General features: G+C 32.9%; 2 protein-coding genes across 4 annotated transcripts; both read right to left on the reverse strand.

Moving 5' to 3' along the window:
- Window positions 1–2,370: 2,370 nt before the first annotated feature.
- LOC124369040 (phenoloxidase 1) lies at window positions 2,371–27,535 on the reverse strand. Its single transcript, XM_046826721.1, has 13 exons — window positions 27,429–27,535; window positions 21,090–21,218; window positions 18,039–18,231; window positions 16,750–16,973; window positions 15,984–16,186; window positions 15,160–15,310; window positions 13,817–13,918; window positions 12,606–12,770; window positions 11,837–11,965; window positions 8,364–8,552; window positions 6,177–6,312; window positions 4,383–4,615; window positions 2,371–2,706 (listed from the first exon to the last, which is right to left on the reverse strand). The coding sequence occupies exons 2-13, from the start codon at window positions 21,198–21,200 to the stop codon at window positions 2,455–2,457; spliced, it is 2,088 nt and encodes a 695-aa protein (XP_046682677.1). The 5' UTR covers window positions 21,201–21,218; window positions 27,429–27,535; the 3' UTR covers window positions 2,371–2,454.
- Window positions 21,204–84,839, reverse strand: LOC124369041 (serine/arginine-rich splicing factor 1-like). Of its 3 annotated transcripts, XR_006923035.1 has the most exons (6): window positions 84,547–84,839; window positions 74,426–74,610; window positions 64,913–65,085; window positions 62,073–62,265; window positions 27,429–27,535; window positions 21,204–21,218 (listed from the first exon to the last, which is right to left on the reverse strand). XR_006923035.1 is itself a non-coding variant. In XM_046826723.1 (5 exons), exons 1-4 carry the CDS (start codon window positions 84,708–84,710, stop codon window positions 62,080–62,082), a joined length of 708 nt encoding a protein of 235 aa, XP_046682679.1. In that variant the 5' UTR covers window positions 84,711–84,839; the 3' UTR covers window positions 48,115–48,131; window positions 62,073–62,079. The 3 variants fall into 3 exon arrangements, 2 of the variants coding, with proteins under 2 accessions (XP_046682679.1, XP_046682678.1); XM_046826723.1 differs by lacking the exons at window positions 21,204–21,218; window positions 27,429–27,535 and adding an exon at window positions 48,115–48,131; XM_046826722.1 differs by lacking the exons at window positions 21,204–21,218; window positions 27,429–27,535 and having other exon boundaries at window positions 61,143–62,265.
- Window positions 84,840–109,958: the final 25,119 nt, after the last annotated feature.

Consider the following 109,958-nt stretch of genomic DNA (forward strand, 5'->3'; position numbering starts at 1 on the left):
AACTTGTACAATGAAAGATGTGGTCTATTGGATAGTCGAGTCAGGATGAAGTTAAAGCAAACACAATCAGGAAATGGTGATCAAGATCTTGAAAATAGACCCAAGCACAAGTGAAGAGACACCCAGGCTACAAAACATAGTGCAATCTAGGTGAAGAGGTATTCTCATTGTCTCATCAGGTGCACAATTGAGCGCACTACAATGTTGGCTGACACGATCACAAAGCACGGTGGAGCAACCAAGTCTTCTACACATAAAGCACTATGGTGGGAAGGACTTATACGATGCGAATGTTGAGTTTAACTCCAAATCACCTTCCTCTTACGAACAGCATCTGAAATCTGATGCCGTTTCAGACATGACTCCTAAAAACTGGACAAAATCTTGGGGTACTTGGGAGACCTACTACGAGGCTATTGCACTGTACAATTGCAAGGACCGTATGGCTAAGAGATTAGTCTGGAAAAAACTCTGCACTGACATTGACAGTGAGCAGGGATGTGCAAGGCTTCAGAAACTATTAGCAAAAAATCCAATCTCAATAACTACATGCCTTCGTCAAACAGTTCACACTGTAGTAGAGTTTACAGTTTGAACTGTTTGACAAAGGTACGTATTTACTGTTACTAGTCAATCTGCAGTTCTGGGCTACATAACATGGAAATTAATCCCATCTCGCCACTTGCTGGTCTTCAGGGACGATCAAGGTATACATATTACTACACTGGAGAGTTCTAAAAGTCATGATGGGAACACACTTTCAGGACTGTTTCCTTTATGACAAGGATCAACCACTCAGCTGTGGAGTGAGACCTGTGGGTTGATCACCGCTTATTCACAATGGAGATTGGCGTGTGTGTAATAACCTTCAGAAGGATTCAGTGGGCAAATAACTCATTAAGTCCATATAAAGCTCCTGGGGAGAAGGAGTGAGACCGGTTTGCTTGCAGCGGGGGTTGGATATTCTCCTTCCCCTGCTGTGCAGGCTGTTCAGGGCCTCTTTGACCCTGAGGTACATTCCTCTGTCCTGGAGGGTATCCAGGGTAGTGTTTATGCCGAAGCAGGGGAGGTCTAGCATGGATCGATCTAAGTCCTTTATTCTAATATGTCTGTCCTCCTTTCTTCTCAACACCATGGAGAAGATGGTTGATTAGTTTGTTTGGGAGGGATCTCTTTTGGAGCGCCCTCTACACCCAAATCAGCATGCGTACACTCCAGGAAGATCATGCAACTCAGCCTTGTATCAACTGGTATGCAGGATTGAGGAGGCGCCATAAGGAGGAGGAGCTTTTGACAATACAGGCACTCAGGCGTTTGTCAATGCGGTCTCGAGACGTGGTATTGATGGTCAAGTATGTGACTGGATAGAGAAACATCTATTAAAGATACCTGTGTATAAGAAGAGTCATAGGGCTCTTGAGAAGATAGTAAAATGTGGAGGGAGTAACCCCTTTAAGGGCTGATTTTTACTATTTCACCATAACTTGAATTTGTTTTGAAAGTTGAACCCAGATGTTTACATATAATGCAGTTATGCTCATCAGTCATCCTGCTGAATGTTGCTACTGATCAATTGTTCAAAAACAAATAGAAACTAGTTAATAAAATAATAATTAATTCGTTGCATTATAATTATATTCTTTTTACTTAAATTGATTTTTAATCATCGATTTATGAATTATTTAATTGATCATCCGATAATGAACTGCAGTTTTAAATAAAGATTACTTACCAAATGAAGTAATATAAGATGTTTTGTAAAAGTGTAGTAGAAAAAAAATTGTCTTGAATATAATTACTATTAAAAATATACAGGAATTCTTTGTAAAAACAGAATTTTCACTGTTATATATACAAAGAATGTACAGAGCATGTGTCATCTATAACCAAACTAATCAAAACATTCCGTCGTACTTTGCACCTGCTGCACCGTTCTCCCCTTTACATTTTACTATCTTCTCAAGGGCCCTATGACTTCCTATATATGATAGTATATAACCCTATATACTATCTTTAATAGATGTTTCTCTATATCTATTTAGTGGAAATTTTACATATAAATAACAAAATTACTATTTAAAACAAAACTAATGTAAACAATGAAAAAAATCAAAGAGCACAAAATCTTTTTTGGTAAACATTGCAATTTATAGTTTGAATCAAAATCTAACATCGACTGTATAAGTCCATTCACTGTAATTGTAATCCGAGGTCTAAACCCCCAGACCCTCCATTAATTAGGATTTTATCAATGTATATGGACTGTCCTGGTGTAAATGTTCATTTGAATGATTCCAAAAATGTATCTACTATAGACCTAACCTAATCTTTGGTAGTCTTTTTATAATATTGAGGGAAAAATAAAATGAATGAGTTTTAAAATGCATTTATTGTCTATAGTATATAAAGCAAGCTAGTACACAAAGCAAAAAGAGATTAAATCATGAATTAGGTTCAGCCTTGTCCAGGTTGTTGATTCTGTCCTGCGATTTTCGGTGTAACAGTCCGGTCTGTGTAGCGGATGGTGACGTCGGTAACAATCATGTTCGGTGTGAGGAACTCCGTCAAGGTGTTGACTCCATCACGTGGCAGACGGTCGAATGGGTATCCCATGGAGCGCTTGTCGGGGTACTTGCTGTCCCGTAAGCCACAGTAGCTGTTTGCGTTGTTCTCACACGCTTTCCCAGGTGAATTTGTTACATCCACCTGTAGCATATATCAGATTTAAGTTCTAAGCCCTTCAAGTGCTTACTATATTCACCAGTAGTGCTACATGTTCTTTTGCAAGCGTATGTTGAAAGTAAGTAATAATTACATAAACATTAACCAAGTGTATCATTTTAAATATCTTTTTCAGCAATAGTTACAGAATAATTAAACAATAACTTACTAATGCATGTTAAAAAGATATAAACTTTTTTAGAGAAAAGTTTTTCCGTTTAATTCTTTTATATTTAGCAAAAACTACACAAAATAAAGACAAATTTTCCCAACTTAAAACAAAACTAGGAACAAAACATGTATTTTTGTGTGCACTGAAAATCCATAAAAATCTGGTAAAGTCAAACAATTCAACAGGCAACTTTTAAGACATCTAAAACACATAAAAGAAAAGTAAAAACTACTTTAGTTATTAACAACAACAAAACAACTCGCATAAATAGTGACTTCCGTAAGCACAACATTTTTAGCTGACAATATGCTTAGCTAAAACATCATCTGTAGTCTAGTGACAGCATTTAGGAAAATATAAAGACGGTATGTGGATTAATTAATAGTGCTGTTTTTCTTGTTTATTACTATATAAAATACATTGTGAATTATGAACCGTTATAGATGTTATGTTGTTTGGTGTAAATGCTCACCTAATCTCGCGTAGCATTACTGAGTGGTTTGCTAACTTCACATGTCTGCACTTTGAGAGTTGAAGAATTTTAAAGAATAGACATTTTTAAACCATGAAATGTTTACCAAATAATAGTTTTTTAATTTATGTTGCTCTAACTTTTAAACAGAGCAGAAGAAGAACTGCAATAAAACATTAAAGCATAATTTATGGTATGACTGATTGTTTTCAAATTCCTAAATTTTGGATGAAACTAGAGAACACAATAATATTAGCTTTTTGTACTCATTACATTTTAATTTTAACAATTGAGGACTTTTTATATCTCATTTTACCTGTCAATTATGTACATACGTCTGAGCTTTCATGAAGTACTAATGTTCAGTTTAAGATAAAGAGAACTTACAAAATTTAATTTTATAATAATTAATGCAATTTAATTATTATTTTAAAATAGCATAATTTATTTTAAATTTCTTCCTCTTTATTTCGTTCTTGGTATAAGCCATTGAATATATTGCAATTTTTAAAATCTATTATTAGTTTGTTGCTATTATATCTTTGAAAAGGATACTTTTGATTTTTAAATAACAGTAAATAACCTGCCAACATTTTAAAAGTTCCAGATGGTCTTACCATTTATCATATAAATTTGGTTTTGTTGAACATATCATCAGTATAAAAAATCCAACACAGATATTTTCAGCTCTCATGCAGGTGTTTTTATATTTTCACATAATTCAAACTCAGTTAGTTAATTTTTTGCTTAAAGTTAATTAATGTATGATTGTTTATTTTAATTCAGGTTATAGCTATGTTTTAAGTTAATTATCAACCTGAGGAAGAGATAAGACTGCAGATTTCAAAACAGTTACTGTTACTGAATTTTTGTATCAATGAACGATGGAAAATGTCCAAAAAGATCCTGTTACTTTCAATTAGTTACTTATGTTACCACTTCTAATATAAAATGCAGTGACATTGAGTTGTTTGTTTTCTTATAATGAACTATGAGAATATTATTTTTAATGCTCACCCTATCACCCTCGAAGTTTGAGATCATAACAAACATCTGGCACAGCAATCCAGCAGAGTTTCCTCGAGGTATCAACATGTGTTCAGGCCACCCACAGCCACAGAAGTTGAATTCCTCCAATCCAGCACCAGCAGAAGGTCTTCCTGCTTCCAGATTGCGGAATGTCCTCTCAAATGGAATAATGACAGATGATTCTTTTGATCTTCTGTTAATTGTGTTGTTTCCAGATCTCACTGAAAGACAAAAATAATCTCAACTTGGATACAATTTTCATCATTATGAAAGTGGAAAAATAAAAATTGAATCTATTGCAATATACAACCAGTGTTAAAAGTTAATAGAGCATAGGATAACACTTACTACAAATAACTTTCTCTCATTAGTATAATGCAGTATTAAACAGAACATATATAAGCTAATTTTAAAATAAACATAATTAATACTCAAATGTGAATACAATCATTTTATCACACTAATATTACCTCATGGATTTACTCAATATTTCATAAGTAGGACTGAGATTTCTAGAATACATATTTTAAAATGGAAAAAATAGTTTCTTTTCAAATATAGTTGAGAATTTAAGAAACACACTAATATATTACATGTGAAATAAAACATTCATTGTTAAATGAACTCTATTATCAGACTTACCGTACGGTTTCTGATATTTAACAATTTATGTTTTAAAATATTCTTTGAGTGAGTAGTGTACATTTTTCTATTAATTTCTCTTTTATTTTAATTTTTTTCCATTAGACATTTCCTTTTTGTAATTTTGCAAATTGATCTATAATTTCAAACCCATATATAGATGACTATTTTTGCTGAGAGAGTAATCTTAAGTTTAATTTAACTCAATGTTTTAAATTGTTGTTTGGAGTAAATGTGTTCTCATTTAGGATCAGGATCTTTACTTGCATGGACCCAACTCAATAACTCCTTTACCTGGAAGGATAATTTTGACCAATCTAAAAATTAAATAATTCTAAAATCACCTAATTATAGTGCCATTATTTTTGGTAACAGTTTTAGACAAACTATTACAGGTGTCAACCAGAGATCTGTCAGATAGGCACGGTATAGGCAACATTTTTTTTTTTTAAATCTTTCACATAACATGGCTCAGATTCAGTGACTCTGCAACCCAAATTGAACAGGCAACTAGAATGTTCTCTACTAGTTAAGAGAGATTGCAGTGCAATAGAAAATTTTCTAATTATGGGGAAAATGTGTACTTTTATGTTTTATTTCAATCAGTGGACCATAGAAGATAGTTTTCAGAGTAAGCCTGCTGATTTTCCTATCAACTAATAACAATCCCTGGCTTTCAGCACTATTAATTCAAACCTAAGGCTTGAGTCTTGTGTGTTACTGTATGTTAGGTGTTATAGTTAAAATGTATAAACAAAATTGAACTAAGACACATTGTTCAACTACGAGTATACTTGTACTTTCAGTTTAACACAAGTTAAATTGTTTGATTGGTTAAAATATACCTTGAACATTTTTATCAATGGAGGAAGTGTTACAACCCCCAACTCCCCCTGGATACACCTATGAATACATTACTGCATCAGTATGAGATGGTTAATTTGTTACCATTTTATTCTTAATTTTCAAAATTATTAGAGAGATTTCATAAAGAAGATCCAAAGTGATATCTGATACAGAGACCAAAGTGTAAGACTACTCTATTGAATTTTATCCTTACACTATATATCACTAATGAACTTATAAGATACACTTGGTTGCTTTCTCATATTAATTATAAATATGATACAAAGTACTTACAAGTAACAGTGAACTTGTCCAGCTCAATAAACAGATTCTTTTGGTCCCTGAACAAGAAAGGTAAACCTCGTTCATCAAACTTAGGGGCCAAAAATATTCTACAGGTTCCTTGCCTCTGTTGTCCACTGTTTTGAACCTAAATATAAAAGAAATATACAACAAATTTTCATTTTATACAAACATAAACTAAAGAATATTTTTATTTCTGTTAGGAATAGAGGTCTTCGTCTAAGACACACATAAAAACACAAACTGAATGTTTAGGATTTGAAGGTCACACAATCTGTGAACACATATGAAGAGTTCTTTCGGAATGTAGATATGAGAGTCATTTCAATAATTTATTTCTACACAATCTGTCTAAACATTGTATCACATCTATCACATATGTATTAAGTTGAAAAAAGTAAGACTAAAAAATGATGTTTCTAATTTAATAAATTTTGGATTTCAATAAACATAAAATTCCTTAACTTTTTCATTATATAACAATTGCAAGCTAAAACTTTTTAATCTAATAATCTGAAACCATAGAATAACAAGAAAATAACAGATGAAACTAACAATAATTTATAATGTTAGTCACAATCACGGGCTTTATATATCCCAATACTACAAAGTTTACATCATACAGAAAGAGAGGTAAGGACACATAATTTTGAAATTTGGAATTAATCATCCCTAGATGTTAAACATAAAGTTAATAAACTATATATAAAAAGTGGCTGTAGGTTATTATTGTAAATATTTTGTTTGATTTTGAACGTTGTATGACACATTATATTCTCAGTTAATACAGGTGTCTAAAGTTCAACAAGTTAAAAGCTAAAATTGTTAAAATTTTTACAAAATCAAATAAGAAACAATCTCCCCAGTTAACTCAGTATTACTTGTGTTCAATTCAATTCAATTAAAAAAATTCTTTATTCATCAAATATACAACCGTATGTGTCAATTTTCACTTAAAAGTAAAAAAACAAAGTACAAAATTATGAGTTATTTTTCACCAGTATTCATTAAAATTGTACAGCCTACAAATAAATGCTTTTAAAGATTTTTTTTAACTTTTACAAATTTATTTAATTTTTTATCAATATTGGGAGGTAGTTAAAAACTGTATTACTATATAAGATAGCTTCTTTAAAAAATTTCTTTATTATGTTTAATTATTTTTGAAATGTTTTTATTTTTTGTGTTATAGCTATGTTTGCCAAAATTTGTAGGTAATGTGTCAATAATATGTTTCACATACAAAACATTTTTATATATGTAGAGACTGTAAACCGTCATTATTCCCATTTCAGTGAAATTATTTTTACAATATGCATCATGATTAAGATTTAACATAATTCTTATGGCTTTTTTTGACACTAGAAAATTATGTTCATATTACAGAGCGATATTGACTCATACACTTCCACTCCGTATGAGATGTGTGAGTGGATTAATGTAAAATAAGTAGATTTAAGCATTATTAAATTATAAGATAGAGATAACCTTGCAATTGCAAAAATACCACAACTTAATTTAGAACTTAGTTTATCAACGTGAAAGGACCAATTGAGCTTGTTATCTGCTACTAATCCTAAAAATGTATTATCATGAAATTTGACTGGAATTTGCTGATTTGCACTCAAGTTATTGGATTTTTGACAAGAGTGGTTTTATTTTCATTAAGCAACAGATTTAATGTGTTTGGTTATTTTTTACTGTGTTTAGTTGTTTCTTACTGTGTTTATTGCTGATTCAATTTTCCAACTTTTAACAGTTTTAATATTTATTTGTTTTTAAAAATTGTTTTAATGAATTATGTCAACAATATAAAACATTGTAATTTTGTCCATCCTATCAGTAAAAATCTTATGCTAATAAAGAAGATCCACAGTGTAAGACTACTTGAAGGAATTTTATAAAAATATATGTGATAGATGTTGAACTATTTGCTCTCGAGGAAAGGGCATAAGTTGTTATTCTGTGATGTCTCAAAGCCGTTTTAGTGTGGATATTTGAATTAGAAAGACAAAATTGTAATAGACCATCAAAATAAATATATCTGTTACTCATTCACGCTCTTGCTCTCCTTTACTTAAAAACAAGAGATCTTGCAGGGTTCAGTAATGAAAACTAGCCTTGAACCTCGTCAAACCAACTAATCTTCTAACAAAATATACACAGTAAATAGAATACCTGTATTTTGTAAGAGAAGGGTACATGCTGTAGATGGGTGAAGCGAGCATAGACATTTCCTCGAGGTGTGAAGTCTAGACCACGAGATAGATCAACATCACTTTGTTGCCACAGGGTCAGCAGCAGATTCTTGGCTTGACCTTGAATATTGATTTCTGCAGACTTCATCTGCACTCCATTGAATCCCAGCTTTGATCAAATAAAACACAATTAAAATGAGTATTTTTAATATAATTAAATAAATTACATTTCATTATCAGTATTTTAAAATTATGAGCTGAATACAATCACATAAACTAACTAACATAAATGTTCTCAAATTTGTTATTTATAACTAATGTGTATAATATAACTGAAGTTTTTAACTCTTTGTGTGCCACAGCATTGGCATATAAAATGTGGTAAAAACCTTGTAAATTACCATTGACATGATGATCCGTATTCAGGCGATATTTAATGAAGTACATAGTTGAAATATACGAGTAACCATGTGGCTGTATTCTATATGTTGTGATGTATCGATTAGTGCCCCTCTTTTTGCTTTCTTCCTCAAAGGTCTTTGGAATGATAATTAACTATGATGTTGTTATGGAATGTCAGCCAATGAATTCGTCAGATGCAGATTACGTATTTAGCTAGTAGCATTGTTTACTTAATTCCTTAATTGTGTATCGATGTAAAAATAAATCAGAAAGCAGTGTACGATTTACATGTATTAGTGTAATAATATTAGTATTGATAGTTGGATGTTTCCATAACAACAAGCTTTTGCTTGTTTTATGGTTTCCAGTATTGCTGCCTAGTGCATACAGGTTTGAAAATCTATTGACGACATTTGTTTATTATGTAAGTAAGTGTTGTTTTGTGCTTTGTTTGATTCTTTTATTTGTAACAATGAATGAAGAAAGCTTTTCAGAAAATAAGAACCATCTCTTACAGGCTTTTAACAAGAATATTTTGTCAGTAGTAGGCCAGGTGGTGCTGATGATCAAGAGGTAGTGTTGTATCATTTAAAATTTTTGTTTGTTTTTATTTGGAAAATATAATATTATACATACATTTTGTTTACAATTTCATAGGCTTTCGCGTGGTAAAGCTAAAAAACATCTAAAAAATAATACACATGGACAATTTTGAATGAAACACAAGATTTTATAAAAAAACTTTACAAACTGTACTAATACATATTAAAAATATATTGTGTATAATTTTTACCAGAAAAATATATGTACTATATTCTTTATTTAATTGAAAAAAACTAAACAATAATTATGAAAATCTGTCAAGTGGTTATAAAACATCAATTTTTTTCTAAAAAGCGCGTAAATATACTAAAATCAGGCCGACAATTTACGGAGGTAACATATTAGAATAGATACAGCATTCAAAGGGTTAATGACTGTCCTAAAAAGGAAAAAGTTAATTTATTACTAATAACAAAATAATAAATATAAAACTGTTCTATTATATGTAACTTTAATTAAAATTAACTTTGGAGTATTTAAAAGCCACACATTTAGTTTTATATGTCTATGACTGTGTGTTTGTTTAAAAGTACCTGAGTTACTTTAATTAACTCCTATTATTCCTAAACAAATTTTGCAATTCCATATCTCTTGCTCATACCTGCTGGAGTAAAATTTATACAAACGTGAGTTATTACAATAATAAATACCAAGAATAGTTGGTTAGATTGATTACTTATATCACAACTATTCATTGTTCAATGTTTTAAGCAGGATGAGAACAGCATTATTTTTTCGGCCACAAACTAATAACAAAGTGAAATCCATCAAAGGTAATGGTTTTAATAGAATTTCTGCTGAATATGAACGTGAAATGTTGTTGAAAAGCTGTTTTTAATCTGCTAACAGCACATCCATGTTCAATGAAAAATATCCTTTTGAATAGTTAAAGTTTTATTTTGTTCATTTTAATAATTATTAATTTTAAAACGAACTAAACTATAATTTAATGGTAAATATTTCCCAATAAACAAATGTCTACAACTAATTATGTTTATAGTTTTCTAGATGTGTTACATCTAGTATAAATAACGAGAAAGTTCACAACACCTCTTCGTCTTAACAGTGGCATACATAATTAGGACTTGGATTTGAAACGATGAATCTGATTAAAGAGTACACCATAATGAGAATTATGGAATTAATCTTATTAAAAAAATAAATTTAAATAAATAAGATAGGTTTAATTCAAAGTAATCATTTCACTGCTGCATTTCAAAACAAGTTGGATTGCTTTATACGCATATCCTTTAAATTATTCAGGGCTTTTGGGGAGTTCTATCCCTCTCATCCCCTTAGTTATGCCACCACTTCAAACTATAGGTTTCTATCTAAAGAATTAAAAATTATAGAATGGTAATCTAAAGGGAGTCGCCAATGTCAGAATACCACTTAACCCTTTGACTGGTGGGTTTTCCTCAGTCTTTCTCGTGCTATTTCACGTAATCAGTAATTACACAAACAGCCATGTTTATTTACTCACGGTAAACACAACAAAACATTTACAACCAGGACAACCGGTAACGTAAAAGTGAGGTTACAACCTGTATTCACTACACAAACAGAAATATAATCAACTGACTACTTGGAACAACTATTCTATCAGGCTATCAGGATTACTGCAGGAGGCACGTAGGGCACTTCCGAGTGCGTTGCATGATTACTAGTCAAAGGGTTAATGAAGTTATTACTGGTGATGAGTCATGGGTTTATGGCTAAGAACCTGAAAACAAAGGCTCAATCTTCACAGTGGAAAACTCGTTAAGAGCAACCGCTGAAAAAAGCAAGACAAAGTCAAAGCAATGTCAAGACAATGCTGACAGTTTTTTTTTTTTACCAGGACGGTGTTGTTCATCACAAATATGCTCCAAGAGGCCAGACAGTGAATAAGGAGTATTATCTTGAGGTCCTAAGGCGGCTACGAGATGCAGTGCGAAGGAAACGACCTGAACTGTGGACAAGCCGTGACTGGATCCTGCACCACAACAACGCGCCAGCTCATTCCTCAAATCTTATTCAGCATTTTTTGGTCAAACACGACATCAACCAACTACGACAGCCTCCCTACAGTCCTGACATAGCTCCTTGTGACTTCTGGCTATTTCCGAAATAAAAATTCCTTTGAAAGGAAAAAGATTTGACAATGTTGAACAAATAAAACAAAATGCGACGAAGGGCCTGTTAGCCATTCCGCAAAATGAATTTAAGGAGTGTTTCCGGAAGTGGGAGGAGTGTTGGAATAAGGTAGTGGCTTGTGGAGGGGAGTACTTTGAAGGGGACCAGATTGCCGTTGCCGCCGAGTAACATCAGTGCATGCCAGATGTCAAGGTCGGATACTTTTTGGACACACCTCGTATGTTAAATGTGTTATTAGTGTTTATTTACGCTTAGTCTGCTTAGTTTATTTAATAATTGTTGAGTGAGACTATGATAGAAAAACTACTGTACCTGATTGACATCGTAGCGTGGTAGAAGGTTTTTGTGTTCTTGGAAGATGTCATCAATAAAGGCATGCCAGCGATAAAAGACAGGATCCCTCATTGCTGTAGCAGGATCACCCATTACCCCAAATGTTTCCTATTAACAGTTTCAAAAACATTAAGCACTCCCTAAAAATGTAAAGTATACAAATAATTGTATTTCATCCTTTACATAGGGAATGGGATGAAACACAGTGCATAAATATAAAGGAGCTGAAATACTGTTCTGTTTTATCTTCAGTGATTCTTTGTTTCCTTAAGAGTCAAGTTGTCCTTGAGGAGCCAGTAGAAAATTTTAAATGCAAGTTTAGGTCAAACCTGTATTATTATTTTGAAGGTCTTATGAAAGTGAGAACAATTTAGAAAAAAAATTAAATTAAATAGTGTGCTAGATTAAGTAATGGGTAAGAGCAAGTAATGAGTGAGAGCAAGTAGCTATTTTTAAAGGAGAGGAAGAATTGAGGAACACAAATTTTGAAGAAAAAGCTACTTTTGTCACACCATTATTTTCTATTAACATTTTATGAATCTTTTATTAATGGGATGTTCAAAACTATATGGATTTTAAATGTCTCATAAACACATTTAAAACAATTCCTATTCTTACTTCTTAGATCTAGCTGATCTTTAATGTATCACTGAGAAGGTGATGAATAAATAATGACACAGAAATTAGAATTTCAGACTAATGTGCAGGGTTTTGCTTTTATACCTTGAATTGTTGTTATGGTACTAACCAGGTGACGATGATCGGGATCGTGAGACAGAGCAATGGCAACGTGTCCGATGTTGTGCAGATCACCATACAAGAATCGATTGACAGACAAGATACTGGATTCCATCATGTTGCCTAATAAATCAATGCCAGTGTCCTCATCCAGTTGTCTTGTTTGCCCATTTGTCTGTATTGAAACAGGAAATGAAATCAAATTTACATATATAACAAATAAATTACTAAACAATAATATTGACCTAGACTAATAAACCTAGACTAATAAATAACTTATAAATCCTCTTTTAGTCTTATTTTCTTTTATAACCTATCAAAGTTACAAGTTTTGTTGTAGCGTTAAATAATTGTAGGACTTGATATAACAGCATGATTGCTAGTTTAGTCTAAACCATACATTTATTTCAGTTACTTACTTTATCATAAGAATGTTTCAATTTATAAATAAATTGTTTCTGTCTCACACTGCGCTCGGAAATCTGAATTGTAAATGTAAATTGTAAAAGGATGGTACTGTTTAAATAATATATGTATTGGGATGAGAGTGTAGGCATTTTAATTTTCAAATTAAATATCTAGTTAAGTGAGTTAAAAACTTGAACATTTAATTTTTATTTAAAATAATTTATAAAATAAAAATTTATAAGACAAGAATACTACAGGACATCCAATACAGGAGGAATTAGATTCAAATTTTCACAAAAATATTAAATACTACTACTGTAATTCCGATAGCAAACATGTTTAGGCTTCAATATCTTACTTGAAGAGAAAAAAAATATTAATTGTTTACTGTCTGATTTACAAAAAATAATAACATCAATTACAATTTCACAGCGTGAATTCACTGTAAAAAATTAAATTATATTTTCCAAAAACCAATAGGGATTAAAGGTCTTGTCTTGCATTTTTTAACAGACAACAATTTATTTAAATATTTAAATAAATAAATAATTTAAAATAAATAAATAAATAATTTTTAAATTTAAATAATTATTTAAATTTAATTTAAATAATTTTTGCAGTTGTTTTAGTAAGTTACAACTGCAAAAGTTAGTACTTTCATAAGTAACATTAGATATCTACAAGTCTGAGGATGAAGATTTTTTATAATACGGTAAATAATCCAAAAGTGCATGAGAGTGGATCACTAATATATGACAAATATATATAATGTGATAACTATTATCTAGTACAATTTCTAGCAGTTCTACTAACCAAAGTAACACTTCCAGTATGTATAGCTTGATAGAAACGATCCCTCCATCTTTCCATGTCTTGAATATCAAACTTGATCTGGTCAACTTCTCGGTTTATGTCCTATAACATTTAAAACACAGTTTATTAGCCGATCATGGGAATAAAACTGAACAGATTATTCATTTGGTAAAAAGGTACAGAAATAGTCATTTATTTCTATGCCAGTAGCATTTTAACCAGTTAGATCAAATGCTTTTAGAGTAAAACAATCCAGAACAATTTGCAAAATTTATTTACTCACCAGGAATTTGAATGATCTCTCAGTTAGAAAGCTGCTATTTTATCCCTATGCTATGATAAAGGTTTTGTTTAGCATGTTCAGTTCATTCTATACATTCTATACAAAGTTTTACTTTTTTAATGCCAATAATATCTTCTCATCATGCTCCATGACTTGGTACAGGATTTGGTCATCTTACAGCACAAGGTTTTTCAAGTCTGGGTCTTGTGTCCCAATTGCTAAGTGAAACACTGCAAGGTTTTTCGACACAGCTATATGAAGTCTTATAGACAGCACAAGATGATTTCTGCAACTGAAGGGATTTTGAAGTCAGGGACTACATTCCTTCATCCCATATGTAAGAATAGGGTGACTCAAGAGTCAGTATTGTGGATACCGACTTATTTCCTATCAATCCTTTCCTGTCCTCTTTTTTTTCCCCTTTTTGTTTGCTTCTGTTCATGTTACTAGCAATGTAAAAAAGAAAAAAATGGAGAGGCAGTCGTGGGACTGACTGAGATAAGTGACTACTTCTTATAACTGGCTATGGATACATATCTTGAAAAAGCATGTTTGCTAATTATTAAATGACTATTTTTTTATATTTTAAAATAATATGAGACACTTAATTCTTTAACACAAAAAGTTGTATATTTTCTATTAATTGTATACATATTTTTGTAATATTTTTTACATTTCATATATTACAATGATCACTAACTTCTAAATAGTAAAGTAATATTTATACATTTTCATCATTATCGTTTATATTAGTGTCTATAATTTGGTCAGTATAATTTTTACTACAATCTTATACTTTCAAAATAATTCCTTAATTTTCATTGTCATTATATTCTAAAAATTAAATTATGGGTTTATAATAACTTTAGATAGCAATAGTTTGTTTCCAACTTCTTAGTGGATGTACAGTCTAATACTGGTGAAAAGTCTGCCCAAAACTACAATTTAAAATTTTAAAAAATACCAAAATTATTTTCAACTCTAATACATTTTACTGGGATAAATTCAACACCCTTAGATGCATTCATTAAAACTAGTAGTTACTTAAATAATTGCTTACTGATAATATGGTGTTAGCATTGCGGGGAGGCCAGACTCTGCTAGCCACCAGGCTGTCCAGCTTAGGGAAGTAGCCCTCTGGGATTGGTTCTCTCCAGTTCAACAGGCGCTTCACTCTAGATAAGTTGTTGCTGAATCTCTCAAAGTTGTACCTGTTCATGATAAAAGTTTATAGGTGAAACTAATTTTATAAACGTATGTTATACTATTTATATTTATTTTAAAAATCAATTATATTAAGAATAAGAATAAGAATAAGAATTAGTTTATTGTCATAGAGCTTACACGAGCATCGACACAAGTCATGTATAAAATATAAAAATTAGCATAAGTCCAGACAAGGAAAATTCAGTACCCAAAATATGAAGTTGCCAAAACAGTCACGCCACAATTTAAATTATTTTAAAATATAAATAAATAAATAACAAATTAAAACAGGTATGTAACAAATAAACAAACAACAAATAACAACAACAAGTAAAACACAGCCTCAGAAATTACAACAACAGAATTATATAACATTGATATAAGGCTTCACCAATCCAAATATTTTTGACAATGAGCGATTTTGCATTGAGTGTTGTGCTAGTATTGAGATCTGCTTGAAACACTCATCTTAAAGATTAAAACTAAAAGTGAAAAGGACAAATTTATTTATTTTATTTTAACAGCTAGTATTTTTCTGTTTAGCCTATTTATTTGTAATTGGTGTTTATGTAATAACTTCAATTTATATGGTAAGTGCTTAAGAAATTCTCAATAATGATAATAAAAAAAAATGCTATCTAGGCTATGAAAGCAACATGTTTTTACAAATATGCTAACCTTGCCATAATTTGCTGATGCATGTAGTAGAACAGTTCCCCTCTCCTGTCTTTGTTCACGATGTTTCTTGCAGCTTCAAATGGATACACCAGATGCCAGTGCCAATGATGCAAGTTAATCCCTAAATCTTCCCGGAAGTATGCAACTCGATGTTCTTCATCCAAGTCAGAAGCTGTGTAATCTCGAGGTATTATTAAAGGCATCTATAAAAGAGAATGGAGTAAGATACAGTCAGTTAGTTGTATATACAAATATAAATGTATAAGTAATTGTTAACAAATATAAACACAATATTAATACTATTTGTCATCCTAAGAGGTTTTTTTTAAAATAAACGATAACAATATAAAGAATTCATCACACATTTGTTTTTGTTGTCACAAGAAAAATGAAAGAATTATAACTGTTTTTAATTTACCTGGATATGAATAAATTATAATTTTATGAAAGACATCAAATTTAATAACAAACATGTCGTAGAAAAATAATAATTGTAAATGGATATTATTACACATCAGAACAATTTATTGTGGAATGTAAATGTGACATTTTAGCCTTGTTAAAATATGTAGATTGTGTTTAGGAATTGTTAAGCCATAGTTAAGAACTGGAATTCAGTTAAATATTTTAGAAGCAAGGTAAAGTAAACCACTTTATTAATGAGTGATTCACTCATTTTCACATGAGGGATTATGGAGTGTGTATAGTTCCTGTGGTAAAGCAAGTAAATATCATTTAACCAACTGAACAATATAAAATTACTTACACGGGAGTCATCAGGAACAACAGTTGCTTCCTCTTTAGCTTTTGAAAAGACAGCAGAATCCATGTATTTCTCTGGGAAAACTTCAGCAAACGATGGCACAGGAACGTTCTTGGTGTCAGGTCGGTGTAGGATGGCAACTGAGAGTGCGTAGAAGTACATGAAGGGATTGATGCGATCACGAGTGTATACAGACAGAGACAAGAAGTCATCTAATGTTGGCTGGCCTAAGAAGCAATGGTCATCCAATTAAACTAAATAAATCACTATAATTATTACAAAAGTACACAAATTCAATATTATGATAATTTGATTTTATATTCTATTTGGTTTTTAAAAAGCAACATATTCAAATCAATAAATCCGATGTGTATGAAACAGAAAGCATGATTTTTAAGCATTGCATTATTAAGAGTTGGCTAAAGTATAATTTGGTTTGTCAAGAAGTGTATGGAATGGCTATAGAATTAAATTTGGCTTGATGTGTGCGCACTAACATTTTCAAAAATGTTATATCCTGAATAATATTTTAAGTTTATATTGGATTGTAATTATAGTTTTTATAATAATTGACACTTTTTTGCCGCTCATGTTGTTTTATTCTTTTTATTAAGAACAATGGTATCATAAATTAATATAAAGTGAATGGAATCTGTGAAAAAGCTATAAATGCAACAATTACAGACTGATATTTAGAAACAAAGTTCCAACGTGTTTCAAATTCTCAAAAAATGCATCTATGTATGTTTATGTTTACTGATAAATACATGAAGATCTAGTTAGTCATAAGCTGCCTTTTTTTAATAAATCATGACAAAATAACTGAAAATTTACAGGAACATGGTCTAAAAAATAGCTACATATAACATCAACAGAATGATTGCTAATATAAAATAAACAGTAATCTGTAAAGAGGTTTTTGACTTTTGTATTACTCTAAAACGCCATCTCTTTTGAGTGAGCTAACTTAGTTTGTGAGTGAATCTGTGGGAGTAAGTGTGAAAATGCAGACTATCACTTTCCTGACTTCACGAATGTTTAGATGAATGCTTTAATTAATTATGAATGACTCAAAAGTAAAGCCATGCAAATGATGAGGGAGAGGGGAGTGATTGCCCTAATTGTTCCAAATCTACTGCTGAAAACAAAAGCATGCCAAACTGTGTATTATTTTATAAAGCTCAATAATTATGTAAATAACCACGACAATACTTCACTTACTACTCAATGAATAACACAGAAAATGAAAAGTATGACAAAGCTAACTGTTAGAATACATTTTCTATACATACTCATAAACACATCAATCAGGGCAGAAGCCATTCTGCGGTGATAAGGGATGAAGAGAGAGAAGTTTTCCTGACGGCCAAGTTGGAGTGGCAAACTCAAATCAGGAATCTGAACGGACTTGATAGTAATGTGTTCCTTCGTATCTGCTCCAAACCGGTTGCTAAGTTCTTCTTGGAGAGGACGATAACGATCAACCTGTTAAATTCCAATTATTACAAATCTTTGAAAAATATTTACACTCATGAACAAAAAATTAAAATATAAATATAAGATACTAAATGGTTCTCAATAAAACCAATGGCACTTCCAGGATTTAAGTCTTGGGGCCAAAACCATCACCTTGTATTTATATTGGAGACGACTGTGATAAACTTCTTTTTTAACCCTGAAACTGGCAAAAACTCAATATCAGTTTCTACAGGGCAGCCCCCGGCCGATATCGGGTCTTTTAACATGGCCTAATTTTTTGTAATTATGTCTTTAAAACATGCTCAAAATGTATCGGTATTGATACTAATAGACATAGAAATGTCTAATTTAAATAAATAATAAACTTTCTTTTAATTTTTTTTGTTCCGTAAGATGTCTATATGTTTTGTAAACTCTGAACTATAACATTTCCTCGTACTACAACAGCTGTGATGAACCAGCTGGTTTTATTACACCAATCAGATGTTGTTGTTTCTTATTTAGAAGTATTATGAGTAGCAATTGTATGTTTTGATATTATTGTGAACGTGTGTTTAGGTGAGCTATATTACAACAATGGATTGTAACTTTCATACTCGCTCTAGTATTCGAGAACTTTTATGTTTTGTAGTAAAATTTATTTTGTACCATTATAAGCTAAAAGTGAAATTAGTTATAATAAAAAGTGAACATTAAAGTTTTACTTTTTCCGCAAGTTGAGAATTTTACTATCTGTATTAATGTTTTTATTTTATTTGGCCACAAAATGTAGAAAGATTTTAAACCTTGTACACTTTTTGGTTTTACTGCTCTACCATTTGTATATTTTGTTTTACTCACATCACCAATCATAAGTTTTGTGGAAATCAAAAACTTTGAATTATTATTTTAATTTTTGCAAGCATGCGATAACAACATTTAAAGGACATATATAATTATAATTTATCAGGCGAATATTCCTTGAAAATTTCTGAATAAATTGGTATGCAATGTATATAATTATTTATATTATACCTATGATAATATAATAAGGTAAAGTACGATGTACAAAAAATACTCCGCCACTGAGAGGAATTTGGCCGCAAGTTCCAGGGTTAATATTATTCGGCAATGGTATAGACATTAAAATATGTGTATACATTTTTGGGAAATGATTTAATGAATTTTATTTATCGGAAGAGTTTCTTATACAACTATATTCTCGTCATCAACTACTTAGTAACATGTATAAATAAAGTACATACCAATTTACTATGTTGTTGGAGATAACACAAACTAACAAGCACATTTACTTTTCTTAGTCCCATATTTAGTAAGTAACGGTCCTAACTTTAGTAAGAACATATTAAAATTTGTTTTAAACATTCTTAAAAATACCAAAACACATAAACTCATGTAAGGTACTGTCTATTAATCAGGCAGGCAATGGATAACATTAGCTCTTAATTAACGTTCAATTTGATTTCTACTTAGTAATATGAAATAATAAACAAGATTACTGATGGCTCTGACTGAATAACTACTGTATTAAATGTATGAATGTAGATTAGAATTACTCTGATATTGCCTCCATAGTATTACATTTCAACAGGCGGGTCATCTACCACGTTGTGGTTGCTGATAACTCTAGAGAGGTTTTCTTCCTAGTCTCAGGGTTGGGTGGAAATAATTAATGCAAATCTGTCACTCCTAAATAGAAAGTGTAGTGATAAAGAATGTTTTATTTCACCAGGTGAAGTTAGGGCAAAAGAGCCCTCTCTGACTTCTGAAGATACTTAAAGGTGATGTCCGAACCACCACCAATGGCCACGCCACGCAGGTGGACTGCTGCAAGGACAGGATCACTCAGTGGTCACCCATTTAAGCAAACACGCCCACACACACACACACAACATACTCAACATCTATTTAAATTTTAAAAGATAAAAACGCTCATGAAGTGTGTAATTAAATGTTATACTGTACTAAAGTAAATGGTAAAACTTAACCCAAAACACAGACTTTTATTATTTATCCAAAATGGTTTAAGGACACTGGCCAGTCTCTCTGAATATTCTACTGCCTTTAATGTTCATTAATTCAGTTTGATTTCAATTACAACACCATTTTTGTGGTATCTTTAGTTCTCCCTTTTTAAACACAATTTTTTATTTTTTATTTTAGTCAGATACCTAATAAAATTCAACAAAACCCAATAATTCTATCATCTTTTCAACAGTTAGGTCTAAAGGTAAAATAAAATTTACATCTAAACAGACAGTTTAAACCTAATCGAATTGAAATTCTTGACTTGATTACATTAACATGATTTTAATAGCTGGTTGGTTTCTCGGTGCTTAACAACACTAAACTGATAAATCTAAGACACAAGCAGTGTTTTCTTGAAATAAAAAGAATTCAAAAGTAGCACTGCCTGATTGCTACTGTACTCTAATGGATAGTAACAAATCTATTACAAAAGCATTTGGTGAGTATTCATATTGCCCAATCAATTACTTTTCTTTGTTATTTAGTATTTGTTGATATGGCAGTACGAATAACAATAAAATTTAATTATTGTTCTAAAAAACCAAACTTACTCATTTCCAAGTTAGACTTTGAGTAGTGCAATTATTCTAAAGAACTATTTTAAACAGTATAACAGTTGGGATGTGGACTCATATACCACGTGATGTCTAACGGGTAAATCTAGCATTTCTATTGCCCTATTTAATTATATTGTATAAATATTAATTGTAACACATTACCATTAATAATAATAAGTTTGTAGGAGAAAGGTGTCATAGCATGGCCAAAAACGTGTTACTGTTATATTACAATTTAAAACTTATCACTGAGGATTTTGATATTTTGTGAATACTCACCAGGTAATTTTCTGGCACATCGAACACTGATTGATTATCCCCTTTGGGCACAAACACAGGTTCCAAAGGTCGCTCAAAAAGCAGGAGAAGATGTTGTTTCGTTTTTTCCATGTTGACGCTTCAGTAATACTATTAAAAACAACATTATAATTAATTTTTATAATAATTTCAATTTAAGTATAGGATAATTAATGTATTGCTACAGTAATATAATATAGTCTGAAAAGTCTTAGTTCAGCATGGGAAGGAAAATTTCAATTTAATCTAATCCAAACTAAATAAATAATAAAGTAAACTATTATAGATTGTCATAATTAAATTTTGATACTTTGTTATTAAATTAATAACTTTTTTTCTCAAATAATATCCACAACAATCTTATTATAATTGTTTTAAACTATGAAGTTTAAAGTTTAATTTATTTTTTAACTTCATTCTAAAGTTAGTCATAAATTATTATACTTTGGTAGAATATATTGTATTCATTAGTGAATGAGATCTTTTATTTCTTGCACACTTTACTTAAAGAAAATGTATACCATTTTAACATGTAAGATATTTAAAAAAATAAACTTGGTAATTGATTTTTTAATTTTTGAGTACAACATTGTAGCGTCTACTTTTAAATGTGTGCGAAAAAATAGAGGCAGTTTATATGAAGTCGTCTCTGTTTCAAGCAAGTTTGGAATCAATTTGAGTATTTTCGATTCTCCATAATTGCTTTCACTGTATGACAAATACAAATTTAATAATGAAAAATGTTCATTTCTGGTGTGTCAAATTTCAATCAATAATCTAGAAAAAAAGCTAAAATTTGTAATATTTCCAAAAACATTGTGTACATCAGTTTTTATGTGGTTGCTATACCTCTTCTATGATCTAGATGTGACATTTTTCTTTAAAAAAGCGATACATTTATTAAAAGTTTATAACATTTAATCCAAATGGTTTACATTGATAATAAAAATAATAGTGCACCAGAATACTAAAAAGAAGAGTATTGTACCCCTCAGTGAAATTACTTATTGTTTTTAACATATACAAAACCCGAAGTAAGCTTTTAAAACTTTTAATTATAGCGTGATTAATTAAATTTCCAGGTTAACCAAAACCATTAAAACAGTTTTTATTATGTTTCAGTAACATAAATAAATAACAACTATATGAAAAACTGGCATGTGATATCATACAGCATAGAAAAGCCCAATATACTTCCAGTGCAATATCACAAACTAGTATGTGCACTCAGTGTTTAACACATTTTTCCACTATAAAAAAGACAATTTTTTATATGATTCCATGTCAACCAAATTACCTCCACCCCATCAAATTAAAGCTCTAGAGTATGTGATGTGTGTAGATATAAAACTAAGTACATTTACAAAAGCTCAACAATTTCTTTACTTTAAATTGATATTAAAATCATGTGATCTGCATTATTTGTTGATTAAATTATGATTTATTCTAAATCTCTAAAATATCTCAATTTTTTATTTGCAGTATTTCTGTCCAACTACAAAATATATAGCAAGATATGTTTGGAGGAGGCCGTCGTCAAAGAATAAAAGATTATAAGAAGATTTTAAGGTTGAATGAATTATATATCTTGCAACTGAACATTGTTATACTTATTTAATATCTTGTTTTATTTTATTGATGTTGATATATATATATTTTACAAAACAATCTATCTATTTGTTGGACAAAAACTAATTTCAAATAAACAAGGTTTTAATTTGAATTTAGAATATTTTTGAATTTCCCAACTTCAAAGTCTATATATTTTTATTATTAGGTTTTAAAAATATAGATGTTTTCATAATTGTTTATAATCAACAAGATGTTTTTCATTTAAACAATATATTGATACATATCAGCTTTTACTTACTCACTCAATTTATCTCAACTGTCACAAATTTCACTTCATAGGTTAGGTTCCAGAACTGGTACGGAAAAACTGGATGTATAAAATGTCAATGTTAGCATGTTTACCTTTGTAGGAAGGTTTTTTTGTCTTAAGAGTTAAAGCAAAACATTTTTATTTTTCACAATTTTTATTTTTATGTAAATATTTTGTTGATCATTCTAATCATCTAAATACACATTAGTGGCGTGCAGTGGGTAAAATATTATGTGAAGCAGCAATGTTACTTGATGAATCAATACAGTATGATTGATAGGAGTCCACTACATAACTTTAAAAAAAATTACCTCCTATAAATCTTATTGTAAATAAAACTTTTTATAACTTGGTAAATAATGCCCAATATAAGTACAAACGGTCTCTCTTTGCATAATGGGCATTGTATTCAACTTTTTCCATACAGATATGAGTTCAGAGAAATCTAAATTAAGAAATCATTTGTGTCCTTATTGTTACAATTGTATTTTTGTAAAAAAATCAAAACTAAAATAACAATTAAAACAATTTTTGAATATAAATGTTTCTAACCATTTAATGGGCAGTGGTAAGAATATCATCAAAATAGCTGGAGCCATTTTATAAGGCACTACTGCATAGATCAATAAAATTATTTTAAGATAAAATTAAATATTTCGTATGTTTGAAAATTTAAAAAAAAAATGAAAAAGACCAAAAAGGTTTTTATGGTAACATTTACAAATTAGTATTGCACAAAGAATCTTATAAAAATATACAACCCAAATGGTCTGTATTTGGCTTAGATTGCATTTTATCCTAAATTAAAATATAATACTTTTATATATATTTTATCACTTTTAGACTTTTTGTAAATATATAGTTTTCTCAATTTTTTTCAAGCATCTAACGGTTTTATCAAATTTTAAATAGTGAAAATGTTTAACAAAAAAAGCGTAATATATTGTTTGGACATAACAAATTAGGTCAAATCATGTTTATTTGCCTACAGCCAATTCTCAGCCTATTAACACGCATACACATTCATAAGCAAACCTTTTCCATAAACAACTTTTAAACTTGGTATCTTAAATCAGATACAAACATCACTAACAGACAAAATTCTACTTTTCATGCAACAAAACTACATGCCATCTATAACAGATGCAAGAGAAAGTAAAAAGGGTTTCATTGGAGCCAAAACAAGTATTTTTGCATACTAAATTCTTCCAAAATTTAAACTTTTTAGAATATATATATATATACACGGTGTATAGTAAAAGTGTTCAAATACTTCGGTATTTTGTTTTACACATAAAAATGGGTTAAAAAGTTCATATGAAGGTATGTCCTAAAACCTTTAGTTTTCCGTCTATCGATCTGTGTTTCTTATCAAAAAAATTATACCTTTTGAACAAGTTAAGATAAGTTATGAAACTTGAGAATTTTACTAATCTTTGTTAGACCTTTTATAAAATAATATATTAACAAAATCCTTTTACCCGTTTCAAAATGGCGGCCTTCAGTCGGTTTTGAGTTATGTTGGTGGAATAATTTAAAAGTCCGCCATTTTAAAACTAGTAAAAGGATTGTTCTAGTATTTTAATTTCAAAAAGTTCTACTAAAGTTTAATGCAATTCTGAAGTTTCATAATTTGATCTTAACTGGTTAAAAAAATAAAATTTTTTATAAAATAACACAAACAGACAGATAGACGGAAAAATAAAGGTTTTAGGATATACCTTCATATGAACTTTTTTGCTTATTTTTATGTGTAGAACAAAACCCCAAAGTATTGGAACACTTTTATTAAACACCCTGTATATATATATATATATACAGGGTGAGGTTTTTAAAGTGATCCAATAGCTAACTTTTTAATTACACGACTTAGCACCACACTTTAAATTTGGAACTTGTTCAATTTTAAGTTTCACTCAGGGATACACTTTCAAATTTTTTGAAGATGGCCGCCATTTTCCAATATGGCGGTCAACTTTAAAATCTCTTATGGAACACCCTATATTTTATGTTGTTTTTAGATTCTACTCAACAAAATAATACATTTTTTGCTTTTGAGAGTTTTTCAATATCTCTAATGGTTCAGGAGCTACGTGGACTGGAAGTTTTCATAATTTTTGCCAATATGGCGGCCAACTTTAAAATATTTTATGGAACACCCTGTATTTTATGTTGTTTTTATATTCTACACTACAAAATAAGACATTTTTGAATTTTAGAGTTTTTCTATATCTCTAATGGTTCAGGAGCTACGTGGACTGCAAGTTTTCGGAATTTTTCGGACTGATGATAAAAACTTGCAGTCCACGTAGCTCCTGAACCATTAGAGATATAGAAAAACTCTAAAATGCAAAAATGTCTTATTTTGTAGTGTAGAATATAAAAACTAAATAAAATACAGGGTGTTCCATAAAAAATTTTAACGTTGGCCGCCATATTGACAAAAATTATGAAAACTTCCAGTCCACGTAGCTCCTGAACCATTAGAGATATTGAAAAACTCTCAAAAGCAAAAATGTATTATTTTGTTGAGTAGAATCTAAAAACAACATAAAATACAGGGTGTTCCATAAGAGATTTTAAAGTTGACCGCCATATTGGAAAATTGCGGCCATCTTCAAAAAATTTGAAAGTGTATCCCTGAGTGAAACTTAAAATTGAGCAAGTTCCAAATTTAAAGTGTGGTACTAAGTCGTGTAATTAAAAAGTTAGCTATTGGATCACTTTAAAAAACTCACCCTGTATATATATATATATATATATATATATATATATATATATATATATATATATGTATATATATATATATATATATACAGGGTTTAATATATATAATTCAGTTTTTATAATTAATTATACAGTATATAGAGACATAAATAAACTAAAACTATATTATTTAGGATATTGGTATTAATTGATTGGTTTATTTGGATGACATAGAGTTGCAAAGCGTCTTACATATTACACATTTAATATTCTATTTAAAGAATTAGTATAGTAATAGTACTACTCGACAGAATATGCCATTATTTATTAATGTGTTCAATCCGCATTCCTATGTAAAGTTGCTTAAAAACACATAATTTTATATATATATATATATATATATATATATATATATATATATATATATATATATATATAATTATTATTATTATTATTGAATTGCATTTTCAAAGGTGTAATTGAAAATTTCTGGTATTCTTTTTGTTTTAACATTATACTGTAATACTACAAATTTTTTGAGTAACTAACTTTAACAAAAGAATGTAACTGCCTTTGCATATAGTCTTATAATAATTAATACTTTGATTTGAAAAAACAGATAGATTTATATAAAAACAAAAATATACATAACATGGAACCAGGATAATTTGGCACTTTTTGTGTGTGTTTTTTTTTTTTTTTTTTTTTTTTTTTTTTGCGGACCTTCATCGAATTATGAAATACCTTTGAAACAAACCTCATAAAAACATGTGCCTAACTGTATAATTTACTTGTATTTTAACTCTTTACAGGTATGTATCCATTTAGATACAATTCTTTGACTGTCGACTCAATTTCATCACATACTAACTACATACATATTTTGATTTAAAGTGAAAGGAAAAAATAGAAAATGATATGAGTTTTTCAGTGGAAAAACAGTAATGATTTTACATTTTAAAGGGATTATACTCGGACTTCTCTTAGATATGTATTCTATACTCACAACACCCCTAGTGTCTTAAGAAGTTTATAAAACATTCTAATAATTATAAAAATCAACATGTTGGAAACTAAAGCCCCCAGCATTCCTTTTACTAACTCAAAATACTAACTTTTATTAATATATATTTTTATAACCTAGTACATAACATGTCTTCAAATCCTCAAGTATGTATGAAATCCAATTTGATAAAAACTGAAGTAATACTCTTGATAAGAATAATTCTATAATCAGTTACTGAAGACTAAGTAAACATTTTAAGTATGTATTTACATATGTACTACAAAATATTCAAAATTATATTTTGCAGTTGGCTTTAAAGTTATCTATGGTTATCAAATTGTTTTAAGAATCGTATTATATTGTGATTACATATGTTAAAACTTTTTTTGCCACATTTTTACAATGTTAATTGTTGGTTTTAATTTTGTTGTTCTTTAAAGTTACTGTACTTTTTTTGTTAGTTATTGTTACAGTTGCTGTGTTTTAACTGGTACTAATTGATGGTGCCAACTAATTTTTTTCTATTTAATATTTAGTTAGTAAAGAATTTATTACTTATTACTAATCTATTAGTAATTTATTGTACTAATAAAGATAAAATACAAACTACAGTGAAAAATATATTTATTTAATTTTAAGAATTATTAATATGTTACATAGTAAACTAGCAAAGTAACAAAGAGGGAGGGAGAGGGGGGGAAAGATTGTAGTGCATTGGAGGACTAACCTGCTACAGAAATCCTGAGCGAGTGAGTGTTGTAGCCACAGCACCCGTTATATATCCTTTTGGCAGGATGTGGTGATTGCACTTCACTGATAACCTCAACCTTGTCACTACAAATTTGAATGTTTTTAAAGTGAATTCTTTACACAAAGTCGATCTTCATGTATGTTAGGAAATACAAATTAAATACAGTAATGTCTATATCACTGAAGTATTCAACAATTACCAAATCTGTTGAGTTGTACTTTGACAATATTTGCTCATCTAAGGTACTGATGAGACAACACGTAGCTTGTTCACAATATTTGTTCAGCTTACCTTATATTAACAAGAAAACACATAAAATATTTTATAAATTTTACAGTTTTAAGACGTCAGAAAATATTTCACATCACTTGAGAGTATTTAACATTTTAAGGTTTAACTGTTAATTCTGTACCAAACAGCAATTTTTATAATATTCAATATTAAAATTGCAGTGGAAAATTAATGACACTTGTTTCTGATTTGTTATACTAAGTGAAACAAAATTATTTAAATTTAGTTCAAGAAACATCATCCATCCACCCATCCTAGGTCCAGTGAAGCACTGAGACCTACACATGTTAAACTTAGAACTCCAATATTTTTTTGTTGTAAACCAAGTAGATTACATAATCTTGCACGTGTTAAGCATTGTTGCTTGGCACAAGCAAGGGTATGTACTCTACAAAACCACAGAGAAGTTATTTGAGTGATCTTAGGTTATCTAAGATAGTCCAAGATCAATAAAATCATGTATTTCTTCACATACAAAAAACATTTTTAGAAATAGTCACATGAATAACAAGAATAATTTTACAGTAGAATATACTTTTACTTTAAAATATACATCAGTTAAGGTCCCTAGAGGTCTAAATCTCATATTGGGCTGATTTAAAAAATATAAAACAAACGCACAAATTAAAAAAAATTATACATACACATTGACAATGCTACTCTACAGTTTGTGTATTATCCAAGGATTAAATTAAAATATTAGCCTTTCACAGTTTACCTAATTAAAATAATTTTTGTAAAAAAGAATTTAATCCTGATATTAAGCAAAACAAACTACATAAAATGTAATACTACACATTACAAAAATAAATGTTAATCTTAATATATAAATTGATCAAGATTCTATATTGAAAGCTGAAGAAGTGCAATTTTATACTTTTATTTTAACGGATACTTCACTGATATATAAACAAGATAATTATAAGAACAAAATTCTGGTATATATACTCTTTGTAGAATTTCAAACCCAATAACGATTAGAAGTCTGAATATTTTTCATATGTTCATTCACTGAATGGTTTGGTATTTCTCTTTATGAATCAACTTTAGTCAAAGCTCATAATACAAATTTGAAAATAAAGAAAAGTTATTATTTTAATATCACATTAAAGTAACAAAGGAGTGAATTTGTAAAAACCCAGCTAAGAATTGTGATAATGCGTAGTGTCATATATTTGAGAATTAATTTACTTTATCATGCAAGAGAAATGAGTTGAAGCACTATGCAGTTTGAATTAATTTTCAATATTTGGTAATATGTTTTTTGATTGACAATATTAGTAGCTTGGGATCTCATCATATTAGTGGGTCTTCTCATATATTTCTTCAAGTAGCCTAGACATATGTTAGTGTTTTGCTTACTTTGTTTTTAATATAATTAAAATAATTGTCTTACCTGTACCCAGTTTGGTAAAACTCTCAGAAATAAAAATTTAAAATTATGAATACAATCACTTGCAAGAAACTCAAGTTCCATTTTATTGTTTGTTCTTTTAGTAGACAAATTTTCTTTTTAAGTATAAACAAAGATTTTATTTTATGCTTAAAACACACTCTGCAATTAGCTTAAACTAAATCCCCTGTGTAGTGTAAATTTTTCATGAGATTGTACAATATTTGCAATATTGTTTTTATAAACAGAGTTTTTAATATATATATATATATATATATATATATATATATATATATATATATATATATATATATATAACATTTAAATTAGTAGATTGTAAGAAACAGTTATTGAAACTAACCACAAGATATTTTAAATAGGATTTCCTACTGAAGGAAAATAATAATAAAAGACTAAAAGTGAGCTAATTGCCTTCACGTGATCTCTTATTCTGAATGGCGGTGCAATCTCTCACTTGTTAAGCTCTATTTTAATAAAGCCGAAATTGATTTTATAGCTGTTTATATACATGTCAGGTACTTCTATTGGATAATTTTAAGTAGAATTTAACATAAAGACTAAAATATTATAGTTTGAGTATTCAATTTCCTACTTTATTTTTTAATCTTACATTCAACCATGTGTTAATATCTGGCAAATTCCCACCACAAGACTTAAGCAGATGATATTCATGTTAAACTGATATTAATAAATAAGTTATACACCAAACAAGATTTTTCAAATATAAGCACGATAAAAATTTAAGAGTATTATATTTATTTATATCAACTGATATTACAACATCAGTCTTAAGTCTTGTATTTGTATTCTGCCACAAAACAAAGTAAGAGCATGCTAAGCAAATGGGTTTAGTGGGAAAATATTTCACAAACAATCCTGGATGTTATTTAAAAGCACATTAAACCTGCATTACTTAATGCAACCCCAACCAAAAAATTGTGATTTGAAGATTTTTACACTGGTTTCCAAAATTTACAAATAAAAAGTGTATGTGTGTGTGTGCGTGTGCATGCATGCATGAGAAAACATTGGTTATTCCAACTTGTGTATTGATCTATCACAAATTTGGAAATGTACCAGTGTTATGAAAATGTTGGATTATTAAAACTCTTACAAAATTATGTCAAGCCAAAAGAGGAATTTCAGACTTCCTTCTATGTACAGAAAAGTGTGCAAAGTTGTATGTAACATATCTGGTAATACTCATGTTTATATTGATTAATCAATTTATTGCCATTAAACAGCAATCAGTATTGAGAATGTCAGACTAGAGCAAATGTGCCAAGTAAACGGGTAGGCTTTTCCCCCAAGAGAAGTGTTCGCTAAATTCAGAAGTTAGTCAAACTCAGATATTAGGTTTGCCATGCTTATTAGTACTCACAATCTGACATAAAATAAAAAAGTTCTGAAAATTGATGGGAATTCAAAATTTGATATTATTTCATAACTAATAGATGAAATACTATCAAATACAACACTGATGTAAATAATTGTACGCAGCCTATTTAATTGTAAATGAAAAAGTACCTTGCATTTTGAATACTACTTCCAATATTTGCCAACATTCTGCACAGGAATTACAAAATTATTAAATCAACAAACATTTTGACATTAAGGCAATTTTGTTACTAAATATAAAGAATTTTCATCAGACTTGAGTTTGACCTATAGCTTGACCACAATTGGTTTTCACATAAGAGTTCTCACTCCCTGTTTAATATTTATAAGAATGCAAAATTAAATATTTCTTTCTTGTTGAATAGTTTTAAATGTAGCATATACACTTTAAATGTGTATGCCAAAGTGTGTGCTTTGTGTATATATTTTTGATTTTGATAGCAGTTTGAAATTTTATTAATGCATTTCTTATTGGAAATCAGTTGATTTGACCTCTCAAAACTGTGTCAAATGAGGAAAAATCCAAATTGTTAGATATATATATGGTTAGTTTCACTACAAGAGCTAAAAGTTGTACCAATTTCAAGTTTTCCATCCATCTGCAAATGTTTTAACATTTTGGGGTCCAAATATGTCCTATAATAACAATAACATCTAGACAGAAATCTTAGTAAACCCGCAAAAAAACCTTTGCTCATATTTGACGATTGCTTCTTCTCACACTAATGTAAGGCTTGATGTATATCAAATTTTAGTTCTTACCACCTTCATATCTTTTTAGACAAAATATCTCCAAAGGAAAACATGGGAAGCAACGTTAGGACCTCCTGTAAGTTTTAAAATCGAGAAGTTTGACACTTTTCCAACTGATAAACGTTTCATATCTAGGAAAATGGTAGATTTAAAATTTTATAACACATGCAAGTGGGTAAACTATAATGTCAGTGTGTCAGTCTAATGTGTACCTTTATAGTATAGTGTCTATCTAAATTTAATTTTCAATAAAGTTGTGTCCAGACTTTTCATTAGGATGCAAGGTTGTCCTAAAATTCTTGAGAGATAGTGCTTGGTATTGAATTAGTACACCCACCAACTAACTAACCAACTTCTCCCTAATTACTATTGGCTGTCACTATTGGTATTGGGATCTTTGATGAGTTAAACCAAATAGAGTGTGTCACTGCAAGACCTATGGAAGATGCGTATAACTAAACCAGAGAATTCTCTTTGTTCCTTAATTAGAAGTTTTTATTATGTAAAGTTCATCTTTTCACTATCTACCATGAGGCAAATTTATTTCTCCCTAGTCAACTCAAAGTTGGAATATGGTATATCTTTATGAGGCAGTACATATATCACAAATTTGGCTCCAATTAAGATATTACAAAAGATATTTGTAAAACTTATGAATAATAGCAGTTTTAATGAACACTCATTTCCCCTTTTCACAAACCATGGAGTCTTACCCTTAAGACATTTATACGTATTCAAAGTTTTGTCAATGTTCTACAGGGTTAGTGGTAATTCAGGACCAGTTGGTGATAACCAGTATAATTATTCAACCAGGCAAATTGCTGGTATTCATACTAGAGTGCCTAAACCAAATTGTATTTGATTTCAAAAGTGCTTTTGTATACTTTTCTTATAGATTCTTCAACTTAATTCCTATATAAATCAAATCAATAAATTCATTAAAAGTTTGTAAGGCAAAATAAAAAAGTTGTTATTTGCAAAAGCTAATGAGTCTGAGAGTCTCTATATGAACATTACCTTCTTGTTTTTCAGGGGTTTCAAAAATATTGGTTCTTGGTTTGTTATATAAATATTTATTGTTATTTTCTTAAGATTTTTTGTTTCATTGTTGAGATGGTTATGGCCTGGCACTGTTTTTTCATCTATCTTTTTCCATATTGTTCATTAAGACTCCCACCCAAACACAGAGCTTTTTAACTTTACTGGGCGAGTACTATTTCTTTCAGTTAATTCTTCTGATTTCTTCCAATTTAGACTAAGTGTTGTATTTTGATGTTCCTGGTATATATATATATATATATATATATATATATATATATATTGATTTATTGCTATTATAAAAAACATTGCATTTGAGTTGTTTGTCTGATACATTAGATGACCTTAGATGTCTCCTGATCAATATTTAGTACCTTATCATCAAGCACATGTCTAGCCACAAACCACACACAGAAGTCTATTGCCCTGCCACCACATCCTAGCCACTTCCTGTTTTTTCAGAAACACATCTAATTTTATACCAATTAATAAAAACCAGTTTGTATAAAATAAAAGGAATTAATTCAAAGTAAACATATATGTTGTCTGTATGATCTGATCATAAAATGATTATATACCTGTACATCTCAATTTTACAGCTAATTGAGAATTTGACATCAACATGACTAATAGATTCCATGTTCTCTCTCAAATAAACCAAGAACAATGACCATTAAAATGTAAATACTTTAAATTTGAAGAAAATGAGAGGGAAAAATCATGTTGCTGTAAACCATCTTCAAGCCAAGGGAGAGGTTTCCTAGAAATTGTTGGCGTATGCAGCAAGGGGAAATTTTACACGGACATGCTAGTTAAACCTGTTGTATATATTGAAATGTTTATAGACAAGCTGACAGCCATAACAACCCTTCATTCTATTGGTTGTAAAAAATGACATCTCTAATGGATCTATACAAATTATAAACAAACAAAAATTGAAAAGCAAACTCTTAGTAAATCAAGACCAGTTTGTATCACAACTATTCCTGCTTGCTATGATGTTCAATCAAATGATACAAAACATTTTGACTTGACTCTCACTAATAACTACATCAGAGAACTGATTACAAGAATGAACAATGTATATTTTATTGACCTTGAAATATTTAAAAGATGACATTTTTCATGATAATAAATGTTGTTCAAAGTTTACTAACAGTTATGTGACAACACAGGCATCATTAAAAGATGACAGTAACACTTTAAATGACAGAAAGATATCAAAACAACTGTTTGAATAATAAAGAACCTATTACCATAATAACACACACATGGATGATATTATTAACACTATAGACATGATCAAACTGTGAGTGAACTTCACACTATCTCTGATGATTTTTATGACCCACATCATATGACAGCTTGAGTGGCATTTGTTTTCAAAGGAGAGTTTGGGAAACCTAAGAACCCAAAATGCCTTACTAGACAGCTAGCTGGCTCTAAAGGGTAATTTAAACTGTGCCTCTGCAGCCTGATAGATATTTAGGATGGATATTTTGGCAAACCAACCAAGTACAACTATGAAACTGATTTCTGTGACTCGACAAAGGTCTTTAAATTTAGGGAACATCTAATATGTTCCCCAATTGGCTATGTACATGATAGAGTTGATATGTCACTTTTTATATCCAACATAATGAAATTCCATCGCTACACAAAAGCTAAAGTCACTACTGTATCATATTTTGAAAAAGCTAATCAGATACTAAGAAAGAGAGTTCCTCGTGAAGATTTCAATGTACTGTACAAATGAAAGACCTTACAAATGAAATATCTAGAAAATTTGTTCCATTGGTGTCATATAGTGACAGATCCCTGGGCACACCTGATCTTGTAACAGTCGGAGCAGACAAGAGGGCAGCAAAACTCACTTCATCAACCAGTGAAGTGCTATCGACCAACCTTCAACCTTAAGCAACCTCGTAAAACTTTTATGAAAAAGTTAAATTGGTTCCTGGCGACCCCACATTCAATATGGCGCTAACGTAGAGCAAAAGTGAAAATGTTTCCTGTGCAACACTAGATGAAATAATGTATATCTAGAACTTTGTTCATTCAATGAGTTAGATCCGATAGTAAGTAGTAATGATATTTAAAACAAAACAAATGATGTTGTACAAAGTAGTATAAGATCTGAATGTTTAGTTGATATCAATTACTCAGACAAAGAATGTTTTTCACAATACATTATACAAACAGATTTTAGGTTGGAGGAAAAATGTGACAAAAATTATTTAGCTCTTCTATACTATGGTGAATTTAATAGATTACCAAATAATTATAAAACAGTTATGTCCCTCAGCTCGGCAGGCCACATCTGTGGCTCTCGCTGTTTTGCCATTCAGTTCCCCAAGCCACTACATACGACCCACTGTATTGGGCTGTTATAAAATTCAATCCTTATCCAGCTATGGCGAGAAAGTGCTCAGTTGCCAAAATAAGTAACTAAATTAATATTTCTCTTTTTGCAGCACATGCCACAGTAAACATAATTCAGAATTGCTTTTTTCAGAATGTCAGTGTCACTGTAGCTGCTATGGTGTATCCTATCAATTTATTAAAATACTAGTGCATTTAATGGAGACAAAGCTCAAAATATAGAAATGAGTTTATATTCTGTTGAGACTGATTGTATTTTTATTCCGTAAATAAAACTACTTTTAAAACAGATCTACCTATAATGTAAATTACATATTACTTGGTAATTTTAAAAGAAAATAATAATTAACCAATCGATTACTTTTCAACATCGAAGCTAATGAACTTAATAAATTTTTTTAGAATTTTGTTTACATATCAGTCATTTAAAGAGCCGAGTGTCAAATACTGCCATTGAAATCAGAACCAAATTGGTGTACATGGTTATGCAAGTGCTGAGTGGTGACACAAACCCAGCCGGCCACTATGCATGGCCCACCGAGCTGAGACTCCATTCAAGCTGAGCGAGAGAATGGTTTGGGCCACATTAATAGCCTACCAATCCCAAGGGCTAAAATACTATTTCTCAATATTAAAGGCCTAAGTAATAAAGTTACTATTTTATAGTTTCCTCTCTGGCTTAAAACACTTGTCTTGTTTGCTTGTCTGAGCACTGGTTGTGTAATGATAGAGCAGATATCCTTTCCAACTGTATATCACTGTGCTGGCATGTGAGGTCCAACCACATCAAGGGTGGATCTCTTATCTTTGTTCATAATTAACTTCAGTCTAGAGCCTGTGATATCAATAGACTGCTCTAAATTCCATTTTGAAGGTTCAGCAACTTTTATTGATGAATTGAATACCAAACTGGTATCTATCATTCACCTGCAGGCGATCCCAGTATTTTCTTGTATGCATTGGAAAATCTGTTAGTTTATCTGTTTTTTATTATCATGAAGTTATAATAATGTGACTTTGACTACTCTATATGCTAGTCTTGTTTCTCAAATCCTTTCTTAGTAACAGACAACAAAAATTATGCATGTATAAAAATTGGTTCTGAGTATTTTAAAATTTGGGGTCCCACAGGGTCCGTACTTAGTCCATTGTTGGTTTTAATCTGTATAAAAGTTGCCTTCCTCAGATAAAACGATTTTGTACTCAGACAATATGATTTTCTGAATGTTAGCAAGGAGTTAAATTAATTACATTTCATTACACAAAACATTCTATTTCCTTTGAGACCTGTAGACAGCCATAATCTGTATGTCAACCTCTCAGTGTGAAGTTACTGGGAGTATTTATTTAGAGAAATATGAATTTTTATTCTCATCCCAATTATATTTCTTGTAAATTATCAAGGGTGATTCATCTTTCAGGCATCAGATAATCATTGTTCAGAGAGAATTTGTTAAAATTGCCTCTTATTTTAATTTTTTCAATCCATATCTAAGATATGGACTGATCGTGGGGCAATGAGAATATGATTAATGATGTACTGATCATCAAAAGAAGCTTATAAGAATAATTTCCAAATCACATAGTTCTGAACACTGTAAACCTTTATTTAGAATGCTAAATATTTAAACTGTAATAAATCTATATCTGTTTGATTAGACTAAATATATTCTACAAACCCCACGTCTAATAAAGCCATTATTGATAACCATTCACATAATACTAGAAATTAGCCTTATTATAATAACATGCAACAGACAGCAAAACTATAAAGAATCATTATGTAGTTTCACTTAAGGTTTACAATCACTTGTTACATTTAATCCAAAAATATGACCAAAAAATGTTTTACTTCAATATTATTTATGGTCTCTATCTATTCTATGGAGAGTTTTTCCTATAAAACCTCTTTACTTTAACAAATATAAAATTTTAGATTAAATTAATCAATATAAGTCTCTCCAATTGTTTAGTGGTCTATTAGCAATCAATCACTGTGTTATAACATGATTAGGTTATTTTAATATAGAATATTGTTCATTTTGTATATTGTCTGATTTTAGAATTGGCTATCATATATAGCTGTAATGAATTTGTCATGATCTTGTGGTTTATATGACAATACATGAACTTGATTTGATTTGAATACATCTTGTGCTATGGGAAATTTTAAAATGTTAAAAAACTTAAAATATTAAATTACAGAAAAGGTTTTTATGGACCTCTAGAGCCCTGTGAAATATTGGGTAAATTTTGTATCAAAATTTCTGTTATGTTAACTATTTCCATCGAATTTGAAATTCAGACTGTCATTAATCTGTACAGTAATAATGGTATCAAACCAAATTCATATATCTGACCAAGCAAAAATAACTGAAACATATTAAATTACAAAAGTAATTTTCATTATTATGTTAACTGGAACAAACATTATTCTGTGATGTTTTTTTATAGACTGAGTTTATTGTAGCCATAAGTACTCGCATTAAAATATACAATAAATTAAAACATTTAATAATATCTTATCTGTAAGGAATATTTTATAGATTTTTTATATATGGCCTAGAATTCTACAACTTAGGCTCTCAGTAGCTAGGTTTCCAGAGGTCGTAAGTAAGTAGCTCTGTGTATTTCTGGATATAGAGGTGTTCTTTAGATAACACCTCTATAGAGTCAACTCATGGAGCAGCACTTAGAAAGGGTATAGACCTAGTCAGGCCGATTTTGTTCTGTTGCAGCCTAATAGCTAGGCTCCGTAGAGTCTGTTACTGAGAACCTGCGTTAACTGCTTAAAGGCTGTCCTCAAGGAGGTGTTCTATTGCCTCTTTATTTGTGCCTGGTTGTTGATGGTCTACTTAGGCTCATCAGTGAAGGTTTGAGTACAGGGTTAAACAGATGACCTTGTAATTATAGTTAGATATAGACATGAAGTTGTATTAATCGAACTAATGCAGAAAGCCTTGAATCTTGTTATGAAGGAGCATGGTACAGGGGACTGAGTGTTAACCCCTCCAAAACCACTAAAGTTCCTTTCACCCAATGGAGAAAGATTAATTTACATTCTCTGTCCTTAGGCGGTATTAGAGCAGTCTTCTCCAGTGAAATCAAATATGGTGCATGGTATTCGATAAAATCTGACCTGGAACCCACATCCGAAATTGCTACTGCCATACAGTGGTTGTCTCCATACTAGCAGAGAGTTCTATACAATCACCTGTGAAGATGGACGACACTTAACATTCACTGTGAAAGTGCTCCTCATATTAGTGCAGTTATTAAAAGTTAGTGCAGTTGTTTAGTTTAAATACTCACCACTACAACATCAACAGCAACTGTAAGTGTTACAACTATAATATAATACAAATATAAAAGCTAAAGCAAGAATACATTGAAAAACTAATAGCACAGAGCTGACCGACTTTAAAAGGCAGCAATTACACATGAAACTAATATCCAACTTCAAGAATATACCACTCTGAGAGTAGCTGAAGCACACATCTCTGCATAAATTACAAATACTGTAGTTTAATTTAAGAAGTCAGACAAGCTTAGCTCATTGCAGTAATAATAATAAAACAAAAGGTTGACTGTGACATCACAAAAACTGCCAACACATAAGCGACTAAACACGTCACTGTTATTTTAACACTATCAAGACAACCTCACAGGCGCTACACCATATGTGACAAGACCGCTGACCCAGATACCGTGTCAGCAGTGCTTATGCTAAGACAACACCTTTCAGCTGACTGCAGTACAACTAACACTGTACTGCTTCTATCTGGCTGACAAGGAGTTGATTACCTATAAATCAAACACATTTATATTCAACCTCTGACTAATTCTGACCACTAGAAGTCTAGATTACTTGACAAGGTGTCTCAGTGGTGATGAATTGAGTAGTTGCCACTGAGTACCTAGTAATACACTGGTCTACAGTATGTTACATTTTTGACATGGTCATTGACTACCTTAAATCATTCTAAATTTTACAGTGCAATTCCTTACACCTGACCTTTTTGTAATTAATGATACACTTAATAATGAAATAATGACAATTTCCAGCTAATTTAACATAGAAGAGTCAGGAAGAAAGTTCTAAAATGCCTTCAAAATATCCCTGTGGCATATGTGAAATCGGTGTAAAATTCTCTGGCATAAAATGCACTGGACTTTGCCAAACATGGTATCATAGTGGATGCAAGAAAATAAAGGAAAAAGATCTTAAAAAGTGGGCTCCATATGTAATTGAAAAAATGGCAATGCACAAAGTGCAGTGAAGTTATCAATCCCCGCCTATTAGCTCAACAAACCGACGCAATTCCCCCAACTAGCAGAGTCACCTTGAACAACTCAATTACAGAACTCGAAAGCAGCCTTATTGAAAATAATTTTCTAGAAGATTCTAATAATGAAGAATATAAACTATTAATGGCTGCTAAAATAGGGACAGATTTGCTAGAAGAAAATAAAATTCTAAAAGGAGAAAAATTCAAGCTTGAAACTAAATTAGCAATAGTGGAAGGGAAATTAGAGGAAATGGAAATCAATGAAGGAAAATACATTGGCAGAATCGAAATCCTGCTGCAGCAGTTTGCAGAATCACAAGAACAGCTTGGCAAGGAGAAAAAACTTCGTCGAGAAGCACAGGCTATTTTTGAAAACCACGATCTTAAATTAGGACAACTCATTGACAATCATTTAAAAAAGATAGACCAACAAGAAAAGACCATTCTTATGTTGCAAAAGAAACTTGAAAGTCAAGAAGTCACATATAAAACTCACAAGGATTCTTATACACAAACTGACTCTTCAACAACTGAAACTTCTAAACAGTCACAAAGCTCACCCCCTATAGTGATTGAATTAACCGAGATAAAAACAAAACTTGACCAGGTGGAGTTAGCAATAAAATCCTTCGCAATCGAATCAAGAACAGAATCTACACTTCCCCCTCAAGTGGCACAGAATAGGTCAAGGCAGCACAGCTTACCTCTTAGGAGAAAAACAAGTACTGGGACAAAAAATAATGTTTTCAGTGTCTCACTCCAAGCAGCTAAACACAAAAAACAGACCATCCCCAGACAAGAATGCACAGTGCTGGCTAGAGAGAGTCAAGGGCAGCTACGGGCATCTCAAACTTGCCAAGATAGGGAATACCAGAGAGAAACCATGACCACAGTTACTTTCAATAGGCAACCTCCTTGTACAGCCCACAAACTAGAAGAAGGTGAGACATTGGAAGAATGTTTTACAAAAAACATTGCCAACTGTGAAAAAATTTCAGAAACACACAAAAGAACATCCCAAAACATTCCCAAAGAGGTAGGACAAATCAGTACAGAAAGATTAGAAATAGATTCAAGCTCCAATAACCAACAACCCACGAACGAACCCACAAGTCCTTCCACTGCTTTCTTCCCTCATAATTTTTTAGAGCAGACTCAGTACAAGAAACAGCGCTACAGAACCAAAATATTCATACGCACAAGATCAAATCTCTAAAAAACGTAATAAAAATCCTTCATCAAAATGTTCAGGAAATACAGAACAAAACGGACAGGATAATTCATTTCCTTGAAACCACACAGCCGGATATAGTTATTTATACTGAACATGGACTGAAGGATGACTTGCTAAAGAACACAATAATTCCTGGATTCGCCCTTAAGACCGATTTTAGTCGAGTACTACACAAGAAAGGGGGAGTGTGGCCATTTACGTAGCGGAGGAATATGATGGAAGTGCTATACCAGTGAATATTACACACTACTGCGCAGAATTGACTTGTGAAATGGCTATGGTAAAAATCTCTCAAGGAAAGGAACATCTCTTTGTTGTAGGTATCTACAGGCCACCCAATGGAAAACTTGAGGAAGCTCTTGATGTAATTTCCAACGTTTTAGAAGAAACAAGGGAAGAAAACTATTCCTTGATCATGATGGGTGATATAAATGTAGACAGCTTAAAGCCACACAGCCGGGACAACTTTATTTTAAATGAGAGACTAAACAGACACAATCTATCTAGAATTTTGCTTCCTGCCAAAAGAATAACTCCTCAATCTTCGACCTCTATAGACTGTGTATCCACAAACCTCAAACATGACAAATTGAAAACAGAAGTTATTGAAGCGAGTATATCTGACCATACAGCCCAGGTAACCACGGCACAGTTTAAAAGATGCACCACTTCCTCCAACAGTATTATACAGAGACATTTCAAAGAAGAAAACATCAGTGCATTAAGAGCTCTGCTGGAAAATGAAGACTGGAATGGAGTGCACAATGCCTCAAATACTGATGATGCGTACAACAGCTTCTCGGCAACGCTTACAATGGCTTTGGATGCTACTTGTCCGCTGGTAAGAATTAAGCTAAAGAAAACCTCAAAACACAAGACATTTTCAGATAAAGAAGCCATTAATCTCAAGATGGAATACCTTAGTTGTCTCAATAAACATAAGCTCACAGGTAATGACCAAGATAAGACAGCAGCAGCTAAAGCTAAGAAAAATTATGACCTCCGACTGAAAATGCTAAGGCAACAAGCATCTGCAGAGTATGTAAATAAATCAGAAAACAAATCTAAAGCTATATGGTAGATAATAAATTCCCAAAGAAGTGATGATAATCAGAAGAAACCGAAACTGAAACTAGAAATTAATGGTAAAGAAACAAGTAACCTATATGTCCTTAACATCAGGGGTATTCCCATCAGCCTTAAAATTAGCCAAGGTGTACCCTAAGTTAAAAAATGGAAGTCCAACGCAAGCAAGTAACTTCAGGCCTATCTCGCTACTTTCAACTTTTTCAAAAGTGATTGAACGGGTTGTGCTAAAAAGACTGATGGAGTACTGTGAACAACATAAGCTACTAACATCAAGTCAACATGGTTTCTTAAAAGGGCGATCTACTATTACTGCAATCATTGAGCTAACAGAGTTTATAATTGACCATCTGGAGACAGGAAAGCTAGTTACAGGAATTATACTCGATTTCAGTAAGGCGTTTGATTGCCTTGGCCACTCTCTCATTTGAAACAAACTTGAAAATCTGAGCATTAGAGGTACTGCCCTTAACTGACTCAAGAGCCACCTGGAACAACGCAGCCAACAGGTCGAAGTTAGACACACGGAAAGAGGACAGATCCATACTGTAAGATCAAAACCACTCCCTATAAATAGAGGTGTACCACAAGGATCTGTCCTTGGCCCTGTATTGTTTATCCTTTTTACAAACGACATGCCTCAATATTTGGACAGTCTCTGTCATACGCTCATGTATGCAGATGATACAACCCTTCTCTCTTCAGAAAACTCTACTGAACAGCTGGCGGTACGCTCATAGCTGGAGGTACGCTCATACACCTCATTGAACATGGCATACCAGTACTGCCACTACAACGACTTGGTAGTTAATATGTGTAAGACTAACCAGCTAGCATTTGGTAGAAAGCGAAACCAGGTACCAGTCCTACCAGATGTTGATGTAAAGCCACACACCAAATTTCTGGGAGTGATAATCGATGAAAAATGTTATGGACACAACATATTAACAAGCTATGTAAGAAATTAAATACCAGTCTTTATATTTTGAAGCGAATAAAAACAATCAGTAACACCCCCACAGCAAAGACTACTTACTTTGCAATATTTGAAACCCATATTCGATACGGGATAGCCGCCTGGGGAAGAACAACTCAAGAGAACCTACAACGACTACTGCGACTTCAGAAAAAAGCTATAAGGATTCTTAACTGCCTGGGCTCCAGAGACACCTGTAAAGAAGCCTTTAAGAATCTAAAAATCATGACAGTGATTGCCCTCTATATTCGGGAGGTTATACTGTATGTTGATGGAAAGAACCTACCTCAAGCTGCTGACCACCACGACTACTACACCCGACATCCTGCAAACTACCCACTACCAGCCCACCATCTTACACTGTATGAAAGAAAACCGTCATATGCTGGCAAGAAGCTGTACAACATATTACCACAAGAACTAAAAGCTCTTAAAGGAATGAAGCTGAAGGCATCACTGAATGACTGGCTGACATCAAGACCCTTCTACACCCTAGATGAATATGTGCACTGGAAAGACATTCAAGAGTGACATTATTTTTGTATACAATTTGAATTGTATCCACTGTAAACTGACGCTATACATTTCTCTAAGAAATTTTGTAATAAAGAATTTCTGATTTCTATAGTAGAACCGGTATGTGGCCTAAAATGGTTGTCTGGCCTTATTAAACCATTGTCTGGCCAATGATCAGCTATGGCTGTCGTCATCTGTGATTGTGAAGCACCAGATTAAGCAGAGACATTTTGACAGGGCATTTCTAAAACCTGCTGAGGTGAGACTTTTAGATCCTAGGGACATCTTAGGTTTTATCGAGAGCCTCTAGATCACCTTGATTGTCTATATATCAGGGTCATCACATTAGATCCCCATGGTCACAGTGACAGTAGTATTTTCATACCCGATCGAACCTATTATATTACATCGTATACTATGTCTACAGACTCATATTCAAGGATTGAGCGAATTCGGGGATAAGTTGAAGTAGGTGATTGGTTGAATTCAGAAATTATGTTTTCCAGGGAGTTAAGCAGATCGAAGTGTATGTTCAATGATCTAGATTCCAGAGATTTTTTGACTTCGAAGATATTTTGTCGCTTAACCATTGGAGATAAGAAAAAATGTAACTTGATCTTTTATATAGAAAATTAAATTGTCTTAACGATTCTGTATCGGGTTTGGGAGAAACAACTAGTATGGTGAACAATTCTGAATTTTTAGCGAAGTTGAAAGTGAAAATTTACTAGCTTTCATACGTTTTCAGGTGGTTACTTGTCCACCAACAACAATAATGAGTATAAGAAGTTGATCCAGAAGTTTAATTTACTAATTTTATTGATCTGTTCATACCATTTACGTCACCAGGTGCGGGGAGGGGAGGTATGTTAACAGGGATTAAAATAACAGGAAGTTCTTTTTTGGAGATTCGTGTCTGTTATGAGAATAAATTGACCAGAGAGATAGTTTTCTCGGAAAGGATTGTTCATGAATTGTTGTTTATCAGGCATTTAACTTAAATGGAGCTTAAGTCTTTAGCACAGGAATAAACCTACAGGGGATAAAATAATGTCAGAAGTAAACATAATATTTATTTGGATGTGAGTTAATTAAGACAAGAGCTTTCCGGATTAATATGGGGGACAAGTTCATGAAGGGATCTAAATGACAAGAATGGTGAAACAAATTAATACTTTCTCTATCCTTGTCTACTACAGCTGAGTAGTGGAGGTCAGCTTCACTGTCCATATGTACTAATATTGTACAAAGCATATTTTGACCAACAGGAATAGTAAATGATCATTTTTTATACATTCTGAATGTTTTATCATGTATAAAATCTCTCTCTCCATACCTATTGATTTTTACTAACATTTTAATTTTGAAGGCTTTTTTGAGTTAAATAAGGAAAACATCCACTTAACGATTTTTGTAGATCACTTAATTCTTTAAGAGGCACTGAAATTTGATTTGAGCTATATCTAATTTTTCTGCCGGTATTGGGCTTATGTCTTAATTTTTTACGATGGAAATAATTGAAATGTCAAACGAGGTGTGTTAAAAAAAGTAATAGGATTTTTAAGTTTTATGAGTTTGAAGAGATCGATTGTCACGATTTTTTTATAATGTTGGGTTTCATGCTCCTGAAGTATAATACAATTTCCAGCTGTACTCATTGTTTACTTTATCAGAGGCAGCTGCTAAATTTGGACGTGTTTTATGAACTCAGTGATTTTTGTTTATTAAAAAGAATGGATCAAAGAATTTGAATCCAATTTTGTGTGAAAAATGAAACAAAGTGTGCAAAATGTTAACAAAGAAAGGCCTATGGTGAGTCTGCTATGTAAAACAATAATTTACAAGTGATATGAATGTTTCAAAGATGGCTGTGAAGACAAAGATGACAAACGCGCTGCTGACACCTCAGCACATCAACAACTGATGTGAACATGAAAAAAGCGACCACTGTATTACGATCAGAGAAGTCGCTGATGATGTTGGCATATCAATTGGCTCATGCCATGACATTTTTTAGAATATTTTGGGTATAAAAGGTATCGCAGCAAAATTTTTTCCAAAATTGTTGAATTTTTAACAAAAACAGCGGTTAATGGAAGTTGCTCAAGAGTCACTAAATTAAGTCAACGACGATACAAAATTAGTGAAACGTGCTATAACAGGTGACAAAACATGGGTTTATGGATGTAACATCAAAACAATCATTCCAGTGGAGGTATTCTGGATCGCCAAGACCGAAAAAATCTCGACAAGTGGCATAGTGATAGAATTCATCATGAATTCTTGCCACAAGGTAAAACGGTCAATAAGGGGTACTACCTGCAAGTCCATCGCCGTTCACATGAAGCAATCCAAAAAACGCGCTGATTTGTGACAAAACAATTCATGGCTTTTGCACCATAACAATGCACTTGCTCACACTTCATTGCTTGTTCTTGAATTTTTTGCCAAAAACAGTATTGTAACAATGCCCCAGCCTCCATATTCTTCAGACATGGCTCTGTGTGACTTTTTTATTTACAAAAGTTAAGAGAACCTTAAAGGTCCATTGTTTTACAAGCATAGATGGCATTAAAGAAAAGAACTAGTTATATCTGGAATTAAATTATGTACATTTAAAAATTACAAAATTGTTGTCTTTCCATGAAAAACCAAAAGAATTTTATATATGTAACTTTTCATACCTGCAGTTACATTATAAATTGTAAAAATCACAATATATTGATGTAACCAGGGCAAACCAAAACAGTTTTATACTTTTCATATCAGCAGTTAAATCATGTGTTTTAAAAATAAATACATTTTATAGTTGCCATAATTATATATTAGAATAAAAAAAATTGTCAAATATTTCACAACGGCACAACCAACAGAACCAATGGTCAATTACATTCTTTCAAGTTATGACAATTCACTAGTTTTTTAATAAATTAAATAGACAATTTTTTTCAAAGGTACACTAAATTCTGCATTGAAACTTTATACTAAATTACCAAAAGAATGAATATTATTTTTAAACTTAATACAATTAACTTTTCAAGAATTTTGGCAGCATATATATTGATTATGTCAAATTAAATTGTTATGCTCTTTGATGTTCAATTGATACAGTACTTAAAATTGTCAATCTGTTTCATAATGCTTCTTAAATAATTTTTAATTGACTTCAGCCACCGAATCGTCAAGAGACTGGAAGAGTAACGAATATTTGGTTATGTTGTGATTTATGGATAATCTTCATTTAAGTGTTGCTCATAAATAATAATTTAAAAGCCGATTGAGATCTAAAATCTTTTTAAATAATTGTTATCCATTTTAAGACCATGCCATCCCTAGGAGGATTCACTTCTGGTTGGTTTGTACCTTCCAGCTGAACCCACATTGGGCACAGAGAAAAACCTAGGTGTAAATTTGGGCAACCTTATGGATGTACAGGAGCAAGACATCAATAACTGCAAATTTCCAGTTTCTGGGGTACAAGGGTAGTTCGATACGTTTAGTCTACTGCGGCAGATGATTGTTGGAGTTGGTGGGGGTTTCCTAAGAATCAAAGGTTTTTGGTAGCCTAGACATAAGATCGTGCCATCCCATCTGCTTTGACTGGAGATGCTGGTTCAGTGCTGGCTTCCCCTTCTTCCGAGGGGACATAACTGAGCCCTAAATTCGCAGTTTGTCAAAATTTTGGATATGTTTCATTCTGGTTGTGATGATAATGTAGTACTAGCTTTGTCTCCACATTACTAAAAGTTTGTCCACATATACTAATTCGTCAATAAAGTCTTCTGGCATTTTGAAAGGAGTACATGACACAAAACAACACAAACATACGCTGCACATGAATAAAGTAAGGTTATGTTAATTTGCTGTTGTATGCGCATGACCTTTTGCTTCCGACGGTTGTCGTGAGACATAAAATTTAACTTAGGCATCCGACACTGTTTCAAATGCCTCATGAGCCAATGTCCTGAGACGGGTACTCACAGGGTCTCGACAAAGTCGCTCTTTTCTTGAGCGCCCATTTGAATTCATGGAGAAGCATACAAAAGTCAAACAAAATTATAGGACCAAATTAACTTGCGATACTTGCTACAACAGTTTGCTCGTCCAATCTGAGTCCAGCCCTAGTGTCAAACTCAGTCTAGCTTGAATCTAAGGACGTGCTACAATTGCCCGTTTTTACTGGATAGGCTGGTGCAGAGCTGGGCTCCCCTTTTCAAGGTGACAACTGAAATATACTAACCGTTCTCCCTCTTTATGGTTCTTGACAGGAGGTGGTCCCTATCCCCGAACGTACCTACGTACCTATCCTAAATATCCTGGCACTTTGGAAGCAAGCACAAAGGTCTTTTAGGCTAATTGTAATAAGAGGTTTCTCAACTTCATGTCTTAAGAGAACAAAACGCAAACAAACAAATGTTCATATTTTGTCAAATTTAGGATGTTTTAGACATATTCATAGTTAAGTTTAAACATTTCAAGAAACATAAAGAAATAATCTTAAAAATTTTAAAGACAAGTAAACGAGTCTATAAATGTGTATAAATATTTTAAATTTGTTGAAGAAACATAAACATGTTGATATTTTACAATTGCAAGTACTAGCAACAATTTTTCACTATGAATTTAAAGACGGAAGTGTACATCAGTAACTCGTGTTATCTTGACAGGATAAAGAAACTGTGTTGAACGTTAAAATATATTTGTTTGCCTTATTTTTATGGCGCAGACGGTGTTGCCTCGGTAGTCTGGCGGTTCGTGCGCTTAAATGACTGTGGTAAGTTAACGTAACCTGTTCAATGAAATTTGTGTTAAAAAGTAATCGTTTTAAATAGCGATTTACAAATTGACACACCTAAGATAATGGTTTTAAAAACTCCATTTAACGTGCTCCATGCCAACTTTTTTATCCGCCTAGTCAAGAATACAAGTTAGGATGGTAATTTAATAACAGCTTTTTTCACATACAGCAATTCTAAAACTACAGAGCCTACTCAAAAACAGTACAATGATGCTTAGTGTTTACAAACATTTGGTCTTAATCGGTTCTTAAGTTTCCGAGTTCAGAATTTTCAAAGATTTTACCATACTGATCCTCGAAGACAGATATCAAAAGTATTTGTAGACCTAGAGAAAAACTTACCTAGAGAAAAGAGAATTGTGTTCGAATTTAGCCCACTAGTAATCCAGATGCAACTAGAACAGCATACCGCACACTGTTTTTGAGTCACGTACACTATGGTATTTGTCGGGGGTGGTTCCTCAGAAGGCCTTCAGAACATGCAGGATTAAAGATGCTAACAGCCTACAAAATGACTTGAAATTAAACCTTTACACCATGAAGAATATTCTAAGGAAGTGGCAGCAGACAAGACTTTCTACACAATATATTAATTCTCTTTTTAGGAAACATGAACAATAGACCTATTGTAAACTGTAAAATTACTTTTACATTATTTGACATAGAACGTTTCTTGATGAAATTGTTAATACAGAATATTGACTAATGTAATGTTTAGTTCTTAGTCATTTTAAAAGAACTCTTCGGAAAATCTATCTACATGCTTGCTCTTGTAACAAAATACATTCAAGGAAGGGTTAAAAGCATTAAAAAATTTGATTATATTAGTAGTTTCCTTAAAATAATTTATAATTCAGTTTGATTAGTTCAAACTAATTATTATCAAAGGAATATTTTCTCTTAGTTCATTCTTAAATATGGTCATATACTATATCATCACTTATTTATATTACCAAGATGTAATGGAAAACAAAGTATGGTTGCATTTTTAATTTCACAGCGTAAACAATTCAATTTCCTTTCAGGCTTGTTTGATATTTTCTTAAAAAATAAAGTTTAGTAGAGAATATCACAGAAAACTAACTTTTACAAACAATGTGATAAAAATTAAATTAAGTCCACATTTTAGTATAGTTAAATGTAGCTTCCAAAAAATAAATGATTTGTATATATATTGACAGGTAGTTTTTTTAATGTGTTCTTAGAGGTATGCTCCAAACTAATCCTTAATATGGATCTTCAAAAGCTATTGGAGAGGTTTATAAATTTAAGTTAACAGTGATTGACTTTGCCACTCTGTACCTGAATCTTCATTGTATACAGACCACATTCAATGAGATTTTTCTCATCCTTAACAAATACTACATCAAGGATGGCTGACTCAGCTGTGGAATTGTTTGATCTAAAACGTGGCTGTCATCTTACCACATCTACGATAATTATAATTGTTTTAAATAAATAGAAAATCAATTAGACATTAATTCTGTGTATATGATTCACTGATGATCGGCAACTTCCACAATCAAGTTTATGACTGTCATGAGCTTTTCCTATGGATATAGTTTTTATACCAGAACTAGAATATATTTTCTTTTACAATTTATGGGTATTTAATCTGTCACTGCTTCATACAGCTGGTTGGATTGTCCTTATGAACTATGACTAATTCCAGCACTGTCATGGCTGTGTTGAATTAATCAGGGAAGAAGAGACGGGTCATTCTAAGAGTCACACTCATGGTATCAGCTGAATATTACTCCTACTTTATATGAACGGATTATTTGTGTTAATAGTCTCAGCTTTCATCTTGTAAGCTAGTATGTTTCTTTCATTTTCTATAAATACTTATGCTATATCTTCAAATCTGCAATTATTATGTCTACAAAGGATAATATTGTCATGTAAAGCAGGTGTTTCAGATACGAGGTCTGTCCAAAAAGTATCAAACCGCCGACCAGTAGGCGGCTGCGGCGTAACCGACCGGCTCGAACCGGCTATTGGAGGGGAGGGGCGAACCTACTCCTTCCCATATTAGGCATTGAATACGATCTGGTCACTCAGTGAGATACAGCGCTCTGTTCCCTACAGTACTGCCGTGTGTGTGCGTCTCATTTCAATATGACTGAACGTGTTGAGCAGCGCATTTGCATTAAATTTTGCCAAAAACTTGGCCATGCAGCATCACAGACGATTACTATGATATGGAAAGTTTATGGTGATGTGTCTATGGGTGATACGCAAATAAAAGAGTGGTTTAGGCGGTTTAAAAATGGCCACATATCAGTGGAGAGTGATGACCGATCTGGCAGGCCTTCAACGGCCAGGGCAGAAACGCTGAAAATGTTGAACATGTTCGTGCAGCAATTAATGAAAACCGTCGATTGACTGGTCGAGAGCTGGAAGAAGATTTAGGAATACCAAAATCGTCAGTTTGTAACATTTTACATGAAGATTTATAAATGAACTGTGTTTCGGCAAAATTTTTTCCTCGGCTGCTGACAGAAGACCAAAAGAACTATCGACTTGAAATCGCACACAACAATCTGGATTTGATAAAAAGTGACCCAGGGCTATTTAAAAATGTTATTACTGGTGATGAGTCATGGGTTTATGGCTACAACCCTGAAACAAAGGCTCAATCCTCACAGTAGAAAACTCGCAAAGAGCAACGGCCGAAAAAACCAAGACAAAGTCGAAGCAATGTCAAGACAATGTTGACAGTTTTTTTGACCAGGACGGCGTTGTTCATCATGAATATGCTCCAAGAGGCCAGACAGTGAATAAGGAGTATTATCTTGAGGTCCTAAGGTGGCTACGAGATGCAGTGCGAAGGAAACGACCTGAACTGTGGACAAGCCGTGACTGGATCCTGCACCACGACAATGCACCAGCTCATTCCTCAAATCTTATTCAGCGTTTTTTGGTCAATCACGACATCAACCAACTACGACAGCCTCTCTACAGTCCTGACATAGCTCCTAGAGACTTCTGGCTATTTCCGAAATTAAAATTCCTTTGAAAGGAAAAAGATTTGACGATGTTGAACAAATAAAACAAAATGTGACGAAGAACCTGTTAGCCATTCCGCAAAATGAAATTAAGGAGTGTTTCCGGAAGTGGGAGGAGCGTTGGAATAAGGTAGTGGTTTGTGGAGGGGAGTATTTTGAAGGGGACCAGATTGCCATTGCCGCCGAGTAACGTCAGTTCATGCCAGACGCCAAGGTCGGATACTTTTTGGACACACCTCGTACAGTACTGTAAGTGGTCTGATCACGTTGCTTAACCCTTTGAAGACTGAGAGGCAGTACACTAACTGCTGTTGGCATGACTGCCAAGAATTGACCAGGAGTCAGGTTCGCTGTCACTGTGATATTTAATTTTTGACATTCAACAAAATTAAAAATATATAATTTTTGTACATTTATGAACAATCTAACAAAAATAACCACTAAACATAATATTTTTAATAACTTTAATTCTTTAAATTTTGTTTGGAAAACTGATTTTGTTCTTTGGTGTGTTATTGAATTAAACCTTTAAACGACATGTGCTACTGAAATGTTACATTGGACATTGCAACGACTATACCGTGTGAGCCAGGCCTTCACTGTAAGATACTAACCAATACCGCCATGGCTGAATCAGCTGTTTAACATATATAATTTAATATTAGAATGTTGCTAAAGTATTCACCAAAACTAAATTCAATCTATACCAAAAAATGGTGGTGACTGGTAAGAACCCTGTTTGTAGAGTTTGTCCTCGAAGAGTTACTAGTAACTCTGGAAGATGTTAAATGTGAGGATGACTGTTCCAAATGGTTTCATATTGCATATGCAGGGAAAGAAAAGAAGGATTTTCCGCTTTCAAAAGGTGAGAAGCCTAGTTTCGTATGTGACAGTAGTACACAACCTTGAAAATAACGTGAGAGTAATTCAACACCATTAAATATTACAAAAGCTTAAGTTTAAAACTGGTTGTGCATCTACAAATAATAACAAACTAAATGTTGAGAAATACAGACATATATTTGTATCTAGACTTGCTGAAGACGAACAGTGTGAAAATATTAAACAGTATCTATGTGCAAGTGTCAGTGATAACTACGAAGTTGCTAAAATGAAAAACAGATTCCCAGGCTACACTTCATTTAAAGCTGGGGTTCCCCTGTCTTGTTGGGAGAACATTTACAATCCTGACTTCTGGCCAGAGGGTACCTATTTTTGTCATTTCAGAAAATCTTGTAAAAGTGCTGCTATATCATCTTTTTTGGAACCAGGAAAAACAATGGTAACTGGAACATAGGCCTGTCATCAGCAGCTCTTAATCTCACTGTAAGCCTACTATCCACATCTCTCATACAGACAGGTTAGTTTGGATAAAAACATTAAATCTAGGACTAATGTGCCAGACCCTAAAACTAAAAGTTAATCTATAGACTTTACTGCTTGTAAAAATATCCAATATATATGTAATGAACTGAACCATTCTGAGTGAATAGCCTGCAGAAGTTGTTTGTATTAATGGGCAATGGCTGAGGGAAAACAAATCCTCCTTCCATATCCCTGCTGACTTTGTTCTTGCAAGTTATCACCAAAGACAGGTGCTACTCTCTAAGAGTGAAGAATTAATATTTGTTCAACATAACATTAAAGTTTTGATTTTATGTGTGAAGCCAAAGCCATGAAGGTAAGTAGCCTAGACTTAATTATTATCATTGTCTATCGCACACACGGCTCTTAAACTTGCATAGTCTCTTCAGTGACTGGAAAAGTTCCTTGAACTTGTGGGATATAAGGTCTGTAAGCATACTTATTATTCTTACTGGTGATTTTAATATTGACATAATTAAAAGTCAAAGTCTAAGACTTACAAATTTTAAAAATGCTAAGAAATTTGAATTTATACTATGTTAATAACACACGTCCTACTAAAAACCAAACATGCTTAGATAACATTGTGACCAACATAGATATAAACCAATTTCCAGTATACTTTGTTAAGCGAAGGCCAGTTAAGTGACCACTTAGGTTTATGGGTCATAGGTGACAATATTGTAATGAATTATTGTCCAATCATTAGAAGAATAATTAATGAAAGTAAATTAATGAATTGTATGTATTATGTAAATATAGCTTTTAATTCTTTTATATACATTTAATTATGTTATTTTAATCAAGAGTGTCCTTTTAGAAATGTTAACAAACCTATGTGTACCAGTTCTAAACCTAGAGATTCCACAAAGTGGGTTGCTTGCCTAATTGATCTCTGCAAGGCGTTTGATACCCTTAATCATAATACATTTTGTAGTTTTACTGGATTTTTATGGAATCAGAGGTGTAGAACTACATTTGGTAAAATCTTATATATCATATAGAAAGCAAACTGTAATAGTAAATAATAACACTTCTAACTTTCGAAGTGTGTTGTCAAGGCTCAATCCTGCGTCTTTCCTTTTTTTAGTATTTGTCAATGCCTTTTAACATCCCAATAATGTCAATTCTATATGCATATTTACTCCAACAAATAATAATATTTTAATATTATAAATAGAGAACTCACGAATGCTGTACAGATGGCCAAATCCTGGTTCAATGTAAATAGATTACAGGTAAGGAGCCTCCCCTAAATCGCGTAACGCACAAGGGGGAGGGGGGGAATTTCAGCAGCGTTACAGAGGAGAGTTCTGAGGTTTGCCGCAGTGTTACGTAACTATTAAACCTCAATTCTTAATTGTTTAAATCCATTCACAAAATTTGCCTTGTTACCCTAAAGATATTAAAATTAGTATTGTTTTTTCCTTCCATAAAAGTAATGGAAAGTAGTCTGAATCCTCCATCCAAACGCCTCCTTAAATGGTAAAGCATTTTGATTAAACCTCTTTGTGTCAAGGGTTTTGACTGTATACGAGATTTAAACGTTTGAGCTAAACGTGAACAGTTTTTAATGAAATCTTTAGAGAAACTGCCTCACTCATGTGCTCAGTTGTAAAGGCAACATTACATGGACCAAAAAACCACGAACGAAAGTCAACAGTAGAAAAGCTTTTAGCTATCAGGACCTATGTTATCTTACAGCGCATGCTTTACAAACAGAAGTTTTGAAGCCAACAGGCATGGTAACAAGGTGAGCTGAAATTCCGTGTATCTGACTGTACAAGCCAAATTCTAGCAAAACGTCGGCGCCCCACACAGTTTTGAATCAAACCACAAACCAAAACATGACAATAAAAAGGTTATTATTTTTTTTCTGGTTGTGTTGTAGTTTATTGTGGAAGTGGAGGCTCCAGTTATGTTACAATGATAGTTGTAAGAAATATTGTAATAAAAATCAAAGGACAGATGCTAGGCTAACATATGGTTTGGGATGTCGAAACTCGGCACTTAATGTTCTTATATAATCATGTTACCTTTGACTGGGCAGAATTACAGTTTTTCGGTCCGTATAGTATTGCTTTAGCAGTACAGTGTCGCACACAATGCAATCGGGTTGTATTGTTTTGCTACATTATGGTTGCATTCAGATTTTAGTTAAAATGTCTAAAAGTGTAGACAGAGAAAACTGTTTCAATCATTGATTTTAAATTACAAAAATGTACATACTGAAAAAAACAGCAAAAGTTCAAAGCTATACTCTAATTGCCAGTTTTATATAATAAATTACATTTTCTCTGGAGTTTAAAATTGAATTTATTGTTTCACAATCGTTCCCTTTGTCTAACTCTGATCACCTGTTCGTCAGTTCTGCATCTCTTACAGAGCCATAACCAAACATATCTGTGGCGTGTATTACTGCTTTCTCGGTTGTCACGAGTGCGAGTCTACTACGTATCTCATTATTATTATTCATTGTGTGGTAGTGTTGTGATTACTTTGAAATATTTATCTTGTTTAATAGTGCGTTTAAAATTAATTGTTTTTGGAGTTGTTTAAAATTATATCTTGTATTTAGTATAAATTTATTTGAAACAAAATTTTGTAAATAGTTTTTTTTATTTTTACCAATAAATACGCTAATTTAAAGTAAAATGCCCTGTGTTATAATTTTTGTTCTTTTACCTTTTACAATTTAGATATAATTAACAATTAGCTTTGAACTTAGAGAAAAAAATGTTTTTTACTTGTCTTGGCATTATAGGAAAATTACTGGATCTGTTAGTGGCGTGCGAGGGGTTAAGAATGACTCTAATTTTGATAATCTTGTACAGCAATGATTTTCTTTAAGTTTTAGATGGGAATATATGATGCTAAAGTTACATTGATAAAGTAACTAAATTTTTAATCAAACACCTTGTAAGAAATAATAAAATTTCTTAATTACATTCCATACACAGGGTGAAATAAATATGGAAACGCTTTTACAACATTTGTATGGCTTCACTTGTATAAGTGTAATTTTGTACATCACCATTGGTATCAAGAACCTACTTTTTGAAGCCATTAGTGACATTTAATTTTAGGGGAACGGCCAGTGAGAAGTCGGAGGAAAACCTTAATGTAAGCATAGGTCATTTGGTATCAAATGAAAGGTCTATTCTAGAGAAATTAATTGCCGTAAATCTAATCTTAAAAGGTGGACCCTATCCAGAGTAGCAGCCATTTAATTTAATGACAAACAAATTTACTCATTTTGTCTTGTGAAGTATAGTTTAGTTTGACTAGTATTTTTTTATGTCGATTATGTAAGATTACAATTGAATATGTTCATTAGAAAATATGTTTTTTTTTTTACTTCAAGATTCGCTGGACCAAAGGAAATAGGGGATTTCCAAGCTTGTATTTGATAACTGTATTCAATTATTCCATTGTTGCTCCTATCAACAGGAGGTCAGGGTCCAGTCTTTTTATCAGAGACAAGCCAGAAACTGTGGTATAGGTAATTCAAACATAAATTTCACTGAAAAATGATACTTTCAGTTTACTATTTTTATTATACGTTTGTTTTTAGTGTAACCTAGTTATTTTGTACATGTAAGTTAAAGTTTAAAGTCTTTCGTACTGTGATAGTTGTGCGCAATCTGTAAGATGAAGTGTTTCCTAACCGTTAGATCAGTCACAGAGTTAGATCTTACAGGTAATCCATTAATTTTTTGTGAGGCTTCTTAAACAAAATTTGCATGGATGTAAATCAGCTCCCATTGAGGAGCTAACACATTGTATATTGGAATTTGAATGATTAAAAGAAGAATTACACCCGGGATGCTACAAAATGTGACAGAAGATTTTTATAACAGTCTACCACATTGCCAATAAGTATCAGAGCGCAGTTTGAACACCTGTAGTAAAAGGTATACTTATTTCTTCCGTAGATAACTTGATAATTTTTTTGTATAATCGTGTTCCATAAAGTTTAATTTTTATCAGAATAATTTACTTAAAATTGTCAGAATGCGGAGAAATAATTAATGAAATTAGTTACTAATGAAATTAAAATTTCCTGCCTACTCTAAATGGGGTTAACCTTTCGAGGTCCAGTTTGTGGCAATTAATTTCTCCTGAAGAGACCTTTCATGTGATACCAAACTCGACCAATTCTTACATCTAAATAATCATTAAAAGAAGCTTGTATTCCAGTTGAGTACCAAATTACTGAGCGCTAATGAAGTAGTTGTTTTCAGCCTTTGTCCCATTTGTAAATTAATACAATAAAACCTGCCCTATCTGGCCCCGAAATATCCAGCCTGGTGATAAACAATAAAACGTTTTGTAACTGTAAGCTTTCTGTACAAAAAATGCCACACAGCAAGCTCGATCATATTTTCCCATCTGTGCTACTTTTTGAAACAATGACCTTAGTGAAACTGTGATATCAATGTTTTCCTGTCAATGTTCATATGTTCATTGCAACAAGTTCCGGTGATGGGGGAAGTTACTTAAGTTATAATTTGAATATTAAATATTGTGCGTTACTTATTGTAAAATTTTTCTAAAATAAATTTGTATATACTGTATTATATCATGTTTTATTATACATAAGTAATGATAAAATTAAAAATATCCAGTGCATATATTTAGTTTTAAAGTTTCAAACCGAATAAAATGTTTTAAATCTTTTATCATTTACAAAATTTCACAGGAAACAATTCCAGTGCAGTATTCAACTTTTTGATAATTACTTAGAGCCTTTTTTTAACCCTGGAACTGGCAAACGCCCGATATCGGGCGTTTTAGTCGCATCCTAGATGGCAGCGCCCGATATCGGGCGTTTTAACATGTCTTTTATTTCTCAATATTACGTACTTCAAACACGATCAAGGAGTATCGGTATTGATACCAATCGAAAGAGGAAGGTTCAATTTATGTAAATAATACACTAATAAATAATTTTATCGTTTCGTTACACGTCCATACGTTTTACAATCTCTGAACTTTTTGGTTACATTCTTCAGCGTACCGCGCTAGTTGCGCACGCAGCGATGAGTCAACTGGTTCATTCGGCTATTGTTATTTCGTCAGCTGCATGGTGTTCTGTCTGGTTTATTGTTTGTTTGAGTTCGTTGTAATGATGGCTGTGTATATGACGCGATAATAGTAGGTTTTTTGTGCGTGTTTACGTAATGGGTCGTAATTTCCGCGATCGTTCAAGTGACATTTGACATGACTAGCAGAACATCAATCGAAAGAGGAAGGTTCAATTTATTTAAATAATTCACTAATAAATAATTTTATCGTTTCGTTGCACGTCCATACGTTTTATAATCTCTGAACTGTTTGTTTACATTCTTCCGCGTACCGCGCTAGTTGCGTGCGCAGCGATGAGTCAACTGGTTCATTCGGCTATTGTTATTTCGTCAGCTGCATGGTGTTCTGTCTGGTTTATTGTTTGTTTGAGTTCGTTGTAATGATGGTTGTGTATATGACACAATAATAGTAAGTTTTTTATGCGTGTTTACGTAATGGATCGTAATTTCCGCGATCGTTCAAGTGACATTCGACATGACTAGTTGAACATGAAATAAGCAACGATGAGGATTCTGATTTAGACATTCAATCAGAACATAATTAAAAAAATATAAAATTAATATGAACTAATAGTTACAAGATTGTACAAATCCAAGTGAGCTTTGAAATTCTTACTTTTGTTGGTAAGAAGCACTTTCAAATGTCAGTGTATGATTTTTGTATCGTTTACCACATGTAGAAATAAATACCTTATAAACTATGTGTAGTTTTATTTTTACTCAGAATTAAATGCTTTTTCTTTTGTATATTTTGGATTTTGCATATCACTAACAACAACAATTTTACAAATCAAAAACTTTGAACAAACTTTTCTTTTTTATAAAAAAAGTTTTTTTCATGAAGAGGTAGAGTAAGGATATTTTTTTTATTATAATTATATTATGTAAAAAATGTTCCTTGAAAAATGCTGAATAAAAAAATATATAATATGACATAGGTACTTTAAAGTAAACATGTAATAATAAAATAAATATAAGGCAATGTATGAAGTACTAAAAACGCTCCGCCACTGAGAGAAATATGACCGCCAGTTCCAGGGTTAAATAAACCATGACATCGATAATGCATTTGTAATAAACAAATTACAGTCTTCACATCACAGTTCCATATTCAATTTCATATACAACGATATCCGGTCTACTCCGTTGCCACATTAAGGCATTTATGACAGTTTTAACTAAAAAAAGTAAAATGTATTTTTTTTATTTCCGCAATAGACAACTGACAAATTGATAAAACATGTTACTGTTATACATTGTATACTCGTATGAAGATAAGATACATAGATCATATACTGTAGTTGAATAATAATACTTTACTTACAGTTACTTACATTTTCTATATTAATGTTCGTGCATGGTTATGAGCTATTCGTGATCAGTCAATCAGAAGTATGCAGATTACTGATTGGTAGAACATGTTATTGTTGTAATTTGTGAATGATAAACCTCATATGTATTATCAAATTAACACATTATTAGTTTTGTAAATTATATTTAGCTGTATTATTAGTTGCTATTTTATAGTCATGAACACAATCCATCGCCGCACGGACATCCCCTACTCAGTTGTTAACAAACAGACGATAGATCATTTTTGCTTACATTGAATTTATGTAGTTTTGTAAATGAGTCGTCCATAAGAATATTAGATATATGTTCACATCTTAAACTGTTTTATCACTTGGTTTGAAATTTTTGCTTGATTTTTTTATTTTGTAAGGCTATTAAGAATTGACTAAAGGAAAGTAATCTACAATTTTCACATGCTAATATGGCGATAATGTAATACGCTGTTCTTTATAGTTAGATTCGTTATACTTTAATTAGTTTAAATATCTTCAATTTACAAAAAAAATTAAATAGTTTGTTAGTAAGCGTGTAAAGCATTTTATTTAGAACATTTTGGTATCATATAATTTTAAATATTTACCGTAATATGACAGGATTACAATTATTTTTTTGTTAACCTTATAAAATGAAGATTCAGAAGGAAATATAATATAATTCCTTTTAATATCTAACTTTCAGCATCATTCTTTGGTAGTATATTGCACTGTAAAAATGTACTAGTTTTAATAAACTTTTAGAAACATTATTTTACATGGTAATCAAGTATTTACCTTTAACTTTAGTCCAAATTAATGAATGCAAAGCAAGTAAAATAATGTTAGAATTATATTGCTCTACAGCTAAACAGCTTCATTCCTATCACTAAACATAATTTAACAGCAGACACCTATAGCATACATTGTATTATATTTGCCTCTCTATCAATCTTAGCTTTGTGTTATCCAAGCCCTTCATTCTATAATTACTCCACATGTCTAGGAATAGACTACAATACTGAACCTAACCCATGAGTACCGTTACTTTTACGAAAACCTTAAATTATCCCATTAAGCCTTTCTTTTTGTAATAGTTTCATTCCTTTCCTAATACAGGTACCCAACAAATCACACAGTGTGACTCCAATAGTTTGATTTTAATAATTAACAATTTAATAATAATGCAAATATTGTCCTGTCTACCTAACCTAAAGTCACTGACTTGACTGCAAGGTATAGTCCTGAAAGACCCGATTCTGACCATAGCTTACACAACCACAAATACAAAGCTCCTAATTCAAATGAATAAAATTTGTTCACAAGTGTATCACAAAATTTCCATTTCTCCAAATCATGCTTTTCTACCTTCAAGAACACTTAATTATCATCAGGCTTTTATATATATATATATATATATATATATATATATATATATATATATATATATATATATATATACACACACATACATACACACACACCACAGTGTTTTACAACAGTTGGCAATACTGTAGTACAGAACCTACCTTGAGTTGTGACTATCATCTCTTCTCTCTGTTCTGAAGAAGCCATCAATAATGATATCCTTAATTTAGAGAGTATTTTAAATACAACTGTCACCAATGATCCATTTGGGGAGAATTGCTAGTTTATTTCAATTTGTCTTAGTAATAGAAATTCGGAATTTTGAAAATGTATTTATATTTTGTTTTACATGTACTAATTCTGATTTCATGTCATACATTTTGTATGTTTTAGAGCTTTATAGATAACCAAATATAGCATGCTGCCAACCAAAATGGATCCAGGTGCAAGAAGTCTAAGTACGCAGTTTCTTAAAATAAACAAAAATAATATAATTTGTGAATAAAATTAAAATAAGAAGTAAAATATAACAAATAATCAAAAACCAACACATCCAAAGTCTTATGTCTTGGATTTGGTTCGCTCTATTATGTACACACAAGAAAAAGTTTATTACATTGTTATTACTATTGTATAAACACAACAAGAGTGTGTCACCTTTAACTTACTATTAATATTTTACTATCTTACTGCTTAATAGTAAGCTTATAATTTATCATTAGTTTCACTTCATAAGTGCATTGCAATTTAATAGAATAGAATGTTTTGACAGGATGTATGCACTGTTTTGGCAATATATTTTTGTGGTAAGTTCCAACATATACATCAGTCTGTATTCAGTCCACTTTAGTATCCACATCCATATGAACACATCCATTGGCAAGAGAATCCTCTTCTTAAGATCCAGACAACAATCCTGTCCAAAGAGGAATCCTCTTCCAATTAATATGTCCTCCATTCATCCTCCAAGCAAACAGTCTTCAATTATTCCAATAGAAAACATGAAGATTAAGATAGCATCCTTGAAATTTCAAAGGATCCTTTTGGAATGATGTTTGGTGGGAAAGGAGATTCCTCCAGGATATTAAATGATCCTTGGGAAATCCATGTGGACAAACCATTTTGAGACTGAAGCAAAGGATTCCAAGCAAACCAACTTTTTTAACAATTTAAATAAAACAGTGACTACTTTTACTGTTATCTCATTACCTCCGGGGTTTTTTAATTTTATACAATCCAATGAATATTTAAAAAAATAATGGAACGATCCAAAATCAGCTATCCGTTGCGATCCTTCATTCCTTAAATGGATTATCCACCGTTGTATGGATGATTCCTCCTCCTGAAGAATAAGATGATCCATTTTCATGAATATAATTTATTTTTTTGGTACAAATAATTCACACTTATATTTTTACAAATGTAGCTTATACACAAACATAAAGAAAATACAATAGTCAATTGTTCTTTAGTTCTTATACCAATATATATATGCACTCAATATATCTAATAAAGTTCCAGCCTGTCAAGAAATCAACAGTTCCAAAAGATTCATTACAAAATACAATAACCGTTGACTGGAAATAAAACTATTGTAGGTCTTGCATTAAATATAAAACAAGCAAATTATTTTCCTTTATATACATTTTCAAAATGTGTAACTCAGTTTAGAATAATCATTAAGTTGAAATAACAGTAAATAAAAAAAAATTTTAAAAATGGAACGTATGTTCTAAATTCTAAAACATAAAACTACATAAACTTATTATGATTCTGAAGTTTTACTACAAATAAAACTTAAAATATTATAAACTTATACTGAAGTTTTACTATAAATAAAACATTAATATGCTTAAAATATTACAAACTTATTCTCAATCTGAAGTTTTACTATAAATAAAACATTAACATGCATAAAATATTACAACAAGTTTCTAGGGCTAATTAAAAAATACAAATTTCCATTGTACATAAGTCAAACTTATGCTGAATGTCACAACACGAAAATTTCTGAATTAACACACAACCTTCAGTATTGGAATAAAATATTTCACTTTAGGCCAGTAAAAATACAAGTTAAAATAATACTTGTTAAACATAGTTAAAACTATTAGTTAAACAAGTCCTCCTGTAGACCTTTAAAGAAACAAAACGCACATTTATATTATGTGTATGGAAATAACTACCACTGAATAAAAAAAGCTACAATAGTAATTAGTTCAACTAAGATCATCGACAGATGATATTTAACATGAAGAAAAATTCTTCATACAGTTAGTGATTGAATCTTACAATGTGTTCAGGAGCGAGACCTGGAACGGGAGTAGCTGCGGCGGACCGGTGAGTATGTGGGTGAACCACGGCGGCGGGGTGAGTAGCTACGGCTTCTAGAGTGGCGACTCACACTGCCTCCGCGGTCCATGCTGTCTCGCATCCCGCTACTACCGCTGTAATCTTCTTTCACTCGGATATAAGACGTTTCACCCTATACAATGCACTCAATGAATAACACATTATGAATAACATTCAAGGAGGTTACAGAAGGATTCAGTCATGTTTCTATTCCTATGTAGTTAATGACAAGATATTTTATTTTGTACCTTCAGCTGTGTCTAATATATAAGTGGGGAATTGCAATCCACTCAGTTAATTTATCTAAATATATTTTGAAATCTCAATCTACATCATGAGCACTTAATAATTTTTTCATCATGTCTATAAATTAACTCGTATATAATATTTTATTGCTACAAAACTAATAATATCCAACAATAATTATAGACAGCAGGAAGCCAAAACTTCCTGGAATGATCACATAATTATGATGGATAGAGTTTTGTATTAAATATATTTCCTACTGGGCAAGTGTTATATAACCTGTTCAGAGCTACAATCCGTGGTACCACCTTGGAAGGTTATGTCACGTCTCAGTTAAGCAAAAGTATGAAAGGAATGATGAACCATGATCTCAATTTTTTAGTCATAGTGGATTTATTATGATCTTCAGTTCTTCGATGTGATCAAAATGATGTCTATTTATGTTCCTCTTCATTTGAAGAAACAAATGTAGCCATGAAATAAGGAAGTCATATAAAAACCGTACCAAGAACTGACACATTGAGAGTGGTGCATACATAGACACACTGTTACAGTGAAGAGTTTTGACAAAGAAAATATTATGTCAATGTAAAAAGTACAATATTGGATAGGACCAATCTTTTTACTTATTTTCATACTCTAACTTCTGATTAGATCACGTTTTTTGTAAAAATAAAAATTTATCAAATCAAAATCAGTGCTCTTTTTGAACCACACTATATGACTATTTATGGAAAAAAGCATGCATTATATACTTGAATTTGTATTGCAGAGGACAATTGATAACCTGCTGATTCACACCATCACTCATAAGGTTTACAGGGTAAACACTTCTCATTCTCCAATGGATTACTTGAACTTGACTGTGACAAATGTAACGGGGAAGATGCGCAATGGACTACTGCGCACACCGTGGACATATCACGTGTCTGGCTGTCATGGTGTCAGATCGGAGGTTGAGAAAAAACTACCCTCGTACATATCATTAGTCTTGGATAAATGGACAAAGTAAGATTGAAAAGGGAACAGCTCTCAATCTTTGTACATGAAAAATTAATAGAAGACTCCTAATTACCAACATCACTTTACATGCTTTTGATCTTTAAGTAAATTTTAATACAACATTTTAATTAACATAAAAAAAATACAAACTACCACATAATCAAATTAACTGGTAACATAATCTTACAAACATCACAAGTCAACAAACACCTTCAATAGTGGGTGAAAATACTAATACCAATAAAGTGCATGACTTGGCCTTCAGGTGTTTCCATTAACAGAATGGAATTTTTATTTTAACTTACCTCTGTGACATGGGGACATACAATAAATTATACAAATAAAATGTCAAGTTTAAGTATTTATCTTTAAATTTACCACGATACAACTTACCAGCTCTCAAAAATACCATCATTTACTACTAAATAAAAATATTGTATCAAAGATTGAAATTCTAATAAATAAAAAAATTTGTGATGATAAAACAAAGTATTTAAATAAAAGATAACTAGCTTTAAATGTAATTGTTATGAATTCTAATATACATTGAAAGTGATTTAACAGTGAGTATAACAATAGATGTTGGCAATCCACAGAAAGAAAATAGCTTATGCTGTGAAGTGAACATGTTCTCTTTAAATAATAAACAGTTTATTATTTATTGCCCTTAGTATATTCAATGATTTCTAATAAACAAATAATCAAATTATGTATTGGCTGAGCTTTAGCAAAGCCTATCAATCAAGGGGCTGGAAAAATTTCATGTCTATCAGTCTGTCTGTCTGCACAATATCTCGAGGACGATCTGACCAATAGAATTGAAATTGTGCATGAAGCTTCATTTCTAAATTAGGAACACTGAGTTCGATGATGTTCCATGTCACTCCATGGGATTTGGTTGAGCTTTAGCAAATATTTGACATTTGTCTTATGATTAATCACGATAGCAACGAGAAAATATCAGAATAAATGTATTTGTAAAACAAACTCAATACACCCATTGAAGACTCAAACATTTAATATATTAATACATGTAGCCTAACTATTCCAACACATACATCATTTTATAATGACCTGGTTTGTAGAATGATATTATTTAAACACTGATAAGCAAACATAATTTAATGAATAAAACTCTGAATGTATCATGTGGCATGATATATCAAGAAAGATTTCATATGTAATCTTTAAATTTTGTATGAAACTTTTCTACAAGAATGAATTCTTTAATGGGTAATATTTGTGTCAAGATTTTTTGTGATTGTGTATCTACCCGATGGTAGGACAAACTCAAGAATGAAATGAGCTTAGATTTGAAATTTATCATGCAACCTAAGCGAAGCCTGTTACAAAACGTGGTGTAGTGTACTGATATCTTTGTTATCTTTTTTACTAGAGGAGGCAAATTGTAACCTTTTAAAAGAATGAGCTAGCTATTTCCTACCAATAAGGTTTGTAACTAGAACCTCAACAACACAAGTTGAATAATTAGCATTAAAGAAACACAATATCGTCATATAAAAAACACATACCTCGTGTGACCTGAACCGAGAATCATCCAACTTCTTAAAGGCGTACTTCATGTCATCAAAACGTAGGAACTCTACAACACCTGTACCGTCCTTGTAGACATCAGCAAAGCAGACATCCCCAGCCTCCCGCATGTGGTCTTTCAAATCTTGCCAACTACCAGAAGGAGGCAAACCTGACACAAAACCATATTAATTGCTAGTCATAACTTTTTAATGAATTTCTACTTTTGTAAAATATACAAACAAGTGCAGTTTTGATTCTATAAAACAAGGTAAATATACATATCATAATTCATAAAAATATACTTATAAAGTGTGTGCTCCCTGACTTACTAAATATACTATCTACAAATGTAAGTCCAGTTACATTTTACTTATAATTATATTCACCAATTTTGTGCTCACTTACACTTAGATTTGAAGATATACACAAGACTAGGAAACAATGATTATGACAGCCACCATCTAGCTACAAATGGTATGTGTGCTATTTGACTCAATATACATAGCCTACATGAAGTTGAGATGCTTCTTAGGGTCAGAGTTCTGACCGTTCCAGGGAACTATACAGTTTGCTATTTCCTAATTCACTAGTTTAAATTGATATTGATGGAGAATTGGTAAAACATCTTCCCAAGAGTAGTTGAAGACCAAGTCAATTTTATGAAAATGGCATTTGAACTGTTTTATTCAAACAAATTAAAAGAATCGTATGTAGCACTTTATATACCAAGACCAACTATCCAGTACAAAGACAAGCCATTTTCCTTAAAGCTAACATTGGCCTGTGGTATTATACGGGTTGAAGCAGCCAATTTATTTTCAAGGGCAGAAAAGCAATATTTAATTCTAGTGAAGCTGACTACTTGATAAGTAATACACATTACTGTCCTAACTATCATGTAGGATTTCCCATTCATATCACATCAAAACATTGCTAATACAATTGAAATATGTGTAGAGATATTTCAATTTCACTGAAGAGAGCCATCTTCAGTCAACAGATGTTACGAGTAAGCTGTATTAATTGGTGACCATATTGATTTTATCCTTCTGAGAACAATGTTCAACCTCAAACACTTTTACATCCTTATTTTTGGCCATAGAATGAAGAGAAATGTCTCATTTTAAACATGTAATAAATACACATTTAACCAGTTTTTATCATTTCATGTTTATATTAGGTTGTCCAGAAAGGAATCTGAAACTTTTTTATATTTTATAATTTTAATACTTAAGTTATAAACCTTACAAAAAAAGCATTAGGATGCATATTACTAATCTTTAAAATGCAATATCAACCATTGATCTTATGGAGTATAATACAAGGCCATTCCATTACAGCCACTTAACTAAAAGTTACAAAGTTATACAGGGTTCCCACTCAATTTTAATCATCAAATTTACGGCTCTTTCAGAGTAAAAAATAGTAATTTTACGGTCGATAGTTTTATAAACATTACAAATAAAAATTAAAAAAGATTATGTTTTTTTGAAATGGAGTGGCCGATTTTAGTATCTAGTGTCAAAACACATCACAAGTGCGTGCAGTGGTCTAGGACTCTGCACTTATGGCATTTCCGGTTCTCGCATCTCAACTCAGCTAGAATACAGGTGTGTTTAGTTTTTCAGACGTGGCAAAATGGTGAAACTATTTAAAACTTTTCTTTATATCAGTAACGATGTCAATGATTTGTGCTGAAATGAATGGATGCATCTACAAAATAGGTATTGATTTTTAGACCTTGTGTACATCACAAGACGGCTTCGCTGTTACGTGATTTAAGGCAACACAGAAGAGACTGAAAAGTGCCAAGACAGTTTAGAGTTTATTTCATCTTGAGTTCCAGGTTTCTATAAAGTCAGTTTCACCTAATACTACTTCACTTAGGAAAGACGCCAAATTTTTAAAAATTATTACCAAATGTCCGAAAAATCATTCAATGAACAAGTGTGGAATATTAACTTGTTTCTTGTTTCCACAACAAAGGGTTACACTTTACTTATATTAAAAGCTATATATTAAATGTAATATAAGCGTACAAAGTTTAAGTCGCACATCTTTAACAGTAAAACAATGTTTAATATCATCAGAACTGAAATGAAACACACCTGTATTCAAGCTGAGTTGAGACGCGAGAACCACCAACATCGTAAGTGCTGGACCACTCACTGCTTCACACTGAAATCGGCCACTCCGTGTGAAAGCACCGATGCTCACTCATTGTTTGCAACTCCATAAGTCCAACAGACTAACGGTCGGCGATAGAGAACGAAAAGCTGAGTTCAGCGTTTTGTGGCCCGTATAAGACCTGCCTAAATAGCGTATTGAATCACATGAGCACCTGGTCGATCGCAGCCGACTGCAACGTGCAGGTGCGACGATCGCAAACAACCGCCCACCACTACAGGATCACAGCTGACAGCGGCGACGTAGTACATATGTGGGAGCAATGGAAGGATTCAGAGCGGCTGCCAGTCGATCACCGATAGTGGTGGATGCTCCACGCTTCTTGTAATATGAATGCCAGTGTGTTCGTCTTAGAACTGTTTGTAGAAGAAATTATGAACAATCCGACCATCTGGACATCAATTATTAATGTTACGTAGCAATAAATATTATTACGTTTATTAATTGCCCGTTAAAATATATATTCATTGTTACATTATTTTTATATAAACGTAAAATGTTAGATTTCATAACTGATAATGTAACACTAAAATGTAGAAAACTACTACAAATGGACACGTTTTTGAAACTGAAAAAGTAAATTAATTACCCCTTGCAGTCAAGTAGAATCATAATCCCATAAAAATAGTAGTAAAAACGTGTAAAGATAAATGTTAAAACAAGTAATATTTATAAAGAATAAAAAGGTAGGGCTCATAGTTGATGATGACTGATTATTCATGCAGGCTTATTTTATTTCTTATGTCCAAAGTAAGTATTTTATTTTAATATCAATAACATTTATTATAAAATTGTTTAATAGATACCTATTTTTAAATCGGAATTAACGTAGGGAAAATTCATTTTAGCCAATAAAAAAAGAGTAGTTGAATTTTTTATTAATTTATTTATTGATATGTTAAGCTAGAATAAAGCAAGAAGTTAATATTTAAGTAATATTCTTTTAACAGCAAACACAATAACATTTTATCACTCGAATTAGTACCGAAATTTAGGTGTAATTTGATATGCTCCCCTTAGTAAAATAACCAAATCATTACTAAATGCACTTTTCTTGCTATGCAAAACTACCAACACTGGTGAGAAAATCTACTTATAAAGGACTACAATTGTAAAATAAATAACAATAATAAATTGTCAGGTAAACAATTACTCATAAATATGGGTATATTTTTCTAAGGTGATCTATCTAATTATAAGTGATAAAAACAATCAAATAAAAATAAATGGGAGTTTTGATTTAGTGGTTAGTCCACATACCATGTAATATTGCATTAAAAAAGGTAAAATATTTAATTATAGTGTACAAAAAATAGTAATATCTATGGAATCCTTTCCAACTGAATCCACTGAGATCGATGTTTGAGAAAAATTTGCACACCCACGATGTTCGCTGATCAACTGCGACAACTAGTAGCTAGTGTTAACCGTTCAATGCTCACCCAAAAAACTACATGTTCCCGGGACTGTGAAACGCCATCAGTAGTAGTAATGGTTCTTTACGATCGTCGCTCCTACACATAGCGGTCAGCCAGCTCGCGCTCACTCGAGTAAGCTGCTCCATTTAATCTGGTACACTAGTAAATAGCACCAAAACCAATCGATGTGAGTCGTAGCGGTTAGGCTTGCGTGATTCTCCCTCACGTATGAACCAGGCCTTACGAAAGTCACGACGTGATGCATGTTGATTCATTTAATCGCTAGTTGTAGAGATTTTCATGATTTGTACATTAAATTCACGGCTTATTTAAGGTTTTGTTCATGGACGGGTGGGGACCCTCTTATAGCAAGTAACATGTGGTCACTCTATCCTAATTAATCACATAAGAAGATTTACGAGGTCCAATCAAAAAGTATCCGACCTCGTCGTGTATCGCGGCTTCTGCTGCCAATAATGAGATAAGATTTGTTGCGACAATAGTTCCTACTATGATAAGGAAAGGTACAAAGTCTTATCTTGATCCTCCGACTGGTTCGCCGGAGACGGGTCAGTATGTATAGTAGAGAATTAATAGCATGACCGGTGACTTCGAGATGCGCCGTAGGCAAAGACGGAACTAAAGTGGTGGGGGGTGGAGCGGCTCAGTCTGTTGCCGTATTTAGCCTTGTGAACTTCGGTCTCCAGTCTTCTATACGTGCCGCCCAAAAAACATTCGCTTGTGCCAATTCACGAGTTGTAATACAATTTGTGAATTAATTGCGTTGTGCTCATTACGTTTTAAGTAAAGAGTTTGAGATGGATCATAATGTAAAAAGTAAAATTGGAGGTAGAAAGGTTATACACGGCCAAGCAAGAGAAGTGCTTCTCATTTTATGAAACGGGAAGCAGAAACCAACACACTTATAAATTTGAAGAAAGTTCAACAGCGTGTCGTAGAGGCAACTGGAAAGTCCAATTGGCAATTCTTTTAGTACGCCCAACAAAGTAAGAAAACGCAAACATACCGTACTAAAAGTAATCTGAACAATTTTGATTTGGGTGTAGTTCGAAGAACAATAAATAATTTTCATCGACAACGGGGTTTTATTATGTTAACTATTGCGTGTGGATCGTTGGCGTTATTGTTATTTTAAGTATACATCATTAAATTAACTTGATACAAGTTGGTAGATAAAACTGAGTTTTTTCTTATTCTACTGTGTATATTGACAAATTAGTTTAACCAGTTTTATATTAATTTTTAATTTAGCAGCTAGGCTATGTCAGTTGAAAATTTTGTAGTGTATAATTGTATCTACTATCGTAAATCCTGAAGCTTACACGGTTAGTATATGATAAATTGAATTTTAATGGCTAACAAAGCGTAACAATTACAATTCTGAACTGTTGTCGTCGTTGGAGATCAAGAATAATATAAATTCCTACCCTTTCCCAATTTATGAGAACCCTTTCTTACCACCAGGTATCTCTACTGCGAACTCATAAAGAAGGGTGAGCTATGAACACAATTTCGGCAGAACATAGTCATTGTTAAGATCACGTACATCCGGTCCAAATATTTCCAAGATTTCCTGTATTGAATTCCCCATCATAAAAGTCCGTCGCCGTAACTTCAAAAGAGTCTAGAAATGTTCAAATATTCTCAAGGTCTCCTATACTAAATTGCTCATCATAAAAGACCACCGTGGTAAGAACATAAGGGTCTAGAAATGTTGGCAAACACTACAATATTCGGCTCCCGCCACCACTATGAGCCGGGAGCCGAAAACTCTCAGTAGGGTTAGTAGCACCGTATTCCCTCCCCTACTTTAGATTGTGCCCCCACGCGCTCAACTCCTCCACTCCTCACGCGCATCCCACCGGTCATGCTATAACTTCCCTAGAGTACTGATAAGTCAAGTGCGCGTATCGGTTTTCTCTAACTGTGAAGATAACGGAAAAAGTGGAACAACGTTATTGCATTAAATTTTGTGTGAAACTCGGAGAAAAACAAAGTGAGACCATTCGGAAAATTCAGCTAGCATTCGAAAATGAGGCAATGAGTGTTACGCAGATTAAAGAGTGGTATAACTGTTTTAAAAGTGGTCGAACCTCGGCAGAAAGTGACGCGCGTTCGGGCCGACCAAAAACAAGTCGAACTCTGGAAATCATCGAGAAAGCAAAAGTTTTGATCTGTGAAAATCGTCGAATGACTGTGGAGGAAGTAAGTACTGAGTTAGATGTCAGTTTCGGATCAGCTGAAGCAATTTTAACGGATGACTTGGGATTGCGCCGGGTAGCCGCAAAATTTGTGCCAAAATTGCTGACAGACGAGCAGAAGCAACGGCGATTGGATGTTGCCGAGGACATGCTGCAATGTTGTGAGGATGATGCGGACTTTTTGACATCAATAACAACTGGAGACGAAAGTTGGGTCTATGGATATGACCCTGAGACCAAATTTCAGTCATCACAATGGCAGTCTCCCCAGGATCCTCGGCCAAAAAAAGCAAGGCAAGTTCGAAGCAATGTCAAAGTGATGCTTACTGTTTTTTTTCGACCACCGTGGAGTTGTGCACCATGAATATGCCCCTGAGGGTCAAACTGTGAATGCACAGTACTATTTAAGTGTCCAACGTCGTCTCCGAGATGTGATTCGCCGCAAAAGACCTGACTTGTGGGCTTCTCAAAATTGGCGGCTACACCACGACAATGCGCCAGCTCATTCAAACTTTTTTGGCGAAACACGGCACTCCGCAAGTTCCTCAGCCTCCGTACTCTCCAGATATGGCTCCATGCGATTTTTGGCTCTTCCCCCACCTCAAAAAACCATTGAAAGGCACCAGATTTGAAAGTCGAGAAGCAATTATGAAAAAAAAACGACGGCTGATCTCATGGCGATGCCGAAAAGTGATTTTCAAGACTGCTTCCAGAAATGGAAACGTCGCTGGAATCGTTGTGTTGCTTCTCAGGGTGCTTATTTTGAAGAAAATTAACGCCAGCTTTTTTCAGGTAACTTCAGTTTTACGTTGCACCAAAAGGTAGGATACTTTTTGATTGGACCTCGTATTCTATATAATTTAGTCAAATTACCTCTGCATCAGTTGATATAACTATAAAATTATAGTGGATTCGTTTAGAAATCCATCCATGAAAAGTAGTAAGCCTTGTTTTGGAGGTGATTCTTTACAAGTTTCTTTCTTAAGCTTTACTAAATCTATTTCACCTTGAAATGTTGTGAGGCAGGTTGCTATAAAACCATGGTATAGTGCAGTAAGAGGTTTGATTGAGTCTAAGCACAGGATATAGCATAAGAAATAGTTCCTCAGCAAATACCAGTACTTTCACTCCCCCTCCAGAGTATTTTTTAACTATTTTGGATAAAAGCACTACCTGAAAGATACACAGACTAAGAAGCATCCCAATATTTTAAATAGATTTAAAACACAAATTTCCATGAACCAATTTATAAATAACTCTAATTTACCAAGGTTTTTTAATTTTTAATATTTTTTTATAAAATAGTGCAATTGTGTTCCTAAAAATCACTCCATATCTCAGGTATAGGTATATAAAAAAATAAATAAACTGTTATAGCAACGTGGTAGTCTTTTATTGGTAAAATTATCCAAAGTACATTGCTACTAGAAAAAATTTAATTTTTAAATTTTGTTGTGGTTCTTCCAACAGAAAATGGAGCCAAAGATTCTAGGGACCCATCAATGAAAGATATTATTATAGATATATGAAAGATAATCCCTAGATATGATTATATTAGAAATTTTTTTAATAGTATATCATCATTATGCAATGTTGTAATATATCTTGTTATTGTCTTTTGTTATTGTTATTATTAATAGTTTAAACTTATATTTAGTACAGTTTAACCCGTTAGTACATTGAAAAAGGTACTGCCATTGGTTTGAAATAAAGAAAGAAATTCAGATGTTCATTTACTGTTACCCTCAGAAAGTTTACACTTTTACAGGTTTGTGTCTTCTGGACTCCAGATTGTAGTTTTTCATTTGAATTTGAGTAAAAATGAGCTAATGGAGAATTTTATACAGATAATTTATGCAATTGTACGAAATCTAGCCATTTGCTTTTTGAAAATCCTAATAAACGGATGCACCTAAAAGTCCCACATTAGATTGTTATATAGTCAACTAATGATGGGTACCAGGATGAACATAGTACATGGACAGGATAATATTAGCATCAAAAATACTCCTTGGGGAGGTAATTCCTCATGGCAGATCTCCCACAATTATCAATAACGTTCTGATTTACTGTCTGTATATTCGACATATTATTACCTATAATTGCCCACTACATAGGATAAAAATAATTGGGGTTCATCCCCTTAATAGCGTATAAATCAACCTTATTGAGTAACAATGCATGGTTCACTCAATGAAAAGATACATAATGTCTTAAAGCACCAAAGCTACATGTCCCCTTCTACCTAAATGCGAGACAACTGAATCAATAAGGAAAAATATCTCTCTCAGTTGAGAATTCCCTACAGAAGCCAAACTGCCAAAAAGATCATCAGTATGCAATGAACTCAAAACTCGTGTGGCTCTTTCAAAAACTTTTAAAAATAATGTAAGTAATGAAATAGGCTTGTAATTTGTCAACTGATAATGATCTTACTTTTTAAATATGAGACTGATTATTAATTCAACAAATGGTTTTCCCAAAATGCTTGCTAATACTTTCAAACCATCTGATGAGATATCATCCCATCCCACTGATCTATAGTTTTAGGGTTGTGATAGCTTTATATGCTGGTTGGTCCTCTTAACAGCAGGCCCAGGATGCCTGGTACGTGGTACCCAATACAGACATTGAAGGATTGAAAGAAGCTAAGTCAAAATTCAAAATCACAACATTAAAATTATGTAGAATGGTAAAATGTGTGTTGTTGTGTGAGAAATTAATGTAAAAAAATAATAATTTTGAATGGTATTCTGATTATATTTAGTTAAATTGGAAGACTTTTATTCAATTTTTTTTAATATATTAAATATATGTTTTGACAGTTTCCTTTTTTATGGGTTATCCAGTAATTTTACCATTCTACATAATTTTAATGTTGTGATTTTGAATTTTGACTTAGCTTCTTTCAATCCTTCAATGTCTGTATTGGGTACCACGTACCAGGCAGTCCTGTGCCTGCTGTTTGAGGACCAACTAGCATTCTACGCAGAAAGCTATCTTATCTCTGGTGTCATTCAGAATGCAATGCCACCAAATAAGGATACTTGATTGCTTAAAAATTTAACGGAAACTGCAGAAACACACAATTGTTTACATCCTTGAAGGGAAGTCCCTGGTCTGCGAATCCCCTTTAGAGACGAAACAAACTCAGAAGTATTCAAAGATTGTTTTTCACAACTACTTTGTGTTTAAAGACACCATTCATAGAGCTGCTCCTAAAAGTATCTAAGAAAATTGTCTTTTATCTGACAACCTATAAGAAATTTTTTAATTAAAAAACATCTGTTTAAATCTCACAACTTTTCTGGTGTCATAAATCACTTACATTATCAATAATATGTTTAAAACTATTACAAAATTATTTTTACCATACATCAAATACAAACATTTTGATAGGACAACTTATATATTACTTTTATTTTTTTCAGTAATGCACAAGAAAGACAATTTTCATGAATTATTAGTTTTATATTTAAGCAAACTTTTTTAACATACTTAAATTGTGCATAGTACTTAAAATATAACCTAAATATAGTTCATTTTTGTCAATAATATCTTTTAGAACTGATTTAAGAGTTAGTAAACTTACTTCTTAGAATTCAAACAACAGCAAACAGTTGATTTATCAAAGATTCTAATTTTAAAGTCTGCTTACTATTTATTTACATTGGATAATTACCTGTTACGAGAACTCTATACTGAGATCTGCGGGCTGGAGGTCCTCGTCCTCGTCCCATGCTCCCACCATTGCCTCCTCGGCTGCCTCGGAACCCACTTGGACCTCCTCCACGGGGGAACTCCACTCTCAGCCTGTAACCATCGTAGTCATATCCATCTCGAGCATGTACCGCATCTTCAGCATCTCTGAAAAAGAAGTTGTGTTTTACAGCAGGAAAGTCATTCTAGTATAATAATTTTATCTCCTTTTACTGTCTCTTTTAGTTCAAATATTTTTATAGCTTTCATTGGCTAGATTTTTAAATTTATGATGTTAAAACAGATTGTTACTATAATACTCTTAATAGTTTCACTTTGATTTAAGATGCTCTTAACAATACAGAGAATTAAACTGTGACATTTCTTAGTATCCACTTGCAACCAGACTTAAGCTGGCAAGTCCATATATTGTTGTCAATAGTTATTAAAGAAATATCTTATGTTTAAAAAATAGAATTATATATAAAAAATGTATATTGTCCATATTTTAAGTACTTGTCAATATAATTTAATAATATGGAATAACAATATTATTCCTTTCTCTGAATAGATTACTTACACATAAAAAATATATCATAAGAATAGTTGATGTCAAATATGTTGTTAAACTGCATTTTATTTAGTCGTAAACTAGCATGAATTTGTATAGGCTGGACAAAATATCTCTAGTGTACTAGCTAATCCAGTGTTCTAAATACATGCCACTTAAATTCCAAGCGTATCACATTTTGAAAATGTTACCGATTTAGCAAGCGCATCTCTCAACAAACTTACATCTATAATTGTATTTACATTCTTTTCTTTGCCATATTTAGCATATTTATTTGTTGTCAACATCACCAAGTTTCCTTTGTAAGGCAGTTTCTTCTTGTGGTAACTCCAAATTAGGCCTAAGCCTAAACTGATTTTGAGGAGTAGTACTGCTGGACGTGTAAGCTACAGCAGAAATATTTTGATCAATTACTAATTTTTTATTTTTAGGTACACCCACATTACACGTCTTTTTAAAAATTGTAAAAGGTTTACTAGTTATTTTCGAACAAAAACTCATAAAACTAACACCACAAATCACTAATTGTGTAGAAACTCACCAGAAAGCAAACACAAACAAATAAGAAACGGATCCCACTTTATCATCTGGTGACAGGCAGTTTGCTAAGAAAACCGACTGTGCAAAATAAAGTACTATCCAACAAAAAAAAAATTGTACTCTATAAAATTACACAGGTCTACCTTTGCTGCAATTTACTTCGTGTTTTTGAGATTGGGCTCTGCAGAAGTGAACAAAATATCTTTTTTTTAACATATAATGATTATTAAAAGGCTATATACATTATTTATCAAATTGTTCAGAAAAGCCTCAGCTACAATTTTACTAAAAAAAACTATATATTTTTTTTATTGTAAGTGTCCCCTTAAGGTAATTAGACCTAAAATTTAGTTCTGTTGCTTGTAAAATCTTTAAACAGTGGAAGCTATTGGGGACGAGAGATACTTTGGCAGCTATAATTACACTTACAGTTAATATTTTGAGGTGGAGGTGTTTTGGCTGGAATCACAATATTGGTTTTTATTATATATTCCTGTCAACAGTTTCTTTGCCAGTTTTCTTTACAGTTGTGTTCAGATTCTCTTCCTTCTCTATTCATATATTGTTTCACTCTCTCACTCAACTCATTCATTCATTGTAATACACTAAATAAGAACTATTAAACAATATTTGCCACACAATAAAATCAGGTACACATTATTTACAATTAATTATTTACAAACAAAGGAAACAAGATTATGCACTCATAACAGTTGAGAGTGAGCACATGGTAGTTAATCACAATTTATATTGAGCAGCAGGGCACATACTGCTGACGCATTCTGTAAACAATAGTTAAAACTAATAAAAACACATCTGCACTTACATCAGAATACTTGATCTGGCTCGGCATATACATTATGATTTCCTGTTATTTTATGGGTGTAAAAAGAAAACTGAAAAATCAGCACTTAGATTTTCAATTCACTTTGATTTGACAGAAGTGGAAAACAATTGTAAGAAGTGACTTTTAGTTTAGCCAGATATGCCTATAAATAAAAGGGCAGTAGGCTTGGTCGTTCATGAGAAAATCTATCATTAATGTGTCTATCATAAGTCTCTACACATTGTGATATATTCATTTTGTTTTGTTCCTAGATGCATATTAGAATCTAATAGGCAAAAGCTATTCGATCACATATATAGCTCCTGTCTAGTAGCCCTTTAGATTGTACATTATAATTTGATTAAGAAGCTCATTTACGGTATTAATCCTATGTAATTCTACTATCCCTCCTGAACAAGCTGATTTCAAACCTAATCATATACACTGTGACCACATTCTAGGGTTAACATATTTTACTATAGCCTCAAGGGCCTTTTGAGCACCCCAGAAGCACACCATGAGGCCTACCAGTCTATGATTTCAGCAGTTCCACAAACCATCAGGTCCTCCTGGGGAAAATTCACGACCCCTATCCAAACTACCAAAGATGGCATACCGATCCCTTGCTATTGGAGGACAATCAAAGAGCAAGTGATCGGCAGTTTCATCTTGCTCATCACATATTTTACAGAGCGGATCCTCCTGGAGGATGCCGACTCTGTGAAGAAGCTTACCAAGGTGACCATGTCCCGTAATCAGCAAACTACCGAAGATGGCATACCGATCCCTTGCTATTGAAGGACAATCAAAGAGCAAGTGTTCGGCAGTTTCATCTTGCTCATCACATATTTTACAGAGCGGATCCTCCTGAAGGATGCCGACTCTGTGAAGAAACTTACCAAGGTGACCATGTCCCGTAATCAGACCTATAACCCGAGAAGACATCAATCTACTTAGTGAGAGAAGGTCAGACGCCACTCTAAAGGAAGGCGACTGTAGTACCAATCTGCTCATTTTCATACCCGAATGCAACCTTCACCTCCTCTCATGTTCAGCGCAAACCCATTTCAAGACAGTCCCAAAGGATTCACACTTTGGCAGAACGGTTGAGGACCCATCATATTTGATGCTGAGCCCTGGATGGCCAGGGTATCAGCTCTTTCATTCTCAGGGATCCCCTTATGACCTGGAACCCAACAAACAGTCACTTTCTTGATTCTGGCAAGGGAAGAAACAACTTGACAGCAATTACAGACAAGTTTGGATTTGAACACACCATCAGTGCTGCCTGACTATCTGTGAAAATATTGATCGTCTTACTCCTATATCGCAGAAGAAGATTCTCATGAGCACATTCCATAATAGCTGCGACCTCCACCTGAAAAAGTGTAGGATATAAACGGACCCATAGGGACCACCAGCTCGCTGCATGGTCTCACACCCACAATTCCAGCACCTGTGCCACTTTTTGTTTTAGAGCCGTCTGTTAGACATTCAAGCTCCGCTGGTGGAAGAGGTTTCCTTTCCTTTGACCAATCGTCCCTAGGAGATATCACAATCCTAAAGGGTTTTTCAAAGGAAAACTTTTGTGGCATCTGATCAGAGATCATGTGCAGAGCATCTCCCTGAATCAGGATGCTAATTCTACAGTGCTGCAGCCCAACCAGAGTCCCGCTTGCTGAATACAGTAGACACTCCTCCTGGCCATAGCCCGAATAACAACAGGGGACGAGATTGAGACAACAGTCTAGAGCTGCACCCGTCGCACTAGGAAGAGCCGCAGTGATAGCAAGGCAAGCCAATCTTTGGATGCCAGCCAGACAAGCTACAGCCATCATGGCCTCCGTTTTATGCCACCAGACAACAGCACATTAGTGTAGGTCTGACGACGGAAACATAAAGCCAGTACAAAAGCTTCCGCTTAAGTCCCCAAGACCCACCTATCACGCATCTGCATTGAGTTAAAGACCATTTCCCCCTCGCGACTGACCCTTTCTAGATGAGGTCCCCAGCTTAAAAACCTATCTAGGATCACACCCAGGTACTTGACTTCGGACTTCAACTCAACGGAAGAACATCTGAGTAGAAATGGACCATTACCCTCCATCTGTCGCCTCTTGGTAAAGGCAACCACAGCAGCCTTGGTGGGGGTGACAGTAAGGCCCACATCATCACACCAGTTTCCCACCATGTTTAGAGCAGCATGGGTCAGTTCCGTGGGACACTGCTACTGTGCAAAGACACCGCTACTGTTCAAAGACATTAGCAGGTCGTCCACAACTACGTTCCACAGGAGAGGAGAAAGGACCCTGCCGTGTGGACAGTCCCTCATAGTCCCCAGAGGTCATTGCCGTGCTAAATAGAATAATATGGTTAGGTGGGTTTGTAATATTTTTAGTTCTTTAGCATTAATGATCAGCCTTTTAGAATTTTATAGTTTATTGCTTAGTACTTTCCCAAAAGACGCTTTACAATCTTTGCCATTAGCTTGGACTATGAAGTAGAACCTTTGTTGCCACAGGCATTACTGTCAGCCTATTCTTTTTACAAGATATTTTGATTTTGCAGAGGAATTGAAATATCACTCCTTAAACTGTACAAATGTTAGTTGTTTATGCCCTGCATCGAAAAGGTCAACAAATTTAAATATCTTGGATTAGTATTGGACGAGAAACTTAACTGGAAAGAACATATTTCGGATTTATATAACAAATTGAAACTCTCCATACGAAACTTTCATTTTTTTTTAATTTTGCAAGCAGTCTCTTTTAAAAACATTATGTTAACATTTAGCATTAATTCAGTCAAATATTCAATATGGTATTGTGTGCTATAGAAGTTCCAAATATTTAATTAACAGGTTAAGAGTAACGCAGAATCACTTTATACATATAATATTGGAACAAAATAAAAGAACAACTTCATTCCCGCTGTACACTGATTTAAAATTACTGCCTGTGCAACATCTATATGTATTTAAAGTGTTACGAATTTTTTATATTAGAAGTATAAATAATTATATAGATGATCTTATGAGCAGTGCAAGATATACAGCAAATATACATTTTCGTTTACATAAAGTTAATAAAGAAGTTTTAAGACGATCCTATGATTATACAGGTCGAAAGTTGTTCAATGATCTTCCTTTTAAAATTAAAAACTACAATAATCTGAAACTTTTTTGTTATAAAGTAAAAATACGGATGTTCGGAAACTCAATTTTACAGTTCTTATAGAATATCTATCTTATATAAATACTATTGATGTATTGAATATTTATTTCTTGTATGTGTATATGGGTGTATGATAGTATGTATTCTTGTATAGTTTGTATACAGATATTTGTAAATATGTATGTAGGTTAATCAGTGTGTTGATATAAGGCAGTGAAGGATGCCTGTTTTGTTGGTGTGATTTTTAATGTTAGTGTTATGTAGTAATAATTAACCCTGGAGCTGGCAACTAAAAATCCTGTAGTGGCAGGCTATTTTGGCTCTGTTTACAAGTACTTATTCTTAACCCTTCAACGCGTTTTGCCGTACTAGGTACGTCATGACACTTTTACTTGAGATCGCGTTTTGCCGTACTGAGTACGTCATGGAGTAGTCGGTTATTTTTGTAGCTGTAACAGACGACTATCGAATGTTTTCAATGAAAAATGTATACCAATCGAAAGGAGAAGATTCAAACTTTCGATTAATTGAGTCGATTTCTCGAAAAATCGATCTTTAGAAAAAATATCTGAGAAATCAGCTGCATTCAAGACGACGTCATTGCCGTGCAGCCGATCGTTTGTCCGCTTACGTTTGTTGTTGTTTACAGTCATTGTTAGTGTGATGGTTATGTTCAACTGACATATTTTTGTGTGTTTTACGTTCCTTTGTTTAGTTATTATTATTAGTTTTACAAGCTAACTATATTGTTTTGAAGAAGGAAATCCCGTTTTGACAGGAACAATTTGTTGTGTTTTACAAACATGAGTTGGGGATGGTTTGTAGGTTAGCTAGCTTTTAGGGAAATTAACCTAAAGTAGGTTAATTTTGTTTAATTTGGCTAATTAACACTAACAACATAGAAGTATAATAAAATAATTATAAACTTGGGTAATTTGCTTATATTATTTATAAAACACAAAATCTCTAAAAAAACCACCAGAAAAATCAACGCAGGAGGGAGTATGACCATGAAAAAAAAATAACGCGTTGAAGGGTTAATGATCTCTACACTTCAAATATTGTGTTTTTATAATGATGATGTTTTTTTATTCGGTAATATCTGTAGAATAACATAACCTACTAATAGATATGAATCAGTGTTATACATACTTTTTACATTAGGTGAAACTTGAAATAAAAAAATTAAATTTACATAATTTTGAGGAGACCATGCATAGGAAACTAATAGAAAGTTTGAAATTTATAATTCCAAAATAACTAAAAGATAGAAAAACTTGTCTAGTTTCAGAAAATATATAGTTGTATGGGGTTTTTACAACAAAAAATTATTTGGCATGCATTTTTCTAAAGCCATGCATATTCGTGAAAACTCGTTTTGAAAGGAAAATTATACATAATACGTTTTTTTTAACTAAAGTGCATTAGTTGGGTAGTAAACATGCCAAACATACTTAATGTACATAAAAATACTAAACCCATAATTTAGACTATTATTTACCTTGGTTTTATATATTTGACGATATATTTGAAGTACATCGCAGGAAAATGTGTAGCACATGCATTATGCAATATTTATTTTAATAAAAGAAATGTTCACTAAATCATTATATTATTTTCTATCTGGCTCATAGTAATGATATACTGTATTTTTAATTAAATAAAACTATATTTCAATTAATTTTATAAGTATGGAAACATTAGGGCCTACACTGTAAATACTGTCCGGTAAAGTAATGCACATCTTTCAATCTTCATCACTGTCCTCTGATCTTTTCCTCTTTTGTTTGGTAGCTCTCCATTCATGTGTCATTTTTTTTTAACACTCCTTGTGCACAGCTGCGTTACAACCAGGACACCACCAAGATGATTTTTTTTTATTTCGGGAGAACAAACACAGCAAACCTTGGTTTTTTTTTCCTGGAAGATGTTTTTCCTGAGAACCACCTGGAGAGAGGGGTAAATGATGAGGGGCAACTGGTGCTCCAGTGCCTGCCAAGGAGTGAACAATTTGTAAAATGTATTTTCTTCTTGGCATTGGAGTTTGTGGAGTACACTGAAAACCGTATACTATAAAAGAATTATGAATGCACATGTCCAGGATGTTTAAAAAAATCTTCTTCCAATAGCTTCTAGTAGGCCTAGTGCAAGAAAGGTGATAAATGGACTTATCTTTATTGTCAACTCCGCCCATTAGCTTGTTATAGTGGTCAATGAGCGTAGGTTTTTTAGCCACAATGCCACTTCTACTTGTAATTTCCCTGTCTTCAGCATGGTAACCAGCTGACAGCAAGTACACTGGCTTTCTAGTGAGCTTTTGCTTATAGCCAGTCAAAAGCACTGGTCCCTTTCTAAAATAAACCGATTCTTGTGCCCCAAGTTTTGTGTTAAGCACACTTTTTGATAAGTCCTTAGTATTTTTGTTAGTTGTACCTGTCATAAAGGTGTTGTGCTGTAACAAGGTTTGTGCAATAGGTAACTTTGTATAAAAGTTATCTGTGAATACATGATAACCTTTATTCAAACACTGACCTCTCTCCATGAGATCATACACAACTCTGTGGGTAAAGCTGTCACCTACTCCGTCTTCAACTAAATAGTCTCTACCTGAGTAAAGCGCAGAGTGTATCACATATGCAGTTTTTGAGTCAACCAAGTCAAACTTTTTTATGCCATAGCGTGCATGTCTTTTATTAGGCATATACTGGATGAACGAGCATCTGTTCTTCATCCCTACCATACTCTCATCAATACTAAGATTTTGGTAGGGAGTCCAGTGCCTTTTGAAGGCAGCATTAGCAGCGTCCCAAAATGGAATGATCTTGACCCAAGGGTCATACCCTGGTTGGCCTCTTTGATGGACCGTTGTGAAGTCTAATGCATCATGGCATGAATTGCCTGGAACCTACATAAGGCCATAATTTTTCCATACCAGGGAATAAAGTCTGCAGGGTCTTGTGACCAATAATCTGCAATATTTTTACGTGAGTTCAATCCCATATTTATCACTATAGCTAAAAACTGCTTCATTTCCTCAATTGTGACATTACACCAAGTCTGAAGCCTAGAATGCTCTCTCATTTTACCAGATAACAGTTTTTTTTTTCAATGTGCTTTGCAGCATATCTGTTGGTTTCTCTAGCCATGACATTTATCATGCCTTCACCTACAAATAATTTAAAATATTCTATTGGCTCGTGACTTACAGGACAATCTCTAGCTCCGGGGTTTCGTATCAAGAATTTTTCTTCCAAGTTTTGTCTTCGTTCAGGAGGATAAATTTTTAACCATACATCATTTATGTGTGGAATCTCTTGTGATGGGGAGGGGATCTGTCGTATAGACAGGTCTGATAGACGAGTTGGTAGTGAGAAATTAGGAAGAGGTAGGCCTACATCACCTTCTGATTCAGATCTAGGAATCTGTCATTCAGGCCTATTGTTTGACCAGGAGTCATCAGAATCAAACTCAAATTGAGGACAATAATTGTCCTCACTACCAGAAGAAAAATCTAACAAGTCTTCATCATCCGATGGAAGATGACTACCAACACTAGCAATGTCACTGTCAGAATCTATTTCATTGTCACTAACTGGGTTTAGTAATTCCCGCAAATCACTTGATCTGTCTTTAAAATTGTCCAACATGCACTAAATAACTAAAAATGTATAGTAAAATAGTCTAACAAGAAGTAAAAAGCGATAGACATGCTTTGAAGAAAAAACTACTTACACCAAACTAGGCCTATTACAAAACATGGGTTAGGTTCAAAACAAGTCATTGATAAGGTTACCAGCAAAACACCAACACTTCTGCCTCAAAAATTTCCAACATGCAGTAAATAACTAATAATAAAAAATAACGAGACAGACTCTGAAGACAAAACTATTTACATCACCATAGTTGAAAACACGGCTTAGTGAGGTAGACTGTTATACGCTTGCCGGCAAAACACCAACATTTACGTAACGTTGAAATATAAACAACCAATTACATAACTTTATTTCGTCACTCACAATCAAACTGAACTATATTTATCATTCTTCAGGTAATAAATACATCACATTCAAACACTGAAATAACTATTTTACTGAACTAAAATAAGAACGCAGTAATCGTAACCTCAGTTAGCAGACGAGAATGGCAATGGCGACTCTAGACTAAACGACAAGCGATCGTAAATAATAGCAGTTTAGAAGGAAGAATAAGAACAAAACATCTTATTTGAGTAAAACAACTCTTCGTCATTTCAATGGTACCTAAATATCGTCACTAAACTTGTTTTTAAATCTTAAAACAAATTAATTATTTGTTGTCGTCATGACGTTCAATTTTCAACGACTGCCACTAGAGCGGTGGTCCGTGTCGTTAAAAAATCAACAACTGCCAACTTCAGGGTTAAGGAATGTACATTTATATAAATTGTGTATTGAATATATTTTGTACCTTTTTGGGACAGATGCCACATGAGACAGCATTGTTGGCTGTATGAATAATTTTATTTGTAACTGAACTCTAACCTTTTTGTTGTTTTTATTTATGTTGTGCTAACTACACAACTGGAAAGTGGTTAGCATTAGTTCATAAGAATATCAAATGTATATACAATTGTAAAATACTGATGGAATAAATAAATTATTATTATTATATTATTATTATTATTTAAGCCTTTCAAAAATGTAATTGTACTATGTTTTTTTTTAATTTACTTTTTAATTATTTTCTTTTTGAAAAGTATCAAATACTGTGAAGTAGTTATAGTAAACATTTAACTTTATCATATAACTAACACTATTTCAAGTACTGCTAGAAATAAACAAATGGTAAAACCATAATCTGTTATAACTCAAAGCCTAATACAATCTTTATAAAAGGCTGTAAGTTTGAAAATCGTCTACAAATTAAAAATATATAGATAACTAAGAATTGTAGTGGTTCATTATAAAAAATTCGTCATAAATAGAAGTTATAACATTGATTAATGAATATTTTACCTGGGATCCTCGAACTCAACAAATGCAAACGGTGGTCCTCTGCGGTTTTTCAAATCAACGAATGTAACTTTGCCGAATTTATAAAACAGGTCCTGGATATCTTTGGTGCGTATGTCAGGAGGAAGATTCCCAACATAAATACGACACTCACTACGTCCTGACATTATTCACAGATCTTCCTACAATGTATTGCTAAACAAACGTAGATCGTAAACCGATTCCCAATGGCTTGCAGGCAAGATGGCGGAAAGCTAAACGCTCACAAACAAGAGTTCCACCAAACTGACCAAACACAACACTAAACATAGACCACCAAAGCTTTAGCATAGATATAGAATAGGACCACGACCAACTTTATATTTGTTAAAAATATGGATAGATTCAAGGAATGGTATACATTAACAGCCCAATTACAAGAATCTTAATATTAAAAATGGCTGACTGAATACAGTATATGTGAAGTGGCTCCCAGTAAAAGTGCATATAAGTGTGTAATTCCACAACATATAATTACTCACTTGTGCGGAAGCTTACCTGATTACTGTAAATCCATTTATACTGTAACACTAAGATTAATAATATCACTACAATAATATAAAACTCATTTTAAAATACTCAATAAACTGACAACATTCTCGATATGAGGCAAACAATTAAGGCTAACAATCAAGATTAACAAGACTTCACCAGCTTATACAAAGATTATTTTTCTCATAAAACTTATTTGTATATAGTATGAATGCTTTTTAAGTATTACATAGAAAAAAGTTATAAGTAATACATAAGAACATATGACAGCAAGGAAGGTCCAATAGTGTCAACCATTCCTGGCATTGACAGCCTAGCACATTCATATGCCACCACTGGCCTACCTCACTCACACAGACCTCAGACATTCAGTGTCAGCATTACCACACCTATCATTATTGGTACTGCTTGTTTTATTAGACAAGGCATTTGATTGTCACTTGACCAAACCTCTTATACAATTCTGGCAACTTGGTGTCTGCCAAACCCAGTTATAAAAACAGTATTTTCATTACCTGCAATAACCCTATTTTTACAACTTGGAGTCTGCTAAACCAAGTTATAAAGACAGCGTTTTTATGACAATAACTCATAGCATAATGATTGTAAAGGTCATTGATTGATATCAAAGCAGTTCTAAATGTTCGTTCCCTGCAAAACTGTGCATTTCACAATTCATTTGCATGCACATGGTAATTGATCGCCTTAAATCAAATTAATGTACAAAGTTACTTGACATATTGATTGTACACAAAAAACAGCCATAGAGGAAACGGTTGATTCGACGTAAATTTTGAATCTAGCTCCAGTTCACCTTCCTCTCACGTGCAGAATCCGAAATCTGATGCTGTCGCAGACTTGACTCCTGAAATCTGGAGTCATGTTCGTCTTAAGGAATCCAAAAATAGTCGGTGACGAAGAACGAAGACACTCAAAACGAACCCCCGCATCGTTTCGACATCAGAGACACCCAGACTACAAACAACAGTGGAATCTAGGTGAAGAGGTATTCTCATTAATTGCCTCATCATGACTGACATGATCCCAAAGCACGTGGAGCATTCGAGTCTTCTATACACAAAGCAGCCAAAGCAGGAAGGGCTGATTCGAATCTAGCTCCAGTTCACCTTCCTCTGACGTGGATATTTTTTGTGGTAATCATTGATTGAGACCAAAGCACTTCTATATTTCCGTTCCATTCAAAACTGAGCATTTCACAATACATTTGTATTCCAGACCATTATATTGTTATACTTAGGTGACAAAATGCCCTTAAAATATCCATGTGGCAATTGTAACATAGGAGTTAAGTATGTAGATGTTAATTGTGCTGGTCTTTGTAACAAATGGTACCATGCTGGATGCCAAAATATCATCGAGAAGGATTTGAAAAAGTGGGACACCACTAAACAAATTAAAAAATACCAATGCAACAATTTTAAGATAAACCAACAGCCGTGTATGTCAAACCAAGTTCAAAATGCTCCAATTAAAAAAATAACATCCCAATTTCAGTTAATAATACCCTTTGGGGACTTGACAGCAGATTCACTCATAATACTTTAAGAAACTCAAATTCATCTCCAGTATATTTAAAATTAGAGGAAATGAAGACCAAATTATTAGACCATATTAGGCTAGAAGACCTCGAAAAGTCTCTAACATTGGCTGCTAAAGCTAGGAATATTTTGCCTACAAGAAAATATTGAATTAAAGAACACGCCTATCCAATCGCATACCTTTCCCTAAATAGCCAAATATCTATACTTGAGGCCAAATCGTTTTGCGTTGAGGAAAGGTAGAAGAACTCTCCGAAATGGAAGTTATAAACATGCACAACAAATTGAAAACTTTATCAACAAGTTAGAAGACTTAGAAAAGCAGCTTGATAAATACAAGCAAGATAAATCTATGTGCAAATCATTTTTGAAGAACATGATACAAAACAAACCTAAACACTTTCAAAATACCTACTTAAAATAAAATAGTAGGACAAAATTATTTCAAAACTCAAAAGTGTAACCGAGCTGACTATTCCTATGACTCCAAAAAGTTTTATAGATATGGAAGTACAGACAGCAGATGACAGCTCGCCTTCTAATGTTTCATTAGAGCTAGCTTTCATTAAATATAAATTGGACCAGACGGAGCAGTCCATGTTAGAACTCGTAAGCAGCAGATTAAATAGCTTATCTGTTACAGTTATTAGACAAACTTATGTGAAAAATAAACATGAAAACACAAGCAATTGCAATCCAAAACTAATCCTAAACCACAAAATAAAAACTACCTAGGAAGATAAGGAAAGTTGCCAAGCATATCCAATATTTTCAGTGTTTCACTACAGATACACAAATCGAAGGAATCGCAAGTGACAATGCTTTTCGACGATGATTCACCTCTGGCAACCCTGGGTCTCAACACAACAACTAACAAGAGTGGGAGAGTCAGTGAAACCCTGTCACAAAAACTGAACAACTCTTAAGTGACACAGGACCTTAGCCCGACAATTGAGCAACTTTCAGTAAGGATTAGGGGAGTCAGTCAAGCCCCGTCACAAAAACTGAATAGCTCTCAAGTAACGCAGGACCTTGGCCCAACAACTGACCAATTTTCAGTAAAGAGTGGGGGAGTCAGTCAATTCCCGTTACAAACTAATCAAGCCAAAGAATATGTTTTAGCCCACACCTATCACAAGAAAACCAAAATCAAAACCAGATATTTTTTCAATTCATAAAACTTAGAATAAAAGACTCTAGGACAAATCTAACACTATTGTACGAAAATATTCGTGGACTGGATAAAAAACTTAATAGACTTTACCACTTACTTAATATAATAGACCAAGACTATTGGATCTCACTGAACTTGGACTAAAAAGAAGAGAAATAGAAGTTCAAAAATTAAGGGCTATTAATTAATATTTTACTACAGTATCAAATTTTTAGGTTTTGAATTTTTATCGATCATAAGTTAGGTAGGAGTACGGCCATATACTCCAAAGATGCACTAGCAGAATATTCTAGATAAATTACTGAGTCCCAACATATTCAGGAATTCTACTAAGAGCAGCATTGCTAAATATAGAGTTAATGGGGGAAAAGTATACACAAACTTGGAGTATATCGATCCCCTAAAGAGAATGCTAGGGCTGGGGTAAATGTACTGTCCACTTGACCACATACAATCACACGTACAATCACACAATAAACATCTTGCGCTGATAGTAGACATCAACATAGACAGGACTACCGACAACATTTCCTTTGAAGATGAACTCTCTACCCACAATATCAGAAGACTGCCCTTGCCTGCAACCCGCATTACTTAAAACACAGCCACTTAGATTAACTGCTTATGCACGAAAATCCCCGAGAGCAACGTTGACACAGCCATAATTCAAACAGGACTATCTGATCACACTGCCCAAATCTGTAGCATAAGTAGGTTCGAAATTAACACTCTGTCACAAATAACCTTCAAAAGACACCTCAACTTAAAGAATTAAAATAACCTAAAATTTATCTCATCAAACCAAACCTGGGATTTTTTACATTCTTCTCCTGACGCAGAGTCAGCCTACAATATATTTCAAGGAGTCCTACAAGTATCACTTGTCATCGCATGTCCCAGGCAGAAAACTAAAAGAAAGAATAAAAATATAGAAGTTTGCTATGACTATGAAGAAACCATCCTCAAATATACATTTATAAAGGCACTGCTCAAATACGAAATGGCAGGAGACATCAAAGACAAAGAGATTATGGTGGAAAGGAAAAAGGACTTTGACAATAAACTTAGAGCACTACGACATATTGCAAATGCACAATTTATTGAACCAACGGACAACCAAAGCAAGGCCTCCATAGGAGTGTAGTAAACATGGAAAGAAACGGAGGACAACAACAGTTGCAATCTCAAATCCATATAGCAATAAATAATAAAGTGGTTAACATTACTGCCAAAGATGCAGAACACTTCAATACTTTCTTCAATCAGGTAGCTGAATTGACTCTAAAAAAGAACCAACAGACTCTAGGAACTCAAAATGACAATCTGCCTAAAACAGATTAGTGCCAAACTTCATTTGTGTTAACCCCAACTAACAATAAAGAAGTAAGAGTTGTAATGAACTCCTTTAAATTAAAACCATCGAGTGGAATGGACAAATATTCGTCGATGCTCGTAAAACATTGTGCTGAAGAACTACGTCACCTGTAGTGAGCATTATAAACAAATCATTTACCCTTGGTTAATTTCCCACTGCATTGAAAATATCCAAAGTGTACATAAACGACAAAAAAGGACCAACAACTGAAGTACAAAGTTATCGAGCCATGTAACTGGTTTCTCCTTTTTCAAAAATAATTGAAAAAGTGGTTCTTGACAGACTTATGAAACATCTAGAGCAATTAAATATTATTATTACATCTCAACATGGGTTCTTGAAAGGAATATCTGCCAATTCTGCCATTATTAGCCTTGCTGAGTATATCAATGACCAATTTAAGAAATTAAATTAAATCTCTGCATATTTTCTTGACTATAGTGAAGCTTTCGCCTGCCTAGGGCATGATTTGATCTCTAGGAAACTATCATCTTTAGGAATCAGAGGTACAGTCAACAACTGGTTCATAAGTTGCTTGTCAGGACGATCCCAAATGAAGTGCAGAACACTAATCTTGAGTATCCTAACCTTAAGGATCTGCCCAAGATCCAGTTCCCTTTTTCCTTTTTGTTAACGATTTCCCAACATACGTCCAAGACCACAATATCACTATCTCACAATATCAATATCTGTGTCATGTATGCATATGACACAACACTCTTGATCAAAAATACCACGGCTGAAGCAGTGTACGTTACTGCATCTAACTAGTTAAATAAGCCTCTGAAGTATTGCAAAGGAAATGACCTGGATGTTAACCCATTAAAAACAATACTAGTAAATTTCAGTAAAAGAAAGGGGCCACATTTCTAACATATATAATATAACAACTAAAAACCAGGTAAGATTCCTTGGTGTCACTCTGGATAGGAATCTCACCTGGACTGAGCACGTATATACAGCCTCTGTAAAAAAATCAGCACTAGCACTGTACCAGAACAGTCCACTGTAGTTGACAAGGAACAAAAAATTCTGCTACGCAGTAAAATTAATGACTTACTTAGTATAATTCAAGAAGAAAGGAATCTAAATAAAAAAAGAGTGGAAGATATAATTAGAGAATGTTTCAAAAATACATTAGAATCTGATAAACAAACTACGGGGATAACACCTGGTAGTAATAGAAGTAGTAAAAGTAGTACGATACGACTTACACAGTTCACCAGTAAATCAAACTCTAGTAAACAAAAATAGTTAGTTTATTGAAATACTTTGAACTATAAATTAAAATCAACAAACATGTCTAATCTTGCTATTTTGCAATGGAATACTAGGTCACTTAAACTTAAGTGGCATGAGGTGTTAAATTATTAACTCAAAATAGTATTGATATAGCATTAATACAAGAAACTTGGTTAAAGACAGATGATAAGATAACCGATGATCATTATAGGTTAGTAAGGGTAGATAGAGGTGATTCGTATGGTGGAGTTGCTTTTATTATACACAGAAGTATAAGATATAATGTTATAAGAGAATATAACAACGATGCATTACAGTTATTAGCTATAAGAATTGAAAATACTAACCAACCTATAAATGTATACAATGTATATTATACTAACAGAAATATAGACCAATCCTTTTGGTACAATGAATTATTCTTGAATGATAGTGGTCAGACACTAATTGGGGGGGACTTTAATGCTCACCACCCCTTTTGGAATTGTAATAAGGCGGATATTAGAGGTAATGCAATATTCAAGGAATATAGTAACTCCAATTTCATTCTGGTTAACGATCACAACCATACTACGGTACCAAATTTATATAATAGGCAATCAACCTTAGATTTAACCTTCATTACACCTAGTTTATACTCTCAGCTATTGACATGGAAGGTAGGGAGTGATACCATGGGAAGTGATCATTACCCCATTTACATGCAATTTAAAATAAATTTAAGTAATATACTTAGTACATCATCAAATCTACGTAATTGACAAACCAGACTACCGAACAAAAGGAACTGTAAGAAAGCTAACTGGTCAGGCTATTCAGACTCGGTTGAGAACGGTATACACAAATTAAAAACTAACTCTATAATTACTTAACAGCAAGATTATATTGACAAACTGTATGAAATTATTAATCAAACAGCAGATGAAAATATACCAAATATCAAGTCAGTTAGGCCTAATAATAAAATAGGGTTTAAACCTAAAGCATGATGGACGCAAGAATGTTCCCGTGCTGTTGCACTAAGAAGATTAGCACTAAAAATTTTCAGACCAGACATGACACCTGTAAATTATTAAAAATTTCAAATTGCACAGCTAAATGCTAGGGACATTATACGACTAGCAAAAATAAAAGGGTGGGAAGAAGTATGTCAAAATATGGCGTACACCAAATCTAGTGCAAATTCCTGGAACATCATAAACAAAATAAAATGTAATCAAAATTCAGTTAAGTGCAATGAGTTACAAAATAATGAAGAACTTGGAGAAACATTTCTTAAAAATATAGTCCCGGATTATGTTCCCCATAGCTCTGAATTAAATCTACCCATAGTAATGGATACCAATCATATGCTTGAAAATGATTTTTCGATGAATGAACTACAAATAGCTATACTTAGTAAAAAGAAGGACACTGCCCCTGGAATGGACAACATCAGTTATAATATGATAAGACAGTTGCCAGAAAATGGTAAGGAAATGTTATTAAAAATTTATAATGATGTTTGGAATGGAAAGGTAAATATCCCGCCTATCTGGAAACACTTTAGAGTGATAGGCATACTAAAACCAGAAAAAGATTAACAAAACGAAACATCCTATAGGCCAATTTCACTGATACCATGCTTCATCAAGTTAATGAACATCACGATAAAAAATAGATTGGATTGGTAAACTGACACATTCAATATGATACCAGATACACAATATGGATTTCGACGGAATCGAGGATGAGCAGATTACCTAACAAGCTTAGTATCAGAAATATATAATGTGCTATCTCAAAATGAAATCATAGTAACAGCATCCCTTGACATAGCCAGTGCTTATGACAGTGTGCATCTACCTACTTTATACAATAAAATGTATATTCTCGGTATTCCGGCCAAGTTTATTTTCTACATTGTCACAGGTGGTTATCTGAAAGGTCCTTAACAATTGAATATTCAAATTATTCAATTTAAAGAAATTCTAGTAGGGGATTACCTCAAGGAAGTGTTCTAAGCCTAACACTATTTTCAATATATTTAAGTGAGATTAATAAAAGTTTACCAAATAAAGTATAGTCATTACAATACGCAGATGATGTAATTTTGTACACTGCGGACAAGAAATATTATAATTTACACAACATAATGCAAAATGCCCTCAATATGACAAAAAATGAGTTTGCAAAACTAATCCTGAAATTAAATGTGACAAAGACTAAAATAATTATATTTTCCAGGAAAAAGTTCATCAAGGAGAGTAACAGACAATATAGGCTGAATGGACAAGATATCCCGATAGTTCAGAATCTTAGACTGTTGGGTATTGTAATAGATAATAAGCTAACCTTCAAACCTCTTGTAAATAATTTAATATTACAATGTCAAAAAGATCTTAACATATTGAAAATCATATCTTGTTGGAGAAAAGGTGCGCACCCAAAAATAGTATTACAAGTCTATAAAGGATTGATACGGGCAAAATTGGATTACTGCTGTCATTTATTTGGACACTTACCTCAGAATATGTTGAAAAATTTGGATACTATACAAAATCAAGCTCTGAGAATTAGTACTGGAGCTCACAAAACTTCACCTATATTAGCACTTCAAATGGAAACGGCCACATTACCTCTCGCACTACGACGTAACATTATAACAGAACGACTAGTTCACAAGATTATAACGGACGTTAAACATCCAGCCTATGAGAAAATCATGTACACAAATTTTAATTGCAAAATTATGTCATACTGGCAGAAAAAGAAAAATCCAGTATTTATCGAGGCTATTAACACCATGGAAGTGATTGACCACAACTTTCTACAAGGAAAGACACCTACAAGCAATCACTGGGAATTTAATATACCTTTATTTATGACTCCAGGAACTGTCAATTGTGTTAATACCTTAAATGGTCAGGAGATTGAAAAAGCACATAACCACAATTTGTTACTGAAACAATCATTCACTAGTTGTCTTGACATAACCTACAAGAATCACCTAGTTTTGTACACAGACGGGTCAAGAGATAACAGAGGCACAGGAGCAGCCTTCTACAGGGTGCGGCAAAACAAACAGTGCAGTTTTGAAGTGGTATTAAAGAAAATCTCTACGAGTTATGAAAATATAGTTTATTTTGCTTGAATAAGTACATTACCCCATTTTTTCTGTTAAGATTTGAAGATCACATCAGAAAGATGGCGTCCTCCAGAAGCAATGCACTGATGTAGGCGATTTCTGAAGATTTCCACTGCATTTTGGCACATATTGATTGGAATGGCGGTGATTTCCTCTCTAATACGGATCTTGAGTTCTTCCAAGTTGTGAGGACGATGCCGAAAAACCTTGTCCTTGAGATAACCCCACAGGAAAAAATCGCAAATGCTCAAATCAGGTGATCTTGCAGGCCACCGCAGGTCACCCCTCAGAGACACGAGACGCGCAGGAAACATCTGCCGCAATTTCGTCCTTGAAACATGTGCTGTGTGGGCCGTAGCCCCATCTTGTTGGAACCAAATATCCTCAAGATGTTGTTCTTCAACCAACTGATTCAATTCTGGCTCAAAAAAATCTTGCAGCATCGAAACGTAACGCTGAGCGGTCACGGTTGTTGTAAGCCCATCCTCCTCAAAGAAGTAGGGTCCAATAACACCAAATTTGGAAATCGCACACCATACAGTCACTTTCGGGGAATGGAGAGGTCGCTCATTAACTTGTTGTGGGTTTCTGTCCGACCAATAACGGAAATTCTGTTTATTAACTGAACCTGACAGGTGGAAATGGGCTTCATCACTACTGAAGAAGGTTGACCTTGGTGGGATACGTTCTAAAATTTCTTGAGCGCAATTCACGCGGTGTTGAAAGTCTGGAGGCATTAACTTCTGAACCAACATAATTTTATAGGGGTGGAAGAATAAATCTTTGTGTAAAATCCTCCTAACAGAGCGATCAGACATGTTTAACGCAGTTGCGTGTTTCCGGGCAGAGCGTGTTGGTGATTGTTCAACAGCTGCCCTCACTACTGCGACGTTTTCGGGAGTTCTCGCTGTTTTCGGTCTTCCCATACCTTTAGGCCTTTGTGTTGAACCAGTTTCTTCCAACGCACGAACCCAACTTGGAATAACATTGCGATGTGGAACGGGATCATTACGCGGAATGTTAAAGTGCACTCGGAACGCTCGTTGAGTCGTGATGTAAGAACGGCCACTTTCAAAAAACGTGCGAACGGCAAAGCCGCGATGCTCTCCGCTCCAAACCATTGCTACGACTGAAAACGGGGTGAGTGACCGAATGACGAGCTCCTCCCGTTTGTTTTCAATGGGGTGATCGTGACAGGCGGAGAGAAAGAGTGGGGGCAGAGCCGAGCAGTACCGATAAATCCCGAACATTCCTGACAAACCCTGTACATGCGGCTGATAGCGACCTCAGTTCGGAACGGTTCTGATTTCTATTATCTTACAAATTAATGAGTCGTTTTATATCCGAATTAATGAGTCGTTTTATATCCGAATTAATGAGTCGTTTTATATCCGAACATATCTGCAAAACATAGAAATTATATCGAATTAATTATATTAATATTGAACTTTCTTTATAACTCTAAAGATACTTTACAAAATGTGAGATGGTGCACAACGAATAAAATGTCATAATCTAGAATAGAATAGAAAAATTATTTATTTTCTTGAAAATATGTACAATAGTAAAATTATATAAACATCATTTATACCTTAAGCACAAACACAAACATTGCTCCTTAGTTGTAGACACAATTGACATGAGAATAAAAATAAAACAATGTTACTTTTTATTAAAGAAATATGAACATGTCTTTTTTTATTTTAATACAGCTAGGGTACATCAATAAACAAAATTCAAGAAAACAAAATAGGACCTCAAAAGGCAAGGAACTGCCTGTGTAGAGGCTCCAACTTTCTTAGAAAAACAAAAGAAAACAACACTCAAGCAAATGAAAATTAACAAATAAATTCAAATACGATAAATCTACCCATTTAAACTAAGCTTTAATAAAACACTTAAATTTGAATTAAAAACACATTATATAATTTTCAAAGTCTAAAGCTAATTCAGTATACATAAAATGCCATAAATATAAATTATAACCATATCCAGTTATCTTTTTGTGATATTGGAATATATTCAAATTAATAGGACAAAAGCAACATATTATAATGTGGAGTCCTTAATTGGTAGTAAATAAATTAATAATTACTTAACCAAAAACATAATTATAGAAATATGACAAAATCAATGACAACTACCTGACTTAAATACCTAACATAGCACGTGAGAAATAAGCTAGACTTGAAATTGTGCATGCAACTTCGACCAAGCCTGATAAGTGTCATTTTGTGTCGTCTGGCGTACGCGATTATAATGCTGATCTGATCTATAGTACATGGAAATTGTCGAATAATTTCTAACTAATAGTAATGTAACCTACAAATTATATTTATTTGATTAAGGCAGTTGGAAAATGCAATGAACCAAATATAATGTTACGAAACAATTTTATTGGTTTACATTTTAATACGAAAGATGCAATTAAAAAAACTCAACATAATTGTTGATTTTGTGTTTGGAGACCCTGAAGATAAATTCTTTAACTACTATGCTAAGTAGGGCTCTTTTTAATCCTCCTGGATGTTTAATCCACCCTCGAATGTTTTATAGCTACGCCACTGAATGTAACGAAGTTACTTTGTTACATTAGACTTCCTTACGTCTTTTTTGGTATTTCGATACTCCGTTGTATTGGTTTATTTGTATGTAGACAAGAGTAATTGCCTGCCATTAATTACGTTGTAAAATCACGGTTCAATGAAATAAATTTAATTGCGCTGCATCCTGCAGCATCCAGCTTTGAAAATGTAATATATATATTACATTTATACATATACATATTACACCACCAGGCTCTATTAAATTCAGAGGAGTACAGAGCGAGAACGCGCGGACTGCTTATTCCACTATTCTAATACGCGGGCTATCTCTAGTTGGCAGGAGGGGCCCCTCCATCCCCACTTTTTCTCTCCGCCTGTCACGATCACCCCATTGAAAACAAACGGGAGGAGCTCGTGACCGAATGCAGTGAGCCCCCTCCCCGGCTCCTACCCCCACCACAGCGGATGTAGAAGCCCATCACAACACTGCACTGTTTGTTTTGCCGCACCCTGTATATACCACATTTGAATGTTAGGCAAAAATATTCTTTGAACAAACATATGTCCAACTATACAGCTGAGTTATATGCAATTTATAAAGCAGTGCTATATATAAATACTGTACAGTCTGAAAAATATGTTATTTGCTCTGATTCCCAGGCACCGATTATGGCAATTGAACAAGCCAACTAAGGAAATAAAGCACATGGCCTAGTAATGACAATTATCAAAGTGATTTTAGATGGAAACAGAAACGTAACATGTCAATGGGTTCCAGGTCATATGGACATTTATGGAAATGAAATGGCAGATAGGCTTTCGAAAGAAGCAATAACAGATGGAGTCAAGGAAGATGAATTTTATATAGGTAAAGAAGATTGCAAAGCCTTCAAAAGAAATTCTACACTCAGAGATTCAACAAGAAATACAAGCTTCGCACAAAGGAAAATGGTACAAGGACATACAGCAAGAGTTCAACAATCGACCTTGGTTTACCAATACCAGCATGAGAAGAGGGGACATAATAAACATAATTAGAATTCGTTTGGGACATGCAAATGTCAACTCCAACTTGTATATTATAAAACAGTATTTCACACCTTTATGTTTAAAATGCACCTTGGGACAAAGAGAAACATTGGATCACTTTATACTTAAATGCTCTGGATATCACCATGTAAGAATACAATGCTTCAAGAAAATCAGAAATCTAATTAGGAATAGTAGTACTAGTACATTAGAAAAAAGTTTAGCCCTAGAGGATATGGTGGTGTATAATGGAATTAATAAATATATTTTACTATGTAAGAGACAAATATAGTTGAGTACAAAACACATTAAGAGGAAACATAAATGTTACCTGGTCATGGGTCTGTCTCCCGTGGTCCCAACCCTTTTCGGATAGGTTATGCCTGATGGACCCCTGGCGAGAAGACTTACCCTAAACCAAAACCACTCCTAAACACCCCCTGATCTTAGAAAATCCTGATATCTTTTACTAACCAAAAACTAAAATCAAACACAATGGTAGGTATTTAACAAGATAAACCAACAACATACAATATGACTTAGATATTAATGAACATTACTAACATTTCAAAGTATAACTAATAAATGTGACTTACTAATATACTAAAACCCCTTGTTCACAGCTGTGTTTAACATCAAGGTAACCACAATAATCGAAATAACAATGTGCAAAATTATAACAAGTGCTGAAAAAGTGATCAGTTCTCAAAGAGGCTTTTTAGTTTTAAAACCTAGCCTGTGCCAACAATAGGCACCAACAAGAGGAGAAAAAAAAAACTAAAGGGAAAGAATAAGCTCAGTACATCCAGTATTGGAAACAAATTCAGTCCGTAGTGCTTGTGTCGCCACTACGCGCGCCACCTGACTTATTTACACTTGAATACTGAATTGATGTGACGTCACGGGTTCAAATCCCGGGGAGGTCCAGTCAGGCATAGACACGATTAGAGTACTTTGCAAATAAATATCAGTGTAATAATAAACCAGTATACATCGAAGCCAGCATAGCTTAAAGCTGAGGCTTAAAAAAGAGAGAGAGAGAAAAAAAGAATTGATGTGAAATAATGTTGTAGATGTGGTGGTTTTCTATGCTTAGTGGGTTTAGTTTCTAATTATTATTAATTACGTGCTATTTTTTTAATAACTATGGAAGGTGACGTTCCCTCTGATAGTTCTCCAATGAAGCTTGAAATTTCGAAGAAAAAGAAAAGACATGGTAGGATGTCAAAGGTAAGAAAGAAACTTAATCCATCTTCACATACTGTAGTTGAAGATTGCCAATATACCTTGAAGTGCATTGAGAAAGTCCCAGAAGCGCCTAGAAATAGTATTTTAAAGGAATGTAGCTTACTAAACTCTGTTGACATGCAAAATAGCTACTTGTGCGGCTTAATTTCAGCCCTCCCATTTGACATAGATGGCCTATAAATGCAGAAAATGCCAAACAAAACAATGCCTCCTACAAATATAGAGTAAGGGTGAATATTAATGGAACTGTTGAGGATGCTGTATTTTGTCGCAAAGCTTTAATTGTTTTTTATGGCATTACTAAAAGTCAAATTTGGGTAGTTAGTGTCTTGTTTGAGGTCAAATGGTCAACCCCCTTTAGTGAAACGGGGTAAGCATGATAATAGGCCTTGGAGGCTTTCAGATGGAACTAAAATGGCATCAAGTCCTCAATGCATCTTCTCCCAGTCGAAGCAGTCATTAGGGTTTAAAAGACTCAAAGAAAACGTATCTTTCTGAAGAGCTGCATACAACAAAGATGTATAGTTTATTTAAAAAAGCATACCCATCAGTTAAAGTTTCTTACCAGTGTTACAGAGAAATATGTTCAAGTGAATTTAACATATCTTTCGGATATCCTCGCACAGACACGTGCAGTGATTGATAACATAACTGACGAAAATTGTTTCACACAAATTAATAAGGAAATCGAACGTTTACATATTGAACACCAAGTCCTTAAAAGAAAAGACACCAAGTTCCGCATTCTATAACAAGAAAAATCTGCTAAAGACTTTAGTAAAACTCATGCAGATTATGAGGCTATTCCTTTTGATTTCGGGAAACCCCTGTCTTTGCCCAACATCTCTACTAACGACGTGTACTATAAAAGGCTCTTTAGATAGGTACTTTACACGTTTGCCGCCGTCCTGGTTCAAAGTACTCGGACTCGTTTAGCAGTAACAGTAACTGGAATTGGAACATGTACCTGCACTATTTTAGAAGTACTCTGTAACGTATGATTCTAAAACAGTACGAGAACATTTTGTACTCGGTCACTGAAAGTACCGGGTACAAGTAGAAGCAACAAGAAATATTAAGAATTAACCTTACTTTTGTAGTTGTTGCGTGACGGTGAAATTCATATATATTTTGAACAAAGTGGATAATTATATGTGCAGTACCACGTGTTTCGTAAATTAAAACTATTATAAAGTTTGAATTGGTTTATTATATTGCGATTGAGCTCAAAGTTACTTAGTCAGTAACTATCAGTATCTTCAGTCAAAAATAGACTTTGGCAAGGACAGGTGCCGTTCGTCTCCCCCTTTCAGTGCGCCCCTGATGACACATATAATAGTTCACTAATACCTCTATAATATCTATATTACATTATACTTAAATAAACAGCTATACTTTTCTTAATACGGCCTTAGTTATCAATATTAATAATACCATTAAATAATTTTTTGCTGTGCACATAATTTAATCAAGGTATCAGACGTCTAGTTCTTAACTAATATCCAATCTATTTTTGTTTACCAGTGTTTTAACAATTGTTACATGATTTGTTTTCATGTTGATGTATTAAATTGTTTATATTCCATTGAAAGATTGCATGTCTCACGTTTTGACCGGTTTTAGAACGGGATGGCGGTTATGATATGATTATGTTGGATTGGATGTGTGTTCATTGACTGGTTTAAATCTAGTCAACAAATTATTGTAAATTAACGTTATAAAAATATTCATATGTGGTTATCAAAGTTACATTTCAAATACGAATAATTATAAAAAGGGAAGTTGTTGTTTGATTACAGTTATTTATGGTGACAGCTTTAAAAAAATACGTTTCTTCGATTTAATTAATTTCTCTGAAAATTAAATCATCTCAACTAATTAATTATAAAAATAACTAGCAAATCAACTATCAAAGTAGATTTACGATGCGATTCTTTAAATGTTAACTTAAGATACTATTCATTACAAAAATTAATGAACCAAATAGAACCGATTCGCCTATATTGCTTCGAATATTACTTAAGGTGATAATTTACAGTCAAATGGTTAAAAACAATGACCAATAATACTGTAACGTAGCATTTTTACTGCTTACATGATAATGTAGTGCTTTGTTCTCTTTATACATAAATATCAAGATATAACAATACCATAGTTACTGTGTTCCAGATACTGTACCAGCGGCGAGTACACAATGCTGCTCCACAACATATATTGCGTCTCGATGCTCGTCCTAGGCAAGTATAATAGTTATAACTGCACATCGGATAATATGTTATAATATAATATAATATTCTTAGACATACCTGTATAATTTGTTTGTTATTACGACAATACTTAATCATCTATCTATCATTATTATTTAATAATTACTAAAGAGTAATAATTAATGTATAACTATTAATTTTAGTTATAACTAAAACTACCTAATAAATATTATAATTACTATTAGTAATTAATATCTAATAATTATAAGGAGATACTATTTACTTAGTTGCTATTTTACATACAGGCAAATCGAATTAGATAAGTTCACTACATCCAAATACGGGTTTTAAATTTATTTCAGACCATTTTGATGTGTAAAATATTATTTTATAAATCTTATCTGTTTTAAGATCACATTTGTATTATATAATAATAATTTTAAATACGTATTTTCTCATGGAAACTAGAAATCGACACCCAAACCTAGCACTATCTAAATTTTCTTAATGAGTAAATCGACACTTATGGTTAATTTAGTAAAAGTGCAACGCCTTGTTCACATAAATGAGGGTTAGTTGTAGTTGTTTCTTTCTATTCACTCTTCAGCACATTAAAGGTTTCCAAATGGAATGTTTGAAGCAAGGAAAATATAGTTTCATTTGTTCAATGTTCTTATTATGCGTAGATATTACTACTCCAGGTAGAATTTATCTAAAAAATATACTTACGCTATATGCATTTCAATCTTAACTGACAAATACTATTAGATGTAGCAATATAAACTTCTGGAGAACTGTTACGTGTAAGGTAAGTGAATGTTAATAGTAGGCTTTCTAAAGTTCAAGATATGTATTATATAACGCATTAAATCTCTAGTTTGTTTATTTCAAAGAATAACTTGATTAATAAATTTAATTGAAATCTCTAGTTTTTATGGCTTAGTTAAAATGTAAGAGCATTTAACTGGAAGAACTTTGTCTTAGTAGTATAGTATACGGACAACAACGCCTGTAATTTATATATCTACTTTTCAATATTTAGTTAATCTAAAATGTTTAGGTTCGGCTGGAATAGGCAGCGGACAGTTTCTTGCATCCATCGCTGTACTCTCAGCCTGCGCAGTATGACTAACAGCAGCTTGTGGCCCTTTACTTGATTACCCTTTATTTGGTTTCAAACCTCTCCACCCAGAACAGAACGGTACAGAACACTAAATACCAATATATATATATACAGGGTGTACATAAAGTCCTGCACGGGTATAATATTTTCTGAACGATAACAGATAAAGAAACAAGATTTGGTACATCAATACTACACCTAAAAATCTACTTTTTGAAGGAACTATCAGTTTTCTGTAATATCATGGGGACGTCCCGCAAGGAGTCAGAAGGAAATCTTAAATAGGAGCATAGGTCAATATGGACATCATTTTAAAGGGCTTATCTAGCAGAGTTTAATGCCGCAAACCGCACTCAAAAAGATTGATCCAGTACAAAATGGCGGCTGTTCAAAGATTTTACTTGGTTACATTTTATTAGTAGCCATAACCCCAGTAAAGCAAAACTGCAACCAAACGAATACTGCAGCTAACTACTACATTATGCTTGTCAGTTGTACAGAAGTGAATTATGACATTAGTTATCCTCAAGGGTTACAAATTTGGTCCTAATATATTGATAACGGGGGAAAACCTGATAACAGTAACAATTAGAAATCTCAGCGAACTATGACGATCGGAAACACTTCCTGTTTTCATAAAGTGTTTGAACAGTTCTCCCTACAGTTGTTCTAGAAATTGGCTGCCTCTCGTGAAAGTAGTCATTAAATAAATGGCATGCTTCCTCGTATGATCGTCTGTCATTTCCCCAACCATCATAAGAAGTGTTATACGTTCACGTTCGTCAAGCGACATAGTGTAGTTGAGAACTACAAGCAATACGACAAACTCTTTTGTACTAAAGCGCACTGATAAAATGGATGGACAGCACTACTAAAACAAGAAAACTAGAATAGCCTACTATGAATAGACTGGCTAATAGGAAAGTCCTAACTGCGACCCAAAGATAAGAGATTTCTAATTGTTACTGTTATCAGGTTTTCCCCGTTATCAATATATTAGGACCAAATCTGTAACCCTTGAAGATAACTAATGTCATAATTCACTTCTGTACAACTGACAAGCATAATGTAGTAGTTAGCTGCAGTATTCGTTTGGTTGCAGTTTTGCTTTACTGGGGTTATGGCTACTAATAAAATGTAACCAAGTAAAATCTTTGAACAGCCGCCATTTTGTACTGGATCAATCTTTTTGAGTGCGGTTTGCGGCATTAAACTCTGCTAGATAAGCCCTTTAAAATGATGTCCATATTGACCTATGCTCCTATTTAAGATTTCCTTCTGACTCCTTGCGGGACGTCCCCATGATATTACAGAAAACTGATAGTTCCTTCAAAAAGTAGATTTTTAGGTGTAGTATTGATGTACCAAATCTTGTTTCTTTATCTGTTATCGTTCAGAAAATATTATACCCGTGCAGGACTTTATGTACACCCTGTATATATATATCGAGCGTCTACCATATCGTTCCCTATCATAAACCAATATAAATGGTTTTAAAACATTGTAAAACATTAATATTAAATATTCTTTAAAGAGGCATCCATGCTAAAATAAGGATAATTATTGGAATTTCAAAAAATGTCAGTGACCAAATCCACACTGTATCCAATATCACACTATTATGTGATAAATTTGTATTAACATGAATAAAACTGGCCTTACAAACACCAACGGTGATATTAATGTACATGCTACTGAGGCCATTCAAGTATGTTAAGGTCTAAATAGAATGTAAATGGGCTTTACTAATTAAATGGGGGACTAGTTAAATGCATTTCATAAATGTCATGTTTAGCTTAAGAAGGAATCTATATTTCTGAAACTCATCCGGTTTTGCTCTATCATGCCTGAATAATTTATGTCTAATCAGGGTTATGATCCCTTTCATAGACCGCATTTTCACCACTTATTTCACTGCCATTACCACAAGAACGCACGTGGGAAAACTGCACAGTTCTTTCGTAACAATTCTGCTGTGCACACTTAGTTATGATGAATATTAAATTGAATTAGTTATGGTAAAAATTATTTTAAACTTATAAAATATGTATGATTATACAAAAAATATTATTATTATTATTAAAATATTATTACTTTACTTTGAATTTTTGTAAATGTGCATCATAAATTTTGTTCAATTTGGTTCTCTATGCGAAAAGGCTATTCTTTTTGGGGAAAACTATCAATTAATATTCTTACTAATTCATATACATTTGCATAATTATGGCTAATGGCTAATTTCAATTTCTTTTCAAATAATTTATTTTGAACGGTTCCAGCAACAAAACTAATCCTTTGATTCTTAAGAATCTATCAATTTAAAGTTAAAATATTGTATTATTACTGAAAGTAACCTTGAAGGTTCAGCTAGTATTCAGATTGTATAACGATACATGTAAATGAGTAGTATATTATTGTTATCTTTCTTTTTACAATTCATGTAATATTGTGTGTGTTTCAGATATGAGAGAAACTTATGGGAATTTCGACCAAACGCGATCTCAGTATCCACAGAATATGGGGGAGTATGGACAGATGGGATACGGACAATAGACAGTTAAATGTTTCTGAAATGTCAATAATTATGTTATTTGCTTGAGTAGGAATCCATATTATATCAGACATGCCTTAATAAAGTAGTCTGTGTAGCTTTATTTGGATATTTGGAATAATCTATATTTTGTTTTTTACTAACTTAAAAAATTTGTTATAAAAGTAAAGTACTGATAAAAGAAATTAACTAATTTTTGAGGGAACCTCAAAGCAGGTATTACCTATGAGGTCCTAAATTTCCTAACCATTAAAAGTTTTTTTTTTAATTTATGGCTGAATATGACTGTTGTATCTAAGCATCTAAATATGTTCTGAAGTACCTAAAAGAATTGTATCTTGCTTTGTTATAAGTATTGTTATTTATTTATACTATTAAGATTATTTATCTATTTATCCTTGTATTGTTATTTAGATTAGTTTCTAGGGGTATGCATCTGTTGTTGATTTCTTGATGCTGGATGAAATGTTAAATTATATACAATGTATTATATGATTTGAATGTTGTATGGTAATGGGAAATAAATTATTTCTATTTCTATTTCTATTTTTTATTTATTTGAGTACCCAAAACTTACTACAATAGAAATAGTTTAAACCATATTTTTTTTTCAAATCCGTGATACATTAGTGTACCATAAGGAATTACCTAACCAAAATAATATGGCAAACTAACACACAAGTTATTCTAATTAGATACCTACCTTGATATCATCATGTTAGATCAAAATAAAATATAGGATTTGGGAAAATAATAAATAAAGTTATCGTCGATTGTAACATTTGGGGATAGGAATTACATTTTTTTATTGTTTTCGACAAACTAAAATTTAATACTTTTATTTTTAGATAACAGTGTAGACCTTTACCATATCAGATTTTTTTATAATTACGCAGTTAAGTTTAACATTTCGTTTAAAAGGATTTAAAGAATGTTATATTCTCTGTCAATATAACTAACGAATCTTTCATTAGCTGAGCGTTAGCGAAACCTATGTTTCGAATATTTGTACATTGGTCTTACGGAGAGCCTTGCAAAAACATAGTGGAATCATATAAGAATTATTATATTAACACATGTAGCATAACTACCCCAATACATACATAATCTGTTGGTGTGTTGGTGTGTAATCTTTGATTATTTCAACACTGCTATAAAATCCAACTTAATCGATTAAAAATCCTTGAAATCCACATTATTCAATGTTAGTTAGCTCTTTAGTGTCACATTATGTATTAATGAACAAAACTGGCAATGTCTTATGTGGCAAGTTATCTCGAGGAAGACAATATATTTAGACAATACTGAGTTCTATGAAGGTGGAAGTCCAACCACGGAATTTGGCACTGCGTCATTGAAATACCCTAGGTTGAAACAATTTCCCCTTTGCCTACTTGGGGAATGTAAAATATATTTTCTGTATAACTGTCCGTCTGTCTATCTGTCCACAAGACACTTTGAGAACGAAATGAGCTATATGCTTGATATTTTGCGCAGCCATTAATGCAACACATAATGTGACATACGATTTCAGTGTTTTAAATAAGAGTTTTGCATTTAGTACGATATATGAGAACGCATTTTATGTCAATCCCGCATGGAGGTGAATGTTCCAACAGGGAATAGACACTGTTCGATGTTACGATCATGTCACTCCAGCAAAGATGTAAGATTTTTAATGAGTATGATTACAAATAACAAATATTCCCCGTTTTAACGAATCGATATCATCTCTCATACAAACCTTGTTTAAGTTAAAATACCTATTAATTTCATGTAACAATGTCAAAAACACAATCCACGTAACTACCGTATATTAATTACTCATTTTCAAATTAAATTGAAATAATTTAATCATACAATTGAGTTTGTGACAGCACTAATGATAATACTTAGCACGCATAAATAATGTAATCAACTTTATAGGCATTGTTTATTTAATCTCTCCCTTATACCTAAACACTGTATAGAACAAAATGTTTCGATACCACAGAAAATCGAATGTGGGATTTACGAGTATATAATTTGAGGTGTCCAGTATAGAAAAAGGGGGCCTATATGTGGCCGTGAACAGTAGGCCTACCGTACTAGATATCTTATGGACAGTATAATTTAGATCTTAGTTATATCTTTATATTTCTCCCTTTTCAATCAAAATCTATTTATTTTTTAATACCAAGTTGCTTTCCAAAATTTGTTAACGCCTTTTAATATTTGTCAATGGCTATGAATGTCAATGGTAGACGCTACAATTTACACAAATGCTTGTCGTTAAATAAACCAAGTTATTTTGGGTACAAATTATATACACTAGACATGATGCAGGTCCAATAATTTATATAACTGTTTGTTAAATGTTACTTTGTAGATTTAACTCGATGTATATTATCAACACGTTTTTGGCGTATTTTATTTTACTTTTATTCATTCTTGAAGGTATATAAACATTTATAACTATACAAATGAGCAAATAAAAAACACAATATTGTGTTGGGTTTTTTTATAAGAAAGGAGTATTTTCGTAAAAGAGGCTAATTTACCGAACAGTACCTTTAATATTTGACACTCTTGGTTTATGAAATGTCAAAGAGAATATTGTAAATATGTTTGTTTAAGGGTGGTTATGAGGAATGCTGGTTGTTTTAGGGATGAGGTACTACACCCCCAATGTGGGAACAGGCTTCACCAACCGTCATGACACAGTACAAGTTCGAGCCCTAATATGTTTACAATATGATGAGACTATTGTTACTAAGGTGCATGTACCTATTTCTGTGTGCTGTGCTGTTTCAGCTATTGCTAATTCAATGTAAAGAGACATATTCAATATCTAAACCCGTAGTAGCTTATCCTTGTACCTGATGATTTGTAAATACATTGAAATTTTCTGGAATCTATAAAATTTGTAAAATACCTTACAGTAACGATTCACCAGTCCTTGCCATGCTATATAACCATGATTCTTATGTAAGCCCTGAGGAAATCCAAAATGCAAGGATAGTAGTATCATAATTCTTACTATACCTCCTCACACGGGCCAAAATCTCCAACTCTAAATCGATCGTTTTTGGTCCTTTTATTATTAATCGTGTATCAGGTGACTTCATTTAAACAACCCTGGTAAACCAATTACGATACCGATAATAATGATACATCAAAGATAGTAGAGAACGCGTTTCCGAAAATTACGACGCTTCAAAATATCCAAGTTTACCAACAGCAATTTATCCGTTGAATCCAAATATATTTACCAATGACGATTATCAAGGAAGTTTAGGTACAGACCATCTAGATCTAATTACAACTGAGTTACAGTAGTCAGCGCACCTTGTTTTTCATCAACATGAAATTCAAAGTCTTCAATATCATAAATTCAGATATGGCTGTTGAAAACAACTTTGGCCTACAGGTGTGGTGAACCCCGTGGTTCCATGGCAGGCCCTACAAAACATGGAAAAGGTCGGAAAGACTGATTCTTATCTGCAAAACGATTAAGAAAAAAATGAAGAAAGGCATAAAATAACGTTAAATAGAAAAGCAAAACACAGTGAAAACCTCAAGAAAAATCCAATGAAATGAATTCAGAATGAAAATAATTAAGCTATTCAAAATTTGACTTAGAAGTGACAGTGATAATGCAGAAATAATTAATATATTTTAATAACATCGTTATATACAATACTACTACTCATTAAATTTTAAAATAAAAAGTACGACTAATAATTTCTCGTCATTAGGGAATGACATAATGAGAAAGCGTTGAAGAATGTTTTAAAAATAAATAAAATAATTCGTTTAATGTATAAGCCACAAGCGAAGCCTTGCTTACTGCCGCTATACGTGTTTAACTGTACAACATCAATATGTTGTATCACCGACTGTATGGCGCATATTGTTATGTAAGTCCATTTTCAGACATTCAAACTGTGGAAAATAACTAAAATAATTTAAAAAATTTGGAATTTATCACTCTTAAATAAATTGGTCAGTATCATTTTTCAGTAGTAACACATGACACTTCTGATATAATATAAAACCATGCAATACAGATTGAATAACGTATTTGTATAAGAATTATAATTGGTCATGTGTTAAATTTTATTTTGTCATTATATTTTCTTTAGCCATTTGGAAGCGTTTGTCTGAAAGTGCGGGAGATGTGTTCAACGTTCATGAGTTCATGATGGGTTCATGTAATGTCATAGCGTCTTAGAATACAAATATTATTTCTTTAATCACCTGCTATAAAAATACTTATTTCAGCTGTAGATGCAGGGGGAACGATGAAGACGGAAAGTACAATTTATTTATGTTACCATGCCTTAGCGTTACAAATGTAATTTTCTATACCTTAATATCATGTATATGTAACAGTTAATAGATATGAAGAACCAAAAGGGTGAACAAAGTGACCTTCTGAGGTATAGGGGTGTAAATATTGTGCACGATATTTTTTGATTTTCTATTTATTTATTTGTCTCATTAAGACACCTGAAGCATCGGCCCACCTGTCTAGTAAAGGTGCGACCGGTGTATATGCTCTAACCTTGTGCGCAACGTTCCATCGAGAACCTGCGCTTACCTCAGACGTACGTCTCGATATTTCACTAAGTGTCAATAAATATTACTTTAAAGGTAATTAACTGTTGTAATCCTGGCATAATCGACACCACCTGTCACTGCAATGTAGAGTTATACTTTCTGCGTCTATATTTGAAAAAGTTTTGTGTACCAATCTAGTTTTATGTCTTAAGAATAATGCGGGAGTAGTAAACCCGACATTCCAGGCAATGTGTAGAGTACTTGGCTTTCTGGAGGATCATGCTTAGTACTCCAGAATAATCTCAAGCTCCGATATCTGACACGGCTTAAACAACCGTGATCTGACTGCCAAGGAGTTCCCATACAATTATGGGGGAAATACCAGAGTCTTGCTTATTCCTCTGATTCCTCTGATCCTAACAGACTATAACTATTTACAGTTTTCCAATAAAGGTGTTTTATTTCGCGAATATCAATATGTTTTAGGTACAGAGTTTAAATGTGGCCTGTGAGGATCTTAGCACTGAATGTTTCTCCCATTGACTGTTTTATGTAGCTTGCTCTAGATTCAGTTATCCAATAGCCCGGTCATCCTCCAGCCGGAGAGAAAAAACGGGGAAATTTTGGCTCAAACGTGATTGATGTGCTGATTCCAAGTCAGCCCTCGATCAAGGCGTATTCCTAGGAATTTTGAAGAGAGGACTTCTTCCAGTGTAGAGTCAGTCAGCAAACAAGACGGCAGGTCCACAATGGTTGCTTACATCTCGCAAAGCAAAATTTAGAACGTTGGATTTTGAGGTGTTTGTTGTGAGATTGAAGCTTTGTAAGTATTCTACACAGTTATTGATGTCAACAAAGGCTTGTTTTTCCAACACTTCACTTGATATTGCACTAAAACAGAGAGTCGTGTCATCAGCATATTGCACTAGTCCTCCATGCAGAAGTGATGATCCTATGTCCTTGACATAAAGCAGGAAAAGCACAGGACTGAGAATGGATCCCTGAGGAACACCGTAACTCAGTTCTATTAGTTTTGACGATTGATTTTATATTTGGACAACTTGGGATCTATGACTTAGAAATGAACTACGCCATTTAAGGAGCACGCCTCTGATGCCATGAGACCCAAGTATGTCGAACAGTATGATATGATCAACGCAG

This window comes from Homalodisca vitripennis, chromosome X (genome assembly GCF_021130785.1).
Source record: "Homalodisca vitripennis isolate AUS2020 chromosome X, UT_GWSS_2.1, whole genome shotgun sequence".
NCBI classification, from domain to species: Eukaryota; Metazoa; Arthropoda; class Insecta; order Hemiptera; family Cicadellidae; genus Homalodisca; species Homalodisca vitripennis.

What these genes read in the sequence shown, in the direction of transcription:
- LOC124369041 (XM_046826723.1), bottom strand. Translation starts at nt 84,710, where the DNA reads ATGTCAGGACGTAGTGAGTGTCGTATTTATGTTGGGAATCTTCCTCCT. An exon ending in GTTGAGTTCGAGGATCCCAG is followed by an intron (nt 74,611 to 84,546) that starts GTAAAATATTCA and finishes CTTCTTTTTCAG; the next exon opens with AGATGCTGAAGATGCGGTAC. An exon ending in GTATAGAGTTCTCGTAACAG is followed by an intron (nt 65,086 to 74,425) that starts GTAATTATCCAA and finishes GTTTTGTGTCAG; the next exon opens with GTTTGCCTCCTTCTGGTAGT.
- LOC124369040 (XM_046826721.1), bottom strand. Translation starts at nt 21,200, where the DNA reads ATGGAAAAAACGAAACAACATCTTCTCCTGCTTTTTGAGCGACCTTTG. An exon ending in TTGTTCCTGATGACTCCCGT is followed by an intron (nt 16,187 to 16,749) that starts GTAAGTAATTTT and finishes TCTCTTTTATAG; the next exon opens with ATGCCTTTAATAATACCTCG. An exon ending in ATACTGGAAGTGTTACTTTG is followed by an intron (nt 12,771 to 13,816) that starts GTTAGTAGAACT and finishes GTTTCAATACAG; the next exon opens with ACAAATGGGCAAACAAGACA.